Below are 117,381 nucleotides of genomic sequence, written 5' to 3'. Positions count from 1 at the left end.
AAATTTTTTTAACTTTTTACCTTTTAAACAGAATAATTTTGCATTTTAATTAAAAAATATGAAAACATGAACCAAATGAAAATGTTTTTTTTTTGTCTAAATAATGTGAAAATTAAATTTAATGCAAATTTTGTTTTTATTAATATGAAAATTTTACTAGCTATATATATTTAAATTTATAAGTCATAAGGTAAACTAAATTTAGTAACATAAGAAAATTGTCACCTAGTTTAAAAAAGAATTCCAAAAATAACATGGTGTGACAATTTATTTTATTTCGAATTTCTAATTTTATAATATTATTCACCTTAACAGGACAATACACTTTAAATAGTATAGTGTAAATATGTATGTATACTAGAATATAAAAGAAATATTATAGAGAAATGTGATTGTGATTGTTAAAGAGTTTTTTTTTTTTTGGAAAGAATTTTAAATCTTGTAATAATAATTTGGAATATCTTTTAAGGTTTTGTTAATAAATTTTTGGTTGTATTGATTTTTAAATTAAAACTGCATAAATTATGGTTGTGAATTTTCATTGGTTAGAATAAAGTGTTACTTTAGCATTGTTACATGTTAAGGACATTTATCAAAGCGTTTGTTTTTGTAAAATTATATTCTTTATAAATAAAGTATGACGTTGAAGTCAAATATTAAGAAAATGTAAAATGTATTGCATTTTTGGAACGAGAAAAATCGTTCGTAAAAATTGATGAATCTGTAAAAAAATTTGGAAAATACAGAGCAATTTTTAAATCTACTGCACTGTATTATACTCACAATACTGCACAACAATAATGTGATACATATGCAATATATTTGCAGTATTTTGTTTATATATAAACAAAAAGAAAATTATTTATTTTGGGCCAAATAGTGGAAAATTCTATTATAGGAAAATACGTTATAAGAAATTTTATTGAAATTATGTTTTCTTACCTTAATTGACTTTCAATCGGATCAGAGTCCAATATTTTAAAAATGTAAAACCAAACTGCAAAAACTAATAAAAAAAGTATAGCTGATTTAACTGCGCTAGCTATGATAATGTAAAAATTTTTGCGCTAAGTAAGCAATATATGTGAACAAACTTGATTAGCAACATTTTTGTTTATAAACACAAATATAGTGCAGTTCTCGCTATATATCGCGATATACTGAGTTTATGAAATGGCCTATAATTGTAAATTTCCATGTAATTTTCATACTTAAGTCATTGTCATTACCATTTAAAATTGGGAATCGAATGTTTATTTTTCAATATACATTTTGTGTGTTATGCATACGCAATTAATCAAAGTTTTACGCAATTTTTATTCTACGAATTTCTTCATGAAATATACATTCCGAATTTAAGGAAGATTGTATTTAATAAATTGAAAAGTTTTTTTTTTTTAATATTCGGAAATATATCAAATTTTGACTACACCATTACCTTTTTGGAGGTATATTCGAGAGATTCAATTTTGAGTTGAAATTTTTGGACGAAAATTTTTCTAAATTAATCAAATAATTCAAATGAATAAATTCACAGAGTTCTAGAGAGATTAAATTGTTAAATTTGAAGTAATCTCAAAATCGTAACGAATGCAGATGTTACTCTTTTTTTGGTTGATGAAGCCATTTAATAATTGTAAACGTTAAAAATACGGTTTTAGATCAGTTCAAACCAGGAAGTCAAGAGCGACCACGACATATTGTGTCTAATCTTAAATCTATATATTATTTAAAAATATTTAGAAATAATTCTGTTTCAAAGTTATTACTGCATTTTAGGTTAAAAATAAATTAAATTTAATATAAAAGTATATATAGAATACAGACACACACACACACACATTATATTCCTATAGATTGTTTTATTTTTAAAATATTATCAAGCAAACTCTTTAACAACTTTAAAAATTTAAATCATAAATTTTTTGATTACATTCTTAAATTTTTACTCTCCCCTTGCTTCTTTTTTTTTTTACATGTTTTGTTTTTATCAAACAAAGAACTTTTTGTTACAAATATCTAAAAAAAAGAGAAGAGAAATCGCACAAAGAATAAAAAACAAAAAAAAAATTTTTTTTAAAATAAATATTTTATTTTTAACTCTGAGACCTAAATATTACCAAAAGATAACAATCATGACATGCTATTTCATATCCTTTTTGTTATTTCTCGTCCTTCTTTATATTGGTTCACTCCATTTGAAAATCCGCGTAAAGAAAAATATGTTCTTAAATTTCATGTATAATATTTGAAATTTATTTAAAATTAAAAAGAAAACGAAACATAAAAAATGACATGAAAAGTGAGCAAAAAAGCATTTTGCAGTTTTTATAATGCATGAGTGTATAAAGCATAAATGAGCAGGGCATAGTTGAGTGCTTCTCTTATATTTCTTTTAAATTTTATTGCATTGTAAATTTGCTAATATTTTTTTTGAACTGAGATTAGATTATTTTTTTTTTTTTTGTAAATTATTAGTTTATTCACGAATTTATTTATAAAATAATAAAATTAAATTTGTGTAATAAAAGATTATTTGGTAATTGTTTGATGTAGCAATTAATTTAATTTTGAAATTTCATGCATTTTGTTCTTTTAGATTTTTAGAATTAAATAAAAAGTCTAGAACCTTGTAGATATTAAAATGCTGACGATGTACTCGTAAGTAAAAGTAAAAAATTTTGCATAATTTAGTTTTGAATAGTTGAAACATTTGTAATAAGAAAAATTTTTGTTGGTACAACTTTCGTTAAAGTCAAGTACTCATATTAGATCAGTAATGATCAGTTCGATGCACCTACAAAAATTTTTTTCATACGTCACCACACCTTTTAAGTAAAATATTTATTTTTACGTATTGCGTACAATAAGAAAAGTTATGCGATGGTACTAAATTTATAACATGTCCAGTTTTCAATAGGAATGCATTTTTTCGTAACAGGAAACGTAAATAATTAATTCCGGTTATTTAATATATTCTAATTTCAGTTCCATAGTTGAGTTCACTTAATTAAAGTTCAGTTCCTTAACTGAGATTAAATAAATTTATAGTACATTTCCAAAAAAATTGAATAAAATTAGTTTTACTTTTTTCAACCGTTTATTTGTCTGGTTACCCTACTTCTACACTGTTCACAGTACACTTATTTGCTAATTATAGTTTTTCCAAATTTCGAAAAATTTCAATTTTTTGCTTCTAATTTTTCTCTAAATATGTGTAAACTGTTACATTACAGTATTTAATGTAATTTTTATTTTTACCCTAAAAGTATGCAATTTTTGTTTAATTTCGTAATTTAATATATTTTGTTGTGTAGGGAACGATTTCTAATATTAAACATATTTTATGATATTATGATGAGTGTAGATCAAATTTTTTTGAATTTTAATATTATTTGATGTCGAGTACGTATACGAGACCTATAAATTGAGTGGTATAAATAAACTTGCTGAAGAAGTTCGATATATAAGTTTGATATACACTGTCTACAAAATAATTTTCACTTATCTTTGTGTTTTCTTTTTAACACTTTTTATTATATACAATAATCATTTTCTTTTCACACTTACTTCACAATTACAAATAAAGAGGATTTTTATTATTTTTCAAAATGATATTCGTGTTAAATTATTCGTATTGTCTGCCTACTGTTTTAAAATGGGTACAGTAAACTTGTCGCCGTTTTACATTAGAATTTCGCTTGTATACAAATTAAATTTTATTGCATAAATGCTTTATCTCATCCTGTAAAATTAATCAACAAAATTTGGGCATACTATCTGAATCGATAGTCAATACACTAGTTCAGGACCCATCTTGTATCGCTAATATTTAGGCGCTCAAAATTAGATGAACAGAAAGTTGCAGGAGATTGTACAAAATTAGACTAGCAAATTGCAGGAGATTGTACAAAAAAAAAATTTCGAACTTTTTTTCAGATAATTAACGTTTTTTGAAAAAATTTCAGTTTTCTAATTCAAAAGTTCAAATTTAGGCAGTCATTTAATTCAGTTTTCTAATTTAAAAGTTCAAGTTTAATCAGTCACTATTCTAAAACAGTAAGTCTGATATCAATAATCAACTGATGTAATACAGTTGTGAAAAAAAATTATGAATAATACTTTGTCCTAGACAGGCAGAATTTTTTCAATCTGATTATTTTTATCCGCTGAGAGATTTAATACGCTAGTTCAGGACCATCATGTATTAATAATTTCAATTAGTTTTAGCTGTATAAATTTATTGAATTCAAACTACTTTCTTTTAGCGTTAAAACATTTTGAATAAAATTTCCAAAAATTATTTTAATATTACAATATAAAAAATTTAATTAAAAAGAGCTTACATTATAATTATACTTAAATGATTCTATATATGTATACGTGTGCAAATTAAAATAAAATATTGTACTCAATTTTCCGGGTTTTGAACTATTCGTTTCGTGTAGTGATATAGTGTGATAATAAAATTGTAAATGTACGATTAGATTTTTGAAATTATTTTATGTGTTTATTTTTTTTTTTGAAATTTTTCCCTCCGTTTTTTTATTTGTACTTTTTTCCTTTATTAATATGAATTAATCATGCACTGTTTACTAGGGCATTGTTCCTTATTCTCACTATTCGTATAAGTATGTACTAAAACTTATTGCATATTTATAGGTGTATATTTGTATATATTGAACAATTGTATTCTATATACATGTATAAAAGTACATGTATGTATGCAAAGTACAAAATAAATTTCTTCAAACACTTTAAAAAACAAATAAAAAACTAAGAACGAAAATGTCTTAAAGCCTAAAATAATTATTTTATTTCATAGATTACTATAAATACGTTCAGGGACTTGCCATCTCCAGAAAAAATTCTCGTGAGTCTGTATAATTAAAAAATAAAGGACTATTAAGATTTTACTTAAAAAGTAATCAAATACTTGCAAATGTGTATAGGAATTATTCATGTTAAATGCAGCAATCCATTATATAAGGTATTTCAAATTAAACTCCTAGTTTCTGAGTCTAGTCGAATATTGTACTAGGTTTTCATAACTATCATTGTACTGAAATACTGATCGCATTGCATACAGAGTAATTCAGAAAGGTATATAACAACATGTACCATTAGTTAGAGGGTCAGAAATGGGTAAAATATTTAATTTCGGGCAAGGTGACAAATCTCAAGGATTTCCGATATACAGGAATTTTTACGAATCTTCACGTTAATTTCTAGTTAACAAAGTGTTTTTTACTTACAACTTACCTTACGAAAAAGATAGTGGTTTCAAACAAACAATTCCTGAAAGGCTCAGTAAAGGACTTAAAATCTACACGTTACTTGATATTGTATTTTAAATATTTTCGGGAAAAATTTATTTCTTCTAAAGATCGAATGCTTGATACATTCGAACTTTAGGAAAATAGTAAATTTTTCCCTTTTTTTAATTTTTTTAGTTTTCTCTAACCCAATAATTTCGTAGGAAATTTTTTGAAACTTTGAATTTTTTTTTTTACAGAATTTTTCCCTAGCTGCTTAAACTTTAATTTTTGGTTATTTTGATTTTTTTTGGATTTGGCACCTTGTTGTATACCTTTCTGAATCACTTTTTATACAATAAACCAATTAATGAAATGGTGTCAAATTTCACATATCAAGTTTTTTATCAAAGTGATGTCGAATTTCGGACAGAAAATCATTTCTTATGTCAGTTTCTCATAGTCTATCAGTTTGTCGGTCTATCCGTTTACATGTAACTTTTTCTTTAAAATATCAATAAATGGTTTGGTATTTTCAAGTATTATTCGGACAATGTACATTACAGTCGCTTATATGCTGATCATACAGTCAGTCGCTTACATGCTGATCAGGTTTGTTTTTAATAAATGATGCAACACTATTATGTCATATGAACTATACCTACCTCCATATTAATTTAGAAATGAATATTAAAGATGCATCCATTCATCTCCGTTCATTAAGATTTATGGAAATTTTAGGACGACGTCACGTAATTTTTAATATACTTATGTTAGACAATCAAAAAATATTATGTATCTATAATTTAAAAGTACAGTTACGTGCATAAATTTAAGTACATATATATATGGTTGTAATTGCTATTTAAATTTTAATTTCTTATATAAGTAAAGTAGTAGTTACTGTTAAGTTTTTGTTTTTTTTTTGTCCTACCATTTTCATTTTTAGAGTTTTTCTATTTACATGTTTTATAAGTGAGTATAATATCATAATTAAATATATACATGTATATTTATATATATATATGTGTGTATGTTAATATTTGTATATTAAATTGTGTTGTGATTTTGATTTTTGTTATATACTAAGAAACTATAGAAGAGAAAAGAATTGCGTGAGGTAAATTCATTATTTTCACGTTTAAAGACACAAAATTAAATAAAATAAGGAGCAAAAAAGAAAAAGAAAAAAAAAAACTAAAATAAAGTTAAAAAATAAAATAAAATGAGAGCAAGAATAAAGCTAAGAAAGGTTTTAAGAAGGGGCTATTTTTATTTTATAGTTATATTTCGTTTTTTCTTTAGTTTAGCCCTTAGAAAAACTATTTTTTTTTATTATTTTCGTCTTTAGATTATGAAAATTTGAAAAATATCAAATATTTGTGTAAATATTTATGTATGTATACGAGTATATAAAAAAAAATGGAAATTTTTGTACATAATTTTTTTTTTTTTTGATAAAATAAAAGTTCAGACAGCTTTAAGGTAAATGGGGAGTTTATTCTTTTTTTTTAAGACTAGACTGACCCCCCATTTTTATTGATGTTTTTTGTATATTTTGTATATATATTTTTTATTTTTTTATTTTTTTTGCGTCTTATTGCTAAAATACACGTTAATTTTTTTATTTTTATATGATTTGATGTGAAAATTTCGCTTAAAGGATTTTATGTATAACAATATTATACTTTTTATATAATATTAAATTTGAGTTAAAGATTTTTGATTTTCATATTACAAAAAAACAATTGCAGTATATATATAGTAGCAACTTAAAAACTTACTTTGTTATACAGAAGAACAGATTAAAGTTGCCAGATATTGATAAAAAATTGATAAAAAAAGGGAAAATTTTTTTAAAAGCCGCAGACCATAAAAGGAAATTTTTATTTTAAAGATATTAAATTTCGATAATTTTCATATCAATTGTTAAGTTTTAAAAAGTATGAAACAAAACAACACAGAAAAAAAAATACGATGATACTGCTTTAAGGTAAAATAAAGGATTAAAAGGATATATTTTTTTTTTCTTTTGTAAATGTTTTTTTTTTAAATGAATGAATATTATATTCTGTTGGTTGAAGAGCTTGATGAATGAAATATATACAATTATTTTACATTGTTTTGTTGCACATGTTGTACACTGTATTAAATACAAGTTTAACTGTTAAATATTTGTGTGTATATTGTGTTCATTAAAGAAAAGTTTAAATATATAAAAACAATATTGGAATTGATTGAAAAGTGTTAATGTACTTTTTGTTCTTTTTTATAATTGTTTCGAACTTTAATTGATTATTAAGTGGCTAATAAAATAAGCGTTAATAAAAAGTTTAACGTGGTTAAGTTTTTTTTCGTTTTTGTATTATAAGTATTGGTTACTATTATGAATTCGAATGGGAAAAATACTTTGAAGTACTTATAAGAGTGTAAGTATACATTTTTTTTCTTTTTTTTAAATTTTATACCTTGAAATTGAGCAAATAAAAAAGTTTTTTTTTTTTTTTGTCGTTTTGATTTTGCTTTTTTTTTTCTATATTCAATTTCAAACGGTAATTATTTTATAGATATTGAATTTGTGTTTTGTATAATGCATTTGTAATACAAAAGTCTTATAAAAGTTAAAAAAATTTGCTACTTGTTAGCTCATTGTCAAATTATTAAAATTCGAATTTGATTTTGTGATCTGGTGATTAATAACATATTTAATTAAGTTTGTTAACAAATTGTTAATAATATAATGAACTATTGAAAAATAAATTTAAATTTGAGACAAATTAGATAACTCTGATTTTGTAGAATAATCCATTTGAATATATGTAAAAGAAAACTTTCAGTAATGCAAATAAGAATATGCGGAGTAAATTATGTTTGAGAACTGCATATGTCATTATTATATTTTCTATAGTGGAGTTGTGAATATTAAAATATTCTTTTAAAATTTCCTTATGATGAGAATGCTCAATTTAATAATTTCTTTAATAGCCCGAAACCTTGTATTGGTTAAAATATTTCTAATTTTACATACTTGGCAGGTTCATTGAAATTTTGAGAAAAATTTATTTCTTAAAATGAAGTCCCATTTTTAGTTTTGCAGCTTACTTTCTTAAAACGCTATATTGCGCTAATTACGGCTTTTCTGTTTACTTTATAAATTTTCTGGTGTTCTATTAAAAATTTTTTAAAGTTTCAGTATAATTAACATTAATGCACATAATGTACTTTTACCTATGGTTATTAGTACTACTAGCAAGTCTTATATATATCTGATATTATATAACAAGAAAAAATATATAAAGATTCACAAAGAAAATAAAGTACAGTTATGATAAGAAAAATTCGGAAAAACCAATAAAAAATTTAATGTTAATAACAGATCATGTTGTCGGTTCTAAATATTTTTATGTGTATTAAAATTTTGAAAGGACGGATTATATGGATTCTATATTGATAGTTTTTCTATATTATATGAAAAATACTTTCATTATATTGTAATCATCTGGTAATACTGCTACTGTTAATATTTTAATTACATTCGCAACTAATTTTTTTAACATTGTATATACTGCAAAATTATACAATTTAAATTGTTATTAACAAAAATCTAATTTGAAATTGGGGAAAAACCATTTAAATTACATTAAAAGAATAAAATTAGATTTTTATTACATACAGAAATTTTGAAAAACGGCATTCAATACCCCAAGAAAATTCTCTGAAATATTTGTTGGTTTCCAGATATTCAGAATTCTGAATATACTGAACTGATATATATATTTTTAGTGTTACGCGACAATGACTCCCGCTTGTGTGATTTTCAAATTTTTTGCACTAATATTTAGAAAAATTTTTCTTACATTCATAATATTAAAAAGAAAATATTATATACAATTATTACACATATGGAATTAGTCAAACTATAAAGTTATTAAATTTTATAATTTTTCATAATTACGCGGTCACTTTTATACTGTCCCCAATCATACTTGTGGTTGCGACCTCCTGTTTGAGAATTGCTCATCTATATTATTTAGTTTATTTACAACATAATGATTAAAACAGCCAATTACATCATCTACAAGTTCTATTTATTACAGGAATCTTTTATTATTAAAACTTCAATTGATATTGGTCCGTGATGCAATGCCTTCCATTTATAACAGTTCAAAATTATTGCAAATTTATTTTATTCTTACATATTATAAGTTTATAATTAATTGAAATGAATCAAAGCCTTATGGATGCACTGTTTCATGTGTTGTTCAAGAATTTTACATCTTAATTGTATTAAAGTCCCCAAAATATTATTATAAACCTATTTTCATTTTACATACATATAGCGCTATAATATCATTCATAATATTATGACTAAAATTGTTATATGAAAATAATATGAACAAAACTGTTATAATCTTGTTAAAATAAAATCAAATTGATAGGTCGCATGTTATCATTAAAATTTATTCATTTTTTTTAAATATGCAATTATTTCATTTAAATTCATAAGCCTGATATAATAAGATGTTACAATAAAATTCCAAAATCTACCTACATATAAAATTTTTTTTAATTGATATGCATATAATTTTTAATAATAACATTAATAAGATATCATCAAGTTTTCTATTGTTTTCTTTTTCATTTTGATTTTAAAATTAGAGCAATCACATTGTGAAACTTATTCACAATTTTTTATAGACTATTTTTTATTTTCCGAATTTGGAATTCCTATTCCGTTGATTTTGTTTTTTGTTTTTTAATAAATTGAAATTTTTTTTTCAAATATGGAAGATATTTTTAGTGATATTTCTAATAAATCAAAGATGTTAATTGGTCATTATTATAAATAGATATATAAATGTATATTGTATAACTATTTATGTATGTTTGTATGTGTTTGAAGCGGTGATAAGGTACATGGTATATAAGCTTCGAATTCATGTGACACATGTATATATTAGTTTCTTTGTTTTATTTTTCTAATTAATTAATTTTTTTTCAAATAAATTAATATTTAATATTTGTATAACAGTTTTATCTTGTATTTAAATTAGATTGTAATAAGATGAATAATTTATATTAAGGTATTACAATAATAAACGAAATGCTTAAAAAGAACATTCGGTTAAATAAAATAAGGTTTTTGTTATATAAGCATAACGTTGAAAGCTCAAAGCAAGACGAACAAAAAGTATTAAGATTCGGTTTTCAATTTTTCTGTTCCTTTCTGAATTATTTATTGAATATATCTTTCTGGAAATATTGTCTTTTCATATTTTTTCTTTTAATTAAGAGAAAATGATTGATTGAGCGAAGCTCGCTAATTTAAAATCCCGCAGGAATTAAATATGAATTCCATTAAATTGTCTTTTTAACAACAATGCAGTAAGATTGAGATTTTTTATATTTTACAAAATATTTGCGTATTAAAAAAAACATTTTAGGAACTTTTTTGTTAATATTTATATCATCTCATAATTAAGTTTTATTAACCTTTTATTTGCATTAATTTGTTTATAAATAGTTGATCGCTGAATTTCGGTTAACAATAGTATTATTCATGAAATTTTTCGCTTATACTTCAAGCAGTCTTTATGTGATACAAATATTAAAAATGTTGGTTTTAAAAAACTTGCTCTTTTTATGACATCTTTCCATGAACAAATTTAGAAAGAATTAATATTTGTGGATGTAGCTTGTAATTTATATGTATGGGTTCCTATATGTGCAAAATATATGCTCCAATTGTGCAAGAAACAGTAGAATGGCTATGATATTATGCAATAGCCCTGTATCTCCCCTATAAGGGCTAAGTGGGAAAAATAGTATGGACAAAATATTAAATATAGGCGATTGTTTAACGTTCTTATTCATGATTTAATTTTTGCAATGATGGGATGAAGCACACAATCTAATTTTATATAAATATTTGGTTGGTAACCTATATTTAAAAAAATTGTCATTTTTTATTGTGCTGGCTTAATTTTTATATTGAAAGCTATTAAACTTTACAATTCGCATTTGATATTATATACATTATTCCAATGTAGAAGCTTAACTTCAACAAATTATTATTATATTCGTGCAACGTGTTCAATAATACATAATGTAAGTGAATAGATCAGGTATTTTTTTTATCTAAAATAGAAAGCGAATACCAATTTTATAATTAAATTGTAATATTACCTTATACCTCTTAAACCAATAGCTGTAGAAAAAAAAATCTTATCTTGTATACTTAATTATTTGCTCAAACTTAGATCCTCAACATTTTTTTGGGAATATTAAAGTTATTTTTGAGTTTCGTATCGTTTTTTTTTTTTTTTGGTATATAAAGTGTAGGTTTAAAAAAACACAAAAATTCTAAGAATCATCGAAATTTCCATTCCAAAATATTTTCAAAAGATTTTTTCTTATTTTATTAATCTCCTCTAAAATGACATGTGCTGCTGTTAACTTTGAAGTTGATGTTTCTATAAATACGATATTAGTGAACTGACAGTAGACATCAAAATTGGTATGATTTACATTTTATTTTATTTTTATTATATACAAACAAAGTAATCAGAAGAAATGCCAAAGTATATTATTTTTTTAATGTTTTTAAATGTAAAAACTTAATGTTTTGCTCTCAATGGAAAAAGTTTTAAAAACAAAAAATTTTTTTTATTTTATTAAAATTTATTCATTTTTTTTTGAAAATTAAGGTATTAATTACTTAAAATAAATTGAATTTCTATTTTAAGTTTTTTGAAAGAGTGTGGGGGGGGGATGGGGGTGGGGTTTGGGGTTTTGATGAAAAATCTTTGTCTGTTTGTTATTTTAAGCACCTTTATTTTATTTTTATTTTAATTGTTAGAAATGATCTTTTCTAAAATATCCTCAGGTAAATTATTCAATTAAGATCAACTTTCATATCAAATATAATAATCAGAAGTTCAAAACTCTTTCAAGAAGCAAAATATTTTAATAGGTTTGTTAGCTTTCTTAATGTTAGATGGTTTAAATTTTTGATAACAAACTCGTGCTTGAAATTTCTCAAAAATATGCACTTAAAAATACCATATCCAAATAATTTATTAAAAGATTTCAATTGAATTTTTTGATATAACAAAATTTGTGAATTCTTTCTTATTGTATAGCAATCTGGTTACCTTTGAAAATTCATTTTGCAATTTATATGTACAACTTTTACGTACAATGTTTATTGTATTTATTTATGTATGCATGTATGTTTGCTTATGTTAAAAATACAAGCAAAAAATAAATTCTAAAAAAAAAATTTATGAGTCTGTAATTCTGTACGAGTTACGTAAGTTGTTTTACATACATAAGTAATAAAAAAACAAAAAAAAAAAATTAAATTGGGTGCAATGAACGAGCAACAAATGTTTCATGTAGGGGCGCTTATGATTTATTTTTTTTTTTTTTTGATGTTGGCAAACATTAAGGGTGATTTTATGTCTTACGATATATTTTTTAGTTTTACACTTTTTTTTTTGTTTTTTTATTGATTGACGGTTGACATGAGCTTTACATAAATAGGTACAATGTACAAAAAATATGTGTGTAAATAAATATTATTTTTAGTGTTGTTTTTTTGCCAAATTTAATATTTTTTTTTCCATTTTTTAGCGCATAAAATTAATTACTCTTCCGTGAAACTTTTCTAAACAAATTAAATATCTTATTAATTACAATATTCAAGTGAATTATTTGGAAGGAAAAATGGGATATTTTTTTCATAGCAAAAAAAAAATAGTAGTAGTTAGAAAAAAAACCAGGACAATTGCGTGCTAGAATTTAAAAAAAGTAGAAAAACACATACACACACTTTGTAAATTTATGTGTATGAATAAGGAAATATGTGTCAAAAGTAAAACAATAATAATATCAAAATAAATTTAGAATAATTGAAAAAAGTTATTTATGAAAAAAGTAACAAATATTAAGGAATAATTGTAAGAAAAAAAAAATAATTTTTGGTGGAATTTTTTTTTTCTTTGTACATAAATAAATTTAGAACGCGATATGAAATATATTTGTAAAGTATATAAACTAACATATTACATGATTTTGTAACAAACACTAAGTATTTTTTGACACAAGTCCATTCACTTAGTTGTTCAATCTTGTACTTTAAAGCAGAAAAAAAAAATAAAATTTTAATAACGCGAATATCGACTACGCTTTTTTGGGAAAATTCTAAATTTATAATTACAACATACTTACTCATTTTGAATCAATAGAAAGCAATATATTTTTTAATGTATGTGCGTATATTAAATGATTAGTTTATATACAGAAGAACATTAAATTTTTCCAATTTAAATTGTAAAAATTCAGCACGTACAGCTAGGAAAAAATACAAAAATAAAGTTCTATTAAAAATATTCACTTATAAAGCAATATTATTGCATATATTGAGGAGGAAACAGATAAGTTTTATTAAAGCAAGTATCCAAAATATTGGCAAATTAATCGGAAATTAAAGAGACAAAATTGAAATATATGAATAATAGAATCCAATTAGGAATATGTATGTTTTTCGATATTTTCTAAAATTTTGGTTAGGTCTGTAAATATTAAAGTTTGGTGGTAGATTACAGAGCCAATATTACAAGCCATTCAATACCTTTTATCTTGAAATGTTACTAGTCTTAAAAAAACATGTAGGAAATTGTTATTGATCAATTAATTATATAAAGATTTACAATTAGCGACACTTCCCGCTGGTTACAATTCTCGAACGTTTATGAGGACGAAATCACCTTATGAACAATTTTTGTTCAACACTAAATGAAACAAACAAATACATACATTTTCATTCACATATTTAGATAGTCATCATCTGTATTTAGGCCTATTTATGGATTTATTCGAGCAAAATCCAAGTTATTTAAATTTTTGACCTTTTAATTAAAGCTTTTAATTTATGAAATTTTCTTATTCTCAAAGGTTATATGAATATTCTTAGAATTGTTAACTTTTTTACCTTCTTAACTATGTTATCTTAACTTACACTAAGTTTATACATTAAAAATAATTATGGTAACTTGAATAAGCAGAGTAGAATTATATAACAGCACAAATCGCATCTAGTTGGAAGCTCATATACCTTATAAACCTACGTCAAGTTAAAAATATATTTTCATTGGTTTGAAAAAATTAGTAAAATTTAATTAGAGATTTATAATCTATGTTACTTTCCAACAAGAGAACAACCAATGTACATTCGAAAAATATGGAAAGCAACAGCGGGTCATCCACACTCTGTTAACAAAACAATAAATATTTTTGGAAGAATTTGACTAACTTTGTTTGCCCCAATTTCATATCTTTGTAGTTTAAGTTTTGATTATCTTTTAATCTCGTTTTTCGAAAAATCAATTTGAAAACTTTAGAAAATATTTAACATTACTGAATTTTATAAACTGCTTTCTAAAATATTTTTAATATCACAATACCATAATCCTAATTTTGAGCCCAAAACTTAAATATTAAAAATAATTATTTAGTTTATTATTATTGTGTGAATTAAAAAAGGTCAACATTATTTTACTATTGTTAATTTTGTTCGGCTACAATAATATTTTTATGCAACATTTTTCAGGTTGTCGCAGACTGTGTAATAAAATTCATGTTAATTTACTCACATTTAATTTTTAATGTTATTTTTTATAGTAATATTATGACATCATTTACTTTATTAAATTACTTTATTGTTATTTTAATAAAATTTTCTTAAGTTACTTTAAACTGTTAGCTATAAAACTTTAAACTTATACAAAAAAAAAGATGAGTGTTGCAATTTTTAATTTTTAACCACAATATATTTTAAACAATTTATAAAGAATGTCAACAAGAATTTGAAAATATGAACACGAAAGAAATTTATTTTAATTTAAACAGTGTTTCTCAACATAAGTGATTTACATTTTCTCCTATAATTCTAGTATTTGAATTAAATATTAAAATTTTGATCATAAATTTCAAATTTATTTTAAATTGCTATGTTTCCAAAATATTGTCAGTGTCAAATAACAGGTTCAGCAATTTAATAAGTCAATTTAGATAGTTGGAATTTAATTGAAATTCTAATTGGAATTTAATTTAAAGACGAGGTAATTTTGACTTTGATTTCTGGAATATACGCTTTTTTTGTCGATTTAAACATCCACAAAATCGATACTAACATCAAATTTATGTATTCATGGCCTTCAATTTAATTATTATTTAAAAAAAAAATTGATGTTTTAAAAGCTTAAGTGAGAATCTGCCGAATATGAAAAGTAAGCATTTGCAATAAGCGCCAGAAAACAGGAGCTCCATTGAAAACTTCAAAACAAGCTAAATTTTAAAAGACAAGAATATTTGTAAATTTTTTTCATTATATTTATATTTACAGCAAGAAATTAACAGTTTTTCATTATTTAAAACAAAAAGTTGAAAAATTGGTACGAGCTTTAAATTCCATGAGAAATCCTACGTTCACTATGATAAAGCTACTAGAAGGTGATTATTATGCGCAATGTTTATTGCATGTTGTTAATTCCTTTAAAAGAGCGAGGGAGGGGAAAAGACGATTGGAGAGAACTATTTCGGAATCACGTGTAGGGTGTTAAACAAGTTAGAACCAGTGTTTGTGAGGATCATTGACCGTTATTATTATCTAGTCTATTATTCTTTACATTAACGGAAATTAAGTTTAAATAAAATGATGAATTTTAATATATATACTTTAATTCCTAATTGAATTGAGAAACACTGATACGTATTGTAGAACCGTTGCATGCATATTATGAATTGCAATAAATCGTATTGTAAATGTCATTGCCCTTTAAAAATAACTATCTTGTCTTTTTATTTTAACAGTACGTACAAAAATATATTCATCGGATAAACTTTAAATGAAATGCTTTGAATTTTTTTAATTTGTATTCATGTGTATGCACATAAGTAGGATTGTCACATTTCACATTGTTCTTTTTCGCTAATATGCAATTGTTCATTATGGTTGAATTGAATAAATGTAAAGCAAGTTTTTGAAAATCAAACTCCTTTTCATTGAAAAACTTTCTTCGCAAAGCAAAGATTTAAGCAAAGGAATTCGGTCAGCTTGTTATCTTTATTGTATTGACATTTAAATTAATTTTAACAACTAAATTAATTCGCTAATTTACATTACATTTAATATTGGTTTAAAGTTTTGAGTTACAAAGAGAAACATATAGAGCATGTAGGTAAAATGTTGCATGCTATAAGGACACTATAAAAATCCAATTCTTGGTCATATTTAAGAGGGGTGTTTATTCAATGTCAAAAAAAAAAACAATATTCCCTTGTTAACACAGATGGCCTGATTCCCAAAATATATTATTTAAGATAATTTGATATTCAAAAATTTTTTAAGAGCTTCTCATACCAGTTTCATATTTAAATTCTTTACGACTTTCATAAAATATACAAGTTATTTTTACTAACTTTTTAACAACAATAACAACAAAAATAACTTTCGTAAATTCAAGAACAATTTTTATTTTTTTAAGTCATGGTATTAATTGGGCTTAATAATAATTATTGTATGATACACAAGGAGTGAATATTAAATAAGGGACAATAGTAATATTCGAAAAGGATCTTTAAGAAAAAATCGTATAAATAAATATTTGTGTAGGTTTTTTAAATTCACAATTTTTTAAAAGTTGTCAATGAGAAAAGACAATATTCGAAATGTTCGTATTTTTTTAAATTTTTAGGAGTAACTACTAAAAATAACTTTAGTTGTTCTTATTTTTCTTTTAATTTTTGTAATTGAAAAATTTAATAAAAAAATTATTATACAGATTATGTGATTTGAAATTTATTGGTTTTCATAAAAGTAATTTAAATAATTTTTTATTCAACAAACTAACGCATATGTTTACACACCGACATATTATTGATTATTTAGTAGCACTCAACTTCACCTGAGTTTCGCCATGGATCTTTTAGTTTCTAAATTCATTTTATTTTTTCATTTTTTTATTCTTCAAATCATCTGCGAAAATTGTATCAAACATAATAAGTAATTCTAGTTTTAGTTATTGTTAACATGTATGTACTTGTATGAGAATGTTTAAAAGGACGGTCGGTACAGTGAAGGAACAAAAAAAAATAAATTAATAAATAAAACTAATGGTTCGCAAAGTAGCACTTTTAAAACAAATAAAAAAATCTATCTGTTACTTAAAGTAATTTCTTTTATACTAAAATTTTTTAAAAGGCAATATAAAATATTGCATACTTTTAGTAGAAATATTAAAAATTGAGAAAGCGATAGTATAATGTTCGAATTAGGCGATTAATTGAAAAATTTTTCTTGTAACAAAATAAATCATACATCAACTTACACTATTTTAACTTCTGAGAAAATGCTTTTAAAAATAAAAAAACGGGTTTTAGATAGGGCTCAATTTCAACGGTAATTTTCTTATTATAGTCTATTGCGAGGCAGTATAATTAAACTCTATACTCTTGATTAAGAAAATAATTATTTTTCTGCGTTTTTAGAATTGAAAAAATGTTTCTTTTTTAGGACTTTGAGGAACTGTAATTTTTTCTTTTATAGAAAAATGAATTTGAAAACAAAAAAAAGATTTATTGGCACATAAAATTGCAGCTTTCTAACTTGAATGTTGCAAAAATTTTGTAAACAAACACACAGACAAGTCACGTTAATTGCCTTTGAAATTGTGATTTCATTTGAATCTCAGGGCAACAATCTGTTTTAGTAACAAAGCGAAAATATGAAATTTGAAGAAAGTTCACAATTATTCAGAATACGCTACCAAAATGTGAAAAAATGACAAAGGGCTGCAACAATTTATTAGACAGGTCTATTAAACAAACAAAACTACATATTGGTTGAATTTTTTTGCTATAATTTTCCAATACAGAGAAACATACATTTGTAGATATTTAGAAATATAAAAAATGTTGCAACAACAATACTTGATTATACGCCTAAAAGCATGCAATATGAGAGTGGAAATATTAAATTTTGATGAATCTACCTGAATTATAAATTAGAAAAGTATACAAAACTTTTTGTTCTTTTGTTAATAAATTTCTTTATTTTGAATACTAATTTGAATATCAGACCTCCAACAAGACAGCGTGTGGGGTGTAACACTTCTATGTGGGGTGTAATACTTATGCTATGACGAAAATTTTACAAAGTTACATAAATTCAGTTTCTGTGAGTATATTTTTTCTATTATTCTTAATCTTGGCTTCCAATCAAACGATTTTTGGCAAATTAATTTTACTTACTACAATATTTTTCATTTTCTTCAATATCATTTCAAACAATTTCATTCTTGTATTTCTTACTTTTGATTATATAGGAAAAGGATATTATATATATAATTTTAGAGTACATTAATAAGGTAATTTCAACCTTGATCCTTTTACACAAATGCCCATTAGACCAGTAATTATATTAAAATATGTCAAGGGTATTTTCTTTAATAATAAAAAGTAAATGTAATAATAAAACTAACATTACTAATACGAGTATATACGTATGTGAATGACACCAATAGTTCATTATTATTATCCTTCTTCTCCTTATTCATCATAGCATAATATTATAACAACTATGTTTTGATAACAATATTGCTGTCGTATTTACAGTAAAATACATAATATGATGTACTTACTCATATTAACATTGTATGTATAACTACAAATGCATAAGTAATGTTCACATTACATTATTAGTTATTCCATTAAGTATTATAGGTGACAGACAAAAAGTCCTACATATGTCATCAAATTATCTAATGAGTTTTACAACATATATTTGAAATAAAGTGTGAGATATTAGTTTTGCAGGATTTATAACAGAATTGTATGTATTTAAAATAATATGAAATATTGTGCGGAATGTAAATGTAAGGTCGGGACTAAATAACGAATCTGTTAATAATGAATGTTTTCGAACATTTTCGAAATGATCTTCTTGTAATATTAAGTTGAGACTATACAGCTGGGTTATTTTCATTTTATAATCATTAGAATCTTTTCTTAGGCCAAGGAATAAACATATAGGAACACAATTTGCATATATGTATATTTTGGACCAGAGTACCAATTTTGAGACAATTTAGTATATTCACCTAACCTTCTCTTAAAACTTTAAAATTAGCTTTATGATATTTCAGTATCGATTTGGATATTGGAGTTTAAATGTTGAAGCTCTGCATGAACAAGTTGAGTAACTGTTTAAAAAACTGTCGTGTGTTTTTTCGCGCGGGGATCACAAACTTGACACTAAAATTCTACTATGTAAAACATTCTATTACATTCTATTATAATGTTTGCATTCGGGTCTATTATTTTGGAATCTCTTTCATAAATTCTGAAGTTTTAATATTTTGTATGAAAAAGACAAATTGAGTTTAAAAGCTGAAAATAATAATATGACTGCAAAAATATCTAGCTATCAATAAACTATTCTAAATTGTGGTAGCACAAGGAAATAATGACAGCGATATTAACCTAAAAAATGAATAAAAAGAAAAAAACTAAATAAAATCGAATGAAAAACATTAAAAACGGAAATATTAGGAAAAAAAAAAACAATTTTATAAAATTCTCACGATATCAAACAAAAAAGAATAGAAGAGAAAATTTTTCTTTTTCTGGAAAAGGGTTTTTTTTCTCTTCTTTAAACGACAATAATACTTTTTATTGCTATGGTGTAAATGAAAACTTGTGTCATCGAAAATATTATAATGATTAATTAGTGTCCTTTATAAATGATACACGATTACATTTGTATAATATTAGGTCATATGTCTAGAAAAAAAAGAGACCTAGAATTCTTATATTGAAAAATTAATAATTAAACATGAAATCATGAAATGTGCCTGTCATAGTCAGAAAGTGTTTTACATACATATATACATATACACATGTATATATATATAAATTTCAATATAATATGTTTAAGGCTGTTTTCAGCTCGGACAAATTTTCATAAAGGAAAATTATTTAAAATTATGTTGAAATTTTGTGTAGGTAGAAAATAAAAAATGGTTTTTAATATTTTCGGGACTTTTTATTTTTATAAGTATTGATAATAAAAAATTCTTTATAATAAAATTTTTGTACGAATTTTTAATTAATAAAAGGTAAAAACGAAAAATCTATTTAACATAATTTTGAAATTTGAGCAGTTGCCACGTTTCTTATTAAAGAAAATTATTTTGAAAATAAACTTCGTAAGAAACAAGGATATTGAAAAATTAAACAGAAATTATGAGAAAAGGAAAATGATTTTGTTTTTTTTTTCTTTTCAATGTAGATCGAGTTTTTAACATTAATTAAATCGAATTCTTTGATCTTATATAGCAAATTGTTTATTTTTTGCAATTTTATCAAAAAACAAATATGGGAAAATCAAAGAAAATGATAGAGTATTAAGCTGGGAAGAACACAAATTTTAAAATTTTCCTTAGAATCATTAACTTGTTCTTTTAAAGTTGCATTATATTTGTAGAATATTAGAGATTTTATTAAATCACTTGTATTTTAAGGAATCATACATATTTAAATTAATATTCGCAAAGTAGGATTGACATTATAAGGTCAATTCGTAAATATTAAAAAATTTAACTTTAAAAACTTGTAAACTGGTCGTTAATATTAATTATAAGGAGGAATGGACAATAAATTTTGTTTAAAAAACTACGAAATAATTGCACACAAATCTTGAAATATTTTTGAAGTCAAATCTTTCAAATTCTTTTCATAATCTTATTTAATTATAAAGCCCCTTTGCCTTATTCGTTCTCTAAAATAATAGTCTGCACACCGACTCAAAAACCTTCATAATAAAACATCACACATGGAAGTTCGAAGTCAAAATAATTAAAGAATTTCGCTGAAAATCGTGTGTTGCAGATTCAGACTTCACTTTTCCATTTTTTAAAATAATTTTTTTTTGTTATAATTAAAATAAGTGTTATTATAGTTTTTAAAAATTCCAGAAATGCTGTTATACACAAATCTAGTTCATCTTAAAATTCGAAAATTATTGTTATATAATTGCTACAATTTACATATATGAAATTTTTGATATTGAATAAATATTTTTAAAATTTTTCTTCAAAGCACTTCAATTTAGAAATTTTTCCAAAAATTATTTAAAAATTCATTAAATATTTCATTAAAGTCTATTAATTAGCCTTAAAATGTATGAGTCATACGGAAAATTTTTAATTTGTGTATGCAATTTTCTTTCAATTTTTTATAATTACATACATAAATCAAATTTCTATACAATTATTTAAATCGTTTTATAGTTTTATTCTTATTAAATGACTTACTTAAGACATTTATTATTTAAAAAACTTTGATGTGATCAGCACATAACCGACCGCAACGTATATTGCCTAGTTTGATGAAAGTGTTATAGAAGATTATGAAAATGCTTTTCCTTCATTAGAACACTTCCTTTCTATTTTAAGGAACTTAGAAAGCTTTTAGTTAGCATACCTGTAAATTTGGCTCTTAGTAGAATTTCGCTTTGTGCCACCCAAAGATTGGTACAAAACGGAATTCTACTAAGAGCCAATTCCTATTAGAAATTCTCCTAATGCAAATTTAGCTCTTAGTACAATTTCGCTTTGTGCCACCCGAATTTCTTGAAAAGTTCACCAGTTAGTTTCAATAAGAACCAAAATTTAAATATCAAATTTCAAGAAATTCGGCCCCTCAGTTCAGTTTCCGAGTCTTGATCTTTCCAAAAAACTTATAGATTAACACTAATCTATAAGTTTTAAATTTCAAGGAAATTGTTTGGATATTTCTCTCCATATACGCAAAAAATGTAAAATCGGCCCGCAAAAACGTCCAGTTCCCGAGCTTTGATATATCGCAAACGTTGATCAATCCATCTCATAGTCAATGTAAACTCACATATAACATTTCATCAAAATTGGTTCAACTGAACTTGAAATTCACGCGATCACAAACAATACCGAAAGACTGGCAGTCTGACATCTTTTTAAAATTAGTTTATTTACGCTTCTCTACTTTAGAGACCTGCGTTTCCACCGAAAACTCTACATCCGAAATTTGATGCCGTCACATAACCTCCCTTATTGTATACAATACGGTCGGTAAATAAAAATTGTTCAATTTTTGCATTCAATTGTTTATAGTTGACTGTAGATGTGTGCATTCTTTGTAACTTTTATATGAGTACTTTAAAGTGTTTATTCATAATATAGAAACAAACAAGCGTATTATGTATATACATATACTTACACTATGTAGAAGAAGAACATTTGAAAAAAATAGTCAATACTAAAGTGTGAATTATTGATTTTCTTTTTATAGGTGTAAGAAGAAAAGTATGTAGTGTAATTCGTAAATTACTTCTTACATATACATATATATATATATAAATATTTTACTAGCTATGTAAAAATAAAATTTTAAAATTAATTTACACTTCGCTTTCTTTATAAAATTTTATATATATTCAACAGGAATTCAAAATCAACACATACAAATATTCTAATTTTAATTTACAAGTAATTCTTCCTTTGTTTACTTGATATTCAAGAATTAAAAACTTTTGAAATTGAGGTCATATTTTGTTGAAATTTTCGGTTTTTTGGAAAAATTCTCGTAAAAATTTGTTAGTAGAACTTATTTGGAAAAATCTATACGTTTTTTAAATCTAAAATTACTGAAAATAAAATTAGGAAGGTGTTTAAAGGAACTTTACAAATCGGCTTGCATTTTTTTCGGAAGTGCACGACTTTTGTTCCTAAGCCCCGTTTTACAAACATGAGACAACATTCTGCAATAATATTACAAATATAAATTAGTTTCTTTTCTTATTAATTTCATGAAAACTGTAAAAATAATAAAAGGTTATCGTAATAAAAACATAAATTTCTTATACACTTAAAAATTATTTGTTTTTACTAAAAATCTTCATAAAATTCGAAAAATATTTTTATAATTATTTTTGAAATATTTATTTAATAATTTTTGATAGACACCAAATTAAACATGAATATATGTATATACATTATGGTAGTTTTTGTACATAAATTATAATATTCGAGTATTGAGTGATTGAGATAGTCAAATAATATAATATAGAGTAAACATACGAGTATTAGTTAGTAATTTAAAAATATTAATTAAATAGTAAATATAATTGCTAAAATAATCATATTTCTACTTCTTAAATTATTTTATTTTATTTCATTTATAAATAAGAAGGCAAAGCAATTTTAAATTAATCAATGATTATATAATAAGTACAATTTAATGTAGATGTGTTACGTATATGCGTATATGTTCGAGTATGTCTTTACAAGTATATTTGGTATGTTGAAAGCAAGAGTTTTGAATAATTATTATTTTCATATATAGTTTTGTCAAAATTTTATTACATACACATGCTTATATATTTATACTTACGTGTATGTAAATATTGTATAAATAAATTATTATCTAAGATTACATTAACTATATTCCTTGTTTTATATATACGAGAATATGTATATATAAAATTAATTATTCATTCACAATAAATATATTTGAATAGTAAACATGCCCATAGTGAATTTGTTGGTAAGAAGTACTATATGGAATTAATTGTTATATAATATAACAACTATGAATATATTGTAGTATTTTGACATATTAAAAGAAGTGGGTCTCTATTATCTATTACCAATATTAAAACAAATTAAATAGAAATTCTAATCAATCTTCAATAATTATATAATAATAATAATGATAAGTGAGAAAATGTTATACAAAAATTTTAAAGACTGACAGAGAATAAGGCTTGTCCATTTAACATATTTTTTAAAATGCATACATGTATTATTTTTGTGTTAGAAAAAAACGAAACACTATAACGAGAAAAAATAAAAGTCTTTGTCCAGGCATTTTATAGAAAATTCAAAATATCTTAGTATAAAATCTAGTTAATATTTTCTTACTGTTCATGAATTTTTAATTTTAAATTATAATTTTAAATATTTTCTATTTGTTTTCTTATTTATTTTGGTAAAAAAAAAATAAAAAATCAAACTTTTGATATATTTGTACATAATATACTCAATAGATAAAATAAAAATGGCTTAAAATTTGTAACGAAAACCAGTCACAGACATACTCGTATATATATACATACATTTAGAGTAACAAAAATTACAATGATTCAAAGTTAACTATTTTATGTCACAAAACAAATAAAATAAACAGAGAAATAATAAAAAGCAACTACAAACAAAATGAAACTTTCATGTAAAAAAAAAAAAAAATAGTAAAAAGCAAAAAAAAGAAACGAGAAACAAAAAGTCAAGAAACCCAAATTCAAATTTGTATTAAGGAAAGAAAGAAAAATAGCACTAATAATAATAAGCAACAGAAACGGCTGCAACAGCAAGACAACAACAATCCAAAAAAAAACAAAAGAAAAACTCCTAGGAAGAAATAAAAGCATTTTCATAATGGTACATTACTATACTTTAAAGTGAAAAATGAAAAAAAAAAAAAAAAAATTAAAAAATTAGAAAAACACAAAAAAATAAAGGTAACCAAAAACGACATTCAAGCCATGTAATTGAATTTATTTATAACCAATTTTTATTTTTTTTTTTCATTTTTTTTTTATTTTTTTCTTATTCTTTTTTCTATTTCTATTTAACTATATTCGATATTCGACGCGTTTTATGGAATTTTGTAGCTGTATTACATTTTGCTTTTCTGTTCTTGCTCTTTTTTTTTGTTTTTTTTTTGATATTTTGTAAACTCGATGAAACGAGTATTGCCGAACGAATCGATTTTTATTTTCGTTGTCTCTATTTTTTTCTTCGCGTAATAAACCACTTTTAAAAGTTAAAGAAAAAAAATAATAATAATAATAAAAATATTAGAAGACAAGGAGAGAAAAAACAAAAAAAAGAGAAGAAACAAAAAAAAGAACAAAAAAAAAAAACGAAAACCGGATCCAGGCAAGAACCTTAACGGTGAACAAAAAAAAAAAAAAAATTTTTTTTTATAAATTTTTCTTTTTCTTTTTTTACTTCTTTTCAAATATAATGACAAAATCATTCGAGACTCGTACAATTGTTGGAGGAGAGAAACCAGTTCTGTTATTGTTGATTTTTAATTTTTGTTTTTTCATTTCTTTGTTATTTTTGGTTTTTGTTTTTTTTTTTTTTTTTTAAAGAATATAACACAAATTAAAATATCGTGTTGAGGCTTTAAACTCGCTTTAAAAAATACTTTTCCTGATTTAGGTTTTTTTTTTCTTCTCTTTCTTAATGAATCAACATAAAAAAAAAATCAATTTGAATAGTATAACAAAAGTTAATTAACGTTTGTGAGTAAATTGTGTTTTGTGATTATTTGAATGAGTGATTTTATGTTGAAATTATCACTCATTTGAGTTAAACTAAGGGTTTCCTCTTATTAATCGAATAATAATTTAAAAAAATTTGCACAATTTCAATTGTACCTACAATTATGTATTAAAAATTAATTTCGAAATTATTGTAAAATTGAAATTAGAATTGTGAATTGTTCAAAAGTTTTTGACGTTTAAAATTCATATAATTTTTGTGACAGACTTAAAGTTAAAAATAGACCTTTATTAATAAAATTAAGGTAAGAAATTAATTTATTTGTTTGTATTTATTAAAAAAGAAAAATTGCTTAAAACTTTTAAATTCTCTTTTTTTTCAGAAATGTTTTACAAATGGACTGGTTTCTCCATTATAAAAAAAATGAAAGACATTTATTATTTATTTTGTTAGACTTTTTTTTGATGGATTTTGTCAAAACCCTACTCCACTTCAATTTGCTCTAATATTTATAATTTTAAATATTTTAATTTTCTTAACTTTTTCAACTTACTTTTTTTGACTTGTTAATTAATTTTGTAAGAAATTTGGAAGCAAAATGGTAGTTTAAATGGGATTATATTTGAGTAAAATTTTTTAATCCTTTATGTAGGTGCGTTATAGGTTATATAGGTGATTTATTGTAGTAACATTTTTATTTAATAAATAAATTACAAGGCATTATATTTTAAGTAATTAAAAGTAGGCATTATTTCATATTGTAAGAAAAAAAAACCATAAATTTAGACAATGTATGTCGTTTTCTATTGTATGTTAAAGAAATTTTGCGATGTTACGCGTTCCAAATTGTACAAAATGCGTTTTCGAAATACAAAAAAAAAAACAAATCGTTCATTCAAAAAATTCTGAATACTGAAAAAATCCTGCTGAATGGTGGCATTAAAAAAATTGTGGATTATAAAAATATGACGATGTTATCAGTGCCTGTGTTAGTTAATATTGACATAGCGCTCACTTTTGACATTTTACGTTGAATTTTGGTTTAGAAAATTTGGCAATAACTTAGGCTGCAAATATTAAGAAGGCTGATAATAATGTTTATAATATAAAATATCGATTTAAAAAAAAGGCAGCCAAGGGCAAAAAAAAAGCAAAAATTGTATGCCGAAATGTTAAAAAAAAAACTTTGTTTCTGCATGATAATGCAATATTACTTCCTTATTTTTTTGAATGTGAATACAGTTTAAGTTACAGTTTTGGATTTAATGTGCAGTTAAGTTAGTACAGTTAATACAGTTAATAATTATACAATTTAAATAAAGTTCTACTTATACTTAAGATTTAAGAGTCTCCGAATTCATTTTCTTAATTCAATTTTATTTAATCCCTATAGTATTTATAGTTAACAATATATACAAAACTATTTTATTCATATAATTTTTATATTCTTGTTTAGTTAACATTTCATATGACATTATTATAGTTACAGCATAAAGTAAGTAAAACAACAACAATAACAAAAATAGCAGCAACAACCGTGCAACAGCAATAATATTTTTTTAAAACGACAACAGCTACAAAAATTAATCGCAACACACACTATACACACGTACTAGTATTAAAATGTTTTATATACGTTATATTCAATATTATAAAAAGCCGTATAAACAAAACAAAATCCACAAGTAGTTATACAAAAATGCATAAAACAATTTGTTGTTGTTTTTCTTATGTTTATAATAATGTTTCTTAAGATGAAGGTTGAGTCCAACGCTTTGTTTATTTTTATATACGAAATAATCAAAATAAGTATACTGCACATCAGCTATAAACGAGAGAACTACAAAATAAAGAGAAAAATTCAAAAAAAAAAAAAACAAAATGATAAAAAAAAGAAAACGAAATAAAAATAAAAAAAAAATAAATACAAAATAAAGTAAAGCAACAACAACAAGAATACTCGTTTTTTTTTCATAAATACTATACTAGTTACTAGTATAGTAGATATCGAACGAAAAAAATGTATAGCAGTGGAATAGTGAATAATGAACCAATTAAATTCAGTCTATCAATCTTTAAAACTAGTCAGCTAAAAAATTTCGAGTAAATTGAACGTATATTGAATACAGATCGGATTATTGATCGGATTATAAGAAGAAAAAAAAAAAAACAAAATAAAATAACAGAAAAAAGAGAAGCAAAAAAAATGAGAAGACAAGAGCAAGAAAAAATATATTTTTTTTCTTTTATAAAATAAATTAATAATATTATTAATTTTAATTCTGTATTTAATTACAAAACAAAATAAGAATGAAAAAAAACGGATTTAATACTTCAAACACGTGCATTTTAATAATATTATTGAAATATTTTTATAATTATTAAAAATTATTTATTTAATATATACGAAAATATATATATACGAAATCGAATATTAATTTAATTAATATAAAATCAATATGAATAAAATACTGATTTTCTCGAAAAAAAAAATTAATTTTTAAAAAATAATTTTAAATATATAAAGTGAGAAAAAATAATATTTAAATTTATAATAATATAAATTAATAATATACATATTATATGTATAACAAATATAACACTATATATACATATATATATATATATAGAAGTAATATGGAAAACCTTTGTTCAATTATTTTACCACCAATATTTTCTAATAATGTTCAAAGAACAATTATTATAGTAGTGAAAAATTTAAATCTAATAATGTTTATAAAAAAACTCTTAAACTCTTAAATAGATCGGCATTTATATATAACATATAATATGTATAAACATATGTTTATGTACATATGTTACTATATTATTTCATTGTATTAATTATGATACCATTTATAGAATATTTATGCTATAGTAACTATTAAAAAATTTAGCTATTTTTATATTTTATTTTTTTTCTCTTATTTTTTTGTATTATATATTTTCACATAAGTATAAATATATATTTATACAATATAATATTAAAGAAAACTAATAGAAATAACAATAATAATAATAATAAAGAAGTGAACAAGAAAATATTCTTGTATATATATTTTTTGCGCGACTTGCATCATATTTAAATCGCGTTTAAAGATTTTTTTCAACTCGTACTTTATTCTCTTTTTTTTTTGTTACAAAAAAAAAAACAAAGTAATAAGATAACACAGAAAAAAAAGGAATATTTTACTCCTCTATACATATACATAATAATATATGTGAATACATACACGTATTTGTGTTAAAGTGTATGTATATATGAATAAAAAAAAAAAAGCAATAAGAAATACCTATACGTAGTATAAAAGAATCCAGCATCCAACTTAATATTTTACCAGGTCAGTTTTAAAAGCATCATACAAGAGAGGTAAATCTGAAAAAAAAAACCATTTACATTTTTTTTTTCTCTTGTTGTTGTTTTCATGAAAAAAATTTGTTATAATGCATTATATATGTTTGTATGTATATACATATATGTATATACATATATGTATAATATTCAAGTATATTATTTTTATAGAAATATATTCTTTTATATATATACAATGAAATCTGTTATACACGAAATAAATATGATTTATATTTTCAATATACAGAAATTGTTATACCAAATGAATTTTAAGAAAATTTTTATATATTTTTTTTGCAACTAAATATATACTTACATTAAAATAATTAATTTTTGGATTTTGTTCTTTTAAAATCCAAAATTATTTGTTTTTGGAAAAATATGGTAATAATAAATTGGTTTTATTAATAATTTTTAATAAAATTCATTTTTATTTTTGTATAACAGAATTTTATGTTGTATTGCAAGTATTGATCTTAAATGTATGAAAAGATCATAAAGTTTATTATACTCGTATGTATACTCACCTATGTGGGTAAAATATATTTTAATCCATTCGCGATTTTTATTTTGTTTTTATTTTGGTTTTCTTTTAATTTTATTTTTATATACTTGTACGTATAATATTATGTATATGTTCTATAACCATTTTAGTAGAAAAAGTCATTGATTTGCTTAAGGCATAACTTTTGACTTGTGACTTTTTTGTTAATTTTTCTTATTCTATATATTATACATATACATACACACAATTTTATACATTTTATATTATTTTTATAAAAAAAAAAATCGAAAAAAATCATAGATCAGAATTTTATACTATAATTGAAATTGGAAATTTTGTATAACAAGACAAAAATTAGTAAACAATTATTTATGTATGATTTGTAAAAATACATCATACTATCTTACATATGCAATATTAGTAAAAATTATGTGCATAATTTGATTAGTATAAGTATAAGTATTGTAGAATAATATGTGAAATTTGTATAACATTAATGCACTTATTTGTTTATTATTTTTAATAATTCTTTATTATAACACTTTATTTTTTAACTCGTCGTTTAATATAATGAAATGTTAATAATTTAATATTTACATTGACAATTTTCAAATTTAGACAAAACAACTTTGTTTTCAATTGTTGTTTGCTTATATTTAAGTATGTTGAAATTTATTAAATAATTGTTAGCTTTAAAAATTTTCGAAGTAGATTTGTTAGAATTATTAATTGAAATTTTGAAAAATAATATTTTAACAAAACAGAAGAAAATATATGTATGCGTATATTATGTGTGACCGAATTTGAATTCACTATTGTTATATTATTTTAAAATAAGGTATTTCAGAAACAAAATTATCATAAAAAATTTTGTTTTTAGAATTAAAACTTCTTTTGGCCATAATACTAATAGATAATATGACATAATATATGTAAACGCATATGATTATTGCGTTCTCTTTGAAGACATACATAGTATTTTGGATTTTTCCTGAAATCTTTATGAAGTCATGGAATATTGTAATGTTGTGTTGTACGAGAGTAAAAACAAATCTATATTATATTATACTGTGGGATATTTTAAAAATTTGTTGGGATAATATTTTAAATATACATATGTATGTATATAAAAATTTGAAATAATTTATTCAAAGAAATGTAGTCGTTATATAATTTCTCTCAATTTTTTTTTTTTAATATTTACCTAGGCAATATTAGTTATGTTTGAATTTTCACCTCTTATTTTATTTTCTTAAATGAAATAAGAGGTGAAACCGAGTAATAAACTTAATTTATCATGATTATGACATTCAGGTACGTTTTTAGATTTCGTATGCATTGCTGTAATTAACATCTATGAAGCCTTTTGTTTAAAATTTTATACTATATTATTTACTTAGTATGATTTTCGGTCTATGTTCTTAAAGTTTATTGTTTATAAAGTAATACATTTATCTTATATGTTAAAATTCTAGAAGTTGACATAAAGTACTAATAATTGTTAATATTGGATATCTTACTTTTGAACTATTACAAATAATAAAGTAATTTCTATAAACCCTGCTGAAAATTTAATTTTATATTTTAATATATTTTATAACAATGTGACTGATACCGATTTTTCAACTTCATATATTTCCAATGTATACTCGTATCTGTGTTTGTATTTTATATAATCAAGAATTTTCAATAGATTCTTTAGAGAAAAATAAGAATCCTTCTAATATAACATTTCATTTTTAAACTATAATTGTTGACAAATTTATGTCGGACTATTATACACACTCTTTTTACACTCTTTTTATAATAATATATTGTAAAATAACTTTGTATATTCACAAAAAATTTTGAGAAAATTTATTTCAGAAAATAAGTACCTATACTCGTACCTACATTAATATACTCAATTTCCTTCAACTCATATACTTATGTATAGTGTATGTAATATCTTTATATAAATCAAAATGTTAATTGTTAGTATAAAAATAAAATTTATAAATAATGCATTTTATTAAATTACATAATTTTAATATAAAATGTGAAAATGAAATATAAAATATATATACATACATATATTGTAATATTGAAGAAAGAATGGGAAACAAAAAAAAAAAAATAAAAAATGAAAATTTTAAACAATATACTATAATAACTGTTATACGATAATTATATTTAACAATTTTGAACTACAGTTCAAATATCAAGCAACAATTCAAAAATTAAAAAACTTAAAAAAAAAAGAATGAATAAAATAAAAAAAAACAAAAAAAAAAAAGACAAAAAGATGGCAAGAAAAAAAAAATGTAAGAATTTCTAAAGAATCAAAGTTTATAGTTATGTACAAGCCCATTTATAGAATAATTGGTCAATTATTAGCTTTGAAAATTTTTCAGTTCTTCATTTCTATCTCTTTTTTTCTTTTATTATTATGCTTATTTTTATACAATATATGTATGTATGTACATGGATGTATGTATATGTATGTATATGGATGCTCATAATAATCTTAAAATATTCTTTGATACTCGTGTAACATTCAAATATGCTTTTATTTTTACCTACATATATATCGTATATATATCGTAAATTGTTATTGTAAAGATTTCGTTAAATTATTTGTGTATAAACAAAAATACTAACATATATGGAGATATTGTATATATATTTATGTACATAAATAGTAATAAAGAGTTGATGATGACTAGGATTAAAGATGAAGAAGAGATAATTTTCGTGAAGAACTCGAAATTCATCGCATCGTATTTTATTTTTCATTTTTAATTTTTTTTTTTATATTTTCTAAATAAAAAAAATTTTTTTTTTGGTTTTCTTATTAAGATTTTTGTATTTTTTTTGTATTTTTTTTACTTATTTTTTCTTATGTACTATGAAAAAGATGAAGACACAAACAATGAATAACATTTCAATGACCTTTACAATGAAGATGGATTTTTTTTTCAACTCGTTTCTTCTCTATATAAATATATATTATATATATATACATACATACATGAGAACATAGTTACTGTTGCTTTTCAAGTAAAGATGAACTATTGAAGGTTTTTGTATTTTTTTCTTGTTATATTCTTGCAGAATTTTTGTTTATAACAACAACAATAAAAACAGCAATTTACAGAAAAAAAAAATTGCTTATATTTTTGCGTATTCTGATTTTGTTTTATTTTTATTTTTTTGTTTTCTTTAAAAATTTTTGATTTCCCAATAATAAAAAGGGTTTTCTCTTAAACTAAAGGTAAAATTAAAAGAAAATATATTTATATGTGAATAATTTTTAGAGTATATGTAGGTACTCAAGAGTTAATTTTTAAAAGTATACAAACATACATACATTTGTAAGTACATTTGAGTATGATATGAGCCATATAGGTTTTAGATTTATGCTAAGATATATAAATCACAACAAAAAAAAAAACAGAAAAAAAATCAAAAAGAAAGAGATTTTTTTCTGGTCCGAGAAAAATGAATTCTTTTAAATGAATATTGCAATTTTATAACAAAAAACATAAAAAATTTTTTTTTGGATATTTTTTTAATGAAAAAGTTTTCATTTTATGTGACCTCAATATTTCTTCTTAAAATATCGTTTTATTTATTTTGTTTTACTTTTGTTTAATAAAAGATATTTAATATATGTGTATGCACTTATTTAAAATCCATTTACTTAATTCTTTTAAGTAAAATTTTTGCTGCATAAAAGAGATAAGAGAAAATTGCATTCATATACCTATAAGTTCATAAATACATTAAAAATATGTTATGCAGCTATAAAACACTCATATATACATATGTATGTATGTTATGTTCCCATTTATTACGATACACTAAAATTATATACAAATATATTATAGTTCTATACACATTCCTTATAAAATATTCAAATTTAACTCCCTCTATATATAATAAAAAAAAATTAAGTTAAATAGTAACAATATTCACAAATACCTTCATAATAAAAATTTTAACTTTACTAATGCATTATTTTTATTATATTGCATTGCAATGCAACCACATACATATATTGCAACAATACGAGACATTATAAAGAATGACATTGTGAATATTGCAATTTTTGTTATATACGTTGTAATTTTGTATAAATACATACATATGTATATGTGAGAAATTATTAGAAATAAAATTTAAAAGAAAGACAAAGACAAAATCCCACCCTCACCTGCAAAAAAAAATTTTTATTTTTTTTTCCTTTTGAATTTTCAAAATTAACTTTTTCTTTTTTCACACATTAACGCTTTTTCTAAAATAATATTATTAAATTTATACATACATATGTATTTATATATATTAAAAATGCATATAAGCATACATACAAAACATTTAGTTCGTATAAAGGATAATTGAATGTTTATTTTATAAGTATATGAAACAAGTTTTCAATAATAAAATATTTTTGTTTTTTGGTTGGAAGAATATGAAAATAGTAATATTAAAAATTGGCATATAGCATGTTTAGAAAGGGTCATTTAGAAATTTTATTTGTGTATACAGGGTGTTTCGTATCAAAGTGTACTGTTATATACCATTGTATATAGGCTCTCATGAGAAAACAAAACTTTTGTAAGGAGACAAAAAAAATTCAAAAAGTAAAAAAAAATCAGTCGAAATTGATTTTAAACCCTTATAACTTCGAATCTGCTGAGCTGTGAACAACGTCTCTATACAAAAGTTTTCCTTGCTCATGAGGGCCTATAAAATGGTATATATAGTTATGCACTTTTATGCGAGACACCTTGTATAAAGGAATTGTGTTATTTGTACATATATGAAATTAATTAATGTAAGCTAAGACAATATGGCAGCATTCACGGTATTATGAAATTATTAGCACTTCAAATAACGTATACGAGTATTATGGGTTAAATTTAAAATATATTTGCAGAATAATTTGGATTTTTTGTGTATAATGCAATTATTGTAATGTTCTAAGTGCTATTTAGCAGGTTACTACTTGTAAAGAGTCTTTTGTTTCAGCGTGTTGTATTAAAAATTTTAATTTTTTTGTGCAAATATTCTCAAATGAGAGTATAAGATACTATAAAATTTTTTTTTTCTTTTTCACTTCTAGAAGGAGCATAGGGCTAGTGAATGACATCATAGATAGCCATGTCCCAGTTTCATTGCGTCATTGAGTTTTAATTAGTTAGGTGACTAGCCTGCGTAGTTTTTTTCTTTATATTAAATATTTTAAGATTATTGATTTTTAAGTACTGTTTATTTTTCTTAGTTTTTAATATCAAGTACTTATAATGAATGTATGAAAATTACTTGTATACTAATTTGTTATTTTTTACAAGTATTGTGTATTAAGTTGTAATATTAAATATAATTTTTATAGTGACCTGACCGGGGTTTGAACCTGAGACCCATAAGTTAAAGGACCGGTGCCATTACCATTGCACCAATGGTCCGATAGATACTGTATAATAGTTATTTAAAAATATATCTTAAAACTACTTTAAATCAAACTGTTTCCAAGAACAAAAATTATTTCTTCATAACGCTAAGCTTCATATATGAACAACTAGCTGTTATAGGTAAGAATACATGAATTCTTATACATATAATAAATATTATAATTAAAGCAAAAAATTTAAATAACTTAAATTTATTTCAAATTATTCTAATTTTAATTGAATGTGGTAGAATTATGGAATTTCTTAAAAATTTCTTCATTATTATTTTTTATAATTAAATTACTCTTTAAATTTTTGAAATAGAAGAAATATAAAAATTCTTTAAATTCGAATTAAATTAATATTTATAACATTTATAGTAAAGTTGAGCTCATATGTTATATATATATATATATATGTACATATATGAGTACCTCTATATAATTTTAATTTTCAATGTAAAATATTTTAATTTTGAGTATTTAAGTATATATGCTACATAATATTTTATAAAAATATACCTTTAAAATATTTTTAATAATTAATAAATAGTTTTATTTTAAAATCCTGTATAATATTCTTATATGCATATATGTATTTGTTTTGTTATTGTTGAAGACTAAAAAGACCAAAAAATTAAATCCTCTTATATTGTTCATTACTTGAAAGGATCAAGAATGAACAAAAAAATATGAACAAAAGAAAGTTTTTAATACGAGTAATATTCAAACTATAATGTAACCAATCATTATTATTTTTTATAAAAGGTTTTTTATATATATACCAATTTTATGTACCTATATACATTAAATACACAGTGGTAAACATAAGTAAAGTATATAAAAAATTTAAACAATTCTTCACGAATATTTGAATTCTACTTGAAATGTGAATTTCAATTTTGATATTATTTTACAAAATAAGAATTAAGAGTAAACAAAATCAATTAGTTGTAGATCACTTCATTGGGTACGGTTTTGAAATGATTACTTCCCTTATTCATTATCATTTATTATTCCTTATTCAGTTGATAATTTATTTTTGTTATTCGGTCCCCGTATATTGTTCATGTTCTTAAAATGCCATTGTTTAAATATCATTAAATATTTAGATTTACTGATATTTTTTAAATATCAGTCTTTAAATATCATTTTCGCTATAGAATTCTAGAAGAATAAGCTTGATATTACTTTCATGTGGTATATCATATTGAATAAAATGTATCTTACAATACACCATAGCTTAACTTATAACGCCTAAGTTCGTTTGCATTTCATTCTATACGATAATTTTTCTAATATATAATTTAATTCACTGAAAAATTCTGAAGTATTCAATGTTGTTTGCATATATTAACACTTACTCTCTATATAATTGCATTATTTAGGTTATTTTTTCCAACGTATACACAAGCACTTTAAAGTTCTTTGTGCAGAAATTGAGATGGGTCTGGAAATATCAGTTCTGCACTATTCGTTATATTTATTTAATAGGTATATAGGCTTAATATTCTCTAATCATACCATGGGTAACGGTGAACCCCAATCAGAGCCTCTGGCTATAACATTGTTTCACGTTTTCGTGAAATTTGCCTTCCTTTTTAATTTTTCAAGTTATTTTATTTTTATGCTTTTTCTACCTCTTTTGGATTTTCTGGATTCTTTAGATATGTTTCATCTTCTATAAGTTTTTCTTATTTAATTTTTTATTTTATGTCTATGATGTTGTGTTCGGAAATATTATGGAAGACGATATTGTCACTTTTCCTATTCTCTGCATTGGTACAAAATAAGTGGTCGAAAACTCAAAATATGTTAAAACCAAAATATTTTTGTTACCTATTATGGAAAGAGTTCGTAAGAGAATATTTGTTTTAAGTTTTGACTCAAAATATATGTTCTCTTAAGAATTTTGTTGATATAAATGAATTTCACATGTCCGAAACTTATATTATATAATAAGTATATGCAGTTACATTTTTACAATAATTGAAATAGATATATAATTTTTATTTCATTATAAATATTTTTAAATAAAGTAATTATTTAGGAATTTTTCATATATAAAATTTCATTCTAATATCAAATATATATACATACTGTATTTATATACGAGTATGTATGTTAAATTTCTCATGCACTCCTCTAAATAGTATATTTATTGTACTTAATTTCATTCTCTTCTAAATGAATATAATATTATTTATATGTAAGTATACTTACTCATGGATCCATTTGTATGTCATATAATATAATAATATATGGGATGGAATGAAATTTTGTATATTTGATATTTGAGTATGTTTGGTACTGAAGCTTTGATAAATGAGAATAATTTAAATAATTTATATTGACCAATATTATGTGTATGTAGAAAAAAATTTATATTAGTACAATTTTTGATGCTACTATCAAATATTATATTTATACTTTATTATATGTAATTATATATTGTTAAAAATGTATAAAATACCGCAATTAACTATAAATTTCAATAATATTTCATAATATTTCATTTTATTATTGTAACTTTAAAGTGAGCATTAGATTGGGAAATTTTTTTTTTTTTTTTTTTTGTGGTAAAACATTCAATTTCTAATTTAATATTTACATATATAACGAAAATATATTCTAAGAAATAAATTGAAGGAATGACTCGTTTCTTGAAAATTTAAATTATCTGAGATCAATTAAGTATCAACCAAAAAACCAAATAGATTTATTGCTGCTTAAAATTATATTAATGGAATTCTGATATTTCCTTCCAAAGTTTTGGATGGGCTACTGCTATATTTTAAGCTTTTCACATAGAAAAACAGCTTCAATTTTTACATATTTTCATACATGTTATTCATTATTTAATCACACAACCCTAGTATTAAGTTTGGATTATTTGTTAAAAATAGGTGTTATTCATGTTAAATGGTTTCAGTTTTTTACAAAGAAAATTCATAATGAGAATCTATTTATGCACTCGACGCCTAATTTAAATATCATGATCAAAATCAAATTTCAGACATACTATTGCTAGCATAACTATTTGTTATACTTAAATATTATTGTGGCTAAAAAATATTATTTTTGATGTATACATCATGTAATTAGAAACTTCTATTACAAAAAATAATTACTAATTTTTAAGCTTGAATTGAAAAAAAAAATTTGTTTGAGGTGAATTAAATATTTTATAAAAATTAAAAAAATTTTATTGTTAGCACATAATATTTACTGTTAGTGCAGTATGTAAAAAAGTATACTTATATATACAAAAGTACATATTTGTCAATATTAGCAATAAATTACTAATAATATTGAATTACATTTTATTTAAATATTATTTATCAAAATTTATATATTTTATATTACTTTAATTGATGATTTATTCAAATGGAATTTTTTTGATTCTCATATAAAAATTTATTTTGCAAATTGATGCCATTTCAATTTGAAAATAAAATATTTTAGATGCATTCTCTATGTATATAGAATAACTACATAAATTTTAATTGTAAAATTTTAGATAATTTTAAATAAATACTTTAATTAATAAAGTGGCATATGAAATATCTAATTTTATATTTGTAATTATACTTAATTGGCAAAAAAATTTAAAATAAATTTACTATTGCTATATTGTCATTAAAATTTAAAAAATTGCATAAAATTAGGGGTAATCGTGTTTATTCAATTTATTTGTCTTTTTACTTTTATACTATATGTACATGATGGGCAATTTTATCAAAAGACGATTGGCTGTTCGGCCTTTAAATCAATTGCAGATTGCTATACAACATTTATACATTGTGAAAGTTTTTTTTTATTAAATAAGAACTTTTATCGAATTTAATTAAATTTATGGGCACTCTACTAAATTGGCAAAAATTTGACATTGATTAAATTAATAATTTCGGAAATGTTTTTAAGATTTCAATTACAAATTCTTAAACGTTTATTTGGCAGCTATGATTACAAAATTTACGCCAACTTGAATTTAGTATTACTCGTAGAAATCAATTAAGAATTTAGTTCTTTAGAATCAATCCTTTCGTTAGTACTAGAAATCAATTCTTTTATATTTTTTTTTTTTTTTATCTTTCTTGGATTAATTTTGTAAATTTTTTTTGAATACTTTAAGACATGTTATTCATAACAGATATTATTAATTTGGAATAAATCGCAAACTGTTTTAACTATGTTTCCAGGATCTCTATAACAAATATGGGGATACTAGACTGCCACGTATACTACATAATATTACATTGCTTCTTCTAGTTTTATTTTTACATTATATTTTTTTGAGATTTAATAACATTTACTGGTTATAAAAGAGGTTTCCTCAACAAAAAATTGTGAATTTTGAATTTGTACAGATAAATGTCTCTTAATTTAAATAATAGATTCTTTTATACACAAAATAATCATTCATTTTTAAATTTTCAGTTTTAAATGCATTCAATTTATAATTCTTATTAGTTTAAATATTTCAATATTAAAATAATTTTTGAAAGAATTTAACAAATATGTAGAAGAACTTAACAAGCTGCTAGAGTTAATTTGAACTCACAAAACAAAAGAATCCCAAAAGTTATAGCCGAATCATTTTTATTAATAATTTATTTTAACATGATTTTTATAATATTATACTTTTTAGCACTTTTCCAAAATTTTTTTGAAAAAAAATGCTTACTAGTTTCACTCTGTCCGTCCGTCCGTCAGTCCGTCCGTCCGTGGACACTTTTTTGTTTACAAAACTTCTACACCCTTGAAGATAGAAAGCTGAAATTTAATACGTACATAGATCTTTACTAGAAACTTATTTGCGTAGAACAAAATTTTTACTTATCTCCTCCCCTCTAGAAGTTATACCCCCCAAAACCCTAAAAATGCCATTTTTTAACTATTTAGTGCAGTGAAACCATAAGCATTTTTGAAGTTTTGTAAACACAGAAAGGCAGTGGCTTGCTTCTCCTAGCGCGGTATACTACTGTTAAACTTTAGAAAAACAAAATGGCCGTTCAAATTTACCGTTATCTAAAGTTCGTTTTTTTCAAATTTTTGATATTGTTTTCCTTCTAGACCCCAGCCTATAGAAAATTGAAATTTTAGGGGCTTTTAGACACTAATAAATGCTTCATTTAGAAGAAAATTTCTTTTCGTGTCCACCCCCTCTCAAGTTATCGCAGATATGCATAGACTGTATTTAAAAGCAGTATTTTCTCTTGTTGAAGGGAAAAGTGCTACAATACAAACTATTGGTTTAACCCAGCTTTATTCCTGTATATAACCATTAAAAATAATGTTATGATGATGATGCAAATAGTTATGTCAAATAGAAAAGAAAAACATAAATGCTTAAAGTAATGTTTAAAACCCACCTATTTATTGCTAATATACCATTTTAAATTGATTAAATAATTTTGTTAAAAACGACCCCCTTCTGACCATAATGACCATGAACTCATCTTTGTGGTTTTTACTATGTTATTCATTAACATTATTGTTTTCTTATTTATTTTGTTTTTTTGAACAAAAATAAAAAGAATAATCAAATTCACATGGACATTTTGGATATTTTATTTAATTTGGTTTTTGTATTTTTGCCATAATTCTTCTTATATACTGAAAAATGCTTCGAGTGAAATTTTTCATACCGTTACGAAGAGTCCATTATCTTCATCTTCTCTTTATTTATTTTGATTGACTTTTAGTGGGTGTATTTTTAACGTTGACGTAAATAATTAACTACATATTTTTACTTAACGTTAAGTTATTGCACTTGATAGTTTTTAGGAATTGATTTTGAAAAGTAAAACGCTTTTTAAAATAAGTGTGTGTATTTAAACTTTTTGGTATGCTCTTGTATACGCATATAAATATTTTTTTTTTATTTTTGTATGTGTATGTGTATGTATTAAGAAGCGAAACAACAGTGAAAAGACGATTACAACATTTTTATGTTTACCAGACGTATGTATGTATGTAAGAATGTGACATAAAAAATTTATGGTATCAGAATATGACAAGCTCATTATTGGTTTTATTTGTTTAAAATTTAATTGTTTTCATTTCGCAAAATATCAACAACAAAATTTGAACGTATATTAATAATATTCCAATAACGGTAGCGAATTATAAGAGAATGTATTTTTAATTAATTTTTTAAAATTAACAAAAAAAAAAAAATAATTAATGGATGAGAATGAATTTCAAAATTTGAGACGAATTATTACTTACGAAATTATAAAGAAATTGTGTGGGTAAAGTTAGAGTTAAAGTTAAACAAAAAGTATTCAAATTCAAATGATAATGAAGAGTAAATTTTCTATTAATATTTATTGTATGGTTAAATTGGGTAATATGAAATAAATAAAAGTCCGGTTCTAGCCAATATTTTGTGTGGAAAAATAAATTGGCACCATTTTGTCATTAAAGTAGTAAAGAATTACAGTTATCAAAGAGTTTTTGAAGACATTTTCATGTGGTAAATTTCTATAGGAAAACAAAACGATATAGACAAGTTCACCATGTCCTTCTTCCTTTATTATATCTACCCTAAGTCTGTACTCGAAGATATTTTCTAATATATGTTTCAATTCATCAATACTGAGTAGCCTGTGTCGAAAAAATTTAAGATGAATAATGGCCAGCACTAAGCATCTTCGATTTTTTACTAATTATTATAAGAATACAGTAAAAGTCACACTAATTAAGGCTTAAGATTTAATTACCTATACGTAATATCATTTGCTACATCTAAAAATATAAGGAGATGCTTTAGCTTACTTATTGTATTTAAAAAGTTTTAAAAGCGTGAATTTTTTTTAGCCCCGGCAGATTTTACTTAAAAAATTCTTATAATAAAAATATGCTATTTAGCACTCAAATAAAATATTTATGCAAAGTTTTTTATGAATAATTTTTTTTTTTCAATTAGCTAGCTACCGTACCGGACACAATTATTGACGCTCTTAAGCTGTATTTCTAATAAAACTTTTCTATATAGAATTTTTAATTATTTGAGTATTAGAAAAATATAAATTAAATATTCCTCTTTCATAATCATTTTAAACGGCCTAACCCAACAGTTGTTATGTTATTACCGATATTGGATCAAACACCGTCAAGTAAGTTTACATTTTTTTTTTTTTTTTTTTTCCTTCTTCACTCCTAGGAGGAGTATAGGGCTAGTGCATGATATCTATCATGCCCTAGTTTCTATAGTCATAGAGAGTTAGCTAGGTAGGTGACTAGCCTGCCGTAGTTTTATTTATATTAATTATTTGAGGTTATTAATATTTACTGTTTATTTTTCTTAGTTTTTAGTATCGAATACGAGTATTATGAATATTTGAAAATTACTTGTTTAATATTTATTAGTATTGCATATTAAGTTATATAATATTGAATATAATTTTTATAGTGACCTGACCGGGGTTTGAACCCGAGACCCTTCGGTTAAAGGGCCGGTGCCATAACCACTGCACCAATGATCAGAAGTAAGTTTACATACTATATAATTATTATATAAAGGGCTTATGCAAGAAAATTCTTGCAAAACTTACGTAACAGTAAAATGTTGAACAAGTTTTAAAAACGAATATGTATGTATGCACTCATACTGTCAAATATCGGATGTATCTCACGTTTTAACAATTATTATAATTATTTTATTTTACTAAAATAAGGTTTCTTTGTAGCTCTTCTCTATGCCGAGTTACTTCTTCTTAAAAAATTTGCAAATTTTGCAATTTTTAGCTGGTATCAATGATTGTACTTTCATAGCATGCATATAGCTATGGACACCCCATGTCAATAATAGAAATTTGTTGAAATTTTCATCAATTATTGACACCCATTCATTCATTCCAAAAGTGCAACAATCATATTAAAAATATCGCAGGAACCTTAAAAATTACTAAATTTACATATTGAAGTTCTTAATGATTTTCACTATATTTTGTTGGCTAAAATAAATTCTGTAATATTTTATTTTTTAATATTAAAAGCCTAATATAGTTAATTAAAATTTATTATATAATAAATATAGAATGAAGCAAATGACAAATAATTAGAAGCCATAATTAATTTTTGTGATTAATAATTTTAAATACTCGAAAAGCGCTGTAGCAATTGGGGTGTCAATAATTGTATGGGTTTTTCAGAGTGTCAATAGTAGCACCCGTTACCTTATCATTTTTCTTATATTTATTAAGAATATTCTTTTGCTCTTTAAATTTACTTGTATGATACTAAAAAATTATTTTCTATTTTCTTGACTTTATTAATGCTTTAAAAAATGAAGACGAATTTTTCAAACAGTTTCAATATTATAGAAATATTTATTTTTTTTTATGTAGCCGCTAAATATGCAATTAACAATAAAGAGTTCAAGTACTTGTAAAAATTCCTTTTCTTTATTAAAAATAATGGTATGCTATGCGAAAAATAAAATTGCTATGAAAGGAAGTAAAAAAAAAAATAGAAGAAAAATATTAAAAAACGAAATTGTTTCCTAAAAGTGGAAGCACCGTTATTTTTTTATTTTTACTTATTGTTGTTATAAAAAAGGCAGCGTATTTTCTTCCCATTTAAGCAAACTCGCTATAATAGTAAAAAACAAAGTCGCGTGGGTTGAAAATTTAAGCAAAAAAAATAAAAAAAATTTATTTTTAAAGTTTTTTTTTTATTTTTTTTTTATATTTTATAGGCTAATCATTAGGAAGCTTTTTTTTTCTTCACTTTCAAATTGGAACACATTTCCGGGTAAACAGTTTTACATTTAAAGAATATATTTTAAATACGTGCATAAATATTCGCATATATACTAGCCAAATTATATGTTATATACAAAGTTATTTATGTGCATATGTGTATAAATTAAAACGTCTATCAAAAATATCCCGATAAAAGATTACATGGCATATGTAACGATGGACTGTCATGAAATTAATTTGAAAAAAAAATTTTAATAAAGACTGAAATTCATAATTGTATATTGCTTGCTTAACATTCTAAATATCTATAGAAGTGAATAATATATGCATAGAGAGCTTATATATATTCAAGAATAGAATCGGTACATGCACACATTATGCGCTCATAAAGTCTAAAAATAGAACAGTTTTCTTCTGTTTCATTTTTAAATTGAAAAATATGAAGGATAAAATTTTGTATATGGATAAATTCAACTCATGTTATTTTTGTGTATAAGGTAAAATAATTATTATTCATTATTTCTTTAAGTTTACAATGGTGCCTCAACAAAAAAATAAAAATATTATAATAAATAAGAAATTATTGTCCTTGAATTGAAATGAACGAATATTGAAAATTATTATTAGATTTATTGCTGATATTCAAATGAATTTTAGTGATTTCTTATTTTTAATTTTAATAGAAAATCTGAAATCCTTGTAACTTTTATAATAATAAGGCAGAAGAAAAAGAAGTACATTTTCAGTTAAGTGGAAAATTTTTGACAATAATATTGGGCCACCAGATTTTAAACAAGAGAAGAGAGATGGCTATGCTGAAAAATATTAATATGAACAGAGAATAGAGAGTATTTAAGAAGCTGAGATTTTATTTTACTCCTTCCTTTTCATTACGTCATCCATTTGTTCTGCAGTTATATAAGGACATTTTCATTAGTTATTCTTACTGAAATTTTATTTTCTTGCTACGCGGAATTTTTTAAAGCCTAGTAAGAAAAAAGTTCATAAAGTAAAAAAAATTATTAAGTCGACCGTAACCAACTGAATTTTATTACCCACACGAAGAAAATCTGGTTATAACTACTAGTTATAAAAATATTTAAACATAGTTACAACAGATCCGAATCTGTCGAACTATTAAAAATTTTCACTTTGCTTAATTTTAATTCTTTTCAATTTTTTATTATTGTCTTTTTAGGCGTTCGATCCATTGTTCGAATCGGGTCCAAAGAAACAATATCTTTTGTAGTATTTGCTTTCTTCATTTTGAGTTATAGTGTCCGATAATTCACGGGCAAATATATAAATAAAAAAACGTAGAATTTTGCGCTGAACAAGAATATATATATGTTTTATTTATACTGCAAAGACTGCTTCAAGTGATTACATACTCCAAAGCAAAGGTAATATACTTTTCACTAAGTAGTAGCGTACAAAGAGATAAGAATTTTCAATAATATTTTTTAGAATTATTTCAAGGATCTAAAAAAGTCTTAATTATTCAAATTTCAAAAAGCAATTATGTAATTGCTTTTTACACATCAGGCTTTTAAAAAAATTTTATTTGATTGTTAGTTACTTTTGCAGTCTGGTATTGCACTCAAACTTACATACATCCTGTTTAATAAGCTTAGTTTCTTAAGTATTCCTATGAACACATATGAGAATAGAAAAGGATAACTTTTTATGGTTTTTGTTGTACTTCAAATTGATTTACATTTAAAAATTATACCACTAGATTAAGAAAGCAGTCCTTTGTGATTTGAAATAAAGACAATATGGTAGTTATATTGTTCTATTATTAGTGCTTAATTGCTAATGTGTGAGTGTCTTAGGCGATTAATATGCAAAAATTTGATTTGAAACAAATTCAGATTTCCAGCAGCGTATAGTTAATATTAATGCCAAAACTTTAGAATGGTCAATTAACTATTTTATTTGAGAAGTTTTTTACCACTACATTTTGACTAAAGTATGATTATCTTGGAAATATATGCTACACATTTCGAATAATTTTCACAAAATGCCAAAATTGCTGCCCTATTAGTTTCATCTAGTCAAAACTGGGTTCGAATATTATTTGCAAAATATATTTATTTGCATTGGAGAAAGTTCAGAGCGTGGTTAAGGTTGACGCAATATTATTTTTAGGTCTCGATTTAAAATTAATAAAAATTCAATGTCACATGTGCTTATCACAGAAATTTAATTTGTAAAGAAATCAAGAGTTTATAGATTAAAGTTGTATAACAATTAATTGTTATTTTTAATTTCATGTTTTAAAAAAAAAATAATTTGTTCTATCAGTTACATAAGAAAAAAATTACAATTGCCCATAATTCAAGGGCAAAGTATTTAAAACATAGCACGTAAATAAAAGTCACTATAAGATTATATATTTAGTCCTTGAAAGTAACAGCAGTCGCGTGCTTATCATAAACGGTTTTAATAATATTTTAGAGTTTTCCTTTAATTGGATATTATGAAAAAATAACATGTTTCTAATCTTAAATAATTTTTTTTTTTTTGAAATTTAATTTTTATTGACAACATCATCGTATTATTTCGAGCTTACGTAACATTTTTAACATTGAAACTGTCAGAAAATAATTAAATCTTCAGAATTTCTTATTTTTCTGATGAATAATGTCTTGACGCACAATTCATGACACTTTTAATGAGAATAGAAATAATTGTATATAAATAAATAAAAATATCAAATACAAGATGTTCAATAAGGACTCATTTACTTAATTTGAAATGAGGAAAACGGGAAGCTATTATGTTGCGGATTAATATTAAGCATCAATTTTTCGCTTTTTTCGCCGCCTGTATTTTCGTATTTGTGCCTTTCATAAGCGTTAAAACAATTGTAATATTAATTTAAAGATTAAAATTCTACTGCAGCCTTAAACTTTCCCTGAGTGGTGTCGGGTGTATGAGAATTATTAATTGAAGGTATGATTTGTGAAAATAACTTGAGTCAATAAAGCTAAACAAAAAAAAAATTAGTTAGAAAAATTTCTAAAATTCAAAAAATTTCTAAATTCTTATCTCAGAAAACTTCTCTGTATTATTATACGGGTACAATTTCTTTTGACGGACAAAAATACATAGATGTGGAGTAACATTGGGAGTTACCATGCGTATTTCAAATTGGGAATAATTTCTTATTTTGTCATTAATAGTGACAAATGTGGAAATGGTTTTGTAAAATAGCAAGCATATTTCTGTATAATTATTTTCATAAATACCCCGAAGTTGTGCAAAAAAAAAATATTGCATACTTTGAGGATGATAACAAAGCTGAAAGCATGTAACTTACATTAATAATTAAGTTCGAAGAACTCTTCTACAATTTATTATCTAAGTAACAAAATGGTAAAATTTTGTTAAAATGGTTTAGAATAAAAGTCAATTTTAACGGGACTTTCGACACTGTACAATGTTTGACCATGCATTGCCATTGGTTTCTCAAACGGCATGTAAAAATTTTCTTGTAGGGAACAATAATCTACAATCTACATATTTGTGTACAAAATTTCAGCTTTCCATTTTAAAGGGTGTAGAAATTGCAAAAAAAAAAAAACGAACGGCTGAACGAAATTACGGAATGGATAGAATGAAAAAATGACAGATGTCAAATTATAAAACTTATTTGTCTGCAGTCTCTCTCTCACATTGCCCTAACTTAGTTTTAAATAATTTTTAAAACGAAATGAAACACGCTGTACATTTGCTCATAAATTTAAAAATATTACCAAAAATTTGTTATCCTTGTCAGTAAATTTAAGACGAATTTATGTAATTTATATTAAATAAAATAAAAAAAAAAGAATTGACCAAAAATATTGTCAAGGCTATTTATAAAACTTTGCTCGTATTGGTCTTGCTTGATTCATAAGAAATAAAAACAAAAAAAAAAAAATTTGTACAAAGGTATAAAGTGTGAAAAAAATATCCTTGAATTTTTTTTTTGCTTTTTTTGTGTTTTCTGCATTAATTTTTATGTTTGAGTGAACCTACGTCAAGATTTTGTGGAATTGATAGCTTCATACATATAGGTGACGATTAAATTGGTTTTTGGGGTACTGCTGATACTGAACTTGTGTTTTATATTTACAATACACATACAACGTAATAAAAAATGTTAAAAATTTGGAATTTCATGTTAGCCATTTATATTATATTTTTCAACTTTGTGCTCTTTTTTCAGCCTGATCGTAAATTTAAAAGCAATAAAATATTTGTGACAGAAAGATTATGACTGTCTGTGTTAGCATTTACGTAACAAATAAATACTGTAATTGTTGTTTGTCTGACTTATAAAGCTGCACCTATTTACTTTCCATTATATTCTTTTTCATCTTAATAAAATAAATAGACAGTTAACATGAGCTCTGAATTTGATTTATAAACAATATAAAGCCTAGATTTTTCGTAAATTATTTATTAAGTAGAATTTGCACTGTTCAATTACTGAGTCTGAATTTTTGGGATTTGTATAATTTAATTTGAAATAAATTTTTAGTTTCTTATGAAATTTTAATTTTTATATTTGAACACTTAATATTATAAATAACCTTTTTATAAATTCGATTAATTTAAAAGTTTATTTTTGAAATTGAATAGAATGTTTAAAAGAAATACGTTGGTGATTTTCGTTTTCTTCTTAAATTGTTCTTTTATTTAAAACATTCTATTTAAAAAATTTAAAGGCTATCAAGATTTCTTCAATTCTATATTAAATTTCAATTATTTTGAGAGACACGAATTTAGTGCCAAGTTAAAACATCAAATAGTAATTACAAGATACTTTTATTTACATGGGCCATGAAGGATTCCGATTAGATCAGTAAAAACGTGTTTCTTAGTACGAGTTATTTTTTAAAGTAAGGCGAAGCTAGACTTAGTGAGTGCATATTGTGACTCAAATATTTTTTTTTAATTCGTTTCAATACCAGAAAATATTCGCAGAACAATACGATGACAAAATTCGTCAAATATACTGCCAAATTGGCCTGAAATAAGGTAAATGGTCCTAAATGCTTCAAAAATAATATCAACAATAATTTATTGCATTCCGATATTTGTACAATGATGTAACGAACCTTTCGTAATTTCAGTTACAAACTAATATTAGTAAAATAACGACGATATTAATAAAAGTTCCTAAAGCTACAATGTTTTTCTTAGGAATAAGATCTACAGAGTTGATTTATTCGGAACAAAGTTTTTCAAGTTAGGTCTGTTTTTTTCAAACCTAAAAAGTGGCTTCAGTACTTTGTTGAAATGAAGCAAGTATATCAAGCATGATCCTTTTTCTGTGACTTATTTCTTTATTTCGCTAAGGATATATTTATCACTATGTATAAATTTCCCTCATATTACATATGTGTGTGTATGCAGTTATTCAACAATATCTTGTGTTCCTAAAAAACGCAGTGTGTATTTTTCAATTATTTTATGCCTGCAAATGAATTCTCATTCTTATTCAAAGTAATTGTTAGCAATATATTTCTATGAATTAAATTTCTGGTAAAAGTACTACAGATTATTTTTGGTTGTAAAGTATGAAATTAATGGGATGCAAAAAATTTTGGATCAGAACATCAAGAAATAATTTTTATAATTTTCAATCGTAACATCAAGAAATTTTTTTAAAGTTGTTTTCAAATTATGCAAATTTCCACCACAATTCTAAGTTTTATTAGTAAAATCCAAAACACCATTAAAATTTTCAAAATTTTCTAACTCAATTTTAGAGACGGGGGGGGGGGGGGCATTAAATAGCATTCCATTTTTCACACAAAATCAATTGATATTTATACATCAAACTTTCATTACATTTTTAATTAAAATAAACAAAATCTATGTTTGTTGCTTAAAATCCTTGTCTTGATCTTCTCTCTATGATGACGAAACCTTTTTTTTTAATTATTGGATAATTGTTCCCTAAAATATCTATGCTTTTTCATTTTTATGAGTACAATTAAAAAAGGAAATTTTAATATTTTAATCGATAAAAATTTGTTTTTTCCTTCTACAAAAAATTCAATCTTATGGTATATTAAATCCGAAATATATTTGTTATACAAAATTGTAACAGTATGGAAATATGTAGGAAAAAGAGCAAAAAAGTAGTTTTTTCTTACATTATTGCTATACGGAATGTCCATAAAGTTATACAAAACCAAAAAAAAAAAAAATACCAGTAAAAGGAACCGGCATTTTAAATAATTTTTTTATGGGCTTACCCTTTTTTTTTATACTTCTGTCACGCAAGAGAGGTCAATTGTTCGTTCCCTTTTGTAATAAGATTTTTGCACTGACGGAATTTACTTTCTATATTCTATAAAATATTAATTTTTTTTTTTAATTTTACAATGGAGGCCCTATAGAAAATTGCCGTAATAAAAATATTTTAAATAAAAATTTATATTGGCGGAAAAATAAATTTACCAACTATTATTTTGAAGAACTCAACTTTGACCCTTAATTCATTTGAAAAGATTTAATGCAAAAATATTATTAAAATATAATCTACATATGTATAATTCTCAATGATATTCAATGTGTTCCATGAATTTTTGTCCATATTTGAAATTAATATTTTCAATAAAAAATTCTTTTTGACATATTCTTGGAAAAAAAAAATTTTTATTTTTGAAGATTGTTTTCAATATCAATGGTTTTTTCAAGATTTGTTTTCTATTTAACCTTTTGCTACTCTTTATATAACATCGACTATTAGGGATGATATAAGATTTTGGATGAAGACTGTTCAAAGATAACCAGAATTGTACAAGATTTTAGCTGTGGTATGAGTAATTATTATAACCAATTTTTATTAATTATTATTCTTAAATGGGAAATAGCATGAATCAAAACGTGCCTAATGAACTTGCCATTAATGTGAAAAAAACATAATTTGTGGTAATTAAAGCAAAAAAAATATAAAGTTCAGCTTACCGTATAATAACAAACCGATTAAAAAAGTGACTTAGTATAAACACTTTGGAGTAATAATAAACGAAAGTTTAAATTGGGCCATATAAGTAAACGACTTAATTCCGAAAATTTGAAGTATAGTGCAGTTACTCAAAGAATTAGGTCAAAAAATACCAATTCAAGTAAAGAAATCAGTTTGTTATAGTTTCTATGGTGTGAAGGGTAATTCATTCAATAAAAGCATTGAGAATATCAAGAACCTGTTTGAATAATACATGAGAACTTCACCGAAGTACGTTCATAAAATGAAAAAAAAGCAAAATTAAAGAGGATATTAAGATTATTTTTTATAGCAATACACTACACTACAACATCTGAGTCGCACAGCAAATAAGATGTCTAATGAATTACAATTCACTAATGACCTTGGACTAATGAAAGATGTAAGACTATTTTAATTATTAAACGAATTTAATAATCGTATAATGTAACTTTCCACTTAATTAGCTGCTATTCTATATTACGTTTCTTGTTGTCTTCATTTACATTAATGGTATAAAATGAAATTATCTACATTTACCGTGCTCGTAAATCTTTATAATTTCAAGTAGATATGAAAGTAGAATCAGATACGATGGGAAGATGAAAATTACTTGATTATTATTAGAATTATTATGAGAAATTATTTTTATTAATTTGTATAATATGCTCATATACTTACATTTTACATATGTTGGAATAATTTTTCTTGTACCCATCGATATTTTTTTTTTTATATATTTGTAATTTGCAAAATTAGTCCCTAGATATTTACATTATTATATATAGAATACAATATATTGTGAATGTATTAAGAGCATTATTTATTATAAAGGCTATTATACAATGACTCCATTTAAATTGTATTATCCTTTGAGATCTGTACAAAGAAAAAAAAAAACCAAAATTACATGAAAATAAAGTATAAGTTCATCTCTTTTAATGTTATATATAAATATATTTAATATAATTATATAATATATAAATACATGAATACAAATATTACATTGTTACCATAATATACATTTCGTATCTTGCTTGTGAGTTTCCCCCACCCAATTTTTGTATATTTTCCTAATGGGTGTAATAAAATAATTAATTTGGTCTGGCATTTTCAGGCATTGTTTTTACTTTCCGTTAATATTTTATTTTGCACTTTTATTTTTTTTTTCTTTTGCTTGTTTTTTTTTTACATATTTTTATACATACATATGTATGTATTTCGAGCATTTAGGTAAACTGTGTTTTTAGAAATTACAATTTATTTTTTTTTTTTAGGTTAGATTATGAGTTTTTATTTATATTTGTTGAATAATCGGGAAAAAAATATTATTCGAAAGCATATTGGGCCTTTATTTTTACGATTATAACAACTTTAGTTGTTGTGTACGACATGATGACCATAAGAGAAAATTTTTATTTATTTATTTATTTATTTTTGAATAAATTAAGAGGTGTAAAAATAAATATGAGTTTATAACTTTTAAAAATTTGTATGTAGGTACAATTGCAAACTTTAATTGTACGCATGAAAAAATTCATTGCTTTAATAAATGTTTTTATTTGAAATTTTGTAAATTTTGTAAAAAAATTGGACAAAGTTTTTGTTGCCGTTGGATTACTATTTCGTATCCTCTTCTCCGTAAACTTATTAAAGAGCATAAGAAAACTTTCTCTATTAAAAAAAAATATTGCTTTTAAATGGAAAAAAAAAATTGAGAATTTTTAACAACATCACGCTGTCTTTTATAATAAGATGTCAGTTTTCGAGAAATACACAATAACTGCACATAATGCGGCATTATGGCACACAATATTATAAGAAAGCAATATGAAAATTCGATTCGACAACGGCAAGGAATTTAGATTTCGTTCAAAATTTTTGATAAAAAATTTATTAAAACTTTGGACCAAATTAATTTTCAGACCCCTTATTTCTTTATGAACTTCTTACTCATATACATATATATGTATTTCATTTTCCACAAGTTCTTTATTTTCTATAAATTTATAAATTTAAGTATAGGAAATGGTTGAAATTTTCGGTAAAAATTGTTTACACTTTGTCTATACTCGTATTATTATTTTAAGTAAATTTTAAGCTATTTAAGTAAATTTTATTAAAAACATTGTTTTTGGTTCGGTTTTTGTTTGAACCGAAAATCTGACATAGTTAAGGCAAATATATTGCTTTTAAAATTAAATTTGCATTGACTAAATCACTCTTGCGGGTTTTATGTATACTTGAAGTATTGAAATATTAAATATTAGTTTACAACTGTTATTCATGTAAATATTTTAATTATATTTTGTTTTGCTGATTTATGCTGTTAGTAATTACTAGTAATCAACTTACTATTGAAAATTTTTTTATTAATTGTCATGAATTAACTGGATATATAGTATATCCTGAATATTAAATAATTAAATTTAAATAAAAATAATAACTTGTCCATTTGTGAATTTTGCTATTAAATTATGGTGAATTTAGTTGATGTATTGGAACATCATATTTTCTTGAATGATTTAATCCATTAAGATTTTATTTTGAAGCCTAAACACTATTCATTTATTAATTATTTCGGAACCACAGCGCTATTTTCAAATTTTTTGTAAATAATTGTTATATTTTAAGTACTCGTATATAGTAGTATGCTAAGCGAATTAATTTTCAAAGTGATTTTCAGCAACTCTTGTTTAATAAATTTATTTAGAATATGACTATGTTTTTTTATTCATTTAGAATATCAATGAAATGATGAAAGTATTAAGAGAAATCAAAGACTTAAATAGAAAACATCTAAATTTTTTTACGACAGGTTTTATTTTTTTTAAATGTAAAGTACAATTTTCATTAGTATTTGCACATTATTAGTATTAACATTATAAGTGTGCACATTATTAGTATTTATAATATTACCATTATTTTAGAACTTTCAATTTCATCCCGTTTTAACTTGTATTTTCGTACATGTTATCATGAACGTAGTTTGAGTAATACCCGTTACATTACACTATTTGCATTCGTTTAAATATAAAAACACTTACATTTATTTTTCATTAACTAACTTTAATGTGTACATTATACGTCTATAAAAATTACGGATTGCGTGCTCACAAACAATGATTAAGTTCTCTTGCACATACAATACCAAAACTTTATTTCACTTTCATTGTGTTTATGTTTGTATAATAAAGTAACTAATTTTCTCACCCTATAGTTGATTGTTATAATTTATTACGTTACATACATTTTTTTTTTGTTTTTATACCCTGTACTTCATGAATTATTATATTAAATCGGTATATTAACTTTGGCATGGAGTTTGTAACTACTTGAAGGAGTCATTTGCGGTATGGACATATACATTTATTCTTGCTCAGCGTAAAATTCAGCGTTGATTTAGACATGTCCGTCCGTCCATCCGATCGTACGATAACTTAAAAACGAATAATGCAATCGACACAAAACTTTCTCAAGTCGTTTCTTTTGTGACAAGGACGAACCCTATTGTCATTGGACTAATTCGGACAACGGGTTCGGGTAGCTGCCATACAACTCCAGAAGCTAATTTTAAATATTTAGAAAAATAATAAAGTCAGATTCAAAAAACTTGGCAGCAGTGTGTCCAGTTATAGGTCAGACATATCCATGAAGTTTCTATAGAATGGTTTCACAGGTTCGAGTAATTGCTATACAACAACGAGAGGTGCTGGGTATAATTCAATCTGTTTATACCGACTGAAACGTTTTTACTTATTTATTCTTTCTTTTGGTCTAAATTTCTATTTATATATTTTTGGATAATTTGTTACAACAATTTATTCATATATACTTTTATTCGTGTGAATATACATAGAATAAAATTAATTGGGTTAGAATAATAATTTTTTGTCAAATTAAAACTGATTTTTTAGTCAAATGAAAGTTATTTGTACACTTTTAGTTTTAAGAAGAAAAAAATAATTTTTTATTTTATTTTTTCAACTTAAATAATCTATGAAAATATTAAATTCCAAAGGTTATGTAGTCTCATAACAAATAAAATAATTAAATAAATTTTATTTATTACAACATTAATGTTATTTGTTATAAGTATGTAAAAATGTAAAAACATACAAACATACTAGTTCACATTCATTTTAATAATAAGTTTTTAATCTTTGTTGCATACTTTTAGACAATTTAATTTTTCCATTTTTTGAATTTATGAATATTAATGTAAAAGATTTTATCATTGTTAGTTTTTTTTTATTAATGGCCTAAGAGTATTTATAATTTCATTTTATTTAGAACTTTAATTGTTACAATAATAATTGATTAATATGTACAAATATTTAGGATATCAATTAAGAAAATGAAATAAATGAAAAGTTGTATTCGATTAAGTATAACATTATATAGGAATATTTGAATTTGTAAAGTGTAAAAGTACATTTGTATGCAAAAGTATGTTCATATATTTATGGAAATATTTGTGTGTTATTATACGAAAATAAATTACATGAATTTTATCTCAATCATATTTCTATTACATTTTGAACATAAAAAATTTAATGTGATTAGCACATAACTGACCGTAATATGTATTATATCGTTAAGTGAAAATGTTACAGAGGATTATGAAAATGTGTTTTAAACACTTCTTTACAATTTTAAGGAAGTTAGCTAGCTTTTTGTTAACATACCGGGAAAAGTGTAAATTTGGCTCTTAGTAGAATTTCGCTTTGTATCACCAAAAGTTGATCGGTCCGTGACATAGCCGAAAAAAAATCACATATAAAATTTCATCAAAATCGGTTCAATCGAATTTGAGTTACACCTGTACACATATAGACAGACAGACCGACAAACCGACTGACCGACAGAACGACAAACCAACAGGCCGATTGATCGACATCTCTCTAAAAATAGTTTATTTACACTTCTCTATTATGTAGAAGTGTGTTTCCACCGAAAACTCGATATGCAAAAACTCGACATTTTGATGTCACCAGACAACCTCCCATTTTATTTTATTTGCCAATGTAAATCATGAAGTGTTATGTTTAAAATAAATATACAAAATTGGAAAAATAGGTTTACTTACATCAACTAAGTAAAATTTGGGTTAAGTGAAACATAAAATTACTTTGATAATTCCCTTGGAGTACTGGTAAATTGAAAGTTGTCGCTCGTGTACGCAACACTGACACATAACGCAAAATTTTAACATTGAGAATTTGGAATTTTAGACTTTTGTATACTTATATATAGTTAAAACGTTTCTTTCCTTATAGCTTATTTTATAATTTATTATGAGCAACAAATTTCAAGCTAAAGAAGAGGTGTTTTTGCAAAAGAAAAGAATGTTGTAACTCAAAATCGTATATTTTTTTAAATTATGTCATTGTTGCAGCAAATATGAGGAATATGAGAATAAGGTTTTTCTTGTAGTTTTAAGGTTTAATTTGTAATCTTCAAATTTTCATTAATAAATTTACATATTGAACAAATATAATTATAATAGGTTCTTTTGAACCTTCTTTTCGAGACCTTAAAAAAATTGTTTTCCAAATAACTTTTTCCAATGAAAAGCTGCTGAACTATCCAATATCTTTTTGATAGCATGTCGTATGTTATTTTTTTTTTTTACATTTTTTCGATTCGTTTCTGAAACTTTCTTGGATCTTTGAACCTCGTCATTTCAATTTTGCTTCATAATCTTCATAAGCACTTCATCAGCTTTTAAACCAAAAAGAGTTTTACGGTATAGCTGTTCCGGGTCTGAAAATTCCAAATGTGATGATTATATGCAGTTATCATTATTAAATGTATTTTGGGTGGTACTAATAAACAATTCGGACTGCTGAATTTTAAGATATAAGAAGACTTTTTACACTCTTCTATCAACAAAATATGTTTTCAAATAAAAAAAAGCATGAACAAAGAGCTGAATAAAATTCCACAAAAATGTTATAATGAAATTGAATTCTTTTTCAAACTAAAGATTAACAAAAAAAAAATTTATTTGAATTTATTAACTATAAGTATATAGCAACTCTGTATGTGCTAAATGATGTGTTTTAAGATTATTACAAAAAATTAAGCATATTTTTTTCTTTAGATTTTAAGTGTTAGGGAAATATTATGATATTTTTAAAATATCCTTATTGTTATTAAAATAAACATAATATATTTTTAATATATTATTAACAAGATTCTATATTCAATGTCATGACGTTCAATATTTTTTGTTGTTATATATTATATTCTAATTAAGTCTATAAGGATGTTTTTTATACGTTATAAAAATTTTGCTTACGATCATCTAAAATTCAAGGATAAAATGTATGTGTAAAAATATAATTATGTATATACCTATATACCTACGCAATTTTTTATCTATAATGTATTCATAATCTTCATTTTGGTTTTCATAATCTTTTATTCAAGGATATATACATGAAGTTAAAATACGAGTATATTTTTATTTCCTTATATTTTATGTTTTTCCAAAGAGTTTCCTATTTAAATATGAATCAATATAAATTTATATGTATGGAAGATTTTATATGTATTTTAAAAAATATTCAATATAATAAAAGCAAGACAAAAAGAAATTCATTAAATGTAGGTATAATAAATCCCTTTTGAAGAAAAGAAAAATAAAGTTGGGTAAAACAAATGGTTTTTGAAGAAGCACTTTTATATTTTTCCTATTGCATTATTTAAATTATTTTCATTCACATATCAAAATAATGTATATAAAATTATTGCATACATTTGGGATGAACAAAATATATAAAAATTTAAAAAAGGCCTTAACATAAAAGCCGAATTCAAGGATTAAGTACGTGAGCTTAAGATAAGTAATTTTACTTTTGCAAAATTTAAAAAATGTTTTTAGTTGAGTAGTTCTGATGTAGTATATAGTCAATTCTCAGAGGCTATAACTTTTAAGGGGGGAAGGGGGGGATCTATTTGTGTATAATTTATATCTTAAAGGTCGAAGAAGTCTTGTAAACAGATACACGAACAAACAAACAGACAGACGGACGGACAGACTGAGATTAATAAGCAATTTTTTTCGTTTCTTTTTTTTGGAAAAGTACTAAAAAATGTGAAATTTAACAAAAAAAAATTCTAATTTTTTATTTAAATCACATAAATAGGAATAATATTAGCATAATTTTTTAAGAGTTTATCTACTATACGCATAGTTTATGTAGGTAGAGGAAGAGTTCTTCTTTTGTGAAGAGTTCTTTCACAAAATAAAAAATAAAAAGATTATTTACTTCTTAAAATAATAGGATGATAATGTTAAAATTCCATCATAATGATTATGATTTGCATCTGTGTCAGAATTAATGAAGTTTTTTTCCTTATTTTGAGTTAGTATTAAAACTAGATCAATGTTATGAGAAACTTTTAAAAAGCCATTAAAGCTTAACGTATATTGTATATGTATAAGGATATTAATGTAAAAAAATTTACAAACACATACACAATACATACATAAATAACATTATTTATGGGAAAATATCATAAGTCTGCAAGATGTTTTAATTCTGATACATTAAGTCAGTAAAATAATAAAAAAAAATATATATGATGTAGAAGGACGTGCTTATAAATTAATACGTTATACATAGTGAACTCATGTATCTCATACATGCTTCTATTATAATGATGTAAAATTATAACCATCTTATACTTAAATTGTATACCTAAATGGTTTTAATAATTATAATGACGTTTATTTATTATTTATTTGTTTAAAAATGTCAGAGAAATTTATGCATATCGTTGATTGATAATTAGGACTCATCAAGTATGTATTTTGCGTATTTCAGTTTTCAAGTAAAATGAATTGTGAAGTAAAGTTTGATTGCATTAACAAAGCTATAATAAAGGTGGTTTTATTGTAACAAAGGATAAATTTTAGTATATAAGTAGCATTTCGAAAAGTATATAACAAAATTACCAGCATTTTGAAAAACAATATTTGCTTTTTAACAGATGATTTTTATTGCTACAAGTATTTTGTTTCATAAACATAATATTTGAACTGTAAACAAATGACAGAGAAATATTGGATGCGCAAAACTCTTTCTGCTTAGTGCGTCATTACTTAATAGTATTTCTGGAGCGTATATTTAAACTTGGAAAATGTGTCATCAAAACTTTCCTTTCTGAAAATATTCGAAAATTAGATAATATTCGAAAGTTTAAAAAGAACAATTGTGAAAAAGTATAATTTTACCCCGATTCATTTAGGCAGACAAAGGTCTGTGGTTTTTTTAAATATGGTCAATTTCTTTCTCTAATAGCTTTAGATTACATTTTGTGCTAATGTAGAAATAATTGAACATTTAAAAATTTAATTTTAGTTAAATTTCTTTTAATATCGTAAATTTGCAGTGATTACCGTACGAACGTATAACCGAAGGGTGTTATTAATTTATCATTCTATTTGTAACGTTAAGAAGTAGCAATCTGAGATATTGAGACAAATATGTGTCAACTTATATAATATATTTGATCAGCTATGAATTCTGACAATTGGATTTAGGTATATCTGACCGTCTTTTCGTCTTAGCAATAATTTTAAAACTATAAATAGTTTGCATTTAGTAAATTTTCACAAATGATTTATATTAAATCATTTTGAATTGTATTTTAATTAGCTTTTATGCAGTGGTTCGGATAGTTTCCGTACATCTTTAAAAGTTTTTTGATTATGAATATACTGTAGCAGCTATACAGTGCTGAAATTTCGGACAAACGAATTTTATAGTATGGCTATTATTTTCGGCAAAAGTCTTTGAAATTTTATTGACTTATTCGGAAACTGACATATTATTATATAATGTCTAAAATAGTACTAATACATACAAAACAAAAAGAATATTGAAACATAGTGTGGCAATTATTATACAACTCTTTAAACCATTCATTCGTACCCGTATACAACAGAATTAACGCATCGTCAAATTTACCTGTTCTCGTTTTCATTTAATTTATTGAAAAGATAAAGTTGTAGAGGTGTTAATAGTATATTTATATTCAATTTTAACTTTAAGAATTTTTGTTTACAAATATTTTATATAAAATAAAAACTTTTAAATTGAGAAAATAAAATTTTTGCCAAAACATGTTTTTAAAGGTGAAATTTAAATTTTTTGCTTTTTTATCAAAATATTGTACTTAGGATGTAAGGAATAATATTTTTATTTCATTAAAACTGTATATAAATGCAAATATTTTTTGAAACTTCATCTGCGTGCTTATATTTTGTAGTTGTTTTCCTTTAGGAAATTTTAAGAGGAAGAAATAAAGGCAAAAAAAAAATGATTTTATTCGTGTATTCTTTAAAATAAATTTTGTATTTTATTATGAATTTTTGGTAAAAAAAAATTTAAATTGAAATAAAAATTTTGTTAACATTTTTAAATTTAATGATGGAATTTAGAATTCAATAATACACTGCAAAGGACAAGGCTAATTTTAAAGATTTGAGTTAGAATCTCAAGAATTTAAACTCACTTTTTTCTATGTGAAAATTTTTAATATTAAAAGCTTAATATATTTAAATCAGAAACTTACAAGTACAATTACTCAATACGTGTTAAAAAATTAATTTTTTGACCATAAACAATGAATTGTTTGAGTGAAAAATTGTTGAGTCTAATTTTGGAAAATTAAATTCCAATAATACTTTTTTTTTTGATTTAATGAAAACACGGTATTTCTTTAAATTAAACCACTGGTACATAAGTATTTGTTTATTTAAAAACATGCGTACAGGGTGTTTAGCATTAGGTGGCAAATAATTTCAGAAATTATACTTTGAATATTTCGCATGTTTTTAAACATATTTAACACGTTCTTCTGGCAAAACTATGAGAGAGAGAGGAAAATGTTATATAGATTAAATTTTAGATCCCATTGAGCCGCATCGGAAAAAATAAAAAATTACGAGTTTAAAAAAAATAAAAAAAAAATAAAAAATTCTAACTTTGCTGAGCTCTATCTGGAAAACTCTGGTACAGATTAAGTAGATTGTAAGTTCAAAAATAAAGAGCAATAAATTGCTGTAAAAAAAGCTCACGATGATCACTCTATATCGCATGATTCCGAAGCTATAAATCTCGTACCTTTTTTCCAACTGGCTGTAGTTCGAAAAGGAGTATATTTGCCCCTCTTTACTTATACAATTTTTTGCATGAAATTGATCAAAAAGTCATCTCTGAAATTAATTTTTACTTTATGCGAAACATCCTATACTCGTATGTAGCTTAAAATTTTGTATATAGAATTTACTACCGCTAATTTAATTTCTATGTGGGATTTTGTTTTAAAAACCTAAAATGACTTAATTCTTTGTTGAAATTTTGCAAATTAGGAAAATTTAAAGCAATTCGTTATTTTAATGATAATTTTAACTATACATATATATACCAAAAAAAGAATTTTATAATATGTTGGAATTTAAAACGTTTTTTCATTCCAATGAGGTTAAGTGTTATATTACTTATATTTAAGTGAAATGAAAGCAATAACTTTTAAAATTTTTATTTATTCGGTCATTGATTTTTTGATAATAGATCAATTCTTTAAATTTTAGTAATCTAATTTTTAAATTGATGGTCATTTTTGTATTTATAGTATGATAATAATTAAATATATATCAAATTTCTATATTTAATAAAAATAGATTTATAGTTTCTTGTAATAATGCGATTTTGATGAAAAATTAAGTTTTTGGAAGCATTGATTCGTATTTTATTGATCTATCGTGATGGTTCAAAATTATTTTGTTTTTGTATAATAATTCAAAAATAAATAATTTTACCTTGAAAAATTCTTAATTTCAGTTTTTATAAAATTCAAACCAGTTTTATAATCAAATTAAATGTACTTTGAATTCGGAAGTCTAATTATCTAAAATAGTTATTCCATAAAGAATAAGTTAATAAAAATATAAATTTTTTTTTACTTAACTGATCGCAATAGTTATTGTCTAGTTTAGTGAAAGTGTAGTACAGAATATTATGCAAATGCGTTTTGAACACTTTTTTACAATTTTAAGGACACTAGTAAGCTTTTAGTTAACATTCTTCGAAAAGTGTAAATTTGCCTCTTAGTAGATTTATGATACTCGAAATCTTCGAAAAGTTTACCAGTTAGTTTCGGTAACAAAAAGATCTCAGATATTAAATTTGTGAATTAGTTTTGTAGATATGGTAAAGAATGTAAAATCGGCCTCCAATTAGGATTCCGAGCCCTGATCTTTCCAAAAAAATTCATAGGTTTATTGTTTTAACACACTGAATTTAAATATTTAATTTTGAAGGAAATTGGTTGTTTGTTTTTTTTCTTATATGCGCAAAAATATAAAATCGCCCCGTGAAAATCTCTAATTGGCAAGGCCTTATATATGTCAAAAGTTGATCAATTATGACATAGCCGAAATAAACCCACGTATGGAATTTCATAAAAATCGGTTCAGCCGAGCTTGAGATGTCTCTCTAAAAATAGTTTATTTACGATTCAATATTATAGAAAAATGTGTTCCCACTGAAAACTCGGTAAAAATTTATGGTCGGTTAAAATTATGTAAGTTGAGGATTCGCGAAATATTCAAATTTTTGACATATTTTCCGGATTCAAGATCGCGAGCCCGAAATATTAAAAAAAGGGTAACAGAATGCTTCACCTGGAGAACTTTATTTTTCATATAATTTTTTTTGTGCTGTTTGGCACTTCAACCTCGGGATTTACTTATTTCATTTAAAAAATTTATTTTACAATTTTAACAAATTCTACATGTTTCTTTGTTAGCAGCAGAATTGAGGTGATGATAATTGTATTTCAAATTAGTAATGTGCAATAAGTTTTATATTTTTGTTGCCAAGGTATTTGCAAATTTATACTTATGATTTGAACTATTTCATTGCTTATTGGTGTATTCCAAAAATTTATATGGTATTATGTGCATTACAAAATATTATGCAAATTAGTTGTCAACATCTCATTTTCTTCAACAGTTTGTATACATTTTTATAAATCCAATGGTCTTATCCTCTTATATAGTTTACCCAAGTGTGAAATAAATGATATAAGAGTTATAATATTTATCTTTTATTAAATATATTTTACAAATAAGTACATACATACATATACATATATGCATTTAATAGCCATAATATACTTAATAAAACATGTAACATAAACTAAAATCTCAGTTTACTTAATGTCATAAATTATCAAAAATGGAAATGTTTTATAATTACAATTTACAGAAATAAAAATTAACTTCAAAGGTGTTTTTTCTACAAAAAAAAAAAAAAACAAAAATATTGTATTAAGTTTAAATGGCGTTTTGTTTTTTCTTTAGTTTTTTATTACATGCTAGTAATTTATAAAATTCCCACATTACAAATAACAAATAGTATATAAAATACTGTCAAAAGAGTAATCGTAATTAAAAGCGAATTAAAAATATTTTTTCAAGAATTACTATGATTATTTAATTATTAACTAACAGTTAGTTAAATAAGAGTATATAAGAGACGATAATTAAAGATTATAGAAGAAGAAAATCTTTGTACAAATGTAAAATAAAAAAAAAATAATTAAAATTAGAAAAACTTCTGTTTCCATGCTTACTTTTTTTGGATATCAAAATACCAGTGGCATAAACGACAAGACAACATGATGTACATGAGCCATGAACCAATTTTCAATACTGGATATTTTTTTTTTGGTTTTTTTCACTAATTTAAAAAAAAAAAGCATCTTTGTGAAGAAAAATCTCAAAAATCATCATAAAAAATATTGTGTTATTAGATAATAATTATTTTGTATTGAAGTTGAAAATTAAAAGCGAAATATTCGGAAAAATATCGCATAGTCACAATGTGCGCCATTTATTGCTCTGTTAAATTTTAAAACAAGAAAACAAGTTTTGTTTTTTCCTTTGGTTTCATTATTATTTTGTCAAGTTTCTTTCTTATATATTTTCCATCGTGTACACACAATTAATACTATAATTCTATATAGATAAATATGTGTATATATATATATATATATATAGTTAATAATGCTGAAATGAAACTAAAATTACAAGCTCAAAATTCTGAAATTATGTACCCAGTGAGTTTTCTTAGTAATTTGAATATTTATTTCAAAAGAAATTTTATTGAAGAAGTATGCGTAAATGAAGCATTCAACTTGAACCGGAATTATGGAAGTCGATATAGAACGGATTTCAGTCGATAATGGTTATTAACGACTTCTACCGTTGTGATATTTAATCTATTGAGATAAAATCTATTGAGTGAAATTGTCTGCCACCATGACGACTTTCATAATTGAATTCTAATGATTTAATTTTAAATTAGTACTCTAAAAAAGAAAAATTATTAATTATTCAGCTAGCCGAATAGTTATTTATTTCAAAAATTTATTGGGAAGAATATCACGCCTTTTGAACTTCAATTTCAGGTTTTGAAAAATTTGGTTGTTATTTTGCGAACTATGCTCAAAGTACATTTAAATTTAACTTAATCCGGATATGGACAGGACGCTTACCATATTAAAAACGCTACTTTTATGACTCAAGTTCATTTCTAAGAGAATAATGTATAAAATTAAAGCTTCAGCCTATAAGTATGCTATTCGATAACTTATTGAAATAATCGATTATGACGCCAAAATTACAATTAAAAATTTGAAAACTTAATCACATATTACTACATATGCTGTACGTGCAAGTGTAACAATTTTTTAATTTGTATAATATAGCTTTGCGTTTAGATCCACACTTTGAAGCCTAGTGAAAATTATCATTATTATTAAATATTTATGATTAATAAATATTAAAATTGTGCACTGGATTTTTACATTGTCGTTGTTTTACTCGTTTTTATTGATCACATTCAACTGAAGTACGTTTATTTTATGCGAAAGCTGTTTATACTCGTATTAATAAAGGTTATGATTGGTTACGTTATAAAAGTTATTCTGCTGTTTTTCTGGTTCAGTTAAGAAAGAAAGTAAATGGGAATAAGATCACGGTGTTGGTACATTTTGTTTTTTTTTTGTTATTATTATTATTTTTTTTCTTTTATCTATAAATACTTATTTATAAGTTATTTTTTTACTTATTTAACCACAATATTTAAAAGTTAAGAGTACATTTTCAACATTTTTATGAGATTATTGTATTATATTGCAGATACAGCTGGTTTTAAATTTTATACATAGAAATAATTATTTGTAAGTATGTGTATAAATTTACAATTACAATTGTAACTGTATATAAAGTAAAGAAATACCATAAAAATTGTAAATGAATTATTATAGAAGTATAAAGTTTTAATTCAATGAAAACGTACAATTTTCTGATATTAGATAAAGTTATAGAGTTTAGTTAGATTTTTCTTTGTAATAAATGTGATATAAGAAATATATTTTTTATATTTGTCTGATATTTGAAAATGTGTTACCGTTAGAAAGAAATATTTATATATGGTATTATTAATTTTCAGTTTTGAGATTTTTGCATAGCTGTCCCTTATCTATTAATTTAAATTCTCTTTTGAACATTAAAAACATTGATGTTTGCTATATTACAAATATTGACGTGTTGTAATCCCTATTATCGTAAATATCGTAATAATACCGTAACCATATATCGTAACCTTATCGTAAACTATACGATACAATGTGTATACGGAAGATTCTTAATGTAAGTAATTCATACTACAATATTGCTACAAAAAAATTATAAGGGAATATCTGAAAATAACGTTCTGTTTATATGAATCCGAATTTTCGTGGTGTAGTATTGTTTGTTCATTATCCGGATTTTTGTGGTGTAATTTTGTTCCTTCCCATAACGTTCATTAATTAAATGAAAAATATTGCAAATAGTTTATTTAGGATGATGTCAAGACTGGAAATAGCAATTTTTATTAAGCGTTTATGTGAAACACTTTCTTATGTCTTCGAATTATATTAAGAAACTTTAAATAAATTCTTTCCAACGGGTTAGTTTTGATATTCTCATTATTATACCACCCATATGTTTTCATAAAACGGTAACTCTGAAATAAATTTAAATTAAAATTATAAAATAAAAAAGTAGGTATGTTATTTTATATATTTTAAGGTTGGTATTAACAATTAATACTCGATTTTTTTTTTTAAATTTCCACGTATCACACAAAACAAGAACAAAAATAAATAAAAAAAAGAAAAAAATCGTATTAAAATTTTAATTTCGATTTTAAAATAAATTTGTTCTTAAAATTATAATTAATAATAAAATTAATTAAGATAAATTAAAGTCTATATAAATTTATTTTACTAGTGTTTTGTATAAAAAATTCACAATACTCATTATTTGGAAAATTAAAGAAAAAAGGTACGCCGTCGTAATGACAAAAATAAAATAAGAGAGAGAAAGAAAGAAAAAAAAAGAGGAAAATTGCGCAATTTAAACCGGCGCGCACAGATGGGAAACTTGTCACTTATATTACAATGAAACAAAGAAAAAGAAAAATATATGTGCATTATATGTATGTATGTATATATATATGTATGTGTGTCACAAAATAACAACAATAACTTAAATGACAAACAACGTTATTCTATTTTCAATATGTAGCCAAAAGAGGGAGTAAAAAGTAATCGTGAAAATGTTGTGGCATATAAGAAAAAAAAATACGTTCAGGAAATCGAAACGAATATAAAATTTTTATTGAGATAAATAGAAAGATGACGCGATCTTTGATGTTGCAATAATAATAAAAAAAAAATTGGTACTCTATAATAAAAAAAAAAATTAAATTTTTTTTTCCACATCGTTGTTGAACCATTTATATTTCGATGCCAAAAAAGAAAAAAGAGAAAAAACAAAAACGAGCAGAAAAATTACAATGAAATGATGATGAATGATTTTTTGTTATATTAAGAATAACAACAGTATAACAAAAAAAAATTTAATATTAGAAATCAAAGTAAGAAAAACAATCTAACAAACAAATATAAAAATAACAAAAAAAAATTGAATCGAAAAAGAGAGTAATAAAATCGTTTTGTCTTAAACTGAAAATCGATTTAACCTTTTCGAAGGCTACGCTTGACACCTCATATATACACTATAAAAAAAAAATATAATAACAATGGTATATAAGATCGTGACTCTGTCAAATATCTCAATTTTTATTAAAACTATCATTATTTTAGATTCAATTGGGTATATTTTTTTTTTTTTAATTTCGTTCATATTGTAGTAATTTTTCTATATCTACATACATACCCTACATATATTTAGTATATTATTTGAAACAAATTTCTCAAAAGATAAAACAGGAGAAAAAAAAAAGTGTATAAAATAAAGATGGAGGATTTTTTTTGAAGAAACCTTTGTTAACGTTTTCCAACTAACAAACAATAATATTTTTGAAATTCTTTCATAACAAAAAAAAAAATACTTAATAAAAGTAACTATTTAAATGTATAGATGGCACACTTTAATTTTAATATAAAAATTATTTATGCTCATTTTATAGCACCATTTTATAAATGAGCACATTTAAAAGAAAGTATAACAGTACCAGTATATTATATGAAAATTATTATTGAGGAATTTTAATCCAATTCATACAAAAATTATATTGTATAATTATTGATTTTTAATATAATCCTTAACATCTCAACTAATTGATTAGATTTTGGTAATAATAATTGATTTGTAAATAATAAAATGTTCATTAAACGTTTAATATAAAAGTGAAATCGAAATTAAATAAAATTTTCTTTATATTGTTATTTAATATTTAATTATTATTGATTTATTTTTATTTAATTAAAAGATGGATTGCATTATTTACAAAATGAATTCCTTTTTTATCCCTCTTTATGTATAGGTATACACATGGAAAATAATTTTAATTAATTTATGTAATAATAGTGTTGTCCATATAATTGAAGAATAACAGTGAAATTTAATTTTGAAAAGATTAAATTTACATGAATAAAAATCGAAATTTTAATTTAATTATTGAAATACTATTAATTATTATGGGTAGAATTTTGTTATTTTAAATGGCTATACTACTAACAGCGAAGAATTACCATTATTTTTCTCCTTTCTCTCCTTTTGCTTTCATTTTTAGGATAGTTGAGTTTAAAATACAAAAAAATTTTAAAAATTACTGAAGCGTTTGGAGCAGCTGTCGGCAAACTTTCGTGGGTTAAGGGCAAATGTGTGCTATATGAGTATGAATATGGGCCACTTGAGTTTCCTATATTATCTACTTACAAGAAAAATTACATTTTCAACTGACTTATCCTATACCATATCTATTATCTTCCCATATTAATATTTCCCATATCTATCCGTGATTAAATTTTTAAAAATTTTTTTGAAAAATTTTAACAGTCGCAATCGAATATATTTTGAAGTTGAATGGGGCGCACTTTGCCGACGGCTGTTTTGAACTATTATGCAATGTTCTTTCTTAATGTGATTAAGGATAGTCTAATATCTCAGACTATCTAATGTTGAAGTCAAAAATGTGAGTTTACAATTATTAATAATTAACTTAATCGGCAGATATATCTATTAAAGCCTAGTAGAGTAGCCATATAATACTGCGAATGTAGTTCTAATTTTAATGAAAGCTATTAATTTTGTACGTTTTTCATATGTGAATTAATTTATATGCCCTCAAATTGTATATACATGGGATTGAAATATTAATGAAGGAATAATTTTACTATAACGATATTGAAAAATTTACATTATGTCACATGCTCTAAAATATGATGAATTATTTCTAATCTTACGATACTCAGTGAATTCAAAATCTTATTTTGGGGCATAACATTTAAAGTAGAAAATTTTTAAGGAAACTATTTAAAGAATAAAATTCAGCGCTAAAATATAAAATTTTATATACATATGTATATGTACATATATAGGTACCTAATAACTTTTTGGAATTTAGAAAAAAAAATCAAATTATCTATTTTTTTTTTTTAAAATAATAATTATAAATGCCATAATTTCATTTAAAAAAAATTATTTTTTTTTATTATTTTAGAATGGCTTCTATTACTGGACATTTGTTACGTTTCTATATGCTATTAATAGGAATGTTTTCAATGACAACATACAGTGTAGATCCAAAATTTGATCCATCAACAAGAATGAGATTAGTTTTAATACCAGCTGATGCAATGGTCGGTTCTGTTATATATAGATTGCGTGCCACAGATGAAGAATTTGATTATCCATTAGCATTTGAATTAGTTGGAGATGCATCATCATCAATAGTACAAGTAGAAACGCTTCCATGTACAAAATATAATTCAGTTTGCCAAGCAAACGTAATATTACAAAGACGTCTTGAACCAGGACGATTTCATGATTTTCAAGTTTCTGTTAAAGATACAAAAGGTGGTATGTCAGTGCAATCATGTTCAATAACAGCAACTAATTTCACAACGCCATATGATTTAATATTTCCTCATAAACCGGGTATAATTATAATACCTGAGGTAAGTAATAATTGTATTATTTTCTTGTTTATAAATATTTTTTTTTGTTGTTGCTCTCTTTAGAGACCCATTAAAAATTCATTATTTTTATTAATATTTAATGACAAGGTATTTAATAAGTTTATCACAAAATGTTGTAACTTGTATTAAAATAATCGATTAAGAAAATGTTAATGGAACTCTATAGATCTTCATCTTTCGTATAATAGTCACTTTTCTGGTTCAACTACATTATAAGTATATAATATTTATCATAAAAAAAAATAATTTTTTTTCTTAAAGCACATTACATATTTTTATATGAATGTACGAGTATATACACATAATTAGTTCTATATAATTATCTAGTATGTATTACACATACTTATGTTCAAATAATATTACGGTTTACCTTATTTTACTATAAATAGTCTATTAAAGAATCCTTGGAAAAGATAATTTTTTTTTATTAAATAAATATTGTATTAGATAATGCAGTTGGTTTTAGTTTCTGATAAGTAAAATAACCAGTTGACATTGGAACGTTTCCAAGTAAAATAAAGTTTAATAAACGATGCATTTAAGTGTGATGTATAATGAACACACACACACACATACTGCTGTAAAATAAGAATATGTTTTGCTATTTGTTGATATTTGGAGGTGTGGGAACAAATTTTACACACATAATTTTTTTAACTAAAATCAAATTAATGTAGGTGGATCATCTTTGAGTCATTAACATAAATATCGTATCGAGTATATTCATACATATATGTATGTAAACAATAATATATTATCTCAGAAATTAATAGATATTAAAAAATTTCAAACTGATTTTATGGTTCATAAATTAAAATTTAATGATGTCTAAACAAAATCAAAACAAAATTTTAAATAATGAAATTTTAATTGATGGCAAACAACAACACTGTACTCAGAATCAGAGTTGGCAAGCTTTAGGATACATGCGAATAAGTTTTCATTGGTAAATGTGTCAAAATAAACGTGAGCTTCCACAGAATTTTAACGCTTTCTTCTACGTTTGAATAGCGTTACTATTTTACATTTTATAGAAAATTTCTACTCTTCAATAAAAATTTTGTTTGCCGATTTTTAATTTACATATAACGTAAATTACATCTCTATCTTCAGTATATAAATTATTTCTAATTGAGCATGATCCAAAAAAAAAAGTGTTTGCCATCCCTGCTTAATGTTGCAAAATATATAAAAAATTTTTTCAATTTTTTTTCAACGCATAACCAAAACTGAATGCATATTTGTATAAGAGTATTATTTTCGCTGTAACCCTACAATTCATATATGTACGTATGTAATTCTATACATATGTAAATCAAACTGTTTATGTTCATGTATGGAAAACGTACCGAAATTTTATGCAAAGTATTCGGCTACCTTTTCTAGCTATTTAAGAAATTTTGTATTTAAAATAAAGATCGCTTCTGATTAAAAAAAAAAATGCTCTGTTGAAAATTAATGATAAATTATGACAGATTTTTACAAACCTACATATATATATCAATGTAAACAATTATTGTATGCTAAGCATAATAATGAATATTAATTAATATTTATAGATATGAATGATATTATGAATAACCATAAATACCACAACAAAACGTTATAATTCAAAATTAACTAGGTTATTCCGAAGTAGATTTTAGGAAAATAATTAATGTGCCATTTGAAATTCCTTTCTCTATTTCTATAAAAGTATGATGAGAATTTTATAAAATAGATAAAAGTTTTTAAGATAACGTCCTTTACTGCATTAAATAAATCCGCTGCAACTATTGCGACGTGACATTTTAATTTTCGTTATAGTCTAAATCCATTTTAATTAAAACTTCGTAAAAAAAAACGTTTATTCAACTCACACATAAATTTGTACTGCAGCTGCCCTGATAACTTAAAAAAAGCATGATCTTGTAAAAATTTAATTAAAATCATTTTAAACTACCGTAGTGCGTGTATTGAACTTAAGCAAGTGCAAATTTATGTAATCCGTTTTAAGAAACTAAAGAGTAAGCGTATTGACATAAAAAATTTGTTAACGTATTAGGTCTGAAACGTGAAAAAATATAGGGTCGGTAAATTAAAAAAAAAAATACAGGCCTATTAAATGCCTATGCCTTGCTTTTTAAACCTACACATTGCTTTTTTTTTGCAAATATACCCGGGCTTTGCATTTATTAAAAGCTCGCATAAATACAATTAATTTGCATTGGTCCACAAACATAAATGCAGCTTATTCAATTATAAAAATATATTTCGAGAAATAAAAGTTGTCTAAATTTGTTTTATTTTTTAATTAAACAAAATTAGTTTTCCTAGCTAACTAGTCAGTTCCTAAGATGCCGCATATTTTCAAGAATGCCACAAATAAAATAATCGAATAACTTTTTCTACAAAAAATAAATTTATCTTCTCGCAATATATTATGAAAGAGTCACCAAACTGCTTTTTTTATGTTTCGAGAAAAACGCACTTGAAAATATACACAATAATTGCTAATTTGCAGTGACGTGAAAAATTTACAACGTTATTTTTCCGAAAATACTAACGTTAGACTTACGTGGGTTTTTTTATAAAAATAGTTTAAAAATTTCTGAAGTTTTTTGTATACATAACTCAAAACTCATAAAAAAAAGTAGTTCCGTGACTTTTCCAGAATTACTGTCTTCGAATTTGGCTGAATTTCAAAAGGTATTGAAAGCTCGGACCAATTATAAAGATTTCAATAAGAATACAATTTTAGTATATTATAGAACCATACCTTTTGTTTGTGGTTCTAGAAAATTTAGATAGTAAAATTTTTTGAAAAATAGTAGTGTGTATAGAATAAATAATGGTGGTTATAATCTACACTGTCTTGCTTGATTTGATTAATTCTATTTACATTCAATTATATATACAAAAAAATCCTTAATGGGCCCATCATCTATTACAACCCTATATACAGTAATTTATTTTAAATTTTTCATGTAACAATATTCACACACGCCCAGAATAAATAAAAATTATAAAAAATTATTACAGAAAGATGTGCTTCTTTGAACCCCATTTATTTGTATCCTCTATAATTCTATGATATTCTTTAAATATTTTAATTTTTATACTCATATTTATAATACAAGTAATAAATTTATTTATTTTTTTTTGTGCTATTGCTGTTATTTTGTTTTCTTTATAATTTTCGTATGAAAAGTATAAGGCGAAGCAAAAAAAAAACTCTTTAGGTACATTTGCATACGACAAAAATTATATAATTTATTTATGTTAATTAATCCAAACATAAGCAATAATAATAAAAACAAAAACACCTTTATTATACATACCTATATATAAAAAAAAATTATTTGTAAGAATTCAAATTATAAATATTTGCGCATACACAACATATTTAATTACCATTTTTAAAAAAAATAAATAAAAAAATATTTTTTGTCCAATTTAAAGTTAAAGAAAAAAAAAAAATTTTTTTAAAGGTTAACAACTTTAATTAAATAAAATCGTTTGTTCCGAATTGTTTCTTTAATTAAGTTAAACAAAACTTCTTTTACAATTCACATTTCGAAAAGATCGAATGAAACGATTTAGTACTTGAAATACTTAACCACCAAAACACAATCAGTCTCTCTCTTTTTTCTTGCGCTGTTATTGACAAGATAATAGAGAAAATTGTCGATATTAAATAAAAATCCGGTCTTGGGTAGAACTGAAAAACTAAAAAAAAAAAAATAAAATAATAACTAATTTAAAAAATTTTTTTATTTTTTTCTTACTTGCACAATTCGAGTATTTTTATGAAATAAAAAAAAAAATTCATTGTCATCGGAATTTAATGAATAAAAAAAAATTTTTTTTCTTATTTTTCTAATTAAAAAATTTTTTAGAATTCGATTTTTGTAAATAATAAATGTTCCATCCCTAAAATTTTTCATACAAAATAAAGAGTAATATTACTTTGCACTGATTTTGTAAAGAATCTAAAATTCAAAAAGAAAAAAAAAAAGACAATAAAGGCCAGTAAATGAGCTTCTATCTACCTGAATTATGTGTACTTTATTTTAAACAAATAATAACGGGTTCTCCTAGCTGTTTATTTTATTATTTTAATTCTCTTTATACTTTTCTGTTACCTATATAACTAAAAAATCTTCGATGATTTGACCTTATTTTTGGAATGAAATTTTACTAGATTTTTTTGAGCCTAAAATGAGAAGAAAAAAAATTGAAAAATAAATAAAAATTACTTAAGTTCGAAATTTTTTTTTTTTTTAAACAAGCAAGGGCATCATCAATTATTCAAATAGTTAAAAGACAAAAAAAAAAAAATCATGTTCAAAAAAATTTTAAACAGAAAAAATAGCAAAAATGTATCTGACATTGACATTTTTAGTAAAAATTAAATTGGTTCGAAATTTTGATTTTAAAAATAAGATAATGTAAATAAAAAAAAAACTGTTAATTTTAATACAAGTTAAGTTGTTGGAAAGATAATCGTAGGTTTTGAAATACAAAAAAAAAATATTTTTTTTCTCTCTCATCTTCAATTTTTAATTTTTATGTCTTGTCCAATTTCTATTTAATATGAAAGTTGTATGTATCGATTGTATCGATACAGATAACCAATACTTTTATTTGACATTTTGAAGTATAATAATAATAATAAGAAGAAGAAGAAAAAAAATACAATTTATAATTATTGACAGTTGTTGAGCATTTCAGAAAAAAAGGTTTAAAAATTTTTTGATTTTTTTTAAGATTTCATAATATTCCTCAATTACATGTGTACAATGAAACCACTTTAAAATGAACGAAAAATGTTTATTTAGTACTTACATAAAATTTAACAATTTGTTATGGTGTTTATAGAAAAATACTTGCTCATTTAAAGATATACAGTTTTACAAATTAAACTAAAACAGTTTAGGAGAAACTTCACAATTTTGCATGCCTAAAGATGCAACAGAATTAAGAATTATGAGTAATAGGAAAATCCTAAGGAGGACTCATAGGATTTTACTATTACTCATATCCATCGCTTGGCCATTTTATATCAAATTTCAAACAGTTGGTAGTTTAAAGGAGTTCATTTATAAAACAAATAATTTTTTTATTATATAACTTCCAACCCATAGATGTGTAAATAAATGAAATCATCTTTTTAGTCTAAATATTCAAAATGAGAAATAAAAAATTTACCAAATTTGAATCAGTGGCAATTAGTTGAATGGAATAAATGCGATACTTTATGTTATACAATGAAAGCTAAAAAATATCTATAAATATGAAAGCTTTAAAAATTTTTCAATGCTATTATGCCAAAAATGCACTTGGCAATAAAAAAAACTCAGTGCAAAACTAAAATTCATTATGAAAATATCACGACGCTGCTTACGAATTAAAAGTTATTTGCAATTTTCTTTCATGCAAATAAAACATTTTTAATTTTCCGTATTGTCAAAAACAACGTTTTGACACCGACCTTAAACCGTATTTAAATCTAAAACATCTTAAATTTTGTTTTTTAAAAGTACAATATAGAATGTAATACGGAACGTCATAATTTGCGTCTTTTTTACAACAAATTTTATATTTTACGGACGAATTTTTTTAGATTTTAGTCTTTAAGTACGTTTCATTTAATTTTAAAGAGTCTTTTATCAATATGCCGAAGAAATGAGTCGTCGTTTCAAATTAACAAAAACTTTTTTAATAAGATTTTTTTTATGGACCCGTTGTACATACATATGTAACATTTACATGACCGTGTATATTGGCTTTTTTTTATTGATTTTGGCAAATGTAGAAAGATAAGTGAAATCTAAAATTTGAATGAAACTTAAACGGGGCCTGAAAAGCAAATATCAAATTGATAATTTTTTTAATCATTAAAATTATAAGTAAAGTTATTCTTTAATGTCTTTACTTAAAATTAACGCGTCATTTTAAAATAACATTTACTGTATACCAAATCGTATACATACACATGTTGTATTGTATGTTTTGTATAGTGTTGCTATGAATAGTAATGAATATTTCCGTTTTGAATAACTATGTGATTGGTATTTATTAAAATTTCAGGAAATACATGAATTAATGAAATTTCATATTTTTAAACAACAAATGTAAATAATTTTTTTTTTTGCATTGAATAGTACAAATGAAAAAAAAAATAATCACAAAAATAACGAATTTCGGGTTTTAATTAAAGATGGTACTCTCCGATTAGATTGTATCGTGTTTAATCAACTTAAAATTAAATGGGATTAAATGAAGTTTAAATAATTTTAAACTTTCATTGTTGATTTCTTTATTTATTGTAAAAATCTTCTATTTTACTAACATTTTGATTTGATAATGTACAAGTTGTTTCTTTACAAAATATATACATTTACACATACGTATTATGCCGTGATATATTGATAACATTCGTATACATTTTTGATTGAGAAACAAAATAATTTTAAAAGTATAGTTCCTGAAACTGGTTTCAATTGTAATACAATAAAATTGCAATAAAAATAAATCAAAACTATGTACTTACATTACAGCCTTTGTGATGGGAAAATAAAATTTCGTCAAAGTGATCTTTTTCAAATTGTTAAATAAAAAAAATAGAAACTAGTTTGAAATTGTATAGAGTAATTTTTTTCAAGTTTATTAAGTACAAACAAATTCTTTATACTGTTATAAAGTATCAGTTGAATATCTAGGAGTGACCTAAATTTATATTCATATTATAAAGAGTAACTGAGTACAGAATTTGAATACCGAAATCAATATGGAATACATAAATTAATGTATAGTCGATTAAACTGATGATTTGTAAAACACTACTATTTGTGAATTTCTTTTTACTAATAAATTAAAAAGGCTTGATTATAGAGATTCAGAATTTTAGGCTCTTATTACAATATATATTGCATATGTTTAGGATTAATTTTAAATTAATTATTCTAAAAGTAATTCTAGTGGTATAACGGTTAAATGCTAAAAATTTGAATTAAAATATGAGGGTGCATTTTCAAATAAGAAGCCGATTTATTGTAATATTCTTGATTTTGCATTACAACGCTTACAAAGTTTATAGTGTTAAAGAGGAATGTGACTGGAAATTAATAAAATATGATGCGGAAAAACTTGGTTTTCATATGCAGATATCATATGAAACAATGTAAATTTCTTCAAAAATAATGGAAAACCTAATTAAGAATAACGATTAATTTCAAGCTATCAAGCATTATTTAGACATTGATATTTATTTCCCTCTAAAAATATATTGAATTGTGAGCGTATTGACTGTTTATTTTAAAATGTTTTAATTGCATAGTTAACTACAAAATTAACTATGCAATAAATTTCTAACTAAACCAAACGGAATTATAAAATAAGACTTGTGCCTTATAACAAACAGTTTCATAATAGTTTGATGGTATATCACAAGTATTAAATATTTTCGAAAAGTTTCAAGTGTAACTTTATATGTACATAAGATTATAAAAAGTTGTCTCAAATGTTTCAGTAACGTACTGCGAATATTAACCAAAGAATTTCAAAGGTTGAAAAAAGTTTTATTTAATTTAATAGATTTGTTTTACTTTCGTAATGAAAAGAAGTTTCCAGATAATGAAAAATAAAATTTTTCTATGAAAATTCCAAAATTCTTGTAAAATATAAAAGTTTACATTTGCCAAACTGCATGAGAGTATAACCTTTTGCCATCTTAATAATTTTCGAAAAAAGAACTATTATTTCGAATACGGAATATTAATTTATTCAAAAAAAAAAAATCTTTATATCTTTGAAACCGTAAATGGCTGCTAATGTATATGTAGCTTGTAAGAAAAACACCTTCCTAACCTCTAATTTTAATTTGATAACGTCAATAGTTTAATGGTTTAGCAAAAAATTTTATGTATAAATGTCCTTTTCTTCCCTTAAGAACATTTTGTTTAAAAATTGTTGAACATCTCTTGTTTGATTAGGCTCGGTTCTGACTTGTTCGGCGAATTATATGATTTCTAAAAAGTGCTTCAGCCTCCCATTTTCCAAGCAATGAAAAGTATGTAATAAACATTGCACATTGCGCGCATAATGATTGCGTACCTATTTTCTGTCGCTTATCGCGCATACGTTTACTTTGCATATATGGTAAATCCTTTGCTGTAGCTGATCATAGACCATAATGTTACAAAGTCTGAAGCCATTTCTTGGAACCACTTCCGTTATCGTCCATCTTCGTTCTCTATAGATTTGAAATATGTATACTTTTAAATTTTAAACTTTAATTTTATAGAAATTAAAATCGTCTTATAAAAAAATATCGTCTAATCGTCTTTTTCCAAAAAAAAAAAAAATTATCTAATCACTTAATTTTTACGTATAGCGTGAATTGCAAAATTTTTTGTTTTTTGTTTTTTGTAATACTTAATTATTCTTTAAAAAAAATATTAAATTAAATTTATGAAGTTAAAAATAAAATCGGTTGTAAATTCATCACCTATCATCTCCACTGAAATTAAATGTCAGTTAAAATAAGTCATAATCTATAATATTGATGTCAAAATTAGAAAAAATGAAGCAATAAAAAAAATAGTGAAATATTTTCTTTAACATCAAATAAGAAAGTGATTCAAATTTATTTTTTTTCCTATAATAACAAATAAAAAACACAATATCCTCTAAAATAAATTTAAGAAGATGATTGCTACCAATATACTTTCATTTTTATATAAAACAAGTTTTATGTCGGATTTTTTCTCAAAGCTGTTCCCAAGTAGTTTCCAATAATAATTTTATTTTAAAAGCATAATAACAACTCTTAGAAATTTTTATGTAATTTAATAGAAGACAAAAAAAAAATAATATTCATTGGTGCTTACCTAATTTACCAAAATTGAATGGATGTTTGTAAATAAATAAATGAACTAGATTAAAATTTAATTTATATATACATATATATATATGTATATACTGCAACACATCTCCTTATGCTTAACATGTATACCGTATATTACGAGTATATTATATTAATAACGTGTACTTATAGTAAGTATTTTTTTGTTTGTTACAATTTTGTTTGTTGCAATTTTAGCCCCTTTGCGGTACTTATTCTCAATTCGTTAATTTTTTTTTTTATTTTTTTATTTTATTAGGTTTGAATTACGAAACTATCATGTTATGAGCTTGTACTATGTATATACTACATATATATGCATAAACCTATAATAAATAATTCCATTTCCGGATGAAATTAAAACAAAGATTTTTCACGTTTTTTAATCGAAAAATTTTAAGATTTAGTATGTACTTACATACATACTTACATTTCTATAATATTGCATATACTAGTATTTTTAGCAATTTTCCAAGAAATTTTTGAAAAAAAGTTCTTATTAGTTTCATTTTGTCCATCGGTTCGTCCGTCTGTTCGTGGACATGTTTGCTAAACTTCTACACACTTCAATATAGAAAGCTGAACTTTTATACTCGTATGTAGATAGATTTTTAGTAAAAATTAATTTCCGTAGAAGGAAATTTTTACCTATCTCCCCCCCCCTTAAACTCTAAAAATACCATTTTATGATTATTTATTTATTGCAATTAAACTATAAGCATTTTTCAAGCTTTACAATTGCAGAAATATAGTGGCTGGCTTCTTCTACTGCTGCATAGTATACTTGAATTCTAAAAAAACAAAATGGTAAATAAATGCAGAAAGCTAACGGTGCATTCCATGCCATTAAAAAATATAATTATTTTTCTTAACTCACACAATTAACCCTTAAAATCTCTTTTGTTAACGCCCCTTTAATTTTCTTTACGCTTTATTTCAAAAATTGCATAAATTGTTCATCCTAAATATATGCAATCCTTGAAATAGTTTCGAATATGAATGAAAATAATTTTAGTAGTGTGATAGGTATACATAGACTGTTTTTAAAAGCCGTATTTTTACTTGTTGAAGAGAAAAGTGCTACATTATAATCCATTGTTTTGACCCAAATCTATTATTTTATATAAATGTAGATTATAATATAAGTAACTAAGTTTTTAGTATGTATTAAATCTACTGCATATAAATATTTTCGAGAGCATAAAGTAAAAAAAAAATTACTATTTTTTACAATATTTCTGTTATAAAGTATTGCATAATTCTTAATAAAAGCAAATCAATGAAAAGCATTTTGAATTAGTATGAATTTAATGTATGAAAGTATGTATGCTGGTTTTAATTTAACTATTATGGAAAAATTGAACTTATGTAGCAACTACCGATAAGTGTAAATGGTTTTAATGACTATGTATAATAGTTATTATTTTTTTTTTTTAATTTACGAGTATAATGTATGCCTACATATAAAATATAATGATTGTGTTTTATGGATATGATGTTGTTGTAGACAAAAACAAAAAATTGAAGTATATATATGCGTATATAAATTGCGTATATACTTGTTTTATTGTGTACCATGAGGATTGGTACTAAGTCTGTATATGTATATACAAAATGTTCCATTGAAGGAATGGAATATAAATGTTATATAACATTATGCTAAAACCAAAAATAAAAATATTTACATTTTTAATATATATATATCATATATATATAATAATTATATATATACCTACATATTATTTAAAAACATTTGTATTACGAATATAGGTACATAATATATTTTTGGTATGCATATTTCTAGTTAATTTAATATTTTAATATGGAAAATGCTTCTTATTTGAATTAATACCATACGCATTAAAATATACATACCTTTTTTATTTTTTTCCTTCTATCTCTATATGCTTACATATTTCAAATATTTATGTGATATGAGATTTTCTATTTTAAATTTTTTACATTTTTAAAATTTATTTTACTGCAAAACTTTTGTTTGTTTATATATAGTAGATTTTCGTATAGTGTTAATTAAAATAAATATATGATGTTTTTTTTTTTTAAATGTACAAAAACCTATAAAAACAATAATATTATTATGAATACAAAATCTTATACTTGAATAAATTAATATTTAAATTAGAGAGGGGTTCGATATTCTTTTTTTTTAGTTTTTTAAATTTTAAAATTTATTCAATTTTCCTATATAAATATAGCTACACAAAATATTATTTTTATACATATAGGTACTGTATTTATCATACTCGGAGGTAAAATATAAGGCGCCATAAAGTTTGTAAGGCTAATAAGCTCTAACAAGCTCTTTCAATTAAAAAACTAAATTTTTACTTATAGGATATTAATAAAACAAAACGAGAAAAAATAGACTTGACCTTGGCAACTCTGTGATACCCGTACGAATTTGTTATTCTATGTGCGATTAAATTTGCCATAGCTGACTACTTTAAGTTGTCATATAATCATATTAATTTATGCAAAATTTCGGTACTGTGTTTTTCAAAATATTGTGTGTGCCAAACTACTGTTGAAGTTGTATGGCAGGTACCAGAAGGAGCCAAGTAATTTTAACGAATTTTATCAAACACATCGGCCCTACTAATGTATTCGCTTGTGTGAAATATCAATATTACAGCTTTTAGGATTTCTGGCAGCTACCCGAACCAGTACCCCGATCATGTCCAGTTTTAATAGGGTTCTGGCACTTACTACAATAAATCATTTGTGAAAATTTGGTGAACTTAGCTCAATTAGTTATCGGTGGGATGGACGGACGGACAGACAAAGACAAAGCTAAGTCAACTCAGAATTCGACGCTGATCAAAAACATACACTTGAGTCTATATATCATAGCATTATTTTTACTTGTTGTTACGTTTGTACCGGTAATGTTTGTACGGTTATAAGAATTGCTTATTAAAGTTCAAAACTATAAATACATTAATGAAATAGTAAAGTATTTGAGCATTTCGACCCAGGTTGTTCTTAAAGAGAAAACGATGAATTGATCATTAAACTTCCTTAACATTTCTCCATTATTTCTTAAAACTTATTAAATTGCTCCCGTTTAATGAATAAATATATAACAGTAACTTTTCAAAAAAAGGTTAAGAAAAATTAAGCCCAACTTATAGTTTAGTCAGAGTTAGTTAGTTAGAGCGAATAAAACCACAATTTCATATTATGATACAGATTAATATTATTTTTTCTAAACAGAAATTAAAATATTCCTCATATGTATCCTTAATTATGTCTTCATATGCTACACAATTCCATACAAGAAAAAAATCATATATTTATCGCGGTAGAATGCAATGTTTAACCCTTTCGCTGTTATGAGCGATTATACTCGTCATACTAGAGTAAACTCTTGGGTCATAACGAATATACTCGCTAAAAGTTGCTTTATTCAAGAGTGTGTTCGAGAATAAGAGTGTGTTTAAATTGTTTGTGTGGCTTTAGTGACCCATTAGAAGTTAAACTCTGTTTAAAGTGTGCATCTATAATATATCTAAATAATGTAAAACAAAAAAAGTTTCTGTTTACAGTACTTTTATATCTTTAAAATTGTGGAAGATATGAAAAGTAACCCAAGGGTAATCACAATTTTAAAATGGTGACCACGAAAGAGTTAGTATGAAATAGTTAAAAATTGTAAAAAAGGTAGAAATAAAATATTTTCAAAAGTATAATCCAACAATCTTTAAACTGTGATGCGGGTTTGAAATTCCTTTGAGCTCAAAGCTCATTTTCGCCAACCCTATCTACTGTACTTTATTTTGTTATTTTTTCAATGACAGAAATATGCTTACTACAGCCAATAGTGATATTGAAATAAATTATGGTAATTGTTTAAATTTATTTTTTTAAAGAGGGTATAGAAATACCTTATAAAAACCCCAAATCCCCTTATACTTCTATAGTTTTTCACATCATCGGTGTAAAACAAGTTTATTAGTAGAACGTTAAATTGATTGCACCGTGTTGCTTTTCCATTGCATATTATGGCAAGTTTAATTATCGCGTGCCTGCCTTTTTATTTTTTCAAAGACATTTTCACTTTTTTTGGCAGTTCACGAAGAATAGTGCTATTCATTAGCCCTGTTCGCAACAGTTTACAATACAAATCCTTTTCCTGAAGATTAAGTGTTCAAATTTTTCAGTTTTTTTATAATTTCATTGTAAACTTTAAATATAGTTTAAAGAAAAACATTTAAACAATTGTTGATATATTTATTAAAAAGAAATTCAATTTTCGGATTTGTTTAACCAAAGTACCTGTTTACATTCAGAGCAGAGCAGAGACCATATTGTCTATTGTTTTGTATTTTGTTGTATGACCCCATTGAACTCTGCATTTCAGACGAAAATTTTGATAAAGATACAAGACCAGCTTTGACCATTCTCTCTTTAGAATACAAGATAGCTCATATTGAAATTGAACTGTCTTTTATTTTGTTAAAGTGTTGTTAAAATGACAATTCAATAATATTTAACAGTTTTCAAGGATACAGCCAAATCCAATATATAAGAGATTTAATAATAAAAATATTAAGATATATTTATGTATATATACACTTGAGTTTCTCTTTGTCTGGTTCTTTATTAAATTACAGGACATAAAAAAATTTTCATGTTTATTTGTAAAAAGTTATGACATTTTAAGCCTCATTATTTTTCTTTTTATTTTTGATTTTTATGGGTCACAAAAATTATTTTATTTACATACATAATATTTATGAAGATGGAAAAAAATTTTTTTCCTTTAAACTTATTTTATGTTTATTTTTTAGGACGCCAAACGAGGAACAGAATTAGGTTATATTATTACAAGAAAGAACCCACTTTCACCTAGACCAGTTTATTTAGAGTTATGGGTAAGCTAAATACATACATTCATATTTATTTTAATATAATGATGGCAGTATTTTATAAGAAAGAAAAAAATTATTATTATTATTTTATAGGGTTCACCATTATTTGCCATAAGACAAAAAATTGCTTCAGTTGATACAACAGAAGGGACCATATTTTTATTAGGACCATTAGATTTTGAAAAACAAGCCATGTTTCATTTAACACTTTTAGCTAATGTAAGTTTGAAAAATATATTTGTAGTTATTTTTAAATGTATATGTATATAAGGTAAATTTTTCTAATTGCATAAATTTGTTTCACAGGATCCATATGCAGAACCGGGTCAAGATAGTAGAAATATTGCAGGTTTAGAAGTAGTAGTTATTGTTCAAGATGTTCAGGATCAGCCACCGATATTTACAATGGCACCACCAGTAACTAAATTACCAAATGGATTACTTCCAGGCGATAAGGTATGAAGAAGTTTTGGTTTTTCTTAATTAAAATAAATTTAAATTTGTGATTTTTTCGTGTACGATCAACAAACAATATTGGACTTATATGTAGTTTTAAATCTCTATTTCATTTGAAACTTTTATATGTATTTTTATATTATTCATTTGATTTTGAAATAATTAAATTGAGAAGTGGAAATCATATTCTATTGTGGTATGGTATGATGAAGAAATGAAGGAAGAATAATAGTCCTATGGAGGTTATCTGAAAATTTTCAAATTTCAACCTTCATATTCACTCTTTTTTAACTTTACGATGAATCACACAAGTTATCATAAACTATTGTTTTTGTTTGGAAAAAGGCTTGCGTTTAATTAAATGTTCAACTTCATTTAAAACAGCAGAGCCCTTTTTTGCTAACCCTTTCTTTTTAACCGGTTCAACTTTTATTATTAGCATACTCCATTGGTAGTTTGACCCTTAGTACAACAGACTCGTTGCAAATTTTTTGATTAATTGATTAATTGATTAAGTGTAATTATTTAATAATTGATTAATTGATTAGGTGTAATAGGGGGCCAGCAGTGACTCACTACATCTGCATAATATTATTAACAATAGTACCAAGTATGTATAAGGAAGTAATTTAGTTTAGAAAACTTATAAGCACATTTATTTGAGTAGACGGCTTTTTATTTTTGTATGGAAAAGAAAGGATCCTCGGAATGCAATGTACTTTCAACTTCTCACTTCGTCTGGAATTTTTTATGTACTATACTGGAAAAGAACACAAGCATTATTTTAATGTCTTAGAGCTTTTTCTTAAGGCAACTTTTTGTTAACACTAAACTAACTAAACTAATTATCTACCTTGTATTTTCTATGTTTAAATTATGAAAAAATAATTTTCTTGCTTATGACATATAAAATGGCGCCTTATATGACATAATGTTGATAACTTTAATTTTTCATATTATTTTCATATCCATTCTATGTGATGACAACTATGTTTTACTTGTTGCTTATTATGTTGTAAAACGTAAAAAAAAATTCTTTTTCTTTTTAAATTAAAAAGAAAAAAAATTTTATTCTGTGAAAAATTAAATTATTTTCTCTTTCCGATTTAATTGTTTTGAAAATCACTTAAAAAGTGTTGCACGCAAACTTTTCAGCTTTTTCTAGTTTGAAAACTTAAAGTTGACTTAAATAAGTTAACACGCAAGTTAAAAAATTATTTTGAATTATTTATATAACAATAGACTGGACGGACATTTTGAAATTATGATGTAAATTGGATTTTAATGTTAATGTTAAATTAAATTGAAATTAATTTAAAAGATTTAGTGTTTAATAAAATTTAAAGAATTTTATAAACAAAATTCTTCAAATATTTAAAAAGATCACAAAAATATAAAGTTGGGAATTGGAAGAAATTGGCAATGCTTTTATTCAATTTTCAAATTTTTTTTAATATTTATTGTGTAGAGCTGTACGACACTAGATTTACCTGCAGGTTTCAACTTAGGAATTAATTTATATAAAACCTTTAATTCAAAATTCGATTAATTTTATTTTTAAATAAATATATGCAATTTTTGCAATATAGGTACTTTCCATAATTGCCAACGATTTGACGATCATGTGTCATTAATATCAGAATCGTCGATTCTTGCAATTTTTTGCATATGTCATTGATCATTATGAAAATTATGGTAACGCTGTTTGAAACCACACCTGATTTTCGCCATTACTTTTAAAACAACACATTTTTATTAAAAACTTTAGTTAATTAGACTTCTTCTCTATTCTCTCTCATTCGGTCTCAGGCATCGTGTAAACACAAAAATAGCAACAAAAAAAGAAAAATTGAGGCATTGCATCGATTTTTGCAAATTTTTATCGTTAGCAACAAATTAGGAAATCATAATTGACATGTCAAAACGATTATGAAAAGTTATTTTTGACGCGCGTCAAATTGATGACAATTATGAAAAGTACCATATATTTTGCTTAATATTTCATTAAGACTCTTTCCCTCTTTAGTTTGAGAAGTTGAAAAGAGACAAACGATATTTAATTAATTGGCTACGATTTATTCGGAAAAATTTAGAATGTTGTTTAGAAGTTCTTATAAATGATATAAATTTTAATATATATGCGTCCTGGTTTTGTTGTTAAGCTGGAATAATAATTTACTTCGTAAGTAACAAACATTTAATTTACTGTACCAAAGAAGTAATTTTGTGCTTGATTACATATAAGAGTGCTGTAGTACTTTGTGTGTTTTCTATCATGCAATATAGGTGTAGGCACTGTTGGCTTATCATTTAGCTTAAAATTGTCAATACAGTTCCCCTTTAGCTATTTTATTTAAGAAATTGTTATAATTTTTCCTAGTTTATACTTATTTTTCCAATTTCCGTTCATGTAATCTTTCCTTAAATCATTTGCTAAATTTTTTATTCACTACATACAAAGATAGTTATAGCATATATATTTTTAGATCGGTGGTAATCCGACGTTTAAACAATATTGCAAAATTAAATTTTCAAAATATTTATTCAATTTAAGAAAATTTTTTAAACAAACCAAACTTTTACTAATCTTTTTATTCTCTGTATGAAACAATTATGATTTATTTTCATTTTAAATTTCATTTGAAAGTGAGTGACGGAACATGAAAAATTTATTTGATATAAATTGAAATCGTTGTCAAAACTATAATAGAACTTTCAATTTTTTCTTTTTTATTTTTATTTTGAATAGCAATATACATAATGTATAAATACTCATGATTTGATATTTGATTTAATAATTTTTCACTCTTTTTTGATAGGTGTTACAAGTTCATGCTGAGGATGGTGATAAAGGTAATCCACGTGAAATTAGATACGGTCTCGTGTCAGAAGGAAACCCATTCACGTCGTTTTTTGATATAAATGATACAAGTGGTAAGTGGATAACTTTGATTTAAATTCCAAATTGTGTCACGTATGGAAAATATACACGAATTATATATACTAAAATGTTTCTGTCTAGATATATAAATATCAGATTTCAACTAAAATTTTCTTAATGTATTTTAAAAATATTTAAATATATTTTTTGATTTTAGGGGAAATATTTTTAATGCGACCATTAGATGAGGTTGCGGCTATCACTCATATTGGAGATCCTGTATTATTAACAGTTGTGGCAGAGGAAGTAAAAGTTAATCGTGACGAACCACCGGCGATGGCGTCAACAATTCAATTAGCTTTTTTTTTGCCAGAACGTAGCAATTCTCCGCCATATTTTGAAAACGATCAGTAAGTTTGATTAATTAAATAAGAATTGTTTTGCAAATATCGTAAGTTGTCTTACGATTTCTTATAAATTAAATATAAATAACATATAAATTCGGTGTTCCACTTCTAAATTAAAATAAATTTATTTTTAGATATGTTACGCGGATTGATGAAAATGCTCCGCAAGGAACAACGCTACAATTTTCTGATCCATATGTACCTAGAGTTTATGACAATGACAATGGAAAAAATGGAGTATTTTCCTTGACTTTATTAAATAATAATGGTACATTTGAAATATCGCCAAATGTTGCCGAAAAAAGTGCTTCCTTTTTAATTAGAGTTAGAGACAGTTCCCTTCTGGACTATGAAGAAAGACAATCAGTTGAATTTCAAGTACGACTACTATATAATAAAATGAAATTAATTAAAATTGAGTAATAATTTTATTTTATATTTTTATTTAGATATTAGCACAAGAACTGGGACCAGCTACAAATTTATCTGCCGCTGTTAATGTTACTGTTTATTTAAATGACGTTAACGATAATCCACCAATATTTTCTCAATCAGTTTACAGAGTAGAGCTCCCAGAAAATATGACGCTTGATACAAAAGTTGTTCAAGTAAGACTAATTAATATTATTAAATATAAAGAAAAAAAATTATACATTTGTAAAATGTGATTTGAATTTAGGTTCATGCCGATGATGTTGATACTGGATTAGGTGGAAAAGTACGATATACACAAATATTAGGTTATTTGAATACATCATTAAATTTAGATGCTGTAACTGGATTGATTACTGTATCAACAAATAACCATGGTTTTGATAGAGAAGTAATGCCCGAGTATCATTTATATGTAGAAGCTCGTGACAATGACGGGAATGGAAATCGAGTTCAAGTGCCATTAATTATACAATTAATAGATGTAAATGATGAGACACCTATTTTTGAAAAATCAGATTATGAATTTTTCTTAGCATCAAATTTACGAGGATTTACATCCCCAGCCTTTATTAAAGCGACTGATTTAGATGCAACAGCGCCAAATAATGAAATAAGATATGAAATTATTGATGGGAATTATGAAAATCATTTCGATTTACATAAAATAACTGGTGAATTAACGGTACGTGATCAAGTTGTTCTTAGAGACAGACAACAGCCACAGTCAAGTAAAAGACAAAAAAGACAGACCACTCAAATGCAATCAGAGCAACAACAACAAATGAGCGGCTACAACGATATTTTTATATTAAGTGCTAGAGCATATGATTTAGGAGTGCCAGTTAGATCATCTATCACAACTATTAGAATTTATCCACCGGAGAGAAGGACTAGAACTGTTACATTTTTAGTTCCAGGCTATAATTTAGATAAGAGAAAAACTGAAGAAACTTTATCCACTCTTACAGGTGGGGAAATAATCATTCATAATATTAGAACTCTTGGTCCAGACGAAGCAGAATCTCAAAATATTGTTGGAGAAGGAAAAGAGAGGTATATATAGATGATATATATAATATATATGTATATATATAAATAATTTTAGTACTCAATAAAATTATATTTTGAATTATTTAAGGAGTGTCGTAACAGCAACTGTCCTTTATGATGGAAATTCAGTGGTAGATCTCTCTCAAATACAACAAAGACTTTCACAGCGAAATAGTTCATTTGCAGTCATGACACGGGACGACTCAGATGAGGTAATGCATAGGATTTTTTTTTATTCTTTTTTTTTTTAGCAATTTTAGAAATATCGTTTATATTTAAAATTTATCGTGTAACTAATTGGTTGAGATTATATCCCGTACTATATACTTAATAACTTCAATAATGTTTATGTCAAACTTTGTTATTTGCTCGTTAAAATTTCTCCTCCCAAATTTTTTCAACAGAGTGCTGTCTGCATCAGTTTTTTATTTTTTGCTAATAATGTTTCGCAGCGGTTACCCTTGTACGTAACACCTCTATTCTTTATTAAGACAGTGTTAGGAAATTAGTGTGCAATATTTTCCAATTGATATTGCACTCATAACAATGACATGGGTACTAATGATTAATACTATAAACAATTAAAGCACGTTAGGAACTATACGTTGTCATATCCTGTTATGTCATTGTTAGGAACTATATGTGTAACAATTTCTACTTTATTAATTTCCCACTTTTCAAGCTCTTTGTTAACTGTTGTTAAATGTAACACTCTCATATTTATGATATTATTTATTTGTAAAATGTTTAAAGGTATTATTTGTACAAAATATCATATATGAGGAAAAATAAAATATAATATTTTTAATGAAAGTTCTGACCTAAACGTAACCAATTTAACCTTTACCATATGCAAATGAAAAAGTTTTCTATTTATAATTTCTCTTGGCATCTATGTTAATAAATTTTGTCAGTTACACATTTCTTTTTCTATCTCTTTCTTTCTTTTTTTTTTAATAAATTCATATTCCCCCTTGAGCGTTCTTTTCGGGGTTTTGCTTACCAATTTTAAATGCTTTACGAGTGGAAAATTAACCACATGTATAAAGCCGTTATTAAAAAGGCTATCACTTTTATCAGTAACGTACATAATGGGTTGGTTTGTTTGTTTTTTTTTTTCTGAATTTTTGCTTTTATGTTTTTGCTTATAGAAAAAAGGTACACACAAATATCCCTACTTATTAGAGAAAATATCGCAGGTAAAATACATAACATTTTATTTTCTTTCACACATCCATACACACATAGAAACATTTTCTTGTATATACTCTTTTTTTTTTATTTTGTTTGTTTTTGTTTGTTTGTTTTTTTTTCTTTAATATTACTGTTGCTGTCATTTTCATGCTGCCGTATTATGAATTAGATAAAATTATTATGTAAATTATTATGCTTGCTTATGGTTCGTTTTTTGTTTCTAAAATATGGTCGGTCACTCGTATTTAAATTCGTAAAATAAGTGGATTTTGTGTATGTTTGTACATGTAAATAAGTGTATATTATGTTTTTTTGTTAATTATTGTTATGGAAGTGAATGTTGTAAAGGTGTTTTATTATATTAATATTTGTCTTTTAATTATCATCAGTTATTTTTTTTAATGATAATAAAGTATAAATTTAAGAATGTATGTAATTATGTACACATATATGTTTATATTTTTTGTTACAATGTAATTTATTTTAATTTACTGATTAAAATTTTTGGTGATAAAAACGCCTGTTGATATATCGACCCCTTGTTAACAGTTTACGCACTTTTTATGTACTCAATTAACTTCCTTTAATATTCCCTTTATTACAGTAATTATTATTATTATTTTTGTTGTTAATGTTTCGCAAAAATTTTTATGTCGGCTTTTTATTCATTTATTTATTTATTACACTTGTATTTATTTTGGTTTGTTATAGTTAGGTTATTTTAAAATCCGTACAATGGTATAAGATTCTTTTGGTAATAGAGAACATTTAATTTAACGTTTTATTTATAATATATTAAAAAGTTTCTTAACTATATACATACGTAGGTAAACTAATAAATTTGTAATAGAAATAATAAAACCTAGTTTTTTTTCTTTATAATTTTATGGTTAATTATGGAAGTCAATTTTAGGTTTCGTATATAAGGATATTTGAATAAGATGTACGTGGCATAATATAATTTTATAAAGATATTTTAATATAATATTAGAAGTTCTTATTAAAAAAATTCCATAAATTTAAGCAATTTGGAAATTTTAGACTTATTGATATTCATTTCTTCATTACGTCTAAATTTACGTTTAAGTACAAAAGTCTTGGGGGAATTGAGTGAATTTAAAATCTTACTAATATAATCTTATTAAATATAAGTTCATTGTTAATTTTTACAAGTTTAAATGGTCATCTTAGCTAATTTTAGTATCCGCAATACGTTAAACGACTGCATTACCAATGTAAGGGAAATATTATTATCACATTTCACATATGTCTAGTTTTCAACAGAAATGGCCGATTCAACTTAAGAGAAATGAAAAGAAATTATTCTTAAGCAAGATATTGGAATCTTAGTCTGTATTTCGGTATCTCCACGTATATTTCAGTATTGGTTAAATCGATTTTCACGATTATTTTATATGTATTGTGAATGTCATGGATTGACTAATTTTTAGAGACACAAAACAAGGCCCTAAAGTTTTCAGGTTCCACTATTTTTTTTTCCGTTATGAAAAGAAGAATTCGACCCTATTTTTAGGAAATTTGGGCCCCAAGGATAAATTTTTTCTACAATGAAGCGTAATTTGCTTTTTTGGATATGTGGACCATAGTAGGCATTTTTGGATATCAATTAGCTTTATTTTTTTAAGTCAATAACATAAGAATTTTCTGTAAAATTCGTTTAAAGAAAAAAAAATCCCTTACGAAAGCTTTATTTCGAATTTTCAGGCTTAGTAAGATAGTCTATTTGATGTTTTGAAATATAAAACCTTTCACTAGACTAATATAAGAATTGTAGGATAATTTTTGTCCTTCATTGGGAGGAAAACATAAAAATTGTGTATGTGAAATTTGCTGGCCGTATAACCTGAAATGAGGAAAAATATAATATTATATTCCTTATACAAAAAATATTTTAATTAAATTTCAAAACAAAAATCGAATTAGTGAAGAGATTTCAATTTAAAAGGATTTTTCGTCCTTAATCATTTTCCTTCTTCTTGCTCAATTTTGTAAAATCGAAAAACTTCTGAAATATTGCGACGATTACAAATACAGGCTTATTTTTTTTTCAATAAAGCAAAAAGAAAGAGAAGTTTTTATTCCAATTTTTGTAATTTTCTAATTATTTTTAATAAATTAATGTCGCATGAGTGTACCTGCCTTTTAAATTGGTCTTCCAATTTTGTTAATTTTTTTTTTTTCTAAGAAAAAATTATATTTATAGTTCTTTTATAATTAGTTTGCATAAATTTTAAGTACTCGCAATAGAAAAGTTTCTTTTTAAGGTTTTTTCATTTGTTTTTGGGACAACTTAAAGTTAGAACTTCTATAAACCAATAATAAAACCTACATATTTTTAATTGATATTTACGTACCTTGTAAAAAGTAATTAAGATGAAAATTAATCTGAAGTTAATGTGAAAATAAAACAAGTTTTTTTTAAAGGAACTTTTCCACTTATGTACGTATAACAAAAAAGTTTTCTATGAAATATTATTGCGAATGTTATTTTTGGAACTTCCTTTTTCTTCTCGAAAATGTTATATATGGTGTATGTATGTATGTGTAGCAAAAATATTTAATAAAAATTATTGAAAATGTTTCTGTTTTGAACATAAATTTCTAAGAAAATATTCTAAAAAAATAGGCAATATTAATTAATTGAATGGGATGTTCAAATTTTGCATTTAAAAGATTTCGAATAGAAATTATATTTTTATAATACTTATGAAATCTGTTATAATAAATGAATATAGAAAACAAACTTTTTTATTATTATTCGAATTTCATTAGAAGAATTTTAATTCTAAGTACGGTTCAAGGATATTATTTTATGATTCTATAAGATTCTATATATTGTAGAAGAAGGAAAATATTTTTAATGTCTGGAAAATTCTACAAAAGGTTTATAAAACTAAATTATAAAGAAATGTCATTTAAAATTTATTTTACTTTTGCTTCCTGGGATTTTTCGTGATTATGTTGTGTGTGTGTGTTTGTGTAAAATATCTAGTTAATTACTTATCTATACTCGATTTCCATTGACGAATAAATAGTTAGTATGTATAATTTTTCCAAAATGGTATATTATGTTTGTAATTAATACTAAAAGATTTAATTGTAAAATTAAAATTTTTTTAAAGATATTTGAGAATTTTCATAATTATTTCAATAGAAACTCCTAATTAAACTAATTAATTAAGATTAATTAATTATTTTTGTTGGAAAAGCTTTTACAAGTTGTTAAAAATATGAACTTAATTACAGTTACAAAATTAAAACAAAACAGAGCGCTTTGATGCAGTTAATATGTGAGGTATGAAATAAATTTCGTCTTGTGTTTTTGGCTATGACAAATCAATAGTCTGTTAGATTGTAATTTTGAGTAAAATGTGTTCGGCATGCTGTTTTATGTTTTCAATAAATTTTCATTTTTGTATTTGCTGATTAATGAAAACAACAACGGTTTTCTATATGGAAATACTGATGATGAATACTTTTAATGATTTTAGCACTTTTCCAAAAAAATTTAAAGAAAAAGTGTTTATTATTTTCACTTTGTCCGTTCGTGGACCAATTTACAAAACTCCTATACATTTTATGATAGGCAACTCAATTTAACATATAAACAGTTCTTTACTAAAAACTTATTTCCGTAAAAGAAAATTTTACTTAACTCCCCTTATTAAGTATATGAAAATAAGTAGTGGTGGGTCTCTTCTATCGCGACCAAATATAATTGAACATGGAAATGAAAAAATTGCCCCTAAAATAAATTGACTGTTACCTAAAACCCGTTTTTTTAGATTTTTAATATCGATTTTCTTCTAGACAATTAATTGTAGGATTCTGGAATTTAAGCAGCGTTAAGATACTTACAAATAGTTTATTTCGTTAGAAGAAAATTTTTTTCTACTTCGATCCTTCCCTAAAGTTGTCGTCTCTTAAAATTCATAAAATTTGAATTTTCGGTACCACATATTTCCGAAACTGTATGCTTTTGTATATTTGTCAAGAGCCAGCAAGATATAATCATGTCATCAAAAAATGAAATTTTTTTATCTAAACTCACATAATTAAGCCCCGAATTCATGGTTATGTTAACGTCTGTTTGAATTTTCTTCTTTTTTGGTCTCATCCTAAATGTATGCAATTTTTAAAAATTTTGGTATTTGAAAGAAAGTAATTTAAATAACATAATAGATTGTTTATAACAGCAGTTGTTGAAGGGAGATGTGCTACTTTAAAAATTATTGGTTTCACTCAAATTTTTATTAGTTTCGCATTTAAAATAGTAATTTGTCGTAAATCTTTTAGAAACAAACTCGACCAAAATTATTAAATTATTTATTTATATTACTTCAAAATTGTGCTCATATATTTAAATTTTATATATTTTGTGTTATGTAGTGACATTTGTTTTTTAAAATTTATGCATTATTGTTTTGTTTATTAAAAGAAAAACTTGTTAAAATAGAAAATTTAATTAAATTCTTTTTAATATTTTACTGCTTTAAACGATATAGTAATACATTTGAAAATTATTATTAAAATTTAAAATTCTCTTAAATTTGCGGTAATTATTCAGTTTTAATTATTTATAATTATATTCGATTAAATTTCGATTTGAAAAACTTAAATAATTAATTTCATAAAGCTGTTATACAAAATTAAAATTAATTTTGAATATATAATTAAAATATTTGAATATTCTAATTTTATATAGAAAATAATTTTATTTAATTTTAATTAATACACATTTGCATTATATGTAAAAGTTTAAATTAATTTTAATAAGTTTAATATGGCCTAAAACAAAAAATTTAAATTTTATACTTAAAAATCTGAATAAATTATTTATTTCACCCTTATATTCCAAACACTAAATATAAAATAAGGCAAAATAGTTCTACATTAGTTGACATTAAAATGAAACTGAAATGCTAATGTGCATTATAATTTGTTCTAGGAATAGTTGAAAAACGATTTTAAAAAAAAGAAAAAAACTATGAATCACATGTGATGTGCATGATAATTGACCATTCCGTGCTTTCATTAAAATTTCAAATAGCCACTTAAATTCATAGGTCATTACATAGTCAGCGCGAAATAGGGTATACGTATATAAGGTATATACATATATATGTTTACTAAAATAAATAAATTAAAATACGAGAGCATGAAAAACGAAAGTTTAATTTATAAATTCAGTATTCGCTCTCATTTGCGTTTATCCTGCAAAAATTGTGTTAAGGTTATCCGATAAACTTGATGCCTACATTATTAATTTTTAAAAAATAGAATTTAAAATAAGATTTAAAAAAAAAAAAATGATGTCGCCCTTAGACTATACTTTGTTTACACTTAACGTAAAAATTTAATATTTTAGAATAAAAATTTATTAATTAAATTTATTTATTGATTTATTAATCTTTTTCAGACAATTTATAAAGCTGAAAATAAACTTTTATTCTGGTTACTTATATTGTTGGCAGTCCTGATTGCATTAACAATACTTATTCTATTATTTTGTTGTATATGTTCCTGGTGTCCATTGTATAATGCTGCAAGGTAATTTTTAATTTGAAAATAAATTTTAATATATACAAAATTTTTAAATTAATGTAAAAAAAAAAAAAAGTTAAAATTTATACGTAAAACCCATGCAATTTTATACAGATTTTCTTTAATGCTATATTACAGTATATGTAGGTACAGGATTTAATAATAATTAGTTCTTTTATTCTTAAAATTTAGTGTACATGTCATAAAAATCCTAATAATATTATTTCAATTATATAATGTCTTTTTTTTTTTTTATAGTCGCATCCCTCTGTAAAAATATATTGCGTTTTTTAGGCTGATGAAATTATTTTTAAAATTGAATTTTTTTTTTTTAGTTTGGGTGTTTGATAGATTACATATATTCGATTTTTAGCACTTTTCCAAAAAAATTTTGAAAACAAAGTGATTATTAGTTTCACTCTATGTCCGTCCGTCCGTGGACATGTTAACAAAATTTGTACATCCTTGAAGATAGAAAGCTGAAATAGATATTTGAACTTGAAACTTATTTCCGGAGAAGAAATTAATTTTTGTAGCACACACATTGTTTTTAAAAGCATTATTTTGGTGGTTTTCGTTTATGCACGCTGTGCTGAAAGATCTACATTAGAACTAAAATTTCTAAACCGCAGCGTTTAACAGTATGCAAAAACTTCAGCTAAGTTTTTTTAGTTTACGCAGTCTACAAATTCTGAAACTTCTAAATAATCAGTTGTTTAATAACAGAAATGACATTGTTTATGAAATAGTATCGCAATACTTTTCGCCCTACAATTCACTGCAAAATATGGAAATTTTAACAAGATTTGAAAACTTAAAGAAAATTTACTTTAATAATCCTTCAATATCTGAATATGCCATTTTGAAATTTAAAATTTTTTTGAATTTAAAATTTGAAAAAAGAAAGAAGTTTCAGCAAGCAGCGAAAAAATTTGAACTAGAAGTCTGCGGTACATTTTTGACATTTCTTTATTAAAGATTGAATTTTCGAACGCACTTTAATGCAGCCAGTAATTTCCGAACGATCTATATTTTTAGTGTATGTAGCGTGAATTTTCGAATGTGCTACAAGCTAGAACTATTCTAGAGCTGAATAAACGAAAACACCCTTTCACTTGTTGAAGGGAAAAGTGTTGGATTACACACCTTACTTATTTTATTGCGTTCTAACTATGCTTTATGAAAAATATTCAAAAAAAACATTTAAAAAATATTTTCTTTAATTAAATTTAAGGCAGCAATAATTGGTTGTCAGAACACATGAACAAATTTTCGATTTTAAAATTTTAGCAAAACAGAAGAATGCTAGAAGAATATAAAAAAAAAATGTTTTTGGGAGGCCTGTTTGCCGGTTTTTCTGTCTACCGGAAGGAAATGTACATTCACTAGACGAATGAATTTCAACAATATTTAAAGAATCAATCAAAAACAAAATTTTATTTTTACACTTGAGTCCTGTTTGTTAAAAAACTAGGGGAAAGGGAAGTCTCCAGTAAGGGTTAAATTTATATTTTAAGAGGTAAACTAAATTGAAGCTTACTATATTTATCTTAATATTTTACATAAATGTTTAAAAATACTATGACTTCCAAAAAGCAGTGAAAATGTAAAATTGTTACAATATATCCAAAATGCATTTTAAAAGGTCCAAATAATAAATCCAAAATGCATTTCTTAACATGGTAAACTATTCTAAAGTGTATCGAATCGAAAAACAAAAGCAGATCATCTAGGGGAAATAATTGAGACAGCTTTTCGTTGTTGTAAAATTGTATTTAAACTTTATTTGTACTGTATTAAAACCTTTTATACTGTACTCTGGAAGTCACGAATATTTTTACTAAAGTGCTATGAATAGATTTGCTGAAATTTGTAAAAAATAAAATGAGGCGAGTTATGTGCTGACCAAATAAGTTTTTTTTTGTAAATCGTAAATTATAAACCTACATTGGTTTTGAAAATAAATAAGATAGTTTCATCAGCTTAAAGCTTCATCATTTTCGATATTAAATTTATTAAGAAATTTGAATGCTTATAACAAAACTTATGTGAATTATTTATTAGTTTCTTCTAATTTTATTTATTTAGTATATTTTGTAATTAAAAAATTTCATTAAACTCTTATTCATTTATTAAAATTTTCTATCTAACTTAATTTTTAAATTTTTTTGTTGTTTTATTTTAAACTTAGTAATATTATTGCTTTATTGCCAAGCTAATATGATTCTCATCTATAATTGTAATTGAATAATGTATAATTGTAAGCAGTGTAAGCTGTTAAACTCAACATATTCAATTGTATTGCGACCAAATATCGAATATTAATTTAATCATAATTTTCAAATAAAATGTAGGATTGCAAATTTATAGGGACCATAAAAATTTTATTATTTCGATTTATTATCTCTATTGAAATTTTATTAACCTTAGTATGTGGTCCGTTTTCTAGTCTATCAATTACTTGCAACTGACATTATTCATGCATTTCAACAGGACATGACGTAGAAATCATAAATTCCAATATGTTACCAACTCAATTGATTATAATTATTCCTAAAAAGTTTGATGCATTGATTTTTTTTTGATTTGACAAAATGAAAAAAACATTTTAAAATTTAAAATTTTCCGCTTTATTCCACAATAATTTTTAAAATGTTAATTCGGAATATTGCTTAATTGCAGATTATTGTCATTATAAAATCATTAAACTTTATTAAAATTATGGTAATCATACAAATGACGTGATTAACATGATCGTCATATCATTGACATACTAAGAAACGACCTCTATTTTGACGGTAATAATGTAGAAGTGTCAAAATTTTTACAAATCTTCTGAGGAAATTTACTTCTATTGTAGTTATTTTGATATTTTGAATTTAAAAATAATCACCTAGTTCAAATATTTTTCGGTATATGCAATCACAAAATCACATTTTCGAGTTTAACTATGATGGTACTGTTACAAAAAACATGTCTGTAATAAAGTGAACATGGCATTATAGTAACAGAGCTTACAATACATAAGTCATTGCACTAATTTATAGACTGTTACATAATTCATTTTATATTAATTGATTTTACCGCATATGCTTATAAAAAATCTTCATAAAAATTCATTAATATTAATCTTATATAATGCTTTATTAGAATTGCTAACAATATTTAAAATAATTACATATACATTCAAATAGCTGTAAAATTCTGGCATTTGTATAAAATTTATAATGGGGATGATATTAGACCTTACTAAATGATACTCTGAATATAAAATTATTGCAGTTCTTAATTAATATAAAATGGCAAGAGTTCAATAATTAGTTTGGCAATAAATGAATAGTTTTTGAGTGAGTTTCACAATAGCAATTCTGAGTATATAAAAGTTTTAGATAAGTCAAGTTTTGAATATACTATACACATACATACATATATTTTTCATTCTTTTATACTACATAATATTTATATTGTGAATGGAATGGGTAATTATTTTTGGGTCCTTTCAAAAAATTTCAAATAATTTGAATAAAAAAAAAAAATCATATTGTCGTTGAAACACCCTGTACATTCTGTTCTATTCTCTTTTAATTGTAGCAAAAGGGTTATTAATGTGAATAATACTGAAGATGATGTTCACCTAGTTCATAGAGAATCGGCGCATGGAAGGCAAACAAAATCTGTTCAGGTAGATTTCGGTTTTGTAAACTTATGTTTTGTTTTTGTTTATTTTTTTTTTTGTTGTTGTTGTTTTTACATTAATTGTTTTTTTTTTTTGTGATTTTTTTTTTTTTTTTTGTTTGGGTGTATAAAAGACATACAATTTGTTTTTTAGTATACAAAATGTTTTTTAATTTAAAAAAAAAAAAAAAAGCAAAAATGAAACAAGAAAGAAAAATTTATTTTGTTTTGAAGAATTTTTTTTTACATTGCGTAATTGAAATTAAATTTACCGGAAGCTATCTTAGAACAATTTTGGCAATTTGCACATTATTTTTTTAATTTAAAACCGTTATATTTGCTAACTTATTGCTCTTGTGTTTTTTTTTTTTTAATATTATTCTGTTGCTTGGTGAAGTTTTTCATTTAAGAATTTTAATTGTAATGAATTTGTTATATTTTTTAATTTTCTCTAGGAATGGGTTTATTAAGGTTCACAAACATTCATATAAATATTTTTTTTTTTATTTAACATTAACAATTTATTAAAAAATAATAAAATTTTGTATATTATATAAAATGTTTTTCTTGATATTTTACTCTCTTGTATGTTAACGTTGTATAATTTATAACACACGCACAAATCTTTTGTTATTACAAGTAAAAGTGATCTCTTCAGGTGATACGAGTATTACAAATATATTATAATCAAGTTAAATAAGTTTGAATATTAATCGGAATAACTAAATGGGACAGCAATAGTTTTTACTCGTTTATGGTTTCAGTTCGAAGTTTATGTAGTTGAATTTCTCATAAATTGATTGAAAATTTAAAGGATTGATATTTTTAATGAAAGGTGACCTTAATCATGATATTTCTCCTTACTTACTTATTACAACTATAAACTTAATAGAGATTGCAATTTGAAAGTAAAAAAGAAACACTATTGATAGTTGGGTTACTTTAGAGGAAAATTAGCTTTGAAATAAAGCAGGGCTTTTTCGGTATTTCAGTTTTTTAGATAGATTTGACAAACAGTATGTTTCTTATTAAAGAACTACAAATTTGTAGTGTTCGATTTTTAAGTACTGTTTTGCAGCATGTTCTGTAGCTCATACTGCAAGTAAAATTTAAAAAAAACCATATTAGCATATGAGCAGTTTAAAAAATTTCATTGCAAAAATTATTTTTAACATTAAAATGTCGGACATTAGAGATTTACAAAAGTAAATTGTTTAAATTTTTAAATTAATTTGAAATTTATCTTATTTTTTTCGATTTTGTGAAAAAAATACGTCATCTGAGAATAGTTTAATAATGTTGAAATAATTTTGATTTTTGGGGAACCATCTTTTATTATTATAATACATACATAATTAATGTTATCACTAGTTTTCGATTTTTTTCTGTTTTGTACGTATTTTTCTAAAACTCTGTCATCGAAATTTTCATTTATGCCCTGATATAATTAGGTTTTCAACAAATTTGAAATAAATTCACGCTTTCCATTTCTTTTTAGTTCTTTATTTGAAATTGATTTATTAAACGAACAGCTTCTGACATACTTGCGCATCACACAAAAGTCGTAGTGTCAAATTTTGTTGTATTTCAAATATTGGAAAAAATCTTTTTTTTTAGTTCTGATTAAGAACTTGCAGCGCATCATGCAATACCGAACAAGCCCGCAGTCTTATGCGCTGTTCACGTTCATAATTTAATTTGAGCAAATGTAAAAATAACGTTAAGTTGGTAACATTGTAAAATATTATAAATTCTATTTTGGAACAATAAAATTTTGAAATGTTAAAATACTACATGTAAATGACATTGAAAAACTAGTTCCCCTAATAAACCAGCACCGATCCCATAGAAATTGTTAAGAGTGATTTAGTAAATATGTGTGAAAAAATATTGTAAATCAATTTTATGATCACACACACACCTTAACTCGCTTGTTATAGTATATGTGTGTTTAAGAACTTTTAAAGTGTCAGAAATACTTTATACTCGATACTTTTATTCTTTTAGTTTAGCTTGAATCAATAAAAAAAAGAAAGTTTAATTGAAAATCTTAGGTTAATTTTATTAGTATACCTTAACAGGAAATAAAGGTTCACACGTTTTATTCTTTTTCAAAATTTCTTTTATACCAACACAAAGTTTTAGTTTTCTTTGTACAAATTTAACAATAGAAAATCATTCTTTTATATTTCCTGGGTAATATTATTTGTGTACATTGTATTATACATAATATATGTATATGACAAGTTCTTTAAATGGATGATAAAAAATTTTGAATAGTCTAGTCTAATTATGTTGAAAATACGACAGGGTTTTTTTTAAGTTTTTGTAAGGATGTAACCTATATGAATTACCGTGATTTAATTCACCTATATGCTCAAATATATTATAATCTCACGTAAATATATCGTCGGTTAAAAAGCAGAAAGCATTAAGTCAGTAAACTGTGTTTTGAGTAAAGTCAATTTGAAACGAGAAAAAAATAGAGTTGACCTTGTCAACTCTGTGATACCCGTACGAATTTGTTATCCTACGTGCGAATAAAGATGCCATAACTCACTATGGGACAGACTATGACTTTAAGTTGTCGTATTACCATATTAATGTATGCAAAATTTCAGTACTGTGTGTGCCAAATTACTATTGAAGTTGAATGGAAGCTACCAGAAAGAGCTAAGAAATTATAACGAATTTTATCAAACACATTGGCCCTACTATTATATTCGTTTGTGTGAAATTTCAATACCACAGCTTCGGACGGACGGACGGACAGACAAAGCTAAATCAACTCAGAATTTGACGCTGATCAAAAACATACACTTGAATCTATATCTAAGACCGTTATTTCATAGCGTTACAAACGGTAAGGCAAATTTAGTATACCCTTCGAACATACGTTCGTACGGGTATAAAAATCGTAATATTGTAAAACTAATCAATTAGTGCAATGGGCTTGGTCACTTTAATTTCTAGATTTATAAACTATATTCTGGATTTGCATGATTTTTTGCCACAACAAAGATTATATTATTCTGATTTAATTCATCTATGAAATCCGAATTCTCAAAAAATGCACTTAGTGCTTTCTGCTTTTTAACCCACGATATGCATTTTGTATACCATGCAGTGTTTTTTACGCAGTGTTGCAGTAAAGTACATCATAATTCTTTCAATTCAAAATTGGATCTTCGGAATTTTTTGTCAAAATTATATTCGCATAAGTATAGAGTAATTTTAATTACTAATTTTTAAAATATATAGCGAAATTACCCGAAAAATCAGTTCGGAAAATACCCGAATTGATTTAATTTTAAAATTTTTTAAAATTTCGGGGCAACAAATTTTATTTAAAATAGTTTCAATTATGAATGTCTCGTGATTTTTTTCTTTTGGTTCTCAAGTTATAAAATATTACTGGATTTAATGGGTTTAATTTTAAAAGTATTGTCATTTCTTAAAAAAAAAAATTGTATTGAAATTCACCACAACCACTGCAAAATTTTGTTTTCTTACTGGTAGTTTATTTTTAGTTCTTTTTCCCATTATGGTGAATTCTTTTTTTTTAAATTAAAAAATTTTTATTAAAAATATTGATTTTCACTATGTTTAATATGTTCAGACTTTCATAATACAAAGTTGTGGAGTTTTCTCTACTAGGTTGTTGTAAACAACAAAGCATATTGGACATATTTTAATTTTAATTATTTCCACGGGAAATGTATAACGGTTAACAAGAATCAATTATAAAATTAAAGTTTTAATTACGAAGGACAGAACGAAAATTTCCTCTCTCTTAAATTTTTTCATACTGCATCCGATTTGTCATTGAATTCTTTAATGAAAATTAAATATAATAACATTTCAAACTTTCAGCAAGTTCAAATTGGTAATCAATATAAGGCTCTATAATGTGAATTAATGAAAACATTTACGTCACACTCACTATGCAATTCAATTTGCATAGTGAGTGTGACGAGAGAAATAAAATATTTTTCATAATCCTATTGAAAATTGATTCAGGATCTACACAATAAATGCTTGATTTAATTTCATTTTCTTCTTCATTTTGAATTTGTATCATTTCCTGAACAATCAGAACAATTTTCAATTATATAACAATATCATTAACAACTTATATAATATGACCTTGCTATCATTAAAAACAATACATATTATGTACAAATGTTTTTATATATATGCGTGATACTGGATATGTTGTAACTATAAATGTAAAATAAACAAAAAAAAAATTAATTCTTTGTATGTACAGTCACTTGAAATTGTGAAATTGTAATCCTTTTAATTTTTAAAAGGAATGAATTACGATTACGACTTGTAGCAATAGAATTTCAGTTTTTTTTTCACAATAAAATGCCAACGGTGTTCCTGTAAAACACATACATACAAATAAAGAAAAATTTTCAATTAACGTAATTCGTTTGAAATATGTGCTATAGTATGTAATTTTCTTTTTTCGTATATTTTTGCCTTGTGCGATTATTTTTAATTATTTTATATAAAATAAAATTTTTTCTTTGGAAAAAGCATTATTTTTTTTTTTTTTGTAAAGTATGTGAATGTTTAAAATAATTATTTTAATAATACCCTCAGATTAAAGTTTACGTGTCCTTGTAAGCATTATTGAAAATACTAACTTGAACTCAGTGAAAATACTGAAAAATACATTGTTAACAGTTCGTAATTTTGTTAAATGAAAATCGAAAATCTATCTCTTCAAAATATTCTTATTTATTCTTCGGTAGGAATTTTAGAAATAATATTTATAAATTACTAAATTTGAGTCCAGTTGTTCAAAAAACATGCTGTCATATGACTAAATACCCATATATTAAATAAAAATAAATGTACAAAAGTTCTAGTTTACAAGATCTTAAACTGCTGTAAGTTTTAGAATTTCTTATGCTGGCCTCGCAGAACAAGTCTCGTTATGTTCGACAACATACGAGTAGTTATCAATAATCAGGATCGAAGTAATAATGAGTTTGGTGCAGCTCAAAATTATGAAAGAAATATAAAAAGCCGAATAGGTATAACGATAATTTATTATAAAAAAATGAACTGAGCTCATGTGTTGGAATTTTTTAAATAATCAAGAAAAACATTTTAAAATTTGTGAAAAAAATTGTGGTGATTTAGAAGGTTTCTTTTTATTGTTTTGCACTTGCATGCTAGACTTGTAGTATATTATTTAATTATTTTTTAATTTATTTTTATTTTATTTTTTTTTTCGCTTATTTCTAATTAAGATTTTTTAAAACATTTTTTGTTTTTTTTTTCTAATTAAAAATAACAGGTCGCAGAATGGATGGGACGAAGGGAAGCGTGGTCAGCGGAGAAATCGTCAAATTCCCAAACGAAACCGACACGATGGGAGTTTAGTCGGCGTAACCACGGTAACGAAAACGTAATGCAACATAATCATGTTAACGAAAGCGAAGATCGTCGAATAAAATCCGCTGACGATCACCATCCTCGTATAAAAATGAAGTAAGTAAAAAGTAAAATTTTTTTTTTTGCAATTTTAAATAAAATAATCCATCTACTTTTGATTATTTTAGAAATCATTTTAAAAATAACGCAGCCAAAGATTCACATTTTCATAGTTCTAAAATAAATTTAATCAACGACCGAGACGTATACGTAGAAGACGCTGATGAAAGAAGCGAAAGAGTTTATAAAAATCAACAAAATTATCGAACTCATGGACATTATAATCATATAGACGATGATTCAATGCGGAGGCATGAAATTGATCGTGGAAGTGATGCGGGTTATGAAAATGGTGCTGGTTTGAAACGTGTAATGGATAGTAATGGTGAACTTTATATTAAGGATGGTAATACGGAAATTTTGCAATTAAAAACAAGAGGTAGCAGTAAGCCACAAGAAGAAAATATTTATGTAAATATGCCACTGAATAAAGTTTCAAATTTACAACAACCACATTTGATAATGGTAGATGAAAGTGGAAAAGAAATTTTAATGAGAAGATTTATTGAAGAACAACCGGATGGTAAACAAATAATTAGAGAACATTATCAAGTTGTTCCAGGGCCCACATATTTGCAACAGCCGATGCCAAATGAAGTTCATACAATAACTAATATGCCAGATCAAGTTTTCACAGCCAAATCCGGACCAACAAGTGTTGTTTATTCTCAAGTTGAGCCTCAAGTAAAAGTGATACATACACAGCCCGCAGATACTGTAATTGTAGCGGAAAATGGCCGCAGCAATGAAATAATAGTTCGTAATGAGCCTCTTGGTAGTATTAAAAATGGTGTGCATGAAGCTAAAAACGTGCAAGATGCGGTTACAAGTACTCATGAGCAGATTGCAACTGATATGGAAACAACAGCCGTACAACACACTGTGCAAATGCAAATTACCGATTCAACTCAATCTCTTACTCAGGAATTAGAAAATTCTTTAAAACAACAAAACGCTTTGTTGAGGCAAATATTATTAGAAAAAGAAAAACTGGAAGAACGTTATAATCAACAAGAATTGGCGTTAGAAACACAAAGCCTTCCATGTCAGTCTACAGTAGCTATAGCGACGCAAACGGATTGTGAAGCTGCAACTCAAACAACAGACCTTGACTTAATGAACGGATCAGAGTATCCAGAGTTCTCTAGAACACGGAGACGTGCAAAGAGTGAGAATGATGATTCGATGTCTGAAAATGATTATGAATATATTAGTTATAGTCCATCAAATAGTGTTGACGAAGCTTACATAGTAAAAGGTAAACGACAGGTTAAGAAAGTTAAAGGTGGTAGAAATTTCGGTTCAAAAAAAGTGCCACGTAAAAAGGTTGTGATGGTAGAAGAAATAAAACGAAAAATTCGTACTCCTATTAAAGAGGAAAATGAAGATATTCAAAACGATCAAAGAAAAAGGAATGTTTTAGGTAACACAAATTCAAATTCGCAGCGAGAGACAAAGACATCGATGTTAAGGCGATTAAAAAATGAAGGTGCTGGTAAAAATACTCAAGCAACAAAAATGAAAACGAAAACCCCACCACTTAATAGAGATATTTTAATGGAAATATCAGATTCTTTAGATGAAGGATCCAGAGGCAACAGAAAACCCCAAATCAGAGTAAAAGAAGTTCAGTATTATTCAGATGATGACTCAGATGTTGATGCCGAAGAATTTTATATTAGCCGAAATATTTACTCTCCAGGCAGTATAAATGGCGAGTCCGATGATGATCGGGCTAATAATGGTAATAGGTTTGAAATTCATGTTTCAGATAATGGACACAAAATATATACCACTCAGGGATCAGATTATTATAAAAAATCTAATGTTAATAGTATACCAGCAACACCAGCCGAAAGGCTATCTCGAAAAGATGTATCTGGTGTGTCAAAAAGTAAAAAATATAGAAGACAAACTTCCGAACCCTCAAGCAGAGCATCCAAAACTCCAGTAAATAAACCCTATCCTATAGATAAGGATGATCGAATGTATCAAAGTGAAGCTGATTTAATTGTAACAGTAGAAAGAAATGAACGAGAACCAAGTGTAGAAAGTTCAACAAAAAGTGTGCCAAGATATATGGAGTGGTATTATAGTAAAAATAAAAATGGTATGAGTGATATTAATGAAAATACCAAAAATTCTGATAAAAATTCTAAAACAAAAATTGGAAATAATAAAAAAATGATTGGTGGTTCTGAAAAACGTATTCATAAAACAAGACAAACAAAATCAGATGACCAGGGAATTAATCAATCTGATGTTAAATATAAACCTGAACCATTTCCAAGAAGTAGTACAAAATTATTAAAAGAAGATGTAGCTATGAATAAAAATCTTAAACCAAAAATTTTAACAGATACCAGTCATCCATTACTTCAACATTCGGAACATAGATTTGAACATGAATATGATACTGCAAAAGAAATACCAGTTCCGCCAACAAAACTGCCTCATTATATGTATCCAGAAACGCCACCATTTGGAAAAACCACAAAAGATGCCAAACAACAACAAAAACAATCACAAACAAAAATAGGTGAATTAAAACCAAATAGTACTAAAACAACCGTTTATATAGATGCTTCCAATCAAACAAATGGTCCACAATCAAAACAATTAAATGTTTCAACATTAGAAGATGATCATGATTCAGGTATTGCTATGAATTCATTATTACATAGTATGGGAAGACGTAATCCAATTGCAGAAAAGAAAAGTGTCTTTACAATAGCTTATGATGATGTTAGTCGAGTTCAAAAAATTCAACCTGGAAGTGCTTCGCCATAATTATTATCCTTAATCTTTTTTTTTTTTAAATTTCATTTAATTTGTTAACTAAACATTAAGTTTTTAATATATTAATAATTAAATATAAAATATTAAAGAAGAATTAAAATTAAGAACAAAAAAAAAAAACAATAATTAACTAAAAATTATACAATTAGGTAATAAATTTTAAATAAATCCATATAGTATGTAAATAGGTGTATAACGAATGAAATTGAAATTAATGAAATTAAATTTTTATTGTATGTATGTATAAGTAATTATGTACTATGAGTAGATAGATTCATAAATTTAGTAAATTAACAAGTTGTGATAGCGAAATGTGCTTTTAAAGCATTGTGCCTTTACCTGTTGTTAAGGAATTACCTATTTTTTTCTTTTTTGTGACTTGATATTACAAAATTATTATTATTAAAAATATAAAACAAAAAAAAATTTTTTAATTGAATAATTTTTATTTTTTTTTTTTATTATTATATTAAACGTTATTCCATCTTTTCATCAATTTATACTTTTTAATTTTATTTTTCATGAATTATTAAAAAAAAAAAAATTAAAAATTTTTTTATTGTTTCATTTGGTACAAGTTCGTTACATTTACTTTTATATAACGAAAGCATAAAAATTTTGCCTTTATTGTAAATATATTTTTATAGAATAATGAAAAAACAAAAAAAAAAACAACAAAACAAGATTATTATATTTGTATTATTAGGTTATGTACTTATACGAATACATATGTATGTACATATATGTATAAATTGTTTATGTTTTGAAAACATTCACATATTTCATACTTAAATTTGTAGGTTGAAACCATATATAAATATTAAATTAATATATTATATAGATTTAAAATGAAGAAAAAGAAAAATATGCTATAAAAATAAACAAAAAATTTCACAAAAAAAAAAAAAAACAAAAACTTTGTAAAATTTTATTATATCTTAAGTATACGAGTATTGTTGTATGAACGACGTTTAATGTTTCTAAAGGAATCGTGAGCCGGTTTTTAATTCTTATACTGCTGTCAGAAATTGAAATGCTTAAATAAATATATTTGTTTAACTTGGTTTTAAAATTTTTTGGAAGATAACAGATATCACAAGATTTTTGAAATAGGTGTTGTCTTTTCGAAATGTGCTTATTTACTCTCACAGTACTACAAAAACCAAAAAATTCGTGACTTCAATAATGCGCTTAAGACGTAAACTTTACAAAGTATCATGTTCCAAAAAGTTTAGTAAAACTTCTTGACATTGTACACTTTTCTTAAATGCGCTCTGTACCCAGTGGATACGTAAAATAAAAGTAAATCCGGGTATCGAAAAAATCGAGCATACTTTTGTTATACATGTCATATAAATGTTGTCAGAAATAATCAATTAAATAAACTAGCATATATTTTCAGCAATAAAGTGCCTAATTATGCAGTATGCAGTACTTCCTAAAATGCAGTATAGGAATGCAATGTTTTTAATGATGTGGTAGAATTTGTTGAAAATTAACATTTGCACAGAACTTTAAATTGAAATTTTCAAACAAACGTCAAAGTATGTATTAATATTGTAAAAATATTGTAATTCAAATTGTATCAAAAGCTTTAGCTATTGTTATTAACAATTGTAATTAACAATGTGAAGGTATTGTAAGCTCTGAAACGGTACTACAATCGTATTAATACTATACTTAAACTTTTTATAAAGCATTATTGAAATCGCGGAATATTTAGCTTAGTATCAGTGTGTTAATCTCTTGGAAATATATCCAGCTTTTTACAACAACTTGCAATATGGCAAAACCTTACAATATGTTATGAATGGCTGTTGTGGTCCGAAAGAAGATGTCCTCTAACCCCTTCTGAAGCAAATCTGAAACTATCCAACGGAAATTAAAAAAAAAAAGTAAAAAATTTTTGTATTTAACTCTTAATTTTAAATAATAGTTTGTACGTTTGTTTCATAATATTCTTATTTTGGAATACTCTGCATAAAATATAGAGCAACAATTATTACAAAATTGTATTTTTCATGTGGAGGCTCTAATGTCTGAAAAGATAATTGATATCAGCTTCAAATATTTTTTCTAACATTTTTATTTTTTCTTTCTTGTTTTTCTGCTTGGAGTCCTTTCAGACTTCTGATTTTAATAAAGTTTCATGAAACCTGACTCTTTGCATGCATCAAAATTATTTCTATTATTCCAACAAAGTCAATTATATTAGGAAACTATGCATGGAGATATCTGTTAGTTCTTTTTTGCGTTAAAATACTAAAATAATTATGAGCCAAGTGGTGAGGCATACCTAAACATCAATTTTCGAACCATAAAATCAATTCAATTTGGCCTTTTTCTGGGAAACTTGCCTTTTTTCTGGGATACATAAAATTTTTTTTTGTGTTTTGATGGCAGTAAAATTATGACGCGGTTCTATTAAGGTACATTAAAGTAAAATAAGTAATATTAAATCATTTTTGTTCTGAATTGTAAAACAATACTCTCCACAAATCCACTTTTATTTGTAATAGCTTTATTAATTTGCCTGATGGACACATTGCGGTCCTTTACGTTATAAAAAAATAATTTCGCTAATAATTGTATTCTTATATAAACAACAACTGATTTCAAATAATTTCGTTTTAACTATATGGTAAACTATAAGATGGATAAGACTGAGAGATGGAAAAATATAGTAAAATTAATAAATATTTGGAATTTAATCAGTTTTGCTAAAGTAATCTCTTGAAAAACTAAATTGATCTTCAATAATTCTACGCGGAGCTCTTTAATGAGTTTGAAAAAAAAAATAGTTTGAATGACTCAGAATTAAATTCAATCAGACCCAGAATGCAAAAGTATTTATATCTGATTGAAATTAATTAAAGTTTAATTTTGTTGTAGGCTGCGTTTTAAATTTATCTTGGTTCAAAGATATTTTTGCCTTCTATACTAATAACACGATTATTACCGACCGTATTGTGTTTACAATAGGCAGGCTATGTGATGGCAACAAATTTTGCATATCGAGTTTTCGGTGGGAATGCACTTTTCCATGGTATAGGGGAGTGTAAATAAACTATTTTTAGCAACCTGTCGGTCTGTCGGTCTGTATGTGCACGGGTGTATCTCAAGTTCGGCTGAACCGATTTTGATGACATTTTTTATGTAAGTTTATTTCGACTATGGTACGAATTAATCAACTTTTGGGATATATCAGGCCTCCGGAACTACACCTTTTACCGGGCCTGTTTTACATTTTTGATCATTATGAAGAAAATATTAAACAGATTTTTTTGAAATTTCATATATAAGCTACGTTCGTACGTCCGTAAAACCTCCTAACTTTTGGAAGAAATCGGGCGTCAGCAACTGGACGTTTACTAAGTGCCAAATATACATTTTCGCGTATATAAAGAAAAATAATCAACCGATTTTATTGAAATTTAATATTTAAATTCTTCGTACTAAAACAATGAACATATAAATTTTTTGGACAGATCAGGACTCGAAAACTGATTTGCGGGCCGATTTTACATTTTTCACCATATCTACGGAATGAATTGATGGAATTTCTTGAAATTTGATATTTGAGTTTTGGTTGTTACCGAAACTAACCGGCGAGCATTTCAGGGAATTCGGGTAGCACAAAGCGAAACTCTACTAAGAGCCAAATTTACATTTTTCTAGGTATGTTAACTATAAGCTTACTAATGCCCCGAAAATTGGAAAGAAATATTTAACAGACATTTTTATAATATTCTGTAACGCTTTCACTTAACTAAACAATACACATTGGGGTCGGTTATGTGCTGACCACATCAGATTTTTTTAGAAAACTCCACTTTACTTTCAAAATTTAAATTCTTGTAGTAAGGCGTTCCATAACAATACTTAAAAATCCGAGAAAAAGTAAAGGTTTCATAGGCATCAGAAAATTAATAAAAAAAAAAAAGTAAAAAGAGGGTATTTTAAGGAGAGATGAAACGGTCACGTTGAAGAAACCAAAAAAATTAAAATTTAAGGTTTTTTTTTCATATTTTTTTTCTTTTATCTTCAAAGAAAAAGTTTTCGCTTTAAATAAGAAAATTTATTGTATTAAACGGTAAAAATAAGGCTCTCAAGTTTTTCAAAAGCGGATAAAAGAGAAAATTGATTTTTGTTTTTTGTTTTTTTTTTTTGTGTTTAAGGATTGCAAGTTTAATAAAAATTCAAATGTTAAAAATTATTCCTTTGTTCCAATATGGGTTTGCTGTCAAAAATTATGATGAAAGGTTTTTCATAAAAAAAATATATGTATGTATTGTGTAAACTAAAAGTTTGTATTTTCATAATTGAAACATAGCGAGAAGTTTTTTTTTTCATTTTTCTACCTTTTGCCGATTATTCTTATTTTTTGTTTTCTAATTTGATCGACAGGGGTCAAAATTATAAATGTAATATTAAAGGATCAAAATTTTTTGAAGAACATATTGCCTAATTAATTATTACGATGCTTGGATAAAAATTTCCTTATTGTTGTATTCCACCAATGTGTGGGATCTTTCTGATATAAATATTTTAAAACATAATAAATGATCTATTGTCACTATTCTAAAAATTTATTAATTGAGTTGTTTCGATTGATTAGAAATATTGTTCTGGATTTCCATTCCATTCAAATCCATTCTCTGGATTTTTTATTTGCATCCTATTTAATTTATGAACAGCAATTGTGATGTTTGAAATTTTATTTTGAAAATATAAGACTTACAATATAATTTTGCACTGATTTCCATTGATAGAAGAATGTGTGGCTGGTAGACTTGTACTTTAATTTCAATCTTTAAAAATACAAATACAATACAAATAGCATTAAAAATTTTATTATATTTGGGTTTGATGACAATTAAAATAAATTTTCATATCTTAAAATTTGATAAGACATAGACTTACCGCAGCATGAACTTACCTCAGAATTAATCAAAAATGACATTTTTAAAAGCCTTTTTATTCAAAATTTATTATCACCTTTTCTAATATTATCATTAAGATCTAGATAAATCTTAAAAAGAAAGTTAACAATAATTAGGGTTGGGAATTTCGGGTATGTAAATATCTAAATAATTAAGTTTTGCTATTAAATAACTGTTATTGTGATAAAAGAGTTTTAATAGCATTTTTATAAACGAAACAGCCCTGCTTTCAATGTGCACGTTTGTATGTATGTAAGATTATTCTAGATAAGTTGATACATACATTATGAATTTTTCATAACACTTTTTGTAATAATTTATTTTACGCAAAATAAATTTTCAAGCTTAATAAATGCGAATTTAATTTTACAAAAAATTTAATAAATTGTTTTCATCTGTACTTGACAGTTTTAAGACCCGATAAGTCATTTTGCTTACTATATACAATTTAATACTCGTAAGAGAAAGAAGGAGAATGGTAATTAAATGTTGCTTATAGAATTTCTTTTAATTCTAAAGATATTTTTGTCTTCTATGACAAAAAAAGGAAAAAAGTTTTCTTTATGCGTTATAAACTTTTAAAAGTAAAGTGTAGGTGGGTTTTTTAAGAATTTTTTAAATTATTTTCATTTATATCGCGACATTAATAATATTAAATTTAATGATTATGCAAAAATGTAAATTATATGAAAAAAAAAATATTTAAATTAAGTGTCTGAAGATATAGGATAATAACTGTTTTGTGACTGTTTTTATAAAATTCAAGGCAATCTCAATCTGAAGACATTTCGGAAGCAAAATTAAATTTTTTTTTTGCATTTCATTAATATTTTCATATGGAGTCATTAATTGCTTTTGAAAAAAAAATGCAAGATAAAAAATTTTTTTAAGATAATCTTAGAAAAATTAATTGATAATTGCTTTTTCTACCTTTGTTGTTTAGAAATTCCTGAGTAGAACATTTTACTTATCAAAAGGAGTAGGTGTAATCGTGCAACCTCGTCGCCATATTTATAATAATAAAAACTTAAAAATTTCACAGAATTACAGTGTCATTATTAAAATTAAAAGATCTATAGTAATTTGGAAATGCGCATATCGAAATTTCTATATCAGAATAGAGATTTTCTAGTAAATCCAATATTGAAAAGCATAACGTGATGAATATGCAATATATTTTTTTATCAATTTAGTAGAAGTAAACAATTCAAATGAACTGCGCTACTCATAGAAATTTCATTATATATTGCAGATAATTTAACAATGTTTATCAACTCTTTAACAACATTTGTTTGTAAACAAAAATTATAGCCTAATTTTCTCAATGTATATAATCTATATATAGTATCGTCGGTGTTTTGAGTAAATTCAATTTGAAAAGATCGTAAAATTGTAAAATTAATCAATTAGTGCAATGGGCTTGGTCACTTTAATTTCTAGATTTATAAACTATATTCTGGATTTGCATGATTTTTTGCCACAACAAAATCTATGAAATCCGAATTCTCAAAAAATGAAATTAGTGCTTTCTGCCTTTTAACCGACGGTATGTACTGTGTTAATGAAAATGCTTATAATATCAAAGTGATATAATGCAAATGTAAAAATCCTTTTAATTCTTAATCAGAAAGTTATGACTGCAATTAACGAAAGCTTGTGTAGGTTCTGTTGCAATATATAGGATATTTTGATAAATTCACCACTTAAACTTTTCATTATGTCGATTCTTTCTCATAAAGTATTTTTTCTCTATCAATTAGTTTATTGGAAAGATAATGAGAAAATAAATGCAATATTTTCAATATCTTAATTAATAAAAAAAAACCGATAGAATCATAATTTAATCATGTCCAGCACTTATTTTGCTATATTAAACACCGTTGCGCCAAGAAGTAGGCATTTTTTTTTTTATGTATAGGATCTTTTATGATACCCACCCATGCCCTTAAGCTGTGACATCTCGATCGGGATCACAAAACCCCTTCCGAAGCATGTCATTCGTATGCGAGTCACTGTCTCTTGTTTATGTAATAAATGCTCTACTGTTTCATTATTTTGCATGCAGAGACGGCAGCCCTTATTATCTGCATTGCCTGTCCTTTTCAGATGAACCATTGAGAGGCAGTGTCCAATGAGTACACTCGCCAATTATCGAATCTTAAATCGAATTTATGTAAGAAGAATAATACTGATTTTCTGGAAAATATAAAATTAATTTAAAAATTTAAATAATTTTTAATTATTTTTATTAAATTTATTTTCGGTTTTACAATTAATAGTTTTTATTTTATTAAAGAAATTCATATAGATAAAAACAAATTCATTAGAATGATAACCATTAAAGTTTTTTTTTTTTATTTTAATAAAAATATGGCATAAGAGAGTAGTAGAAAGTGTTATGGTTAGGGTAAATATAATTTTTATTTTTCTAAATGAATTTTTTTATATTTTTAATCTTAAATATGATTTTGATAGCTTAATAAATTCTTTCGTTTTGTTTTTTCTTTTTTTTTTTTTTGGTTTTTTGTCTTTGGTCAATAATTTTCATAAATATAAATGTTATCTTGTGGTAATTACATCATAAATTATAAATTCATAAAATTCTCTTTTTATTTTACATTAATGTAGAAATAGTACATATGTATATGTAAATGTTTTATGTTTTGTATAATTTTTTGAACTATGTGGAATAAATTTTATTTTGAAATGTAGCTTTTTTTTTTTTTTTGTTTAGTCCATACATACTATAATAATATCAGGAAGCGTATATAGAAATGTTGAAAAGATTAATACTAAATAAATAATAAATTAAATTTACATATAATAATCTGCGCTATACATATACATATATATATAAGTCAAGTATATAAGTTACTTTTTGTTCATGTGAAATCAGAATTTAGTACCATTGTTTGATTTTTAAGCGGTCAAATTTTTGTTTTTCTAAATTTTGAAGTAATATTCTGGGAAAAGTTGGATGATATTCAAAAGAAAAAAATTTTGTATTAATTTCTATTATAAAAATACCTTTTCTTATCCTTAATTCTAATGAGCAAACTTTAAAATTGAAGAAAGCATTTATTATTCTATAACACATTTCCAATTCAAAAAGAATAACGTTGGGTCACATTTTACTTCAACAACCGAAAATACTACTTTAAAAAACAACCTAGCGATGTTCAACATTATTAAAAAATCACTTTAATTCATATACGAATATATTTAAAAATTGCATACATTTAGGATGAACAATGTATTTAGTGTTTAAAATAAACTAAAAAGATTAAAAGAGGCGTTAGCATAATGCTCGAATTTGCGTAAGTTGAGAAAAATAATTATACTTTTTAATGGCATGGCATTTATCGTTATCTTTCTGTAATTATAGAAATTTAGAAAAGCTTACAGTTTTCGAAATATAATATAGTGTGCCATAGAAAAAGCAAACCGCTATTTTTCTGCGTTTGCAAAATTTGTAAAATGATTATGGTTTCACTACAATAAATAGTCAAAAAAATTTTTTTCTACGAAAATTAATTTCTAGTAAAGTAAAGATCTATGTACATATAAAATTACAGCTTTCTATTTTCAAGGGAGTAGAAGAGACGAGCGGACAGAGTAAAACTAATAAGCACTTTTTTTCAAAATATTTTTCTTCAAAAGTGATAAAAATGAATAATTGCGACCGCACATCGTAAAAAGTTCAAGATATTTTTTATTTAATTTAAAAATTAATACATAAATAATTTGCTTTACTATATACAATATGAGTCAGAAAAAAACTAGGAACCTAGTATATCATTGGTTAGACTTCTGAAAATTAGTAAAATTTTTGTTCGGTACATATAGTGTCAAACCTGAACCGTTTTAGAATTATAGAGATTTTAAGAAAATATGACAAAATTTTAAGATATCAAAATTTTTTTTGTTTATAACACTTGCGTTCCCAAAAAAAGATAGCATCTTAAAAATAAACATTTTTTAAAAACAAATTACCATTATTTGGGTTTTTATGTATTTTTAAGAAAAAAATGCACTTTTTCTGAATTTTTTATTTATTTTTCCAAATTTAATATTTCCAAAACTAAGTAATTGAAAAAAATTACAAATAATTTTTTCAATTTAATTAAAATTATTAAATATTATATAAGAAACGGGACAAAGAATAAAAAAATGAGAAAAATTGAATTTTATTCTAAAGTTCGAATGCTTGTATTTCCGAAAAGAATATAAAATCCCTGATTGTTTGAGGATTTTATCATTTTTTGGAACGCAAATGCTATAAACAATTAAAAAAAACTTTGGTATATTCGACAAATTTTCGACAAATTTTCTGAACAAAAAAAAACCTGTAATTTCCAAACAATTGCAAATTAATACTATTTACCGAACAAAAAATTTTACTCATTTTCAAAAATTTACCTGATAGTATATTATGTCTCCTAACTTTGTATATATTCACTGTGTAAAAGTAGGTTTTCAAAAACGATGTTCAAAAATGAAATGTGTTTACTTTATACTTCTAATGTACACTGTTATATTTTTTTAGTATATAAATTACTAATTACTAATTACTCGTATAATTATTTGAATAGAGAAAATGAAATCAATGAAAAAAGCAGTTATTCTATATGTAAATTTAATATATGTATATATACACGTACATAATATATAAAATATAAAAAATTTTATTATAAAATAATTACTAAAAAAATATTAAAATAAAAATTTTTAAAATAAGAAAAAATTTCACTAAATGTAGTTCAGTAGTTTTATCTATATATAGTTGACTTTTGTTTCTCCTTAATTTTATAATTTTTATTTTTTTATATTTTTATTTTACATTGTTTTGTTTTCTCTTATTTTCTCTAAAACAATAATTTCACATTTACATTTAATTCACCTTTGCATTTTAAATTATTTATTTATTTTTTATTTTTCTCATTTTTTTTTTTTCATTTTTTTTTGTTAAAAACATTTATTTTCTATATTAAATATCTACTTTTACATATATAATTTAACATTATTTTAATAAATTTACAAATGTTTTTGTTTATTTTCTCTCTTTTTCTTATATTTTGACTAATTTACATAATACTATTTATTTTCATTTATTTATTTCTTGTTTTATATAATTAAATTTCAACTTATATTAAAACTACCTACATTATTTTTTTTTGTTGTTTATATATACGATTTTATTTATGATTTGCTTTCACATATTTTTTTTTTGTTTTTATTAAAGAATTTTTATTTTTTCACTTTGTTTCAATGTTGAAAATTACTCATAACTACGAATATATGTATATAACACATATGTGTATATATATATATTTAAGCTTATATGTATACATTCACATTATTTATTTACATTCATTCATATATATTTGTGTTATATAATATAATAGTATTTGTTTAATGTGTGTGTGTTTATAATGTTTTTCTTCCTTTGTTTGTTTAATTTTAATAAAA

The 117,381-nt window shown here is 24.3% G+C and overlaps 1 protein-coding gene across 3 annotated transcripts; it reads left to right on the top strand.

Annotated features, from left to right (window-relative positions):
• Window positions 1-28,728: 28,728 nt before the first annotated feature.
• Window positions 28,729-107,567, top strand: LOC129609609 (cadherin-86C). 3 transcript variants are annotated; one of them, XM_055521636.1, is made up of 15 exons: window positions 28,733-28,986; window positions 68,740-69,196; window positions 82,916-82,999; window positions 83,090-83,215; window positions 83,303-83,452; window positions 86,272-86,386; window positions 86,551-86,743; window positions 86,875-87,118; window positions 87,190-87,348; window positions 87,420-88,228; window positions 88,314-88,437; window positions 94,860-94,990; window positions 98,576-98,666; window positions 103,974-104,167; window positions 104,239-107,567. In XM_055521636.1, the coding sequence occupies exons 2-15, from the start codon at window positions 68,741-68,743 to the stop codon at window positions 106,958-106,960; spliced, it is 5,598 nt and encodes a 1,865-aa protein (XP_055377611.1). In that variant the 5' UTR covers window positions 28,733-28,986; window position 68,740; the 3' UTR covers window positions 106,961-107,567. The 3 variants fall into 3 exon arrangements, 2 of the variants coding, with proteins under 2 accessions (XP_055377611.1, XP_055377610.1); XM_055521635.1 differs by having other exon boundaries at window positions 28,733-29,015; XR_008697025.1 differs by lacking the exon at window positions 98,576-98,666 and having other exon boundaries at window positions 28,729-29,015; window positions 104,239-104,373.
• The last annotated feature ends 9,814 nt before the right edge of the window (window positions 107,568-117,381 follow it).

This window comes from Condylostylus longicornis, unplaced genomic scaffold (genome assembly GCF_029603195.1).
Source record: "Condylostylus longicornis isolate FDR11 unplaced genomic scaffold, ASM2960319v2 ptg000040l, whole genome shotgun sequence".
Lineage (NCBI taxonomy): Eukaryota > Metazoa > Arthropoda > Insecta > Diptera > Dolichopodidae > Condylostylus > Condylostylus longicornis.
This window is presented reverse-complemented; position numbering and strand designations above follow the sequence as displayed.

What these genes read in the sequence shown, in the direction of transcription:
- LOC129609609 (XM_055521636.1), top strand. Translation starts at nt 68,741, where the DNA reads ATGGCTTCTATTACTGGACATTTGTTACGTTTCTATATGCTATTAATA. An exon ending in GACAATCAGTTGAATTTCAA is followed by an intron (nt 87,119 to 87,189) that starts GTACGACTACTA and finishes ATTTTTATTTAG; the next exon opens with ATATTAGCACAAGAACTGGG. An exon ending in CCATTGTATAATGCTGCAAG is followed by an intron (nt 94,991 to 98,575) that starts GTAATTTTTAAT and finishes TTTTAATTGTAG; the next exon opens with CAAAAGGGTTATTAATGTGA.